Genomic DNA, 144179 nt, shown 5'->3' on the forward strand with positions numbered 1-144179 from the left:
AGAACTTTGAATGAACCAGCACGTGTTAGGCTCCTGGCTCGTGAGCTGCAGAAGGTTGGCGTGAGTGTGGCAGCCATCCAGGAAATACAGTGGCCCAGAACTGGAGAACGTGAATTCCGGGCGGTGGATCCCATAGCGAACACTTCATTCAAGTACCACATCTACTACAGCGGCGGTAACAGAGCAGAACGAGGAGTTGGCTTCATGGTGATCGGGAAGCAGATGAAGGGTGTTATCCGGTGGAAGCCGATAAGTGACCGCATTTGCATGTTGAGGATGAAGGGCAAATTCTTCTATAGCATCTTCTTCTGATCAGCATCAATGCCCCAACGAACGATAAGCCTGATGGCGTGAAGAATAAGTTCTATGAGAGCCTTGATAAGGTTTACGGAGAGTGCCCAACACACGATGTAAAGATTGTCATCGGGTATGCAAATGCGCAGATCGGAAGAGAAAGTTTCTTTCGCCCCGTCATCAGAACGATGCGTTTCAATATTCAACCACAGAGAACAGACGTTCATCTTCATTCGCGTGCTTGTGTAAAAGTTTGTACTGGTCATTTTGAAGTATGTCGTTATGCCCCCGTTGCGCGGTGCTAGTGTGCTGATAAATATGGTAAAAATTTGCCGTATTCTACTTTTAAGCGCTAGTGTTCATTTCGAATTGCTGCTGGGCTCACTTCTATGTGGCAGCACTACATTGTTTATGTAGTGTATGCCAACGCCATCACTTAGTGATATTGATTTTTTATGTCGGGCAGCCTGCGTTGGCGGCGCTGAGGTTCGATTTAAATCTTTACACACGTTTTTAACGAAATTTTGTTCGAGCATCCATGTCTGTTCTCTGAGATCCAACTCCTGTTAGTTGAAGGAGTTGCTGAACAGTACCACAAGAAGCTGGAGGAGCGGATAGGAGATGCCATCGGATCTGGTGACGTCAACAGATTGTGGGGATATATCCACGAAGCAGTGAATACAACAGCGCAGGCACTGCACAGCGATGCCAACGAAATGATTGGTTTGATGAGGAGTGCCAGCGTGTGACGGACGTGAAAAATGTTGCTAGGAGTCGAATGCTTGTGGCTCGTACCCGTTCCAACAGAGAGCGGTACAGTGTTGCAAGGGCAGAAGAGAAACGAATCCACCGCAGAAAAAAAAGGCAACACGAAGAGAGTGTGATAGCTGAAGCGCAGGAGAACATGAATAGAAACGAAGACGCAATGACCGAGAGGAGAATTTGCTGACAGACAAGACTATGGTGGCAACCAGGTGGAAGGAGCACATCGAAGATTTGAAAATGAAGGTGTATTAAGGAGCAGGATGGACGTAGTCGGCGACGGTCAAGCTGTGGAGCCACCAACGCTGGAAAACAGTAAAGATGCGGACGATATTGCGGTTGAGCTTCTCAAACATGGAAGTGAGCAGCTGCATCAATCAATCCACCACATTATTCAGTAAATATGGGAGAATGAAGAACTGCCTGTCGGCTGGTTGGATGGTCTCATATGCCCAATCTATAAGAAAGAGCACAGACTAGAGTCTGCCAATTATAGAGGGATCACCCTTCTGAGCTCGGCGTACAAAATCCTGTCGCGTATCCTGTTTAACAGATTGAGATCGCTTGAGGAGTCCTTCGTCGGCGAATACCAGGCAGGTTTTCGTGAGGGCCGATCAACGATGGATCAGATGTTTAGCCTGCGGATGATCCTTGATAAATTCCGGGAGTACAACTTGCAGACTCACCATCTGTTGACTGATACGTGCAACGCTGGATGGCTCGAAATCAAGTATTCGGATTGCAGATTGTGACCTTAGATGGATTGAAGCAGGGTGATGCATTTTCGAATTTATTGTTCAACATTGCATTCGAAGGCGCTTTCAGGATATCTGGCGTGCAGAGGCACGGCACTATCATCAAACGGTCGCATATGCTTCTAGGCTTTACGGACGACATCGACCTTATTGGAATCGATCGCAGAGCAGTAGTGGAGGCTTTTGTCCCACTGAAGAGGGAGACGGCGAGGATCGGCTTAACTATTAACTCTACCAAGACAAAGTACATGGTGACAGGTAGAGATGGAGGAAGACCTAGTGGTGTTGGTGCTGAGATAGTGCTTGATGGGGATGTGTTTGAAGTTGTTGAAGAATTTGTTTACCTTGGAACGCTTGTGACATGTGACAATGACGTTTCCCGTGAAGTGAAAAAACGTATTGCTGCTGCGAATAGGGCCTTTTACGGATTACGTAACCAGCTTAGGTCCCGCAGTATGCAGACGGAAACGAAATTTGCTCTATAAAAAAACTCTGATTCTGCCAGTGGCCCTTTATGAACATGAAGCATGGAAGTTAAAAGAGGCCGACCGGAGAGCTTTTGGGGTTTTCGAGCGAAAAGTGCTGCGTACAATACTTGGAGGGAAAGTAGAAAATGGTGTGTGGCACAGACGCATGAATCATGAGCTGTATCAAGTATACAAAGAAGAAAATATTGTGAATCGTATAAAATAGATTTCAGTGGGCTGGTCACTTAATGCGAATGTGGGAAGAAAGAATAGCGGAAACAATATTCAACAGGGAACCAGATAGGGGCCGGCGACTTCGTGGAAGGCCACGAACACGCTGGCTTCACGCGGTGGAATCGGACCTGGGGACCCTGAACGTTCGGGGACACTGAAGGAACATCGCCCAAGACCGACGATTATGGAGCTTTACAATACGCCAGGCATAGGTGTATCGACGCTGTAGCCAACCAGGTATCCAGGTAGGTAAACCCCTTAAACATGTTTCGCAAGAGGACTGAAAAATCATACTTAATACACGATAGTGGAATGGGCCAATGAAGTCAACTACCTTGGCTAGGAACAGCAAGCTTATTTTCCGGCAACGGGTTGACAAAACGGTGACGAAGTGTAACGAGTTGTTGAAACTACTGTAGCCTCTGATCAACCTTCGATCGCCATTGTCCCTGAAAAATAAGGGAGAGCTGCGCTAAAACTCATCATCTGAAACTCCAACGAGTTCAAAACAAGTTTATGAGTTTATGATCATGAAAACTCTGAGGTCCACTGCAATGAAAACACTGCAGCAGCGCTTTGGTGAGTGCAAGGAGAGATTCAGGGTTCGTTGCGCCTTTTCGGACCAAGATACAATTAGTGGTGCTTGAACGACCAGACATTCCCGGATATGTGGAAGAGGCAGCGTTCGGTCTTGTTACCGAAACCTGGCAAACCACAGTGAGACCACTCAGCGTACAGACCAATCTGTCTAATAGATACTGTAGGGAAACTACTGGAGAGGTTAATCCTGAACAGGCTGTCGCTGTACGTGGAGGAGGCACAAAGATAGTCGTGCGAGCAATTTGGCTTTCGGAGAGGGCGGTCTACTCTGGGCGCCATTAAATGTGTTGCTGGGACTGTAGAGGTTGCGATCTAAAGCAAACGGCGTGCAATCCGTTACTGCGCAGTAATAACACTCGATTGTGCGGATTGCGTTAAATAGTGCCGGCTGGGCGGAGATCGCAAACTTGTTGCTACGTCCTCAGGGGAACCGGCACTGCCCGAAAGAATATCAAGGCAGCAACGGTAGCCAAACGGCAGAGTGAGTAGGATAACTGAAGTAAAGGCAGGTGGATCCATCGACTAGTCTAAAAAAATGTAATTCTTTTGGGATGTTTTTGGGGGTGTCGTCCTGAATTAGCAGACTTCATGGAGAGCTAAACCTCGGCTCAACCCAGTTCCTATCAGGCCATGGATGTTTCAGGTGGTATCTGCACAGGTTCGGACATGCGGCTTCTCCCGCCTATCCGCGATGTTCAGACGTGACAGAAACGGCTGAGCACATTCTGTTCACATGCCCCTGGTTCGAAGCGGAGAGAATTTTGGCCTTTTGAGACATTGAGACATGGGAAGAATATAAAGTCTTAGAGGCGAGGAATTGTGATAGTGATGATTAAGGGTTCTCTGAGAACCGAGGACGGAAAGATTCAGAGGCTATGGAAACTGGCGGTGTTGGAGATTAAATCCGTGAAAGCTTAATGTTACAAGCCGCACACATATTCGTGGTAGCGAAGCATAACAGTAACATGACAGTAGTAATGAATTACTGAAAAATCAAATACAGTTTTCGTGAAGTTAAATTCGATTCTAAATTGATTGGAATTATCAGAAAAGGATATTGGATTAGGGACTAATCAATGAGGTACAGATAAGTAAAAATCTTCTTTTATTGTCATAAATATCGTGTTTTATTCCCAACTCGGAAACAAATATCTTACAAAATCTAAATCCTCTCATAGTTACCTTTCTCGCTTGTCTTAGATCACCTTGTTTGTATGATTATCCTAACAATATATCACTCACACACTCAGTGCTGCAACTCGTGTTAAATACGCTTGCATCGCACTCGGTGCATTTCCTTACAGACTACATTTGCTATCAACATCTACGATTGGTTACATTTCGACATGCTCTTGCAGAGTTTCTTAACCTAACGTGTAGCTCGATTAGATACTTAATACAACGATGAATACGGTGCCAAATACGCTAGCGGTAATTGTAATAACCGCCCAACTGTTCTTGGGGCAGCTCAGTGCTGTTTTCGGATGTTCTTCCAGTGTACAAGCACTCGCTGATCGTCCGCTGCCTTTCCAAAAGGTCGGCTACCATCGCTGTAGACGTACTGATTGATCGGGTACTCCAGCATGGTTTCGTACTTGTACACGTTAGACCCGAGCTGCTGGGTTAACGGGCTGGTATTGGTCGTCAGAATACCCGTGAAGTTCCGTCGGTAGGCGATCTTGAGGACTTCGCTTTCCATGAAGTGCATAGCCTCGATGTTTTCCTGAGCGGATAGTTCTGCACAGGTGCCCATCATGAACGAGTGCAGTATTTGGTTCTTACCCTGGGGGAGTTTCTGTTCTCTACAAGTTTGCAAAGAAAGTTAATTAGTATTGAATTCTATAAAATTGATCACACCGCTTACCGAATAGGCTTCTCAACGTATTCCAGGAATTCGAAAATTATGACCAAGTTGTTGGTTACCTCCGGTTCCGGCTCGTCGTGAGCATCGAAGTTCAGTGAAACACCAACAGATTTTCCGCTTTCGTCCTTGATCATGAAACTAAGCTCTTTCTCAATCAGAACTTCCCAAATATCTTCCAGAATATCCCGGTAATCTTTCTCGTGAATCAGGGGTTTAATCCATCGCTCCAGATCAGCTTTTTCGTAGAAACTGTACGTCAGAATGCTGGAAGGAAAAAAGGTTTACCAACTTGAAGAATACATTGTTGTATTTACGAAAAGGAATTATACTTGATAGCGTCTTCTTTGTGTTCATCAGCAAGAGGATGCGCTGATAGATGCATTTTGTACTCAAATTCAAATTCTCGATTAATCGCAGATCCTCCCTCTTCATTTTCTTCGTGTGCAATAATATGCTGATGATTTTTGTACATTGTCTCCAAAACTTCAGCCAGATTTTCTGCACCAATGAAACTGGTAATGCTTATAGCGTGACCTTTCTGGCAGAGTTGGGTTACCGTGATGATCGAGTTCAAGGAATTGCCGCCCAGTTCGTAGAAGTTGCTTTGCAGCGAAATTTTCGCACGCGTGGAGCGCCCAATGACCTGGCCAACAGTGGTGAAGAGATCCTTGGCCATGGCCATTTTGAATTCCGGAACGCCTGTGTAATCATATTCGATCTCGATGGTGGCATCATCTAGAATATGAAGAATTTAGAGCAGTGGCTGACAACCATCGTAAACCAACTTACCATTGTTGTTTGTGTTCTCATACATTTTCAGCAAACTCTGTCGATCAATTTTTCCATTCACCAGGAGTGGAATGCTGTCCAGAATAATGACCTGTGGGATCATGTAGTGCGGTAGTTTGCTTTCAAGAGCACCCTCAATCTGTAGTCCCGTTTGCAGTGTGGAACCCTTCTCAACAGTGATGAAGCCAAGTATTGCCTGATCAATATCACCAGCGTGGTAACACAGCACAATACCTTTGTCCACTCCAGGGAGCGACAGGAGATTCTTCTCCACCTCGGAGAGATCCACACGATGGCCACGGATTTTAATCTGGGAATCAGTGCGACCTTCGTAGTAGACGCACCCCTTGGTGGCAGAGGCGAAATCCCCCGTGGAGTAGAGTCTCGAATATGTTGGATCAACAGCCAGTGGATTGTCGATGAATCTATGGGGATCACGACCGTTGACATAGCCCTGGGCTAGGTTCAGCCCGGAAACGAACAATTCTCCAATGTCGCCGGGTTTAACAGGTTGAAGTTCTGGATTCAGTATGTATATAACTGTGTTATCCAGTGGATATCCAATGGGAACTTTCTCGTAGTTGCTGAGCTGTTTCTTGGACTCGCATACGAAGTATGTGACATCTCCCATGACCTCAGTTGACCCGTAGAAGTTACACAGCTGATGAACTCCTTCCTCGAAATAGTCGAAGAATTCTTTGGCAAGCAATAACTGTAGAGGCTCTCCAGAGCAAACCCACACGCGAAGATTGTACAGGAGCTTCTTCTTCTGCAGTGGCAGATAGAGAAGCAATGAACGCAACAGGGTTGGTACCAGAACCAGACGCTCGATTTTGTACTCTTCGAGTAGCTCAACGAGTCGCTCTGGGTTGTTGGTTATTTTCTTGGGTACGATAACGATGGCCATTCCGTTCAGCAATGGGCCCCAGATTTCGGTGACGGAATCGACAAAGGTCAGAGCCGTTTTGAACACACCGACCTTTTCCGTTTTCGAATAGGGGAATCGATTCCATTGCCATTGAAGCCGGTTGAGAATGGTGGCATGGTTGAGTCGGACACCTGCAAAAAAAAAAAAACAAAAAATTATTATTGGTGAGTTTTGAATACGAAAGTTTTATATTGAATTATATTAAAATTATTATTTTTATAACAATCAATTGTACTTAGTTATTGTCAGGGTGAAGTGATGAGAAAATTATGTTCTTTCCATTCTGCTTGGTGCATAGGCTCATGTCAGTCTCTTCTTCTTATTCTTCTTATTGACATTACATCACCATACTGGGACAGAGTCGCCTCGCAGCTTAGTGTTCATTAAGCACTTCCACAATTATTAACTGCGAGGTTTCTAAGCCAGGTTACCATTTTTGCATTCGTATATCATGAGGCTAGCACGATGATACTTTTATGCCCGCGGAAATCGAGACAATTTCCAATCCGAAAATTGCCTAGACCAGCACCGGAAATCGAACCCAGCCACCCTCAGCATGGTCTTGCTTTGTAGCCGTTGCTTATCCATTAGAAATTCCATCAACCTGCGGTTCAACATCCTTTCCTTCACCTTTGCCATGCAGCTCGTCAATGAAAATGGCCGATAATCACCAACGTCGTTAGTATAGCCGGTGTTCTTGGGAATGGGAATCACGTAACTGTGTTTCCAGCTTTCGGGGAGTGTTGCGGCCATTGTCCATTCTCTGTTGGAACCTTGGAGTAATGTTGATTTTCCACTGGGTGAGAGATTTTTGAGCATGAGGTAACCGATTTCATCGGGACCCGCCCATTTCCCCTGTGCCTTCTGCAGTGCGAAATTTAGCTCATGGATTAGGAAAGGCCTGTTAAAAGTTTGTCTCAGGTCCGGAGGAACTTTGAAACAATGAATTACCAGTTCTGGTGAAGGATGGCACTTCAGGAATGTGACCGGATAACGTTGAAAGGATGAGATAGATAAGAAATGGTCCACGAGGGAATCGGCGATGGTGTTTTGATCCCTGATTGTAACGCCGTTCAGTTTTAGGCTCATTCCATTAGCTCGCCTTTTACCTTGAATACTATTCAATCTTTTCTAGATTTCAAAGATAATTATTGATTTCATCTAAGAACTCCGTCCATCACCTTTGCACATCGAATAATTTGGCGGCATTCATCACGAGCAGTTCTGTAAACTTCCATTGCGCGTATCCTCTCCGGATGTTTTTTTGAGAAGGTTTTTTTTTGCTCTGTTATGAACCCTGAGCGCTTTTCTTCGGGCTTTTACCGCTATTCATGTTTGGTCGCTCCACCAGTACAAGGCTCGACGGCCCGGGTTTGGTGTAGTTCTTGGAATTGTGTCAGCGGCTGCGTTGTGGATCAAGCCCGAGGAATCCTCTATGCGCAAGGATGGTTCATGTTCCAGTTCTTTGTTCAACTCACGAAAGTTTGTCCAGTTGGCTTCATTATACAGCCACCGAGGGCGACGGCTGGTTTTCGGAGCGACTATATTTCTGAGCTCCAGCACTATAGGTGCGTGATTGCTTCCCATGTGGTCACAGTTCATGGACCAGAGTAGACGGTTAGTGACAGGGGCCGAGCACAGAGAGGCATCGATTGCCGTATCGGATTGATCGCGGAAAAATGTTGTAGAACCATCGTTCAGCACAGTTAAATCAAATTCGCTGGCTAGGCTGATGATGGTGGATCCTCTTGCATTATTGCGTCGGCTGCCCAATGCTTGATGATGTCCATTAACATCTCCAAGTACAAGCATTGGATGTAAAATTTGGGTCAACGCCGCCCTCAGCTGGCTTTGTAGGTTGTTGATTTTTCCGTTTGGGAGGTACCAAGAAACTACAGAAATTGGTGATGGCCACGAAATTCGGACGGCGACAATTGGTAGGTCTGAGTTGATTCCAATTTGTGTGACGGCAAGTTTTGTACATGTACCGATAGCTACCGAGTGGTAAATGTTGGATCCGGGTTTTTCGTATCCATGGTCGCTGGAGTGACGCTGTGAATTTCTTGCAATGCGAGTACAGCTGGCTGGTACTTGTGTACCAGCATCTCCAGGTCTGGAAGGTTATGGAAGAATCCATTGATGTTCCATTGGATAGCAAAAACAGTCTTGCCATTATCTATCGGATGGCGGAGAGTATCATCGTGCGTACACAGGCTGTCGGTAATCCCCGGCAGGGCTCCACCGAGCGCAGGTCCCAGTTGTTGGTCCACCACTGGCAGAGGTGAGGGTGCTGAGTTTCTGCACGGCCGGCCCGGGTCTAGATGTTTTTTTTGGAATATACTGACAGAGGTGCTACGAAAGCGGGCTTTTTCCTGTTGGCGGCCTGGGATTTTCAGCCACTGGTCATCTTCGTTCTTCCGGTGTCGGGGTCGACCCGGTCGTTCCAGTTGGATTATAACTTCTGGTCGACCGGCGCCTCGGCTACCAGCAGCAACGTTCTCTTCTGCGATGTTGTTGAGTTGGATGGTTGGGTGTTGGCGTGGGGTAATGTTTGGCTCAGTCATTTCCTTGATTCTTTTATTTCTTTCATTGTTTTTCGGTGGGAGTGTAAGTGGTATGTGTTTTTCAACTGGAATCTGGTAACTGGGACTGAGCGACCTTAGTTGTTTTATAAGGTCGGTTCCGCGGAGCTTTTAGCCGCGTTTGGTGAACCGGCGGAGTCATTACTGGAGTCGGTGGGAGATATGATGAATACCCGTTTGGAGCTAAGCGAGCTGATGGACATAGCTTCACCGTCAGATGATAATTCATTGTTGGCAGTAGTTTTTCTTGCGATCTTTTTGTTATTATTTTTATTCTTATTTGCATTGGTGGTGGGTATTTTTCCTGGGTTGTGTGTTTGGATCCAACTAGCGACTTTCTGTTTAACATCTGGATTGGGGCTGGGATCGGTGCAGGTCGGTGTTCCGGTGGAGGACTGAGAAATGGTGGTGGTGGCAGGGTGAACAGACTGTAGACTCACAATTAACTCATCTTTTTTTGGCAGATCAGTTTTCAACTGCTTGATAGTCGCGGTTAGCTCGGCGACTTGCCGGGCTAATTCCTCAATAGTTCCATGCTCTCGGGCTTTATCTAAGCGTTTGCTTACATTCCGGCATTGAAAAGTTTGTTCCATTTCCTGTTCCATTCCTGAATATTCTGAGTTCCGTCGGGCTATGCGTTAACTCCGGTAGACACCTAGGAATCAGCAAAAACGATCCGAAGTTTCACAGAACGCATCCACTGCTGGCATCAATAGACGTAAGCGAGAAGTTGCCGTCAAACGCCCCCAAGCTTTCGAGAGAAAACGCGCGTAGCAGAAACGAACTGCACCAGCTAAAAGCCTTGGAAGTTGCATTAATTTGACGTCTATGCTGGCTTGAAGTTTCCTGTTAGCCTTGCGAACAAAGGCGCAGAATCCAGAGATTGCGAGATAGATTCTTGATTTGATCTAGGATGTTTTCGAGTGGCAAACATTCTCGACACTCTGGGCATAGTGTGTCCATTGACTTTGTCACATTCACTGATTCAACGAAACCGAATGCTAAATGCAAGTTTTCAATAGTAAATATTATCATACATAAATAATGTAACACACTGAAGCCGGTTTTTACGCGGAGGATATGGACCGCGTAAATTAGAACAACGTGAAAAACCGCGAATTTCCAAAATATGTCTGAATGAACCACAGAAATCCCAAGATTTAAGTGAAAAAAATCGTATAAAAAGCGATTCCAGTAAAAATAACCGCGTAAAAAGCGACTTCAGTGTACATTGGGTATGAAGCGTTGACTCTTCCTTAATCGAATGGTCCAATTAAATTGAAAATCCACCGAGAAACGGCTGAGATATTAACAGTCAAAGTCTATCATATTTTCGTGACGTTTTTCGATTTTTTGCAATCGTAAAGTGTACCCCAATATAGAAAAGACAGACGTAGTTCTACGTCAAAATGATGGAGGAAAAATAAAAATTGAAAAAAGATTATGAAAAAAGTCAAACGGAGAAAAATATAGATAGATAAAGGAAAACAGAAGTTTGAAGGAGGAACAAAAAAAGATAAAAGATGTAAGAAAGACTATAGAAGGAGGAAGATGAAAGAAGGAAGGTTTAATGACCTTCGGCCTAATGGTCTTCGGATAAACGGCCTCCGGCCCAGTGGCCTGATACCAGTGGTGACGTGCAGCAACCGATCTGAATGAGACGATTGTTAAATATGTACTGCTCAGGCCACTCCGGCCTTGGACTAAATAAATAATGATAAATAATAATAGTTTACTACACCATAACTAGATTTTTCCAGTGCTCGCATTATTCATCCATTTCGGTCAGCATTTTTGGAAAAACGATTGTACCACGTTTGGCATAATTCTTATTAGAGCTGTGTGATTGATTAATAACATTTGTTGAGGTAATTGGGCGCATGATTGTATACGACGCAGCAAAATAAAAACAGATAAGGTTTCTGTCAAAACGGGATCATTTTAAATGTTGACACATTTGCAAGATAAATTTACATTGATTTTTTATTTACCATGCCAACTAGCAAGAAAACTTGCCCATAGTGCGTTTTTACCTTTTATTAGGGAAAAGATTCCTATTCTCACATGCATTATGAAAAGTATTTAAAAAATATATATATTTTTGCGCTCTTCTAAAACAGTTAAACAGTTAAACATACAAAAATCCTTCTACCGGGTAAATGCATTATTTGAAAGAAAAGATCATATCTGCGCTTTCCTTAATCAAGTAAATGCCCGAATTGAAAGAAGGAATCATATCCTTTCTATTGTCTTCTTCCGGACAAAAAGATTCTTTGAAATAAGGGATCATGTTTTTCCCTGCCCTAAACCGGGCAAATATCTGACTTGAAAAAAGGGATCATGCCTGTATTGAAAGAAGGAACCATATCCTCTCTTGCCTCCTGCCGAGAAAATGCGTTATTTCAAAGAAGGGACATATCTTCACAAACAAATATCTTAATTAAAAGGGAGATTCATATTCTCTCGCTTCCTGCTGCCAGGAAAATGGGCATATATCACCCATCCGTCCGGGAAGGGTTATACCACAGATAACAGATATTTAGGCTAGAACAAATTTTATTGAAAATCCTGTGTAAAATTTTGAATTGATATACGTTGATCCACTACTGCCATCTACTCAACTGATTGCGGAAGTACATACGAACGCAGCTAATTAGCAACCGTCGAACGCAGCCAATGAATTTGACTGCCGCCTTCGGGGTGCATTTTCCATAACAAATGATCCTTGCGCCATCTCCAATCGATTGCCGAACGCGGTCCCAATTTAAAATAAATTTGAATTAACGGTTGCCGATGTTTTCACACGTATCGGATGCCAGCCTCAAAATCTGTTTTCTGTGGTTAAATTAAGCAAATGCCCAAATTGAAAGAAGGGATCATATCCTCTCTCTTGTCTTCTGCCGGGCAAATTGATTGTGTGAAATAAAGGATCATATCCCCCCTGCATTAAACCGAGCAAGTATCTGACTTCATATCCGCCCTTATCAGCGTTTTGTACATGACACATTTGGTGCGGTGGTGAATCTTTTTTTACCGCAATTTCTTCTGGAGCCCGTAGTAGGACCGAATCCACAGATGATGCGCCTTCGTAAGGTACACCGGGGCAAGTTGAAATGCGGGGTAAGTTGAAACGGAAGCGTTAATTTAGACCGGAAATGATTGAATGCTCTGATTATTTTTTTCATCAAACTACTTCCCTAAATGCACCTTCTGACGGTCATTCCAGGAAGATTGCAATTACTAAAATCGCTCCCATTGTTTACTTTCCGTCCTTTGCAAAATCCAACTTTTTGGTATGCCAATGAGATAGGTCTCAAAATACCACTTGGAAAAGTTTATTCATCAAATTTTCACGGTGGGTAATCACTCAATGCTAAATAAGCATAATGATTATAAAAATCGATGGAAGACCCGTTTTAATTTTTGAATTTTTTTTAGTTAAAATTGCTCCGTTTCCCCAACCCATCGGGGCAAATAGAAATGCGCGATGCGGGGCAAGTTGAAACAACGATTCAAGACGTCACCGTCGCAATTAAAAGTAATATTTTATTTCAAAACTCAACATGGTCAGTACAAACATCCAAGAGAACATAAATTTTTAATTTTTAAAAACAAAACACAATTCTGAAAATAAATTCATAAATTTTCATCTCTCCCTTTTTTATTCATAAATGCAACCCTCCTACAATCTCCACTAAAGAATAGAATGAACAGGTGGCATGTTTAGTGCATGTTCTAATTTTGAGATTCTTAATCTAGTTTTTATCGTAGTGAGCTCTTAAAAAATAAAACATGAAGCATGAAACCATTTCGTTGATTCCCTTTTCACTTCTCCAGCCCCTCATTATCGCACCTAATAGTTTATGAGTGATACGCTGAAAGATGAGCCAACCTCTAAATCTCTTCGAAAATATAAACTAGGAAAGTGATATGCAGGATAATTAATGTGAATTTATGACGAAGTCACAACCGAATTATCAAGCGCACAATTCAAGTGTACCAAATAATACACCATCCTGAAAAGTAACCCGAGTGGTCACCAGCAGGAGGTAATCAATCAGCGTAGTGCGTAGTTTGATTCTCCAGAACTTTACCTCTGAAAGTTCAATTTGTGGAATTGTTGTATAGCCATCCTGACATCAGTACACTGAGTACATATATATGTATATATATGTCATATATGTTGTTTGTATTTTGTTTTAATACGGCAATATTAGTTTATATCTGTACATATTGCGGTGTTTTAACTTGCCCCGATGTGCGGGGCAAGTTGAAACGAAGCATATAAAAAAATAATTTCAAAATACAAAATATTTTTAAACAAATTTGGTGAGATTGCTTATTTTTTATGTGTAATCTTTGGCCCGAACTAGCAAACAACGAAAACGGATTCAAAATATTTTTAAGGGTAATTTTCATACAGCACTTCAAAGTTCAACTTTGAAAAAACCGTTTCAACTTGCCCCGGTGTACCTTATTTCACGACTAACATTGTTATCAGCCGTTGGCAAGGATTCAAGGTGAACGATTTCCTCGACCGCCTCGAAGGTATCCCCGTCTATCGTAACACTGTTTCCCAGGCGGGCCCTATCGCGCCCGGTTTCGTCCACAAGCATGTAATTTGTCTTCGCAGCATTCACCACCAGTCCAACTTTTGTTGTTTCACGTTTCAGGCGGGTGTACAGTTCTGCCACCTTTGCAAATATTCAGCTGACAATGTACATGTCATCCGCGAAACAAATAAATTGATTGGATCTGTTGCAAAACGTGCCCCGGTTGTTACTTAAACCGAAAACCGAGCAAATGTCTGTACTGAGAGAAGGAATCCCAACAAACAATTCTAGTTGAATAAGCTAGTATTTTAGTTGAAGAAGCTTATTTTGAATGGAATAAGCTTTTTCTCACCTTCCAATGTTTGTTAGGATATCTTCTCTTGCCTTCTGCCGAACACATGCATCCTTTTAAAGAAAGGAACGTATCTCCCCTTGCCTTAAACCAAACAGCTTACGCTGTTAAGGGACAAGCCTGTCGGAATCAAAAACTAATTTCACTCGTGTTTTCAAGTGCCCCTCACTCAACACGGAAGCAAAATAGAAACCAACTTGTGTATCTGACAACAAACGATTCGATTGAGCCCATTTATCTAGTCGGAAGACTATCAACTTCTCCAACAGAATCATAACCCTCCTTGCCTTGAGCAGAATAAATGGATCCTTTTAAAGAAAGGATTATATCTCCACTTGCCTTGAACCAAACAAATGCCCAAATTGGAAGAAGAAGGAAACCTCTCTCTTGCATATAAATTTAGTGCAACAAAAGATCATTTCCCCTTTTGCCTTAAACATCTGACTTTATAAAAAATGATCACATTTGCCCTTTCCTTAAACCGAGCAAATGTCTGTCCTCTGTTTCTTCCTACCGGGGAAATGCATCCTTTCAAACAAGAGATCATACTTCCCTTGCCTTAAACTGAGCAAATGCATGAATTGAAAGAAGGAATCATTTCATATCTTGCCTTCTTGCCAAGTATATGCATCCTTTCAAAGAAAGGATCATATCTCCCCTTGCCAAACCAACAAATGTCAAATTCTCGCTTGCCTTCTACCGGGTAAATGCATCCTTTCAAAAAACCCAAGCAGCACAAGTTGTCAAATGACTAGCAACTTAATTGTAACTGAAGTTGGTCGTATATGAGTTACTGTGAGTTGTATGTAACTTAAGTGCTGCTTGGGATGGGATTATATCTTCCTTGGAGGGATCATATCTCTCCTTGACATAAGCCGAGCAAATGCCCAAAATGAAAGAAGAAATTATATCCTCTTTTGACTTCTGTTGAGGAAATGCGTCTTTTCAAAAGGGATCAGTCATTTGGCCGAATGGGTCATTTGGCTGAAAGGGTTGTTTGGTCGAGAGGGTCATTGGGTCGAAAGGGTCATTTGGCTGAAAGGGTCGTTTTGCCGAATGGGTCATTTGGCCGAAAGGGTCGTTTGGCCGAAAGGGTTGTTTGGCCGAAAGGGTCGTTTGGTCGAAAGGGTCATTTAGCCGAATAGTTTATTAAAAAGTGAGAAATGAGGAATGAGAAGAGAGATGTCCCACTACTCACTTTGCGCCCCTTTTTTATAGTGAGAAGTGAGAAATGAGGAGTGAGACGTCTCACTTCTCACTCTTCATTTACCACTTCTCGCTGTCAAAAGTAAAAATCCAAATGACCCTTTCGGCCTAATGACTCTTTCGGCCAAAAGACCCTTTCGGCCAAGTGATCCTTCCGGCCAAACGATCCATTCGGCCAAACGACTTTTTCGTCCAAACAACTCTTTCGGCCAAATAACCTTTTCGGCCAAATAACATCTTCGGCCTAATGACCCTTTCGGCCAAATGACTCATTCGGCCAAATGGCTTTTGGCCAAATGACCCTTCCCTAAAAATGGAATTATATCCTCTCTTGTCTTCTGCCAGGGAAATGCATTCTTTGAAAGAAGCAATCATACCTTCTTTTGCTCTAAACCGAACAAATGCATTAACTGAAATAGGAATCATTTTTGAATCATATCTGAAACCATATTGAACAAGAAAGCGTATACTTCTTTGATCGAGAGCGATCTTGTGACTGCCCCAGAGGCAAAACGATGGTAGGTGCCAAAAAGCAGTTGTGATAGATATTTAATGGAGGCTACCAATGTCTTCGAGATGTGATTTTCTAATACATTCTTTAATTAAAAAAATATTTAAAAACAGCATCTCCCTTATGATGTAAAAGCAATTTTTTTTTAAGCGTACATATGTTGCATTATTCCCGAAATTGATTATTATACAACTATTATGCCAAATGACCATTATGCCAAACGACCATTATGCCAAAAGACTTTATGCCAAACGAATAATTATGTTTTAATGAAAAATTTAAAAAATATATGAAAAAGCGATAAAACAACATTCTTACCTTTCGGAACACCGGTGCTTCCAGAGGTATACAGCACCAAAGCCAACTCGTTCCGACCAGCGCCCAGCATCTGCTCCGGAAGAATGTTGGCATTGCTCATATCGCAAGCCTTTTTCCACAAATCATTATAGGAAACTGCTGGAGTGCTGCCAAACACGGCCACGTTTTCGTAGTCCTCGTGGATGACCAGCACCGGTTGGGCCTCGTTCAGAATGTGTTCGATACGATTCGGCGGAAAGGTGGGATCCAGCGGAAGATAGGCGGCACCGGCTTTCCAAATCGCCAGCAACGTTTTCACCAGCCGGTCGCTCGGCTGCATGCACACCGCAATGATGTAATCTCCGTCGCGGTTCGGTTTTGATTTGTGACGGTTGGCGATCAACCCGATGGATGTCGTAGCCAGGCGGTTTGCCGTCGAGTTCAGAACGTTGTAATTGATCTTGGTGGGCCCTTGGATGTCGTCTGCAATGGAAGTAAAATAACAGTCGTTTTTTATTATGAAAGCTAATCAAAGGACTTCAATGCGCTGAGCTGTTGCAGCAAGCGAGGAACCTAATTGGAGAGCATCGGCAGTGACCGTCATCGCGTAGCTCTAGTTCAAGGCCGACGAAAGTGAGCCGCTAACCGACTAAATGGAAGAAATAGTTTCCTGAACATAACACGCAAGCTGCGTGTTTGCTGCTATAAAATACATTAAGCCGTTCGTTGCGCAACTTTTGTTTTGATCGTTAACGGCACCAAAGTCATTGCCTCCGTAGGGGGCAATCACGGATCGCTGTTTTATAGTTAAATATGTTTATGTTGTCATTCAGAGTGCTGAACTAGAAAAAGCTGTGTGGAATAGTTTATTGACTTGATATCCATCTTCTATTTGGAATATTCATTTGACAAACTTGAAACTAGCTGATAATAATCAACGGATACAAGTCAAATCTATCCAAAGATAGAGCTGATCTCTTCATTCCGAGAGATGGTCTGGGGACGAAAAGGAATCGGGCCCATCCCAATGTTCCCAACAACACGTAAGATGACCCTGTGGGGTTTGAGTGTCAAATGAACTTGAATTCTACTAGAAGAGGTATTATTCTCTACGAAAGTGTCGAGCTTGAAGCAACGCGCAACCTAATGATGCTTTGCACCTGAAGCAATAAAACAAGCAACCTTTGATGCGTAGGGTAGAAGATTCATTTTGAACAAATTAGAGACAGTTCGTAATCACTTCGAATTTCAAGGCAAAAATGCCACTCAAAGTGTATAAATTGGATTAAATAGAAGCCATGCATATTATCGGCGATAATTATTGGTCAGCGAGACTAAATCACGCACAAAATGTATCAATCTTAGTTAAAATTGCATTGTGATTAACATACGTCATTTACTTTAAACCGCCATATGATAGAGCGGGCTCCACGCCGGATCAAACCTGAATGTCAATTGCGCTAAAGTCCACTTGGAGAGGGCAAGTGCATGTCTCACATACCGCTGTTTTTTTTTCATGTCGCCGCCGCCGCTACCAAGTGGCTTGGATTTGCGCAATACACTTAGCTTTTAAATGCGGTTCTGCCTCCAACAGCCGGCAAAATTGCGAACGAAGCGAAATATTAGAACTGGAAGCGATCACTATGTATAGTAGATATCTGGTGAGATTCAATTTAGATGTTAGATGGAGTTCATAAACTACGCATTGCCGGTACTGAAAAATCTTCAGTACATTTACAATTAGAAAATTTGTTATACAAAATTCGTCAATCATCAACTTTTTATTTTTTTCATGCGCTCCATGTACACATTTTTATATAACTAAGTAGCACACACACCAAGTAATGTATCGTTTTGACTCAAAACTCGAACATGACTCATATTTCAAACACTGGTGTTTTGGACTCCCCAACTGAAAATTGCTTCAGATTTCCGTACGGAGGAGCAAGATTACAAACGAATTCAAGATCCTATGAAATGAATTACGCAAACAATACTGTAATGACCAAATGCGAGTGCTCGCAATATGGAGTCATGTTCGGAAATTGAGCTAAAATGGTACATATGTTGATTTCAACTTGGAAAAAGAATACCATCCCAAAATTGTTAAAAAGCTCAATAATATTGATAGTATCCAAATTTAAAAAAGTTGTGCTGTACTACTCCTGGAAACCTCACAGAAACAAAACGTCTTGACTAACCACACACCATGCGTCCGCTTTTCTCATTTTTTGTACGGACGCGTTGGTGCGTGTGGAGGCGCACAGTAGATGGTAGGTTACAACCGGCCTAGAATTTAGCCTCGTAAATTGTTAGGTGTTTCATTCAAATGTGGAAAATCATGATTTTTTCTAAATTATACTTTCTTGTCTATTATTTTTGACGTTTGTGTTCACCTGACCTACATAATTGCGAGATCCCCTAAAATAAAGCGACGCGACTGTCGCTTTTACTGGATGACACACTCCCCACATACAGTGTTAATGGAAAGATAAAAAAAATACATCTCAGTAGTATCAAGATATAGAATTTGGCTTTACATCGTAATCAATGGTTTGCCCCTAGTCGCGTGCTACCCATGCCTACACAGTGAGCATTTGTCTGTCTCGGAAAGGCGTCAAGAATTGTATGATTAATTAATTTCCGTAAAGGGCTGCATAGCATTTACATCCAGAACGGGATGACCGATCAGCTGATTTTGTTTGGAATGATAAAACAACCGGTTCGCTGTTTTGTGCAATGTTCACAGGCGTGTGCAATGGAATGCATTTTTTTTACAAATGTAGATGAATCGAATGACACAGCAAGTATTAGCTATGGTGCGCAATGACACGGCAATTTCGAAGAACCCCGGTTGATAGAAATAAATAATGCATAGAAGGTGTTTGCGTGCACAACATTTCAGGAAAAAAAATGGAAGTCAGAATTGATTCCCCCTCTTCGCATCTTCATAATGTTTATTTATGCAGAATATCATTTGGGTAAGATATGAAAATGTTCAATAAAAAACCCAGATTAATCCACTTAGCAGTGATGATGCCTTTCTCGTGCATTATAAAATAATATTGAAAGAATCACATTAGAAAGGTCAAAAAAGCTCTTTAGGAGAATAGATCACATTTTTTCGATCATTTTGCATGTTTTTGCATTAGTTATTGTATTGCCACCATTTTCGGAAACATTTTTTTTTCGGTTTTGATTTTTTTTTCCAAGGGGGGACCCTTGGGAAAAAAACAATGATTTTTCAATAATTCCGAAATGCAATGTCCGATCGAGCCAATTTTCAATAGCAAACAATGGGACCGCATTCCCCTTCGAATGCAACTTGTTGCGAGTAAATCGGATTAAGCTAAGTTCCAAAAAGTGTGTCTACAAAATTTGTACACATACACACACACACATACATACATACACACATACAGACATCACCTCAATTCGTCGAGCTGAGTCGATCGGTATATGAAAATCGGCCCTCCGGGCCTCCTATCAAAATTTTGTTTTTGAAGCACACTTAGTGTACGTACACTTAGTGTACGAGAAAGGCAAAAACTGCATGCTTATCACTTGTCATAAAACGAGATATTTCATTCAATAGGATAACCGCACCCTTAGTAGAGGTTAGCACCAATAGTGGAGGTTGTGGGATTTAAATTAGATTTATCATAATTATACACCTTACGCTGGTTTCAGTTGATGCATCGTGTTTTGAATGTCCTGTTAAACAACTAAAAAATCGCTTGAAAAACTATTGAAATCAATGATTTTCCTTAATAAAACTGACTCCCTTGCACCTATAGTGGTGCAACTGTACCAATAGAGGCGAGTCTCATAAGCAATCAACGGATAGCACCACTATGGGAGGGAACCAAAATTAAATTTTACCACCACTAAAGGAACAGTATACCCATGAGTGGTGCAAGTACCTAATATTTGGTAGTTATTGATTACAAAAAGTTAATTGCCTATATTCCGGGTATAAGCCACCCGGAGTGGAAATTAATTACTATGCTTGAAACTCGACTTGTGAGAGATTTAGAGATGTGAGAGATTTAGTTCGAAAAATGTATTGGAGGGTAACCACTTCCTTCGGTGGGGTTTGATCCCACGAAACCAGTATGCTAGACAGGTGCTTTCTTACAAAGCTATGAAGGACCTCCATCGTCGTCCGCAGCTTAGAAGGCTACTGTTGAGATCAAATTTCCAACCCCAGGCACATAGCCAAACTACGATCACACAACCCTACTTCAATGAGCGAAATTGCTGATGAAACTGTGTGTGGATGCCAGACATAACTAAATACTTATCCTACTCGGTTGGTATAGCATAAAACAATACGTGAGGATGAATTGGTTTCAAAAATAGATTGCGAGAGTTCGGCTGGTGCCTGGTGTTGGAAATTTAATCTCATCATGGGCCTTCTAAGCTGCGGAGGACGATGGAGGTCCTTCGTAGCTTAGTAGGGAAAGCACCTGTCTAGCGTACTGGTTTCGTGGGATCAAACCCCACCGAAGGAAGTGGTTACCCTTCAATACATTTTTCGAATGAAATCTTTCACATGTTGTGCAATTGCACAAATCGAGTTTCAGACATTATTTATTTATTTATTCAGTCTGAGGTCGGAATAGCTTCTGCAGTATACAACAGTCGTCTCCATTCAGCTCGGTCCATGGCTGTCCGTCGCCTGCCACGTTGACCTGTGTGCTGATTGAAATTTTACCGTCGGCGGCATGATAGATCATTTGTAGCAGGCGGCGGCGTGAATTAATTTCATTTTTTTTTTCAATAATTTTCCGGAATTTCCTAAGAAATTCGTCAAATTCCTCCGGAAGCTCCTCCAGATATTCCTCCGGAAGTTCCTCCAGGAATTCCTTCGGAAATTCCTCCAGGAATTCCTTCGGAAGTTTCTCCAGGAATTCCTTCGGAAGTTCCTCCAGGAAATCCTTCGGAAGTTCCTCCAGGAATTCCTTCGGAAGTTCCTCCAGGAATTCCTTCGGAAGTTCCTCCAGGAATTCCTTCGGAAGTTCCTCCAGGAATTCCTTCGGAAGTTCCTCCAGGAATTCCTTCGGAAGTTCCTCCAGGAATTCCTTCGGAAGTTCCTCCAGGAATTCCTTCGGAAGTTCCTCCAGGAATTCCTTCGGAAGTTCCTCCAGGAATTCCTTCGGAAGTTCCTCCAGGAATTCCTTCGGAAGTTCCTCCAGGAATTCCTTCGGAAGTTCCTCCAGGAATTCCTTCGGAAGTTCCTCCAGGAATTCCTTCGGAAGTTCCTCCAGGAATTCCTTCGGAAGTTCCTCCAGGAATTCCTTCGGAAGTTCCTCCAGGAATTCCTTCGGAAGTTCCTCCAGGAATTCCTCCGGAAGTTCCTCCAGGAATTTCTCCGGAAGTTCCTCCAGGAATTTCTCCGGAAGTTCCTCCAGGAATTTCTCCGGAAGTTCCTCCAGGTATTTCTTCGGAAGTTCTTCCAGGAATTTCTCCGGAAGTTCCTACAGGAATTTCTCCGGAAGTTCCTCCAGGAATTTCTCCGGAAGTTCCTCCAGGATTTCCTCCGGAAGTTCCTCCAGGAATTCCTCCGGAAGTTCCTCCAGGAATTCCTCCGGAAGTTCCTCCAGGAATTCCTCCGGTAGTTCCTCCAGGAATTCCTCCGGAAGTTCCTCCAGGAATTCCTCCGGAAGTTCCTCCAGGAATTCCTCCGGAAGTTCCTCCAGGAATTCCTCCGGAAGTTCCTCCAGGAATTCCTCCGGAAGTTCCTCCAGGAATTCCTCCGGAAGTTCCTCCAGAAATTCCTCCGGAAGTTCCTCCGGAAGTTCCTCCAGGAATTCCTCCGGAAGTTCCTCCGGAAGTTCCTCCAGGAATTCCTCCGGAAGTTCCTCCAGGAATTCCTCCGGAAGTTCCTCCAGGAATTCCTCCGGAAGTTCCTCCAGGAATTCCTCCGGAAGTTCCTCCAGGAATTCCTCCGGAAGTTCCTCCAGGAATTCCTCCGGAAGTTCCTCCAGGAATTCCTCCGGAAGTTCCTCCAGGAATTCCTCCGGAAGTTCCTCCAGGAATTCCTCCGGAAGTTCCTCCAGGAATTCCTCCGGAAGTTCCTCCAGGAATTCCTCCGGAAGTTCCTCCAGGAATTCCTCCGGAAGTTCCTCCAGGAATTCCTCCGGAAGTTCCTCCAGGAATTCCTCCGGAAGTTCCTCCAGGAATTCCTCCGGAAATTCCTCCAGGAATTCCTCCGGAAGTTCCTCCAGGAATTCCTCCGGAAGTTCCTCCAGGAATTCCTCCGGAAGTTCCTCCAGGAATTCCTCCGGAAGTTCCTCCAGGAATTCCTCCGGAAGTTCCTCCAGGAATTCCTCCGGAAGTTCCTCCAGGAATTCCTCCGGAAGTTCCTCCAGGAATTCCTCCGGAAGTTCCTCCAGGAATTCCTCCGGAAGTTCCTCCAGGAATTCCTCCGGAAGTTCCTCCAGGAATTCCTCCGGAAGTTCCTCCAGGAATTCCTCCGGAAGTTCCTCCAGGAATTCCTCCGGAAGTTCCTCCAGGAATTCCTCCGGAAGTTCCTCCAGGATTTCCTCCGAAGGTTCCTCCAGGAATTCCTCCGGAAGTTCCTCCAGGAATTCCTCCGGAAGTTCCTCCAGGAATTCCTCCGGAAGTTCCTCCCGGAATTCCTTCGGAAGTTCCTCCAGGAATTCCTCCGGAAGTTCCTCCAGGAATTCCTCCGGAAGTTCCTCCAGGAATTCCTCCGGAAGTTCCTCCCGGAATTCCTCCGGAAGTTCCTCCCGGAATTCTTCCGGAAGTTCCTCCTGAATTTCTCCGGAAGTTCCGCCAAGAGTTCCTCAGGAAATTCCTCCTGAATTCCTCCGGAAGTTCCTCCCGGAATTCCTCCGGAAGTTCCTCCCGGAATTCCTCCGGAAGTTCCTCCTGAATTCCTCCGAAGTTCCTCCTGAATTCCTCCGGAAGTTCCTCCCGGAATTCCTCCGGAAGTTCCTCCCGGAATTCCTCCGGAAGTTCCTCCCGGAATTCCTCCGGAAGTTCCTCCCGGAATTCCTCCGGAAGTTCCTCCCGGAATTCCTCCGGAAGTTGCTCCAGGAATTCCTCCGGAAGTTGCTCCAGGAATTCCTCCGGAAGTTGCTCCAAGAATTCCTCCGGAAGTTCCTCCAGGAATTCCTCTGGAAGTTCCTCCAGGAATTCCTCCGGAAGTTCCTCCAGGAATTCCTCCGGAAGTTCCTCCAGGAATTCCTCCGGAAGTTCCTCCAGGAATTCCTCCGGAAGTTCCTCCAGGAATTCCTCCGGAAGTTCCTCCAGGAATTCCTCCGAAGTTCCTCCAGGAATTCCTCCGGAAGTTCCTCCAGGAATTCCTCCGGAAGTTCCTCCAGGAATTCCTCCGGAAGTTCCTCCAGGAATTCCTCCGGAAGTTCCTCCAGGAATTCCTCCGGAAGTTCCTCCAGGAATTCCTCCGAAGTTCCTCCAGGAATTCCTCCGGAAGTTCCTCCAGGAATTCCTCCGGAAGTTCCTCCAGGAATTCCTCCGGAAGTTCCTCCAGGAATTCCTCCGGAAGTTCCTCCAGGAATTCCTCCGAAGTTCCTCCAGGAATTCCTCCGAAGTTCCTCCAGGAATTCCTCCGAAGTTCCTCCAGGAATTCCTCCGAAGTTCCTCCAGGAATTCCTCCGGAAGTTCCTCCAGGAATTCCTCCGGAAGTTCCTCCAGGAATTCCTCCGGAAGTTCCTCCAGGAATTCCTCCGGAAGTTCCTCCAGGAATTCCTCCGGAAGTTCCTCCAGGAATTCCTCCGGAAGTTCCTCCAGGAATTCCTCCGGAAGTTCCTCCAGGAATTCCTCCGGAAGTTCCTCCAGGAATTCCTCCGGAAGTTCCTCCAGGAATTCCTCCGGAAGTTCCTCCGAATTTCCTACGGAAGTTCCTCCAGGAATTCCTCCGGAAGTTCCTCCAATAATTCTTCCGGAAGTTCCTCCAGGAATTCCTCTGGAAGTTCCTCCAAGAATTCCTCCGGAGGTTCCTCCAGAAATGAGATGGGATGGGAATTCAGGAATTCTTCGGAAAAGTCCTTGAAGATTTCTTTCCGGATTTTTTTCAAAAGTTCCATCAATTTACTTTCAGAAATTCCTCATAAAGTTTCGTGAATATTTTTTTCGGAAGCTTCTTCAGGAATTCCTTCCGATGCTCCTCAGGAAGTAAGTCCGGACTTCCTCAGATAATTTTTCCGGAGATTCCTGCCGGAACTGAAGCATTACTTCCAATTATCCTTTGAAAATTTCATTTGAGTCGGGAGGAATTCCATAGGAGCTATTACGAGATGTTACCGTGAATTCCTCTAGAAACCTACCTGCGTATTATTTAGATTTTTATCAATGTTTTTCTCAAAGAATACCTCCTGAAATTCTCCTTGAAGTGACTCTACGACACTACCCATAATTCCATTACCCATAATGCCATTACCCCGAAGGTGTAGGCTGACCATACGTACCGTATTAAACGGGTCAGTCCCGTTTTATAGACCTTATTGTGTTGACCCGTCGTAATCTAAAAAAATCTCAATTTGTCCCGTTTTTTCATTGATTCTTCCAAAGAACTCCAAAATAGCATTAAAATTATAAAAAAAATCATTGGAGGATTGAACGGAACCGGTAACTTGGTAGGCAAGTATATTCTGAAAATCAGGTCACGTTTCAACTTCAATAAAATGAAGCGCAGAAGCAGACATTGTAATTTCCACATTTAGTTTTATTTTTACATCTTGCGAAGTAGGTTAAGGTGATTATACAATCAAGCCAAGTGGTGAATCACTCACCACACGGTTTTCTACTCCTATTATCAAAAGATCAAATCTAGCGTAGTAATTTTCGTACAATGCTGAAATTAAAGTCGATTTGTTTAGCAAACGATCTAAGGATGTTTCATCCTCATGGGCGTTTTGGTTTTCTCAATTCGTGCTCTTAAAAAATCACTAGAAAAAGTACGTGGTTTCCAAATTGGCCGATTTGTGGCCTTAATTCATTTTTTTTCAAATCTGCTTTGCTTTACCACATATTTTTCAGCCGCGTGATTCTTTTCGAACCATCAAAAATCCTTCGAAGTCTTTCTGAATAATTCAAAAATAATAATAATCAATTAATCAGCTGGCCAAAATCAAATCGGGTTTTAAGGCAGTTGCAAACCGAATGAAAATTTGGTCGGATTTCGGTCCACACGTACTTTGAGGCTAGTTTACAGATCAGGATCGAGCTTCCATATGTGTGGGCCTTTTTGGACGCACATGAGAACAAAATCAATGGACAAGATTCCCGAGATGTGAGGCTACTTTTAGCATCATTTAAATCAATTTCGATCAAAAAGGACTGTGTATTGATAAGATTTGATATTTATTCACATGCGCCCACCATATTCATGGAAATAATTAAAATCCCTTCTTATTAATGTTCTTTCCTTGTTGAGATTCTTGTTATTCTTATCCGCAGATTTTCCCTCACTTATATTCATGGAAAAGGGTTTTGGCACGGGAAATCAATAATCCCATCGTATTACTCTTTTCGCATTTGTCTTTTGACATTTTTTTCTTATAATTATTTTTAGCTCTCTAATGCCCGCACTGGCTTTAAAGGCATGTTTACAGTTCAAAAACGTATCACGAGATTTGGTTCCCCGTGCATTTTTTAAAGGGGCGGGATTAACGGGATTTGGGCTAGGAAAACGAAACTCACCCCCCTCGAAAAATGCATGGTGGAACAACTCCCGTGACAAGTTTTCCGAACGGTAAACCAACATTCAGGAATGATACTTCAACTATTTTTTGTTGCCATCATCCCGAATGGGACACTACCCCGAATGATCCACTACCCCGAATTAGCCCTGATTTCAAGTTTATAGTTTTTTGCATTGAAAACGTTAATCAATAGAAGTTCATTTGTAATTCATTTGAATGATCAATTCTTGTTTGACGACTTATTCAATAGTAGGGCGACTCTAGTGGAGAAAATTACACAATTTTTATCGTAGATCTGTACTTATTTTTCGAGCCGATAGCCATTTACAAGGTTTACCGTGATTCGTTTCATCAAACTAGAAATGTTTGAAAACAATATAGAACGAACACACTTAAAATAAATCGCAGATTTCTGTGAAATTTCACCGAAATCTCAACAGCAGAACTGTTCGGTAAAATTTTTACAGATTTTTTGGTAGTTTTGACAGTTGAACAAAGGAAAATACCGCAGAAAATCGGTGAAATAATTACCGAAGAAATCTGCTGTTGAGATTTCGGTGAATTGAAGCAAAATTCACCGAAATCTGTGAAATGATTTAAGTGTGAATAGTTCTCGTTCCATAAAATCCCGTTACATATAATGTGCTACCTTTGAATACTGTTTAAGCTGAGGTGAAAATTTTGCAGCACGTTCTCATGCTCAATGCAGGGAACTGGAGGAAATCTCGTCGAAACGTCGACTGGGCTTGAGACGGCTCGCGAACATGTATTTCAATAAAATAAAGGCGTGGAAAAGTTACTTCTGAAGTTTGCGGAAACCCGGCGATAAACCTTACTATGACAAGAAAAGCATAGCGGCAAGACTCTAGAATGAGAGGACCCAAGCAGCACAAGTCTAATGAAACTGGTTACAGCAACCTAATTGTGACTAAATCGGATCACACATAATCTACTGTGATCTATGCACAACATGTGTGCTGCTCGGGGATCTCTTCTGTTCGTCGAAAATGCTTGTTCCTCTCGTAGCATGGAATAGGCATAGTTTCGTTACACCTTGCAAAGGCGATCATTTAAAGGAGGTGTTATTTCTTCTGTTCGCCTTATACCGGGGAAACGCGTTTATCAAAAGTAGGCATTTTCAAATCTGTTCATTTTAAACCGGGCAAACATGTTCATCAAAAGAATGTATCATCGCCTATACATTATCAAAAATGTTCGCCTCATATCGGGAAAATGCACTCATCTAAACAGGGCATTCTCACCCCTGTTCGACTTAAACCGAGCAAACACATTCATTCAAGGAAGGCTTTATCCCTCATGTTCACCTTATACTGGGCAAATGCGTTCATTAAAAGAAGGCATTATCAAATCAGTTTGCCTTATATCGGGAAAATGCGTCCATCTAAAGAAAGCATTGTCAACTCTGTTTGCATTAAACTGGGCAAATGCATTCATTTAAAGAAGGCTCCATCTCCTATGTTTGCCTTATACTGGGCAAATGCGTTCATTTAAAGAAGGCATCATTTCCACTATACATGTCATGTCAATTTAAAGAAGGCGTTATCTCCTCACTTACTCTATTTCGTAGGATAGCACTTTTCCAAGTAATAATGGCGTAGAATGATAGTATACGTTAATTAGACGAAAACTCAAAAATGCTGGTTAAACAAACCTTTATTGTGTTTCTCTTAGTAACTCTAAGTAGTATTGTACTTTTATCTCTATAAATAAAAATGAGTTTGCATTTCCTTTGAGGCAATATAAGTCACGAACGGGTTGATCGATTTGTACGGTTTTCTCACTAATAGATTCGTCTTAGGACCAGGGTTGCCACATTTAAATCTGTATTTTTGTCCCAGAAAATCTTTATATCTGTATCTCAAGTCAAAAAATCTGTATTGCAAATCTGTATCCATCTGAACCAAATCAAATTCGTCTTTAATATAGTTAGTTTTGAAAAGATAAATTCCGGAAATACTATGCGGAACTACAAGTCCTCGTACAAGTCAGACATGACAATATTCAGCATTTTTTGCACATTTCATTCCAAGGATTACAAATAAATGAATACAAGCAACAATGTTTGCTTTTTCAATGTTTAATATTTGATCATTTACGTGGCATATTTACTAACAACATATGCCACGGATCCAGTATAGCCAGATGCACAACAACTTTATTGGACTAATATTCAGCCACACAGAAAAGAATCACTGATAAACTGTTTCAAAGCATTTCAGATGGGATCTATGATAGTTAGACCTGATTTTTTAGTATTATTTTTAGAACATTTTCTAAGACCACATGTATTAAAATGTAATCTTAACAATTTCCTCAACATAATCTGATCGAATTTAAAAATCATTGATGTACATGACTTGTCAATTAAGAACAAAACCTACCAGAGACCACATGTTCTGTATTTTTAAATTGAAATTGTTAATCTCAAAATGGTTCTTAATAAGATAATTTTAGATTAGCATAACAGAAATTTACAATAATTTTTGGTAACAAAATTTTCAAGAAATCTGTAAAATCTGTAAATTTTCCAAAAATCTGTATATCTGTATATACAGATTCTTGGTCACAGCCTTACCTCAAAAATCTGTAAAATACAAAAAAATCTGTATATGTGGCAACCCTGCTTAGGACCCGCTGTGTTTGTATGTATTGAAAAGCGAAAAATTTCGTTGGGAAAGCAGGAAAATCATGAAGATGCAACGGACGAGTATGTTGTGGAGAAAACAATCATGCTTGCAATGAATTTGATCTAGAGTGCGGTGCTGCAATAAGCTATTGACAGTTTGAACTAAAAAAACAAACCCGAGCAAGATCGGGCGGGTTCTGCTGGAACTAGCATTACAGTGAAACCTCCATGAGTCGATATTGAAGGGACCATCGACTCATGGAAAAATCGAGATGTGGAGTAGCAAAACCTTGGAAAGCTCTTTGAAGGGACCATCACAGTAACCCAGAAAATATTTTCTAGTATGGAATAATTTGCTTCCACGAGTCGATATCGAGTCATTGAACATCGACTCATGGAGGTTTGACTGTATTTTCAAATTTACTAAATTATTTTCAAAGATTGTCATTTTACGATTAATCGGTATCTGTGGGTGTTTCAACAAATGTTGGAAAACTACACATTCGAAATGTGTTTGGGGTAATGGCCTTTCGGGGTAATGAATTTCGGGGTAGTTTCCCATTCGGGGTAATGGCTTTCGGGGAACTGTCCTATTCGGGGAAGTGGCCTTCGGGGTAATGGAATTCGGGGTACTGGCATTCGGGGTACAGGGGTGGAGCCCCTTGAAGTTCCTCCGGAAATTCCTCCATGAACTCTTCATAAATTACTTTGAGAATTCTTCAGAAATTTCCTCTGAACTCCTTTAAAATCTCATAAAAACATTTGTAAACTAACTCAACCCTACCCCCGGAATTTCTTCCACAAATATTTCCAGGAGTTTTTCTAGGCAGAAAATTCTAATAATCCATAAATTTTATCTGAAATTAACCCGGCAATCCCTCCAGGTATTTCCAAAACAAAAAAAATCGTTCATGAAGCCTTCTGGATAATCGTTATTAAATTCTTCAGTAGTTCCTACAAAAATTGCCCTGGACATTCCTAAACAGGCTTGTAAAATGTCATCTACATGTCATTTGGCTAATTTGTTCATAACTTCCTTTAGAAGCCAAATTTATTCCATAATTTTTAATGTGCTCATAACGCTTGAGTAGGGCTATATTTTTGTCCAAGGGTACATTGATCTAAATATAACATCTGAGGCTGGATAGTGAAAACTCTACAAAATGTCACGTGTCATTTGACATAATGTCATTTGAATGACATTTTGCCTCCCATGCCCCAGATTACATATTTACAGCAATGTCTTGTTAGACAAAGTTGTAGGCACATTAAAGCGCTATAAGTCCGTCATACATCATGAACTGATAGCTACCTTCTGGAAAAAGTTCTGGGAAAATTATGCAAACGAATGGAAATGCCATTTTACAACACTGTTCCTAAATAAATTCCGGTCGAATGCACACCAAAATCGCCTTGGAAATTATTTATATTTCAAATTCTCTCAGCAAAACTTTTACAGAAACTTCTTTCTTCTTCTTCCGAATATCTCTCTCTTATTTTTATTTCGACCCTGGAATTTTTTTCACAAATAATCGTCGCTCTTGGGCAGGGTTTGCAGAAAACGCTCTCAATAGATAACGAACAACAAGAAAAAAAGAGGCAAAAACTGTTCAGAATCATGACAAGCCATGATAACAAATTTATCAAGCTTGTATACAAGCTATCCAACGGAATTTTATCCGATACGCTTTACGTGTGCTGCCCTGGAATGATTTCGCCAACTTACCACCTTATGAAGAAAGATGCCGGCTAATTTCTCTGGAGACATTGGCATCTAGGAGAAAACTTCTACAACGGCTCTATGTTTATGGACTTCTCAACGGGGATGTTGAATGCAGCGCTCTTCTAAGCCAAGTAAACTTTCATGCTCCTCAACGACAACTACGTCAACACTCGCTCCTTTGGCAATCTACCCGTCGCACCAACTATAGCTTTAACGAACCGTGGACTTTGTGCTGCCGTGCATTTAATGAAACCAGTGAAGTGTATGATTTCGGCTTAAGTAAGTCTACATATAAACGAAGGATCCTCCATATAGTATAAGTTTCAATCTGTACAACAATAAGTTGAAGATTAAATAAATAAATAAATAAATAAAAGTGCGAAAAAACAGAATCGGATCGGCAGCCCCCACAGAAAAATAATGATTCTCGCTTTGTTTTCGCTCGTTTCGTGTTGCTTACTGCACAGCTGTGTAGAACAAGTTGAAATGCATCATCAGAGCCAGTGCTCCCCGCATTTGGAGCTTTTTAAAAGATATTTATCATGGGGTATAGCCTCTCGAATCAGTTCTCTATCATGACAGCTGGCGAAAAAAGTCTCTCGCGGTATGCTACATATCGTATATATATACAGAGATGATAAGTGAGAGACTTGTTCATTCTCTTTAGAATTCAATCCCTGCTCTTGGGCGATGTTCCTCCAGTTTCCCCGAATGTTTGTGGTCCCCAGGTCCGATTCCACCGCGTGCAGTCAGCGTGTTCGTGGCCTTCCACGAAGTCGCCGGCCCCAATCTGGTTCTCTGTTGAATATTATTTTCGCTATTCTTTCTTCCGATATTCGCACTAAGTGACCTGCCCACTGAAGTCTGCCGTATTTTATACGATTCACAATATTTTTTTCTTTGTATACTTGATACAGCTCATGATTCATGCGTCAGCGCCACACACCATTTTCTAGATTCCCTCCGAGTATTGTACGCAGCACTTTTGGCTCGGAAAGCCCGAAAGCTCTCCGGTTCGTCTCTTTTAATGTCTATGCTTCATGTCCATAAAGGGCCACTGGTAGAATCAGAGTTTTGTATAGAGCAAATTTCGTTTCCGGCTGCATGTTGCGGGAGCTGAGCTGGTTGCGTAATCCGTAAAAGGCCCTAATCGCAGCAGCAATACGTCTTTTCACTTCACGGGAAACGTCATTGTCACATGTCACAAGCGTTCCAAGATAAACAAATTCTTCTACCTCTGCACCAACACCACTAGGTCTTCCCCTATCTCTACCTGCCACCACGTATAGTGCCGTTCCTCTGCAGGCCAGATCTCCTAATAGCGCCTTCGAGTGCAATGTTGAACAATAAATTCGAAAGTGCATCACTCTGCTTCAATCCGTCTAAGGTCACAAACGAGGTTGACACTTCGTCGGCAATCCGATTATTTGATTTCGAGTCATCCACTGTTGCACGTATCAGTCTAATCAGCTTCGTCGGAAAACCATGTTCGGACATATGCCACAGCTCATTTCTCTTCACTGAATCGTACGCTGCTTTGAAATCAATGAACAGATGGTGAGTCTGCAAGTTGTACTCCCGGAGTTTATCAAGGATCATCAGCAGGCTGAACATCTGATCCGTCGTTGATCGGCCCTCACGAAAACCTGCCTGGTATTCGCCGACGAAGGACTCCTCAAGTGGTATCAATTTGTTAAACACGATACGCAACAGGATTTTGTACACCGAGCTCAAAGGGGTGATCCCTCTGTGATCGGCACACTCTAGTCTGTGCCCTTTCTTATAGATTGGGCATATGAGGCCATCCAACCAGTCGGCAGGCAGTTCTTCATCCTCCTATATTTTCTGGATAATGTGGTGAATTGATTGATGCAGCTGCTCACTTCCGTGTTTGAAAAACTCGACCGGGATCTCGTCCTTCCTAGCAGCTTTACTGTTTTTCAGCTCGTTTAGATCCTTTTTAATTTCATCTAGCGTTGGTTGATCCACAGCTTGACCGTCACCGGCTATGTCCATCCTGTTCCTTAATACACCTTAATTTTCACCGTTCAACAATTCTTCGTTTCACCATACCGTTGAGAGTGATTTTGCAATTAAATTCACCTTTGAGAGCTATGTGATCCGCCGGATGTATCGGATGCTTGAACTGATGGTGTATAAAGCTTTTGTCGTCTTAGTTGTTGCCATGTTGTCTAGGCGATTGCACACCTTGCAGAGATGGTCAGAAAACGTGCAGTCGCGAACATAGCGCATCTGACCGCAGTGCCATCAGGCTGTACGAGGTCCTGACTTGCTTTCGTTTTTCAGTTGACGTTGCAGGTTGCTTGGTTTCTTCTCTGAAATGACGTGGACCGAATTTTTCAAACTCGATGGATGTTCGATCATCGTAGTGACCGACTTGAGATTGACGTGCCGCTGGAATTCGTCAATTAAAGTTTGGATCGTCAATAGTGCTTGTACCGTTTCACTTTCAATGTGAGAAAGAAGTCTTGCTCGGATGTCTGCGTTCCTCGGTGATTTGAGACCGAAAATGAAAATTAAACACTTGAAATGATCGATTTTTAAATCTTGAAACTCGAATTCCTCACACGCCCCCGTAGCTGATGATATCATCCGATTCGGTTTTAACCAACTGCGGACACTGGTAGCACTTGTGAAACACGGACGTCTGCTTACCGAAGATTTTCATGAGAGTCGTATCGTAACGGTATTAACGTGGCGTCCTTGGGAAGCTTCGGAAGGATGTAGTTAACGTAGCGACTATAAGAGACAGTGTCCAACTTCCGGAGTAGAAGCCGTACTTTTGCAAATCCGTATTTCGGGCGAACCAGTTTTTCAAAGGTGGTGCCATTCTCTGGGTCAAAATTAAACTCGCTTATGTTCGTCGACAATGACTCTAATACTTGCTCTGGGTTGGTTGATTGATGAACGGTTAACCGGTTTAGATGCTGGATCATCTGCAGAATCGGCTTTTTGACTTACATCCTGCTTATGTCCGTGTTGGGAATGCATGAACGAGATTGGTTGATTCTGAAATTGTTTACTGAGCTTGTAAAGAATTGAAAATTTCAATAATTTAAAGTAAATAATCAAAAGTTTCAATGAAATTGGCAAATTAGTGGAGAGTTTCCTAGTCGATTGATGTATGAAAATCTATCAAAAGATAAGGGCGCTATTAACGTTCAAAATCCTACATAATTTCGTCACGGTTTTGAAATTTTTATTTGATACACTGCATCCGCAAATTAAAAACAAGAAAACTGTTGGAAGTAACATATTGATACATACCGTCGAAAATAAGTGCTGTGTCAGTTCCACAGAACTTATCAACGTTGGCCTCAAACGTTCGATGCAGTAGCGCCGGGATCAGTCCACGCTGCTGTCCCTTGATGACGGCCAACTGTTGCAAAGTACCCATGGTAGTGTTGGTGCTTTAGGTTCGTACAGGAGTCACAGCAAGTTAAAATCGATGGAGACGTCGTACTGAAATTGTTGGAAAGAAATAAAATTAAAACTATTAGCTGAAGATGAAATGAACGTAATTACAGCAATATTTGAGAACAAATTAAATTAAAGTTTTACCAAAGTCCATACAGCCTGGTTTCTAGAAAACTTTTTCCGAGATCAAATTATTTTTTGTCGAAATCTGATTAGTACTCAAGTTTGCTGAGCCGAGGGCTGTATGTATTTCGTTGTACTGCTGATGTTTCGCTCTCAATAAGGTTCATTATTTTCCTAAGGCGGGTTTTGCGATGTTGCATAAGGGTAGATAAAAAATCCAGCAATTCTTTCAATAGTGAAAGCGAGAAAATGCTCCCTAATGCCTGCTTCATGTATGGAAGCATCAAGCAAAAACGTGGCAAAAAAAGTTAGGGAGAAATAGCTTCTTTTTTGAATTCAAAATCGCACAATTCTGTTTAATCAGCAAGAAAGGTCGGATAGTGCCTTTATGTACTGGTCGAAAAAAAGCATGTCCTCAGTTGACGCGTGATATTGAGTTGTATTGCCATGAAAAACGGCAAAATCTCTATACCTCTATACCAGTAGTTATGTAACGAGTGAATTATCAAATTCTAAATGGAAATCTGCAACAATACCGGAAGTATGTGGTTGGGAAAAGTGTACCAAACCCACTTTAAAATCCTGTACACTTGTCTGTTCCCCCTGGCAATCAATGAAGCTATACTTCAAGGGAAGTTAAGTTTTCATGAGTAACGAATGGCAAGTGTAACAACATATTCCAACACGTCCTTCATTCACCGTCATCGTTGATTGCCTGTGCAGAAAAACATTGATCTTGACGATAAGCTGTTGTGGTAAACGCGCTGCTGATGGCGAAAGTCTAGAAGATTGAGATATTTATATGTACAAATAATTGCAGCAAATTCATTACGGCAGATACCATGGCAGTGTATATTCCAAGGTTGAGGGAATGGAATTATTTGGGCCCGTTTATGGTAGCCAACACAGTACCATTCGTCCTTTATTGAGATGTTTCCAACTACCGGCTCAACTGCATACTGCATAATTCATAAATGATATGCACTTGCATTGTAGAGAGCATCGTTTGCACTTTACAATTTAACGAACGTTGCTTTGAGCGACTTTCGGTAATGGTGAACTTCAACGTTACCGACTTCCTATAACCTAGAGCAGTTCCCAGAATGGTTCGAAGCGTGGCCAATTATTTGTACGTCCGTTGAGATGACACTCACGGAGCATGGTACCACTCAAAAGCAGAATCCAACTTCTGATCCAGCTGTTGATTGCGTTCGTGATGTTGTTTTCTGATCTGAATTCAATTAATTCAACGTTTGCCTTACGTTTGCAGTCGCCGCCGGAATTATGTGACGCATCCAGTACTTTGTAAAGACAATTTTGATCTGCTCCGAAGCAGCGGTGATCACTGTTGGGACTCAATTATCGGATCGATTTGGCGATGGGTCGCCTGTTGTTTCCGACAACATTGAACACGGGTTCTAATTAAAGCGATACATAGTTTGAAATGTGGTTGACAGAAAGTATCCAAATAAGATTGTTTTTTAATGATGACTAACAAGAATAGTTCATTTCCGAGTTCAGACTAACAATTTTTAGTTCATTTCCGCAGACTTTTCAATCCTGGTTTATAGACATAGGTTGAACGTGATACAGTTGTGGTGCAGTTGTAATAAACTGTGAAGTAGGTGGTTAACAGTTATATGCTCCAAAAGAGGAAAAGGTCAGAAACCTTACCATTTTACCACGTGCTCCACTAGACTGGCCCAAAATGCATGAAATCCTGAATTTCAAACCTTGCACCCTTAAATGACAGTTTGGGGGTCCCAGAAGCTCCCCTGAAAATTTCAGCTCATTCGGTCCAGTGGTTGGCGTGCGCAAATGGCTCAAAGTTTGTATGGGAAAAGTGATCCAAATGTATGAGGAAACGCAACCGTTTCAGTTTTTTGCTTCTAGGTGGCGCTGTAGTCGACGGATTCCTGTTGTGGACAAAATGTAGAACCTTTTTGCCTTTCTCGTACAACAAAGTTGTACCGAAGGGCTATCATTTAACTCCGAAAACGAACTTTTTATAGAGGCCTTGGAGACCCATAGTGTTATATACCGATCGACTCAGCTCGACGAACTGAGCACATGTCTGTCTGTCCGTGTGTATGTATTTGTGTATGTGCGTGTGTATGTGTGTGCGTATGTGTGTGCACAAAAGCTAAGAAAAACATTAGACAATTTTTCATATAGTAATCTTTAACCGATTTTCTCGCAACAAGTTGCATTCGACAGGGGACAAAGCCTTGTTGATCACTATTGAATTTGATAATGATCGACCATTGCGTTTAATAGTTATTAAGAAAATGGTACATCGAACTATATAAGCGCTATATAAGGTTGGTGTCTTGGCTAAATGCGAGAAAGGCAGTATCACCACTCGGTGAATTAAGTTGGGTTTTCATATAAGGAAGCGACTGGTGAAGACCGGATGTAAATCCCTTTGAAATTGGCCAAGTTATAAGCAAGTTATAAGTCGAGGGTTTCGAGCGTGTCGCCCAGGGGTGTTTAAAATGAGAGCAACGCACCACCGACCATTGCGGCGGCGATACAGGCGTATTCGGTCCCGTGCGAAATTAAATGCATGATTTTTACGCAATCTCCGATTGGTAAATACTTTCCGTACTTTGTACAATAGTGTAGCTAGAGAGGGAGGGGTGAATAAGGGGGGCAAGGGGGGTATCCTTTTTTTTTTAGTAGAAAAACACATCCGGGATATTGTTCGATGTTTAATCTCGCAATTTTCTGGCGTCGTTTTATCTTCGAGCTAACACGCTAAAAAAAATTACTCAAAATTGACATAAATTGAAGAACTCAAAATTTGGTCAAGTTTGGTTTATGCTATAGTTTAGAGTTCAATTTTCGAAGCGTGAATGTAAATACCCGAAATAAATTAAGTACTTCTTCCATTTATTTTGTTAGCCACAAATAAAAATATACAGCCATCCAGTTCCAACATTATTGATATGATCCCTCAAAATTTCCTTATATTTGGTAGGATCGTTCCTTATAGAACAATATTGGACCCATTTTATTATTTCCCCTTTATGACGCCAATTTCAATATAGGGTATTCAGAAAAATCGATCATTTCAGGAATTTTAATTTTTCATAAAATTGTAACTCCCAAATCATTAGGCCTATTTGTTGTATTAACAAATGAAATAAAAGCTCTTTATTTCTACATGTATACCTCGATGCCTCGATATAACGTAACAAATTTTTCACTCTTAAAATCGTTGTATCTTCAAAACCACTGGTCCTGAAAGAAAGATTTGCTTCTTGCTTTTGTGAAGTGATATTTGATCGTGCAAGTGGAATACATAAAATGGATTCAAAATCTAAGGAAGAATTAAGTATGGAACTTGTTGTCCCAATTGAAAGTTTTAAAGGTGTAAGTTGCCTTCAAACGGTGATGTGCTTGGTCGGATGCGTTTTATAATGAAAAATCAACACTTGAGTATAAAACCAGCTGCTAAAACTGTAGTAACTTTACTTCAATTTTTTTGGGAGAAATATAGAATTCCTCTAATGCAACACTACAATGCTGTTGTTAAGCTCCTAAAATTATTTAACAAAATGCGAGCAATTATCATAAAATCTCCTCACGCGGGAGATAAACAGAAAGAGCAAGAGTCTAGTTTCATTAACCTTCTGTCTGTGCTCAAAAAAACTTACGTTGTCTGTGCTCTGGGGTCAAATTGAACCCAAATTGAAATTGCTATAACTTTTTTAATGTTTGACCAATTTTGGATTTTTTGGGTTGTTTCGAAAGATAATTTAATCATCTTTCAGGTCGTTACCAAAGATTGACTATAGGTGGGCGGGTACATCGCGGGGAGGGGTTTTAGTAAAGAAGGGTACAAAAACAGTGATTTTTCATGATTATTTTACTTATATTCGAAAATCCTACCCATTTTGAACTGCAACTTTTTTAAAAAGGCTATGCAGGAAGGCATGTGCTTTGGCATGAGGCGTTGATAAGTTTAGAACTCGGCCGCCAGGTGGTGGTATATTTGAATTCATTATTTTAGACTACTCAAGATATTCCGATATATAGAATTCTCCTCAGTGTAAATATTCTTATCGCACAAATTAAAAAATGAGAAGAAGTGCTCATTATATTGAGCACCGCTTTGTAGTGCTAGACATCCTGAACAATGTTGCCGAATACAACTTTGGTGTAGGTATGAGGGATCTCAAGCTAAAGCAATATTTCATATATGCAAGAATATTGCAAGTACACTAGCGCCGCCTATTTGTAAATTTCCTTCTTATTTATTCCATCAAATGACAGTCTATTGCCACCAGACGAACTTTGTTATAGACGTCATCTTTACAAATTTCAAAATTGTGCGATAAGAATATTTACAATGAGGAAAATTCCATATATCGGAGTTACTTGAGTAGTGTAAAATAATGAATTCAAATATACCGCCACCTAGCGACCAAGCGCTAAACTAATCAATGCCTCATGTCAAAGCAGACGCCTTCCTGCATAACCTTTTTGAAAAGGTGCAGTTCAAAATGGGTAGGATTTTCAGATATAATAAAATAAGCATGAAAAATCACTGTTTTTGTACCCTTTTTACGAAAACCCCTCCCCGCGATGTACCTGCCCACCAAAAGTCAATCTTTGGTAACGACCTGAAAGATGATTAAATTATCTTTCGAAACAGTCCCAAAAATCCAAAATTGGCCAAACATTAAAATAGTTATAGCATTTCAATTTAAATCAATTTGACCCCAGAGCACAGACAACGTAAGTTTTTTGAAAAAAGGACACTGCAGCGCATATTTTCAAGATTTTTCAAGCGAATTTGCACATAGGAGACAGATCTCGGCGAGTTTTACCAAACTACCAAAAATTAGGAGAATCGGTTGAAAACTAAAAAAATGGCAGCCACTCAAAGTGGCCTGGGGTCATATTGACCCCAGAGCACAGACAAAAGGTTAAATTTGGATCGATTGTTTGACATTGCTCGACGAAATGCATTAAATTTGATTAAAAACGATAAGGATAAACAGTTCCTTATTCTGCAAAGGGAAGTTGGAAGGCCTGAATCTGCCTTTGCGAGAGTTAAAAAAGGCAAAATCGTAGAAGAACCAACAACGGAACCAGAGCCTTCCATGGAATCTCAATCATCTACCAGCGTTTTTACTATTGATGGAGGACGTAAGAATATAATCAAATAAGATGGTAACTTCTACTATATGTCAATATTTTTATGTTTTGCTTCCAGATGAGAAACCCTCCACTAGTAGAGCGTTTTCCGAGCGAAGTAAATCAAAAATAATGACTCCTATACTAGCTGCCACCCTAGACCGTATTGGACTAAACGACCGAAATGCAATGTATGTTATTTCTGCGGTTTTAACAAGCGCTGGACTAAACTTAGGTAAGTTCTCCTTAACAGTACTTTTATTGTATTGTTCTTTCTCCTTGAGTTTAATTTTATTATATTGATAGTATCTTGTAACTAAAACAAAATCTTTATCAACTTTATCTATTTTTCAGACGATTTTACCGTTAGCAGACAAACAATCTCAAGGGCCCGTGCAGAATATCGCGAAGAGATTGCTCAAAATATCCAAAGCAATTTTGATCTAAATGGACCACTTGTTGTACATTGGGATGAAAAGCTGCTTCAAGATCTCACAGGTAATATATTTGAGTATTTTTTATAGCATTGAAATGTGTTATTCTGTGTTATGATTTTTGGATATCTTCTAACTAAGCATGATTTGAAGTAATCGATAGGTTTTTTTGTTATTTGAAATTTCTTTCCTACAATTTTAGATTACATTTGGTAATATTTGTTTTTTTTAAAGAAGCTATTTGTAACATATTTTTAACTTTTTTTTTAAAGATTCTATCTGATTTTTTTTCTTTTCAGGTACTGACAAAGTAGAAAGATTGCCAGTTTTGGTATCTTCTGGAGCAAATGTTCAGCTGGTTGGAGTCCCAAAATTGTCTTCTGGAACTGGTGAAAGACAGGCAAACGAAGTTTGCAAGTTGATGAATGCATGGGAACTAAGCGATCGCATCTGTGCAATGGGATTTGATACAACAGCAGCAAATACAGGAATCAAAAAAGGCGCTTGTACCCTAATCGAGAAGCGGATTGGCAGAGATCTTTTATGGCTGGCGTGTAGGCATCATATTGCCGAAGTTTTGATGACAGCAGCTTGGGAAAAACTATTTCCTTCAAAAGGCCCTTCTTCAAGTATTTTTATAAAACTTAAATCGGCATGGATACTATGGATTGAATTTAAATGGATACTATGGATCAATCCTTTGATGAAAATATGGTAGACGAAAACATTATTGAGATCCTTGGTGATGAAACACAACATTTGATTGAATTTTTGAAAAACCAACTCAAAATTCAACAGCAACGACAAGACTATAAAGAGTTGCTAAATTTATCTTTAGCATTTCTTGGTGTGAAAAGAATTAAATTTTCGCCACCAGGAGCACATAGCAATGCCAGATGGATGTTGAAAGCAATATATTGTCTTAAAATATGGTTTCATCGTCCACTGAACTGAGGTGGTCATCTGCTCCGCTGCCTTGACTTTCACTGCATGTACTCTAAGCGCCATTCAAATGTTCCTCGTAGTGCTGCTGAAAGTATCTACGATCGATAAGTTGACTTCTTGTACGCTTTCGGATTTTGTTTCTCAAAATACGATGATTTTTTTTGAAATTTCTGGAATATCTGCAAATTTTCTCAAAGAAGATCTCAGTATATGGGATGAATTGGAAGAATTTGTAGAAAGTAGAAATAAAATTAATTCATTTTTGGTAGTGAGTGACTGCGCTGAAAGAGGAGTTAAACTAGTTTAAGATTTTTGTGGAAAACTGACAAAAAATGAAGAACAGCTTCAATATCTTCTCAAAGTTGTTCAACAGCATAGGCAAAATTTTCCTGGTTGCACTCGCTCTGTTATAAAGGAAGGCCTAGCAGTTGGAATAAACAATTAATATAGGTATAAGTGTTGTTTGTTGATAACTTTTTAGTTTTATACAGTTAATAAATTATGCTATAAACATTAAAACTGTTGTTTGAAAAATATATAACTTATATAATATCCCAGGTCTCTCTGTCTTTCTGTCTTTCTGTATCTCTGTCTGTAACGATTATATCATATCGTTCTAAAATTGATGCAACGGGAATCACGATGTCCGAAAACAACTCGTTACAAATATTTCATGAATTTTGTCTCCCCTTAAAAACTTCAGCTCGTTGGCTTCAGTGGTAAGTCACCCCCTCCCTCTCTAGCTACACTACTGTACAGAGCACGGAAAGTATTTACTAATCGGATAAAAATTCGCGAGATTGCGTGATAATCATGCATTTAATTTCGCACGGCACCGAATACGCCTGCATCGCCGCCGCATTGGTCGGTGGTACGTTGCTCTCATTTTAAACACCCCTGGGGGACACGCTCGACACCCTCGACTTTGGATGCTTATAACTTGGCCAATTTCAAAGGGATTTACATCCGGTCTTCACCAGTCGCTTCCTTATATAAAAAAGGTTCTACATTTTGTCCACAACAGGAATCCGTCGACTACAGCGCCACCTAGAAGCAAAAAACTGAAACAGTTGCGTTTCCCCATACATTTGGATCACTTTTCCCATACAAACTTTGTGCCATTTGCGCACGCCAACCACTGGACCGAATGAGCTGAAATTTTCAGGGGATTCCAGACTTTTCACTTTTTCCATATAAGCTTGGGCCACTCTAGTGCTCCACGCTCTGTCTCACATTGTAGAAAGAAAAGCAGACGCGTGGTGCTTTACTTCACGTACAATTAACAAATGTTTTGCCTCTAATATTTAGCTTGAACGGTTAGGAAATGCGAAAATTCAGATAATTCTCCTTACTCCTACATATGTTAAGTTTGAATTTGGAAACTAAATTGAGCCAGTCGCTTTAACATGAATTGAACATATAAACACTGTTGTTCAACTCACTTGAATATAAAAAGAGATAGGATATCTGTTTCTAAATCAATAACAATAAGGCAATGTGCACAAAAAGGACATTGATTTCTCACCCAATTGTCATGAACCATGAGAATAATAATTCATATAATTTTTAATTGAGAACAATTTGATGACTTCAAAGGCCCTTGATGACTACGGCCCCTTCTTAGCCGTGCGGCTACAAAGCAAGACCATGATGAGGGTGGCTGGGTTCGATTCCCAGTGCCGGTCTAGACAATTTTCGGATTGGAAATTGTCTCGACTTCCCTGGGCATAAAAGTATAATCGTGTTAGCCTCATGATATACGAATGCAAAATAGTAAATTGGCTTAGAAACCTCGCAGTTAATAACTGTGGAAGTGCTTAATGAACACTAAGCTGCGAGGCGGCTCTGTCCCAGTGTGGGGATGTAATGCCAATAAGAAGAAGAAAGAAGATGATGACTTCAAAAATGAAATTCATATCACATTTATGAAGTATTTAACTGAAAAACATCATCACCACCATGCACCCATTTCAATAACATTCTAAAACAGTTAATCCTATGCCTATACCTATTTCAATAATACTTTTCAAACGTAAACTACGCACACTATTACTAGTGTGTATAACTAACGATATGATTGCAGTGTTGCCGAATTCTTCAATGGTTTGTATTTATGTAAGAACAACTGAAATATTATTAGTAATAAAATGACAAAATTACATTTTTAGTTGCCGTTTTACATCTTATCAGTTCAATTTTATGTTTGTTATAATTTATCTTTTCGATATACTTTATTTCACAAACATAAGGGATGAATTTCACAATGAAAGTTCATACGAGCATCCCCGATCAGGAATGCATAAAAAAAATTTAAACTCAATTCTATTGTTGTTATTTAAAACAACGTGTGTTATAATTAAATAATTCGTTATAAAAGTGTCTTCGACCAGTTTTATTTCATATCAAAATTATAACAACATTAGTTATGAACATTTTCACAAAATAATTGCCTACATTTTTTGTAGACATTGGAAAAAATCGGAGGTAATCACCTTCAGTATAACTTGAACCCGCTCGATATAAGAATAAACTTGCGTGTAATGCCATTGCTAAGCTTTTTGCTGAGCGTCGTGCAAAAATGCTAAGTTCCGATGCTCGAATAAAAGGAAGTTGCTCTACGCATATCAACGAACCCGGCTGGAAATGCTTTCATGGTGGGGAAATGAAATGTAGGTGGAGCCCATACTGGAAAAAAATGGAACATGAACGGCGTCAGCAGAACATCACCATGCAAAACAAACGTCTCATCAATAGCACCAATACCCAAGGCAGCAATATCAAAACCAACATCGTTAGCAAGACGAATGTCAAACGAACCACTGAAATGGTTAAACGATTTAAACGACGCAGTAAAAGCAAAAACAAACCAAATGACAAGCAACTACTGCTAATGGCAAAAAGTAAATTTTCTGGTCCTCCAATAACAATAGAACATCCAATTGCAGCTGTATCAGCTCCTAGTGCAAAATCTTTCATCCACTTTGAGAAGGGTGAAACCATCTATCCAACTGAAAAATCACAAATGGAACCACAACCACCTTACGCTAATACTCAACATAGTCAACAGCAACGGCAGCAACAACAGCATCATCAGCAGCAGCAATAACTACAGCAACAAAAACAACCACCAAATCCTGACGGCCAATTCGAACTAGACCCAATGAGACCGCCCATCGTTCGTCTGACGCAACAATCTACGAAAGGCGACGGGCGGTTCCAAAAAGGCAGACTACGTGACCCTACCATCATGAGGGTTGTTCGGTTGTATCTTGCGTACATGAAAGACCAGCCCCCAAATGTATGCATCGATGGAATGACGCCAACCAGCATCAAGATGCTTCTTGCATCTGAAGGACTACCATCGTCTCCTGAACATCTTCATCGCATATTACCTAGATTGAAAGAATCGTCAGTCAGGATTGGGAGAACCAGTGGGTGGCTTCCAATTCCGACATGGAACGACATGCCGGTCACAGGGATCAACAGATCATCTCGCGTCTTCGCACTGGCTAGACTCGTGCTTGCGAAATATGTGGGGTGTTGAATTCCGTAGAACATGTGACTTGACGGTGTCCGAAGTCTGACGCTCCCCGATCCAGCTACGGAATCCTCTCGAGTATCCGAGAAGCTTTAGCTGGTGATATCACCAGCCTAGCAGCCCTCGCCTGCTTCCTCAAAGACGGAAGGCATATCAGCTAATTTAGTTGCCATCCTGGGCCTCCCGGGCACCCTAAATCGCGTGTAAGTCCCACCCTCGCGAACGGGCTTCCCAGCCTGGTATCTTCCAGGGGCTCTAAGACCCACCCACCTCAGTGATCAAACAGAAATTAATTACAGCTCTTTGATCAGGGGGAGCTTCAACCTCCTTCAACTAGCTCGTCTTCCCCTTCTACATAAATTGTTTGGTTTGCTTTCGCAATGGCGCTAGAAATCGCCATGTTCCGAATAATATGTTTTCTGATGTCACTGCACAATTTTTTTCCGTAGCATTGAAAATGTTCTCTAACTTCAAGAGGCGATCAAATCTGCCCTATTGTCCGGACCGTTTTAATCTAGTATATGTTATTCTTTACTCTTTATTCTTGATTCTTGATTCTTGATTCTTGATTCTTGATATTCTTGATTCTTGATTCTTGATTCTTGATTCTTGATTCTTGACTCTTGATTCTTGATTCTTGATTCTTGATTCTTGATTCTTGATTCTTGATTCTTGGTTCTTGATTCTTGATTCTTGATTCTTGATTCTTGATTCTTGATTCTTGATTCTTGATTCTTGATTCTTGATTCTTGATTCTTGATTCTTGATTCTTGATTCTTGATTCTTGATTCTTGATTCTTGATTCTTGATTCTTGATTCTTGATTCTTGATTCTTGATTCTTGATTCGTGATTCTTAATTCTTGATTCTTGAGTCTTGATTCTTGATTCTTGATTCTTGATTCTTGATTCATTATTCTTTATTCTTTATTCGTGAATGACATAGACATTGTTGCCCAAACCTTTAAAAGGTGATAGTACACCCACCTGAAACGTTTAGACAAAAAGTTGGATTGGTGGTGAATGCATCGAAGACAACGTACATGCTAGTGGGCGGAACCGAGCGCGACAGGACCCGCCAGGGAAGCAGTGTTACGGTAGACGGGGATTCGAGGTGGTCGATGAATTCGTCTACCTTGGATCCTTGCTAACGGCTGGTAATAATGTTTGTCGTGTAATACGAAGGCGCATCATCGGGCCTACTAAGGGTTGCGGAAAAAAAAATTCACTCCCGCACCAAACGTGTGATGTACAAAACGCTCATAAGACCGGTAGTCCTCTACGGATATGAAACTTGGTCCATGCTCGAGGAGGGCTTGCAAGCACTCGAGGTAGACGTATGCTTAGGACCATCTTTAGCGGTGTGTATCACTAATAGGTGAATAAATCAGGATTTTTAAATTTCATTTTTCCATGAGGCACATGTACATGCTTGTACAGAATACTTTCCGTTATTTGGTAGTCTGTTTCGAGCAGTACGACACGACATCAACATTGACAGCAATCAACAAACTAATGGAATCTTCTAAGGCGTTAAATTAACACGAACAGAACGTAACATCCGCATGTAGCGCACGATCTCTTAGAAGATGACAACTACCGGAAAAGTGTCTACACTTCATTCTATAACATGCGTAGAATACGATTTGTTTGTGATAAATTCAAGGAAATTCATTATATCAACTAATAAAACAGTAGTTTTAGGTATTATATTGACAGCTCGTCGGACAACTGCTCGATGGCAACATAAATAGTCGTACTACAAATCAATCCTTTAATACATTGCAACACCTCGCAGCTTAGAATGCATGCACTCACGCGGTAGCCGGTATAAGTCAATAATAGCCCCAATAAAGTATCGGAACGAGCTGTACGTACGGCCGCCCCGCGCCGATATGATTCTCGCGGTGAGCGTTGTCGTCACGATCGTCACCGTAGCAGAACAGCCTCAGCTCAGCTATTCACCGGCATCTGTTTTCGCTTGTGCAATTCATGTTAATGAACAGTTTAGAACGGACGGATGCAGTCTCATGAAATCTTTGCTTTTAGACGCAAGTAATTATCATGACCAGTCAGTGGCCAATTTGAGCCTCAACAGAGCCGACACCTTTGGTAGAACGCAAACTAGCTCAGCTGTTTCTCATTTCACAGCTGATGACTTACGAGAGCCGGATCGGTTGTGTCGCCTGCAGCAGTCAGTCGGTACTGGAATCGAAGCAGTACTGGATTCAAGTTTATCGACCAGTAGGTCGACGGACCCAGCAGCCCGTGAAGGTCAGCGCAATTGGCTTGAGCGTTTCTCTGCATGAAAGGATTTTCAATTGAAATTTCGATTCTCGGCGAGAAAAACGAACAAAGAACCTACATGGGGAATGTGTGATGTTTTAGTAATTGTTGATGCGCAGTCTTTCATTTAGGGGGAGCCACTATTTATCTGGTATTAAGTCTGGTATAAACAACTGTAGAGCAAGATTCTTTTTATTACAATCTAGTTGACTCATTTTAACTTATTCAGATTAGGATACACTTTGGTGGTACGAAAGAAGAAAGCTTACACATGCCGAGTTGTTCAATACTCATATTCTGAACACTCGCATTTCAACCTTATTCGCATAGTTCATTCCATAGGATCATAAATTTGTTTGTAATCTTGGCCCTCCCAAAAGGATATCGATTAAGCTTTTAGTTTTATGGCCAATTTCTTTGCCTCCGCGTTTAACCAGGCTCAAGCGTATGGGTAAGGACCGCATAAGAGTTAAACGGAGGTGAAGAAAATTGTCCTTAGAAAGCCAAACCGCAGAATATGAGTCATGCTAGGAATTTGAGTAGAAAAGGTACTTGCATATTCGTAGTGAAGCACACAAAAATTAGCATTAGCATTAGCATTAGCATTAGCATTGAGCATTTCGCACAAATTCGTAGGTGGTACAAGCCAAGACTATTGTATGAGAGTAGCAACACTTTCAACCGTTACCACAGATATTGATTTGGGACTAATCGCTATCTCTTAGATGGAAGCAATGCACTCTCCAATAGTCGAGATCTGTCCTGGCCACGTCCTTGCGAATGCTGAGGAAGGGGAAGGATGGTTAGTTGGACACCTACTTAAGAAAGATGCAGAGAACTCTACGACCTCTCATAGGTGCCACGGGAAGTTTTTGGATTGTTAGTGTTGAAGGTTTAACAGTAGGAATCGTTCTGGTAGAATGTGAAATACAGAAAGAACTAAGATAGAAATACAAATTAGGAAAGGGACGAGCCTGGAATTGAACCCACGACCTCCTGTTTATAAGGCAGAAGCGGTAGCCACTAGACCACCGAGCTCGCCCGTAGTGAAGCACACAAAAATGATCGAATAAAATATTTTTATTATTATCTACACCAGAGCTTCCCAAACTTTTGGGTATGCGACCCACCTAGCAAAATTCTATATGTCTCGCGACCCACCTAAGAAAATATGCATTTTACCAAATAGTATTAAGCATTAATTGAATCAGAATGTCATCTGTTTCGGCAAGTTTTACAAAAATATTCACGTTACCTTCACGTGCAAATGCAAAAAATGACAAACATGATATTGTTTGTCAAAATGTTTTTATTTTACTTCATTAAGGGGACAGCTTTTAGGCATAAATGTTTTCTAAAATAGCGTGGTGATGAATATTTAAAATAGAATGCGGTTTGAACTTGAAATTATGTTCCTGAAAAAAATGATCAAAAGGTTCGGCATTCGAGCTGCTATTAATATTTGTTCTACGCGACCCACCAACAATCCGCGCGCGACCCCCCTGGGGGTTCCCACAGTTTGGGAAACCATGATCTACACTATCTACAAAATTGTGGTTAGATTTCTACTTCACTGCTCTGATGTCGTAAACAAGATCGCATACCGCGGAACAAACAAAAAAATAAATAAAAAAATGACGGTCACTGCTTAACTACAATGCTCAGCTCAGAGATTCGTTGATCTTTACGATCCTAGATCGGACCGGGAATCAAAACGTAATCCACTTATCTTCAATTACATTATGGATAATTTGGTATTTTTCTATTATGCAGTCACATGCAATGATTTAGAGCTTATAATGATCTGTATAATGCTCAATGTAATTAGGAATTGGACATCAGGGTTGTGATAAATGTGGAAGATTTTCATCAACGCTCCAATACTAGCCCGAGTGTCGAGCATGACAAGCAGAATTTTAAATTGTTGTTTACGCTGAAGCAAAATCGTTCTACTTCTTTTTCTTGCTAATCAAACAATCATTCCACCTGCACACCTAATGCATAAAAGATTTGACTGCGTCATCCGCTATAATTATGGTTGCTGAACATGAGCGCATCTAATAACGACTATCGGGGATAAGTAGCTTCACTATCCGCTAATGACTTCATTACCGCACCACACGCTCCTCCAGATTGATCTAATCTCGGTAAGAACGCCGATACCGGTGATTGTATTGTAGGGAAGTGGCGGGTTGTTTCTGGTAACACTAAAATCACGATAAACTTCTTTGTGCATCTACACGTAACCCATTTGCGAGAATCCTGCGGAATCAAGCGTGCATCTTGACTAATCTTTCTACAAAACATTTAAAGATGATTTCTGCCACGAGATCAAATTTGACCTTTAAAGGACATTGGCCTAGCTAATTGCTGAAACAAGCTGCCAAAGAGATTAGGTTCAGCCATAGAACTGACCTCCTTTAATAATTTGCTATCACTTCTTAAAAAAATATTTTGAACCCAAGACCTTTGTACCAATGGCGTCTCAGTATTTTGTTGAACCCATCTTCGTTCAGAGTGATTTTCCACAGTTCGTTTGGAGACAACAAGTTTTTTTTTTTGCAGACTTTGAATGTCTATTTATGAGCTTACCTAAGCTTGTTGGTCGAAAGAAATGGTCACCAAGTCAATGGAGGTGGTGTGATCGATATGCTTTATGATGGGGGCATGTTCACCTTCACACGGTATCTGGTGGAATATCTTGCGAAAATTGACAACATCTGTGCAGCTTTAGAAATTATTACGACGGTGGAGAAACCGTAAAATCATTAATTTAATGACTGACTGATCCTGGTCTGACTGACTGACTGACTTGTCCGATTGAAAGAGACGATAATAAACATTCTTCCAGACCAAAATTCAACCAGTTTATATTCTAGTCTTTTAGAAATTATTTTATGACGATTTTACACTGTCTGTTAATTTATGTCTGGAGGTTTTATGATCACAAAATATATTCAGTACGATCGGAATTAATCGGGATTAAAATCCAAATCCAATCAAAATCCAATCCAAATCCAATCCAAATCCAATCCAAATCCAATCCAAATCCAATCCAAACCCAATCCAAATCCAATCCAAATCCAATCCAAATCCAATCCAAATCCAAATCCAATCCAAATCCAATCCAAATCCGATCCAAACCAATCAAATCAATCCAAATCAATCCAAATCAATCAAATCAATCAAATCAATCCAAATCCAAATCAATCAAATCAATCCAAATCAATCAAATCAATCAAATCAATCCAAATCAATCAAATCCAATCAAATCAATCAAATCAATCAAATCAATCCAAATCCAATCCAATCCAGTCAATCGAAATCAATCCAAATCAATCAAACCAATCAAATCAATCAAATCAATCAATCCAAATCAAGTCAATCCAAATCCAATCCAAATCAATCCAATCCAAATCCAATCAAATCAATCCAACCAATCAGTCAAATCCAGTCAAATCAATCAAATCAATCCAAATCAATCCAAATCAATCAAACCAATCAAATCAATCCAAATCAATCAAATCAATCCAAATCCAATCCAAATCCAATCAAACCAATCAAATCAATCCAAATCAATCCAAATCCAATCAAACCAATCAAATCCAGTCCAAATCAATCCAAATCAATCCAAATCAGTCAAATCAATCAAACCAATCAGTCAATCCAAATCCAGTCCAAATCAATCCAAATCCAATCCAAACCAATCCAACCAGTCCAGATCCAGTCAAATCAATCCAAACCAATCCAAATCAATCAAATCAGTCCAAATCCAGTCAAATCAATCCAAATCAATCCAAATCAATCCAAATCCAATCAAATCCAATCCAAATCCAGTCAAATCAGTCAAATCCAGTCCAAATCAGTCAAATCCAGTCAAATCCAGTCAAATCAATCAAATCAATCCAAATCAGTCAAACCAATCCAATCCAGTCCAATCCAATCAATCCAAACCAATCAAATCAGTCAATCCAATCAGTCAATCCAAACCAGATCGATCCAGTCTCAGTCAAATCAATCCAGGTCAATCAAATCAGTCCAAATCAATCCAAGATCCAGTCCAAATCCAGTCAATCCAGTCAGATCAATCAAACCAATCCAGTCAATCCAAATCAATCCAAATCAATCCAGGTCATCCAGATCAGTCAAGATCAATCCAAATCAATCCAGGTCAGTCGGTCAGGTCAGTCCAGATCAGTCCAGATCCAGTCCAGATCAGTCAAATCCAGTCCAGATCAGTCCAGATCCAGTCAGGTCAATCCAATCCAGTCCAGATCAGTCAAACCAGTCAGATCCAGTCCAGATCAGTCAAATCCAATCCAGATCCAGTCAAATCAGTCCAGATCCAGTCAGATCCAGTCCAGGTCAGTCCAGGTCAGTCAGATCCAGTCCAGATCCAGTCAAGTCCAGTCCAGATCCAGTCAAATCCAGTCCAGTCCAACCAGTCGATCAGTCGATCCAGTCAGTCAGTCCAGACCAGTCCAGGTCAGTCCAATCAGTCAAATCAATCCAGATCCAGTCCAGATCAGTCAAATCCAGTCAGGTCAGTCAAGATCCAATCCAGGTCCAGTCAGATCCAGTCAGATCAGTCCAGATCCAGTCAATCCAGATCCAGGTCAGATCCAGTCAGGTCGAGTCCAGGTCGATCCAGATCAGTCCAATCAGTCCAGGTCAGTCCAAGTCAATCAGTCGATCAGTCCAGATCCAGTCAGGTCAGTCCAGATCAAGTCCAATCCAGGTCAGTCAGATCCAGTCCAAATCAAATCAATCCAAATCAGTCAAATCCAGTCCAGGTCAGTCAGATCAGTCAAATCGGTCAAATCCAGTCAAATCGATCCAAATCAAGTCAAATCAGTCCAATCAATCCAAATCAATCCAAATCCAATCCAAATCCAATCCGAATCCAGTCAAATCCAATCCAAATCCAATCCAAATCCAATCCAAATCCAATCCAAATCCAATCCAAATCCAATCCAAATCCAATCCAAATCCAATCCAAATCCAATCCAAATCCAATCCAAATCCAATCCAAATCCAATCCAAATCAAAAGATACGTGGGAGTGCCGACAACCGAACAACTTCCCGTACAAAATTCTAAAATTTCAAAACAAAGATTGTATTGAAATCTTGGAAATTTCTTTATTTCAAAATTTTAAACATATTTCATAAGGTTCTTATAGAATTAGAATAAAATTTGACATCCACTAGTGGGTGTGGTTATTTGAAGAATATAAAACAGCGAGAATCTTCTTTTGCATTTAAGATATTTCAATCTGTTGATTGTTGTTTGTATAGACTTGGAATTCCAGAAATAAATATTATGTTAATGCTGGTTTACAAATATGTAGTCCGAAAGTTGTTGCTCGCGCATGTTTAGGTTTTACTTTCGCTCAAGGACCAAGTTGTAGGCGTAATAGAATGGCCGTCTGCACTGTGATGTGAAATCAAATGGACACACACAACCAACCTTCAACTTAAATCCAGTTCATAACATAAACAATAATAACAGGTTTTTTTTTGTAGCCGGTAAAGCTTCCCGAAGTAGGTATGCCCGTCGATGACTAACGTAAAAGTGATTTGCCGTCCCCAAAGCGTGCGGAAGCCAAACGCTTGTTGTCAACCCGAAGGGGAATCCCCTTTACAGATCGATTTCTGTGGTTGCATGTGAGGAGCGACAGCTCAGACGATCAATCGACGGAAAAAAGTTATTCCACATTACACATTGTCGGTTCATGTATGAGAAGGGCCCATACTGTATTAAGAGTAATCGGGAGATGCCTATGAATAACGGTTGCACTAATAAATGGAAAAACCCATCCACAAGAAAAACATGTTTGTGGCGCTTTCTTGTGCAAATGCGTCAAGCATGCAACTGCACGATTGACACGGGGATTTCTACAATCTATGACATAGAAAGACTTTCTTAAGCCATAATTAACTTTAATAGTGGTTGAGGTCCCCAGGAATTCAGTTACCCATAACACAAAATAAATAAACTAAATTCATATTGTTTCAATTGAAAGCATCCAATCACCTAAAGTAGAATTGGAATAAACTCCATTTCACTCCCATTATTGAAAAATAGCAATTAAAAAATGATTATAACAAAGGTTACCTACTTTTCTTCCCACATATCTTAGATCTGAAAATTGCTTCCAATGTTTCTATCCATGAGCTGTCATTTCATTTATATGAAATAGCCTCAACAATAAAAAATGCTAACAATTATACCCAATACCTACTGTAATGAGACCAATCACTATATGCAAATTAGTTCCTAGTTCTTGGGACCCCTTTGTGTCTCTTTTGTCGTAGAAGTGTTTCAAGTTTGCATGTCATCTGGACTGGCTTTTTCCTTTTATATTTAATTGGGTAAATCACCGTTTACTCGTTATTGTACTTACGCATGTTGACAAAAAAGGAATCGATCGATTTGAGACCGAATCGTCTGTTGGTGATTACGACTACAATAGGATCTTATCAATCTCCAGAACGGATACTCTCATTAGAGTTTATCGATGAGGAACAAATACCTACCACCGTAAAAATAGTTAATATAGACTTGGTAGAGTATATTATTAAGAAAAAATCGACAAAAGCTACGAATGGTAAGTCGAGAATACGTCTCACCTCGAATACTTTTGTCCGAGACATAATCCTACACCTTGGTTTACATGGCTAACAAACTTCTGCATAGGCATTTTCGGCAAATTCGTTATCACACCATCAAACATATGTCCAATTACTCCACTAACTTTTAAACTAGTCCGACCATGAAACATCAGTCCGACTAGAACCCACGTCACGTCAGAAAAAAATTTCGTGCACAACCTTCCTTCCGAACGGTGCTCATGGTGCACATACTCGCTCACACGTGTGTCAACCCTCTCTAACCTTGTCAAAAACGTGCATGAAGTTTGCCAAATAAATAGCTACCTACCTGTTCGAGTATCATCGACCGAGAGAATAAGTCTTAAAAAAAACGCAATCCCGATCTCGACCCCAAGAGCCGCTACCAACGGCAGTGTTTGAATTCGGTTCTTTTTTTTTTGTTCGCTTCCTTCCAAACCTACTTGCTTAAGCCATACATAAGTGCCACGCGCCGCAAATCTTGATCGATCGATGGTAGAACGACTTGTTGAGCAAATTCAACAAACGTGAACTGAACCAGAAATTTGAAAAAAAAAATACTCGTAGAACATTGCGATACGTGACGCCAATATGATTAGTTCGATAACACCACGATTATTGACAAGCTATTAATTATTTTGTCAGATCATTAGATTGGTGTACCATATGTTGCGTAATAGGTTTTACGATATTCCGCATTGAATAGATGATTCGCAGTTTTTGTTTATGTGTATTACCAATTATTTTTTCAATTATCTATCCATGAGATAATTGATGGCAAGGTCTTAGAGAACTTAGAACTGTAGATTAAGGCCCAGGTCTTTCATTTGAGAATACATGAATTTCGATTGGATTTGGATTAGAATTCAATTTGGATTGAATTTGAATTGAATTTGGACTTTTACTAAATTTGCATTGCATTTGGTTTGGATATGAATTAGATTTAGATTGGATTTGGCATTGTATTGGATGTTGAGCGTATTTGGATTTGATTTGGATTTGATTTAGATTTGAATTTGGATTTGATTTGTATTTCGATTGGATTTGCAATAAATATGCATTGGATTTGATCTGGAATGGATTTGGATTGGATTCTGATAGGAATTGGATTGGATTTGGATTAGATTTGAATTGGATTTAGTTTGGATTTGGAATGGATTTGGATTGAATTTGAATAGGATTGGATTTGGTTTGGATATTAACTGGATTTAGATTGGAAACCATCTATACTCCTAAAGTGGGGGAGGGGGGTTTTCTAACGGATTATTTTTTAATGGCATATTGTATGGAGTTCTCAAGAATAGCTTCGGAATTTTCACGAAGAGTTCTTTGGAGTATTACCGGAAAGTTTCTAAGCATATCATTCATTAAATTCTAAGAAATTTGATCAACTTTAAATTCTACGGTATTCTACAAATTAGAATCGGCGTGATGAATTATAGGTCAAATGCGTGACAGATTTTAAACAGCGGTGCGTCGATGCAAAAATTTTGGCGTCGCGTCGGTGGAGCAGGCCTCTAGGAGGATTCGAGTCCAACGGGAATTGGATATGTGGTTTCAGCAGCTGTGTTAAAGTTGATTTCGTTTTGAATTTGTTGGATTTTGTTATGTTTGAATTTTATTGTAATGTTTACTCACTAAAAGGATTTGAATAACTGAATTACTTAAAACGTGGTTGATTTCTATATTTTTCGTCTACGTAGACTTAAGAGGGAGGGAGGGGCTCGACAAACTCTACTAAAGTCTTCTAGGAGGGTGGGAGGTTTGAAAATGTGAACATTTGGTCTCTTTGGTTTGTGGACATTAAGGGCATTCCACACGGAATACATATTTAGAAGTGCTCGCGTTTTCAAGGGAACATCACTCAATCAATACGGAAGCAACGCACAACTGTTATTTTTATAATTTTTGCTTTGCTGCGATGCTTTTAAAAACGCGAGCACTTTTGAGTTTGAATTCCGTGAGGAGTGTCCTTAATCTGATTGGATTTCAATTATGATTTGATTTTAGATTTTGATTGGATTTTTCATAGATTTGAAATCGCTTCGAATTGGATATGAATTGAATTTGTATTTGGATTGGATTTGCAAAAAATATGGATTGAACCATTCTATATTTGGATTTGGTTTGAATTTAAATTGGATTTCGATTTGGATTGGATGTAGATTGGATTCGGCATTGGATAGGATTTGGATTTTTATTCAGATTGGGATTGGAATTGGTTTAAGATTTGGATTCAATTTGGATTAGATTTGGATTGGTTTTTAATTGAATTTAGATTTGAATTGGGTTTGGGTTGGATTAAAATTGGATTTGGATTCAAATAGGATTGATTTTGGATTGGATTTGAAATAGGATTGGGTTTAGATTGAGTTTGCATTTGGACTGGAACTGTATTGGATTTGGAGTCGATTTGGATTAGATTTGAATTGGATTTGGATAGGCTTTTGATTAAGTTGGGATTTTGTTTGGATTTGAATTAGACTTTTGGTGGGTATGGATTCAGGTTGGCTTGAATTTGGATTAGATTTGGAATGGATTTGGATTGAATTTAGATTTGGATTGGATTAAAATTGGATTGGATTGGGCATTGAGTAGGGTTTGGAATTGTATTGGATTTAGATTGGATTTGGATTGGACCCGAATTGGGTTCTGATTGAACTTGAATTGGATTTGGTTTTGTATTTGTATTTGAATTAAATTTGGGTTGGATTAGATTAAGATTGAATTTGGATTGCATTTGCGATTGGATTTGGAATGGATTTCGATTGGATTTGGATTGAATTCGGATTGTATTTTGATTAGATTTGAACTGGATTTGGTTTAGATTTAGAGCGAAGTTGGATTGGATTGGGTTTGAATTGAATTTGGATTTTGATTGGATTTGGAATGGATTTGAATTGGATTTGATTTAAATTGGATTTGAATTGAATTTGTATTTGATTTGGATTGGATTTGAAATGGATTTGGAGTGGGTTTGGATTGGCTTTGGAATGGATTTGAATTGGATTCGGGTTGGATTTGAATTCGATTTGGATTGAGATTGGATTAGATTTGAAATTGAATTGGATTTGTATTGGATTTGGACTTGATTTTAATTGGTTTGGATTGCATTTGGTTAGCATTTGGACTGGATAAGGGTTGGATTTGGATTGGCTTTGGATTGAATTGGGATTTGGTTTGGATTTGAATTGAATAGGAACGGATTTAGATTGAATTTGGCATTGGATTGGGTTACGAATTGTATTGGATTTGGGTTGGATTTAGATTGGATTTGGATTGGATCCGAATTGGATTCTGATTGTACTTGGAGTGGATTTTTATTGGATTTGGATTAGATTTGAATTGAATTTGAGTGTGATTTGGATTGGATTTGGATTGAATTGGATTGGATTTGAATTGGGTTTGGGTTCGATTTGGATTGGTTCTGGATTGGTTTTGTATTTTTTTTTTGGAATGTTTTTGGATTGAATTGGAATTAAGTTTGGATTTGGATTGGAATTGGATTGAATTTGGATTCAATTTGGATTGTATTTGGATTGGATGTGGAATGGATTTGGATTATATTTGGACTGAATTTATATTAGGATTGGATTTGGATTGGGCTTGGATTTGTATTGGATTTGGATTGAATTGGCTTCGGATTGGATTGGATTTGATTTTGGATTGGCTTTGCATTGGATTTGGAATGGATTTGGATTGAATTTAGATTTGTTTTTGATTGAATTTAGGTTTGGATTGCATTAAGATTGAATTTGGGATTTGATTGGGTTTGGAATTGTATTTGATTTGAATTAAATTTGGGTGTGATTTGGATTGGATTTGGATTAAGTTTTGATTGGATTTGAATATGATTTTGATTGGTTCTGGATAGGTTTTGGATTGGTTTTGGATTGGAATTGGATTGAATTTGGATTGTGTTTAGATTGGATTTGAAATGGATTTGGACTGGTTTTGGATTAAATTGGGATTTTTTTTTGGATTTGGATTGGAATTGGATTGAATTCGGATTTGATTTGGATTGGATTTTGATTGCTTTTGGATTGGATGTGGTTTTTATTTGGATTAAATTTTGAATGAATTTGGATTGGAATTCGATTGAATTTGGATGTGATTTGGAATGTATTTAGCTTTTTTTTTATGTAGGTTGGATTCAGATTGTATTTAGATTGGATCTGGGTTAGATTTAGATTGACCTAGATTGGTTTTGGATTGGCTTCAAATTGAATTGGGTTTGGATTGGATTTGTTTTGAATTTGGACTGGTTTTGCATTTGGATTGGATTTGGATTAAATTTAGATTTGGATTACATTTAGATTGAGCTTGGCATTGGATTGGGTTAGGAATTGTATTGGATTTGGGCTGGAATTAGATTGGATTTGGATTGGATTCGAATTGGATTCTGATTGCACTTGGATTGGATTTGTATTAAATTCGGATGTGATTTGGATTGGATTTGTATCGAATTTTGATTGGATTTGAAATGGGTTTGGATTAGATTTGGATTGGTTCTGGATTGGTTTTGGATTGAATTGCAATTTAGTTTGGATTGGATTTGGAATGGATTTGGATTGCATTTAGATTAGATTTTCATTGGATTTGGATTGAACTTTGATTGTATTTGGATTGAATTTTGATTAGGATTGGATTTGAATTGGGTTTGGATTTGTATTGGACATGGGTTGGATTCAGATAGGATTTGAATTGGCTTTGGATTGAATTGGATTCGGATTGGATTTGATTTGAATTTGGGTGTGATTTGGATTGAATTTGGATTGGATTAGAAATGGATTTGGATTGGAATTGGATTGAATTTAGTTTATAGATTGGATTTGGCTTTGGATTGAGTTTGTATTTGTATTGGATTTAGATTGGATTCAGATTGGATTTGGATTGGCTCCAAATTGAATTGGGATCGGATTGGGTTTGGATTGGGTTTGTTTTGAATTTGGACTGGATTTGGGTTGAATTTAGATATGGATTGCATTTAGATTGTATTTGGCATTGGATTGGGTTTGGAATTGTATTGGATTTGGGTTGGATTTAGATTGGAGTTTGATTGGATTCGAATTGGATTTTGATTGGACTTGGATTGGATTTGGAATGGAATTGTATTGGACTTGGATCGAATTCGGATTGAATATGAATTGGGTTTGGATTAGATTTGGATTGGTTCTGGATTGGTTTTGGATTGAATTGGGATTTAGGTAGGATTGGATGTGGAATGGATTTGGATTGCATTCAAATTAGATTTTTATTGGATTTGGATTGAACTTGGATGGTATTTGGATTGAATTTGGATTAGGATTGGATTCGAATTGGGTTTGGATATGTATTTCACTTGGGTTGGATTCGGATTGGATTTGAACTGAATTTGGATTGGTTTTGAATTGGATTTGGAATGGATTTGGATTGTATTTGGATTAAGTTTGGATTTGGATTGGATTGGAATTGGATTAAATTTAGCATTAGATTGGGTTTGGGTTGGATTTAGATTGGATTTCAATTGGATATTTATTGGATTTGGATTGGATTTGAATTGAATTTGGGTGTGATTTGGATTGGATTTGGATTGAATTTGGATTGAATTAGAATTGGATTCTGATTAGATTTGGATTGGTTCTGGATTGATTTTGGATTGGTTTTGGATTGGAATTGAATTGATTTTGGATTGTGTTTGGAATGGTTTTGGAATGGATTTGGACTGGTTTTGGAATTAATTGGGATTTCGTTTGGATTTGGATTGGAATCGGATAGAATTTGGATTTCTTTTATATTGGATTTTATTTGGATTTGGATTGAATTCGGTTAGATTTGGATTTGTTCTGGATTGAATTTGAATCGGATTTGATTAGATTTGGATTTGTTCTGGATTGGTTTTTGATTGGTTTTGGATTGGAATTGGATTGAATTTGAATTTGATTTGGATTGGATTTGGCTTTGGATTTGTATCGAACTTTGGTTGGATTCAGATTTGATTAAGATTGGATCCGGATTGGATTCGGATTGGATATGGATTGGATTTTGGTTGGATTTGGATTGAACTTTGATTGGATTTGTTTTTGAATTGGGTTCGGATTTGTATTGGATTTGATTTGGATTCAGATTCGATTTGGATTGGATTTGTATTGGACCCAGATTGGATTTAAATTGGATTTGAATTGTATTTGGTATGGATTTGTAATTGATTTGGATTGGCTTTGAATTGAATTGGATTCGGATTGGTTTTAATTTGAATTTGGATTGGAATTGGATTGAATTTGGATTTGATTTGGATTCAATGATGATTGCTGTTGGATTGGGTTTTTATTTTATTTGGATTGAATTTGGATTGTGTTTGGATTGAATTTGGAATGGATTTGATTTGGAATTGTATTGAATTTAGATTTGGATTGGATTTGGCTTTGGATTGGGATTGTTTTGTATTGGATTTAGGTTCGATTCAGATTGGATTTGGATTTGTTTTGATTTGAATTGGGATCGGGTTGATTTTGGATTGGATTTGAATTTGGATTGGATTTGGAACGGATTTGGATTGCATTTGGATTGAATTTAGGATTTCTAATATTTATTGGTTAAACAAAACTTATACATTGTGTTAGTCACATATAATCAAAAAGTTATACTCTTATTAACCTATGAATGATATTGGTTTTTTTTGTTGGATAATGCATTTGTTGGCATAATGAATTGTGTTAGCATTTTCGAAAAGATTTTTTCCATAGCTTATAAGCAACACGTTGTACAATGCTAAAGCCCGTAGTACATTCTTTGGCTACTTTTCAAATATTTGCATAGCATCTGAATCGACATCGACGTAGATTTTCGAGCAGCCTATGGAAGAGAATGCACTATGGGGAAAAGGGTGGCCATTAATCGGAAAATTTACTATCTCCAATTTGTCTAATTTATATATCATATGAAAGTATATACCCTAGATAAGAGAATCGGAAAATATTGAAGCGCTATGTTTATTCAGTAGGTTTTTATTCTCTATACCTCGTTATGATTAGAAAATGAACAACATTATTACTAGAAATATAGTTGTTTGCTATTTTATGCATGCTGTATTGAAAAAAAAAACAAAAAAAATAACGATAAAAATTTAAAAAAAAATTTTTTTTTTCGCCTGTTACATTTTTTGAAGGGTTAACGATGGCCCTTAAAGGGTTAAAAAAGGTTCTTAAATATTCCTGCCCATAAAATATGTTGCATGGAAACAGTTTTCATTGAAAAAATATTTTTGGCCGCCCATTTATATGAGAATTTTCCATAGTGGAATGGTGTGTGGAAGAAAGTGGAAAGATACGATGGTTCGGGGCATGTTGCAAGAATGTCGGACCTGAATTCTGCGAAGATGGGGTTCGGTTCAGTTCCGATCATTGGCGTAACTTCAGGGGGTTCTCTTAATTCACATCTCTCTCTCTACGAAACATTGAATCTATTCTAACACATTTTCGAACCTCGAACAATTGTTGTATCTTACGATAGGAATGTTAAACACGAAAAATAGTACGCTCCCTTGATTCTACAGCGCCATATATCATTACTTTGGGAAATTGGAGTAGGAACAGTGGTTCCATGCTGATGCAATGCTGATTGAATAAGAAAATGGAAGCAACAGACTAAGAAAACAAATACAATATCTAAAATTTGGTAGGATAAAGAAAGTTCTAGTGGCACACTGAACTGTCTGTATGGTCTTAATATTGACACAGCATAAAATGCTGGACAAACTGTTTAATGCTTTGGATGCTTTGCTTATTGGCATATTTCTAAAAAATCCTGCTTAAAAATTGGGTTTCTCAGCAAGTATTTAATCTTTATATATTTTAAAACAGAGTTTTGCGAGTATATTCAATTAAACCTAGCGTGTTCATAGTTCTTAAAGATGCATGGCCTTTCTGAAAGTATTATCAAAAGAATTCTTCTGAAAAATTGAGAGCCAAATACTACGTATCATATGTCTGTATCGATTCAGATATTTTGAAAGCATTTCTTTCTGTAGCTTTGAATGGTAATTTGAGGGATTTTTCTGCTATTTTAGAAAGGCAAAATCTTGAGTTTTCAAGAAGAGGTAACAAAAACTTAGATGAGAAAGAAATTTGAATTCTTTCGGATGGATAAAAATCCACAGGCGTCTTACTACCCAACACACAATAAGTTGAATAAGCTAGTTTTATAGCTGAACAAGCCAAATTGTGGCAAGATAAGCTCTTTATCAGCCTCCAATGCTTGTTGGGTAAGCTCATATGTTATTCTAATAGCATAAAGTTTTTCTGGAATCTGACGACAGAAAATTCATCACTCACACTCAACCGCCTGTGAAATGATGGTTCTGAGACGAACCGACAATACGCCTTTCCAATCACAGGCAAAACCAGAATTTTGAAATAAAATTTCTTTTGTCTACTATGACATCAACGTCAGATGATTTGCCATCCATGGAGAAAAAACTTCTGCAGCGTCGCCAAGCGATTATGATTTGCACTTTGAAGTATGTTTGTCTCGGCTCAACCTCTACTAATGTATCTGAGAAACACCGATTTGTTTACAATATTTTTCCTTTCCAATTACAAACAGAACAAAAATCTGAATTTTGAAATAAAAAATCCCTTGACTGCTATTGACGCCAACGTTTCTGCAGCGTTGCTCACCGACGAGCGTTTGTGATTCTGATACTGACGACCGCTCGATGATTTTCCGTTAAGACGCTAAAAATAAAAGTTCAGTACCGCCACTGATATCCCGAGACCGCAATCGACGCCTAAGAAGAACAGATTTTCTTTCCACAAAGCGCTTTTCTAATCACTGATAATAGTGAAACGATAGTCTGAGCATTGCGTGGATATTTCTCTTGAGTACTGATACTTACGGCGACGGCTAGCGCATTCTAATCCATTGTTTTTAATAGTTGGGGAAAATCTCAAAAATCAATATTTTTCGTGAAGGTCTCAAATTTGATTATGCAGAATTACCTCCCTATCTTCGCAAAAGACGTAATCCTACATCAAAAGTTACCCCCCCCCTAGAATTTTTCGTTAGTTACGCCAATTTCCGATTGGTATAAAAAGGTGCGGAGCGCAGCGGGCGTGGTGGACAGATCAGGCGTACATTGATTTGGAGAGCGGAGCGCGCAACCGCGATCTGTGTATTGTGACGTGAAATAGTTGATTCAGTGTTATCGGTTTTATCTGTCTAGATGGTCACATCTCTTCTCTATATATATAAAACAAAGTTGGCATTTGTACGACCGCGCATCACTCAAGAATAGACAACCCAATTTTTGCTAATTTATATCCCTTTTCTTCTTCTATTTACGAGGAAAAATGTTAAGATGAAATGGAATACTTTAAAGATCAATGCCCAATCTTTTCGTTGAAATGGTTTTTCGTACAATTTTGCATGATTTTTTTTTTCAATTTTGATCATCTATATATATAAAACAAAGTTGGCATTTGTACGACCGCGCATGACTCAAGAATAGACAGCTCAATTTTTGCTAATTTATATCCCTTTCTTTTTGAAAAAAATGACAATCGAAATAAAATCTCTCCGATGAAATGGTTTGTCGTGCATTTTGTATGATAATTTCAAATCATGTCATCTAAGTTGACATTATCATCAGATAATGGAAAGATCGATTTTTGTTAATTTTGGTTTGGCTACTAAATTAATTCGAAAAGTGTCATGATAAAATAATGTCTATAAAAGGAAAAATTATTTTGAAAACCGGTTTGTTTTTTAGATAAATTGTGTACTTAAAAAAATATATCAACAAATTGATTAGTTTTGGGCGAGACAAAGTTCGCCGGGTCAGCTAGTAATGTATAAAATAAAATACCATCAAATCTCAAATCACTCAATAATCAAATCAAAAATATATTATATCGCATTTTCATGATGTAATGACACTTATCGAAATGCTTAATGATTTAAAATTATGAAATGTGTTCTCCCGTGAAAAAAAAACGCATATCTGTACCATTCAAAACACATTAGTACTAATGAGTTCTTCATAAATATATAAACGATCTCGATCCATTCGACACCCATCATTCAACGATCGTTCCCTACTTTTGTTACATCCAAGCTGCAGCTCAACATGAATCGCCAGACCGTGCTGACTTTACTGGGTGCAGTGGTGCTGTTCGCCCTCGTAAGCCAATCCTCGGCGGCCAAGGGAGACAGAGCAGCATTTGACGTTAAGGATGCTGACTCCAAAGAAGAAAATGGCAGACGGGGTCCGTTCGGTCGCCATGGAGGGTTCGACTTCCGCAAGGAAATCCAGACCATATTCGAGAAGTACAGCGTGGACCCCAAAATCAGGGAAAACATTCTGAATGACATCAAGGACCGCATGGATGCGATCCACAAGGAGAAGGGAGGATTCCGCAAGAGAGGCCAACAGAAGGACAAGACCGGCGGACAAGCTGCTACCACAAAAGCTTAAAGGAATCATCTGATCTATGAAGACTATTGCCGTTTAAGATTTGATCTCTCAACTAATGTTTGTATCGATTTACATTTATCCTAGCTTTTGCCTATATGGGCAACACACAATGCCTCTGTAGAATCGCAAGTCTAATAAAGAGAACTGCTATCAAAACGTGCATAATCAATGAATAATTGAAGTCGAAATTATTAGATCTTTCTTTTTACGTCCTTAAGGACGAGCATTTCGGAATCCTATTTTCGCGTTTTCAAGGGCATCACATACAATCATAATGGAACTAGCAGCTGTCATAATTTTATAGTAAAAGCATAAATGAATGACAGTTGCTTTTTGTTGAGATTGGTGCCTATCAAAATGTGAAGTGAAAATTATTTGGATTCTGGACAGTTTCACTTTATGTACCATAAATCCTTATCAAGGGTTTTATTGCTTATGGGCTGTACAGCATAAACCACATCAACCATCCTCAATGTCATTCCATAAATGCTAGTGTTAGGCCTCGACTCTCACTTATAATGGCGTTGCTTTTTTTTCAACGCAACAAAGTTTGAAAATCTAAGGACTCATATCTAAACACTCAGTTAATCCGAGTTCATAATAAATGGGGTGCCTTGATTTGTAAAACGAGATCAATTTCACCCTAATTTTCGGCAAAGAACGGTTGTCGACTATTAGTTACTGCCCGGAATAAATCGATTGTTAAATTGCCGACACTATTTGACGTATACCGTAACTGCCGGCCGGTGTAGTGCGGTGTGGCGATGGGCGACCTTGTCCCTGAATTACAAAAACAACCATCAATGCCCACAGCAAGAGAAAATCGATACAAAAACAAAACCAGCAGCCAAACGGAATTCCAAACCGCTGCGCTGCTGCCTGCCGCAGTAAAGCTGACGCTTGGCGATGCTCACCCTTCCTTCCACCAAAGTGTGCTTTGCGATCACGCCCAACCGCGTGCGCGTGCGGGCGCGTCTTTCAAGCCATTTGTATGAGGCTCATGAGGCTACTTAGATACCAACAGTAGAAGCAGTGACGTGCGATCATTATCACGCTTGAGTTACGTAACCCAGATATTCCGGTTCCCGGTCAGAAGCCGGCAATAAACAGGCACTTAAATTTGATTAATTGACTACAAGCATTACAACGTCCAGGCCCCCAACCGTATGTAAATCCTCCCACCGATCGAGCTCATCAGGCTCATCATTGTCGTTATTCCCTTGGTAGGTAATTAATTGTTTTATAACCACGAATAACGGTCTATGCACAGTGGCGGGATTTTGACTGATAGCCGAACAGAACGTTAGTAATATATTTCCTAAAGAAGCGATGGGAATATTTTTATAGGCCGACTACATTGCCCAGCTTTGCCAACCAGCGTGAGTTAAGCGGAATTGAAGAAATCGGTCCTAATTCAGTGGATACACCTCCTAAGATCATAAAGCCGATAAATTCACAGCAACATCCATTGATCTGTAGATAGTATCCTGTATTATACATCCGATCATTGATCATTTTGTCGGCAATATTTTGGAGAAGATAACAGTTTAAAGAAGCTTCACGTCTTCAAGTCACTGAGTAAAGCGCGAGTTCCCACCGATTCAAGACTCATCTCACCAATTCATGATATTCTTTCGGTGACTTGATCATCGTCACAATATTGCACTGCGGCTTGACTTGATTGATTCCTCGACAAATCTATCGTTTGGCCCCTCACCGAGAGTGTGTGATTGGATGATTGGTGCCGTTGGAACCAACAACAACCGCCCCAACAAAGCCAGCCGACACAGCGGATGACGTCCGACTTCGGATCTGAACCTCTGATTCTGGTGGCGGGAAAGCTTCACTCCGAAACGAATGTAATGAGGAAGTGGAATATTAATTAGAAAATGAGATTTGATTGGAAGAGCTGCACCGTGCTCGGCGAACGATGAGTCCGTAAGCCGCCGCCGCAGCGATCTGTATGTGGAGAGAATGGATTCCGAACCGTGCGCGGGTTATTCGTAAACTATGTGCCCGCGGCTACATTGTCGACATAATTTAGTGTTGTTAGAGTCGAGTGTAACAGCTTGTTACTAATGCAGATTAAATCGAAATTGTTTTGAGTAATTGATTAATTACAACTGGTTCTACATCGGATCCAGGCATTTAGAACAATGATCGTTTTAATATATGTATGGTTCTAAGTGATTTGTTGTTCCTATTCTTTCCGGTCAGAATTTGTGTCAAATATGAAATAACGCTTAGCGTTATCAGTACAATGGTATCAGCGAAATGTCGGAAATGTTTTCAATTATGATTTGATTAGATTAATTATGAGTTATACTTTTAAACTGTTGATAAATGATAGAAAAATGTTTTCAATTCAACTTTCCCAACCCGAGCAGATGAAAATTGCTTAATAGCACCAAAACAAGATCTTGATAACATGATAAGATTTGAACTTGTTGTCTCCGTGCAGTCTACGGAGATTCCACAATACGGCCTCCACGGGATCGATCTACCTTACTCGCTAAGCACCTCACCTTATTGTGCCCGTCGGATCGCTATTGAGAACTATTTTCACCGAATTATTGCCCGACATTCTGACTACGTGCCCGGTCCTACACTGATGCCATTCGTGGTTCATTCGTCCCCTCTATGTATCTACCGTCTTCCACTTTCCCTTCGGAGAGTCCAACGTAGTACATGTTTTGTGAATATAAAAAAGTCTCACATTTTGGTCCGACCCCAATCATTTTAAATAGGAAACAATAGTACAGGATTATAGTCAAGGCAGCGGAGGAGATGACTACGTCAGTTCAGCGGACAATGGAAGCCAACCAGCCCCCACCTTGAGGGAAGTTAAGGATGCCATTCAACAGCTAAAGGCCAATAAAGCAGCTGGTAAGGATGGTATCGGAGCTGAGCTCATCAAGATGGCCCCGGGAAAGCCTCATCTACAAGAAAGGCGACAAACTGGAGTGTGAGAACTTTCGAGCGATCACCATCCTTAATGCCGCCTACAAAGTGATATCCCAGATCATCTTCCGTCGTCTGTCACCATTAGTGAATGAGTTCGTGGGAAGTTATCAAGCCGGCTTCGTTGACGGCCGCTCGACAACGGAGCAGATCTTTACTGTACGGCAAATCCTTCAAAATGCCGTGAATACAAGGTCCCAACGCACCATTTGTTCGTTGATTTCAAGGCGGCATACGACAGTATAGACCGCGTAGAGCTATGGAAAATTATGGACGAGAACAGCTTCCCTTGGAAGCTTACCAGACTGATCAAAGCAACGGTGGATGGTGTGCAAAACTGTGTGAAGATTTCGGGCGAACACTCCAGTTCGTTCGAATCGCGCCGGGGACTAAGACAAGGTGATGGACTTTCGTGCCTGTTGTTCCACATTGCGCTAGAAGGTGTCATGCCTAGAGCCGGGTGTAACAGCCGGGGTGCGATTTTCAACAGATCCAGTCAATTTATTTGCTTCGCGGATGACATGGACATTGTCGGCCGAACATTTGCAAAGGTGGCAGAACTGTACACCCGCCTGAAACGTGAAGCAACAAAAGTTGGACTGGTGGTGAATGCGTCAAAGACAAAGTACATGCTTGTGGCCGCCTGGGAAGCAGTGTTACGATAGACGGGGATACCTTCGAGGTGGTCGAGGAATTCGTCTACCTCGGATCCTTGCTAACGGCTGACAACAACGTTAGTCGCGAAATACGAAGGCGCATCATCTGTGGAAGTCGGGCCTACTACGGGCTCCAGAAGAAACTGCGGTCGAAAAAGATTCGCCACCGCACCAAATGTGTCATGTACAAGACGCGGAGTATTCGAGAGACGGGTGCTTAGGACCATCTTTGGCGGTGTGCAAGGAGACGGTGTGTGGCGGCGAAGAATGAACCATGAGCTCGCCCAACTCTACGGCGAACCCAGTATCCAGAAGGTAGCTAAAGCCGGAAGGGTACGATGGGCACGACATGTTGCAAGAATGCCGGACAGCAACCCTGCAAAGATGGTGTTCGCTTCCGATCCGGCAGGTACGAGACGGCGTGGAGCGCAGCGAGCGAGATGGGCAGACCAGGTGCAAAACGACTTGGCGAGCGTGGGGCGTATCCGAGGATGGAGAGATGCGGCCTCAAACCGTGTATTGTGGCGTCAAATTGTTGATTCAGTGTTATCTGTTTAGATGTAAACTAAATAAATGAAATGAAAACTCTTATAGAATCCAATAAAGAAGTCAAATTCCATTATCTTATATTCAATGGTTTTGCTTTGTTTTTCCAGCACTGGGCTAGTTTCTGGCTTGCTGGGATCCGAAAAGTCGCAAAGACAAAGGCGGCCGAAATGATTTTTTTTTGCAATTCCTGATCATAATACCTGGTTTACAGTTCGTCTTTGAGTGATGTCAACGAAATAGGTGCTTTAATGAACATTATGCAACTCAAATGGGTTGCATAATATTCATTATAACACTCATTTGGGTGCTATAATGAAAAACCAACATTAGAACAGTAATTACATGACTACATTTTGCTGAATTAGCTAGGGGTAAGTGTCCAAATAGTGTATTCTCTGCGACGCGTCGCGTTTGATGCACATTAAATCAAAAATTTTCAAAGGCAAGTACGTACATCTATCGTTTCACAGCTTATCGAACTATGCAATGTGGAACGGTAAAATGGAATCTGGTTGGTCTATGCTGCAACATAATTTAGAGGAAGAGGCCCCAAAACGTCCCCGAGGCAAAACGCCTTTTGTGGTATCCCTCAAATTTACCGTCATTAATATGTCCGTAACAAAACTAGATCTAAAATTATGTAGGTTAGGCGAAAAAAGTTTCAAAATAGTGTATGGGAAGGTCGAAAAAACCGAAAATTTCCACATTTTGAAGAAACATCTAACATGTTGGCGAGGCAAAACGCCCTAGTGGGACTAACCTACAATGTACTTGCGTCTCCACGCACTATCCATACCAGAATGCTGATTCGCCGACGCGTGGTGCTTTGTTCCATAGGAGCTGCCGGCTAAACAGCGTTTTGCCTCATGAGTTTTCCGGCAACAGAATATCACAACTTTTTTTAAATGTTTTTAAAAAAAATTCATCATTGCAAAAAATAGCGTGTGCAACTCGTTGCAAAACTCGATTTTTTCCTTTTTTCGATTTTTTCAGCACCGTAGTATTTATCCAACTCAGCATGCCTCGTTGGATAAACGTACAACTCGTGCTGAAAAAATCATCTATTTGCAACTTGTTGCACAAACAACTGAGCCGTTTGTTTGAGAAGCTGCTATTATTCATTTATTTATTCAGACTAAGGCCGAAGTAGCCTGTGCGGTATATAAGAGTCTTCTCCATTCGGCTCTGTCCATGGCTACACGTCGTCAACCACGCAGTCTACGGAGGGTCCGCAAGTCATTTTCCACCTGATCGATCCACCTTGCCCGCTGCGCACCTCGCCTTCTTGTTCCCGTCGGATCGTTGTCGAGAACCATTTTCATATGTGACATGAGAAACTGCATATGTGACATTTTTGGCCAAAATGAGTTTTTCATATATTCTGAATCCTCGTCCAAAAATACGTATTCTGGCAAAAAACACGAAAAAAAAAAATTTTGTTCGGAAATTTATGAAGAATTTTTCGTTTGTTTGAGAAACTACATATGTACACGCATATTGAAGAGCGATTATGAAGTACGGCTTGCAGTTTTCAAACTGGAAGTGCCTCAGGATGTAGAGTTTTGCCAAAAACTATTGATCTGTATCGAAGAAATCAAAAGATTCGGTGCCAATTTGTTCAAAAACAGTTTTTTGGGCCAGTGGAGATATATCAGTTTCCACACTGATATTATTCCCTCCCCCTTCATACGGGAGCTTGGCAGAAGGAAGGTCGTGTGATATGTGCCATCACAAACATTGCTCTACGCTCGCTTTCAAATCGACTTCTATAAAAACATTCTTCATGCCTGCCGTATCCTAACGGAACTATCAATTCTATACTTTCGCCTCTAATTCTATCATGAACATGTACGTCTAAGTTTGGAAGATGATATTAGCATTTCCATATCACAATTTTTTTTTATGTTAGTCCCAAACTTCATCTGTTGGTTCTTTGTGTAATTACAGCTGACCTGGCAATAACGGAGTAGCAACCGTGGGCGGTCAATCATGCTCATACTCATGCTCACAAGAAATTCATGGAAAATATCTAGGTTGAACTGCAATTGCCTGATTTGTAATGTGATATATTGTTATAAGAATCTGCCCCGCCCCAAAAACCTCTGCATACACATTTTTACGCTGATCTGTTCAGTGGGTTCCAAGTTTATAAGGGTCAGACAGGCAGATATTCATTTTTATGTATATTGATGATTATTACGATTGGAGACACAATGTACTTATTAAAGGGTCACATTTTGCATCTTCACTCAAGACAACCGTAGTAGAAGCGACATTCATACGTGAAATAATAATAATTCCTCATGCGATGCTTACTCCTCCCTGTATTTGGATCTGCACACTTAAATCATTTCACAGATTTGTCAACAGCAGAGTTGATCGATGCTAAGATTCTCAAGAAATTGCTCGACGTTTTGCTAATTATAAAGTACTACAAAGTACGGCGATGATGACGCTCTACGTTCACACTCGTTATACATACCTGAAAAAAAAAGAAACAGATAATTTGCTTTAGAATTACAATTACAATTAACATATTGCAATATATAGAGTAATATCCTCTGTCCCTCTGTGTGTTGGCGAATAAACCCTGTCGCAGAGAGGTCAATTTGGGGTGCACGCGGCATCATCATTCTTGATACCAGTCGTGCAGAGGGAAGCAGGCGCGAAGTCGACCCTTCCCACCTTCCGAGGACATAGGTCGTGGTAAGGCCACCTGAAAAGCCGGCAATGCGCTGGCACGATACCATGGTGTTCTTCTAAAAAAAGCGAGTCACGATGTTCGGTGCTGCAAGGACACGCAGCTAACCTCGAGGGTGCGTTGTGCACTGGCCCCCCTTTGAAGCATTACTTTCTGGTTGTACCGAAGGGACTATGGGTACCCCCCCCTATGGGACCCCAATTGGAGACATTTTTTCACAGACTCAATGGTTATTAATAATTTGGCAACAGAGGCCAGCAAAATTGCTGTGGATGATATTAAACAAAGGTACAGTCAGGTGTTTGAGAAAAACTTTTCATCGCCAATCAAGGGATTTAAAGCACAATTAGTGATGAAAGATGAATCTCCCATCTTTAAAAAAGCGTATGATGTCCCATATCGACTAAAAGATAAAGTTGCTGATTATTTAGATAAATTGCAAAAGGAAAAAGTTATTACACCAATAGACACAAGCGAGTGGGCTTCGCCGAAAATAATTGTTATGAAGAGAAATAATGATATTCGTTTAGTAATCGATTGCAAGGTGTCCAGTGAAGAAATCGTAGCAGTCTTTGCCGCGAACAGACGTGTTTTTCAAAACATCATTTTTTTCTCTGTCAAAAATCATTTAAAAACTTCAATATCCAGTAAAAGTGTTGGTAAAAGTGCCATATTTCAGTAGCGAATCGTAATCGAAAAGTGTCGAAAATTTAATATACGGAGGATTTTGGGGGAAGAAGGTACAACCCCAAATGTATTGGCAGGGGTCCAAATGCAGTTCACATCAGTTTCTCCATCTACAATTAATGCAAGAGCTACAGCAGCGACAATAGCAACAATACAACCAGCAATGAAGGATGAGAAGCGTTGAAATTATATCGTCTCTCGGATATTTCTGATGCGTTCTGTTCGAAACTGGAGCCATCTTAATGGTAGATGAACTCAACTGGTGAGCACGTTCCGATTCTTTCCTATCTTTCTATCATTGCTTTATAAATTTAAAAAAATGAAAAGTAAACCCTAAATACGTACAGGGCATCGTTTGCTGCTATTGCCGCGGGTATTGTGGGAGTCCCAGGTACCCGGTTCACGCTTTAGTTAGCAACGGTGGCTCTTCTTAACCTTCTATTCCCTGAGTAGTTATTACGAATAAGGGCGTCCTTGCGAAATTTTGCTGTACCTGTTACGAACAACTAGTACATCCCGTTCCCTACACTTCCTGAAGAAACCTTTCTTGCTTCAGAGGTGAATCCTTTTTGTAGTACTAGTCTTCGTAACAAAAAGGGCACCATTATGGAGCATGAGATCTGATCAAATTATTCGTAGTACTACTTGATCAACACCCCCAGCTGGGTGAGGGGTAGAGGATGACACACACACACACAGTAATCGATTGCAAGGTGTCCAGTAATAAATCAATAATCCCAAATACTTATCCATTACCAACAGCATAGGACATTTTTGCTAATTTGGCCGGATGTAAATTTTTTTGTTCCCCTTGATTTGGAAGGGGCATATACGCAGCTCGAGTTAACAGAGCGGTCCAAAAAAAAATAGTAGTGATTAATACAATGAAAGGATTGTACATTTATAATAGACTGCCTCAAGGTGCTTCCTCGAGTGCATCTATTTTCCAGCAGGTGATGGATAAAGTTCTAGAGGGAATTGAAAACGTGTCTTGCTATTTAGATGATGTGTTGATTGCTGGAAAAAACTTGATGGAATGTCAAAACAACCTTTTAATAGTTCTGGACAGGTTAGCAAATGCTAACATCAAAGTTAATTTTGAAAAGTGTAAGTTTTTTTGTAAGGGAGCTCACTCATTTGGGACATATTATCAGTGAGAAAGGGTTAATGCCTTGTCAAGATAAAATTGATACTATTGAGAAAGCAAAGGCTCCTAAAAATGAGTCTGAATTGAAGTCATTTTTAGGATTGTTGAATTATTACCATAAATTTATTCCACATTTATCATCTAAACTATATTATTTGTATAATTTACTCAAGAATAACGTGAAATACATTTGGGATGACAATTGTCAAAAAGCTTTTGAAGAAAGCAAAAACCTTTTAGTGAAAACAGATTTTTTGGAATTTTATGACCCTAAAAAAGCGTTAGTTGTTATCTCAGATGCATCCAGTTATGGACTTGGGGGTCTAATAGCCCATGTAGTAGACGGAGAAGAAAAACCGATTAGTTTCACTTCATTTTCATTGAATCAGGCACAGAAGAAGTACCCTATTTTGCATCTGGAAGCGTTAGCGCTTGTATGTACAATTTCATGTAAAAAATCCACAAGTGCCTATATGGTCAACATTTTACGATTTATATCGATCACAAACCGTTGTGGGAATTTTCGGGAAAAGAGCAATAACTCAATTTATGTGACTATTTTGACGATTTTGATACAATTTATAGACCCTCACATAAATTAGGAAATGCGGATTTTTGTTCGAGGTTTCCTTTGATGCAGGAAGTTCCTGAAGAGATAGACGCAGAAGTTATTAAAAGCATAAATTTTAGTAAACACAGTCCAATTAATTACAAAATGATAGCGGAGGCAACAAAAAGCGATGATTTTTTGCTGGAAATCAAAAGATTTATGCTTAATGGTTGGCCAGATAGGGTAAATAAACGGTTCAGTGAAGTTTTTGCAAACCAGCAAGATTTGGAATCGGTTGATGATTGCCTGCTTTACAAAGATAGGGTAATAATACCAAAAGTGTACCATAAACCAATTTTAAAGTTGTTGCACAGCAATCATGCAGAAGTAATCAAGATGAAACAATTAGCGAGAAGTATGGTTTATTGGTTCGGAATTAATGCCGACATAGAAGATCTTGTGGCATCTTGTGAAGCTTGTAATAGTATGGCAATTTTCCAAAAACCTGAGACGTCATCCAAATGGATACCAAAAACTAGAACTTTTAGCAGAATACACATAGATTTTTTTATTTTGACCATCGCACCTTTTTGTTAATAGTTGACAGCTTCTCCAAATGGATTGAAGTGGAATGGATGAGACAAGGCTCTGATTGCAAAAAAGTGTTGAAAAAGTTGGTAGCGTTTATTGCGCGTTTGGGGTTACCGGATGTTTTAGTTTCGGACAATGGTCCGCCGTTTAATTCTAATGATTTTATTATATTTATTGAAAGACAGGGTATAAAAGTGATGAAAAGCCCTCCTTACAATCCATCAAGTAATGGGCAAGCGGAAAGGCTGGTAAGGACAGTAAAAGATGGTTTAAAAAAGTTTTTACTAGAGCCAGAGATCATGGAGTTAGATCTGGAAGACCATATAAACTTGTTTCTATTTAACTTTAGGAACAACAATATGACAAGAGACGGACACTATCCGTCTAAAAGAATAGTTTCGTACTCCCCAAAAACCATTTTAGATCTTTTAAACCCAAAGAAACAGTACAGAGAGCAACTGGATAAACTAAAACCAAATGATGAAATCATCACAGTCCGGAAAAGTCCGAAGCATTCAAATGATGTTATCGATGATCTGATGGTTGGGGACACACTGTGGTATAAGAACCACAATCCTCATCATCATGCGAGATGGATAAAGGCTACTTTTATTAAAAGGTATTCTCCAAATACTTTCCAGATACTTATTGGAAGCGTAGAGACAATGGTCCATCGAAACCAGATCAGGATCCGTAAAGACGACCAACCGTGGTAAAGGCCGAATGTTTTCATCACAAGAAATTGTCTAGATGAAACGGTTAACGATGCGAATCCCGGAGGCGGATAAAAGCCAAAAGGAAAAGGTCACGAAAGGAGGTGCTCCAAGTAGAAAACGGAAACGCACGACATCCAAAGCTGAACAACACGAGCCTAGAAGAATAAAAACGGAATAAAAAACAAAACAAGTGTGATGATTATTGTTATAGTTAAGGTCTTGAACTATTATTGAATTTTTTAATACTGTACATTATTGAATTCGTTCTGTAGATAAATATCAAGTTCTGAACATTCATTGTAAAGGGGAGAGAATTGCTAATGCCTGCGCATTTCAAGCACTTTCGAAGCGTCACTTATCGTGACTATCGAACGAGCCGAAGGGCTCGAGATCGGATACTGAATACACGTTAAGGCAGTCTTTGCTGAACTATCAACTGAACAAGTTGTTTTTCTATTTCAAGCCGTATATTGAGATTTACCGAAATTAACCAAAGTATTATCCTAAGGATTGAGATATAACAAAAGGGACAAATTCAACAAAAATAAGTTTTATGGGTCAAAATATAGTTTTTTATGGATCAGTTTCAGATTTATGGATCATTTGGTATACGTTCATGGGGAAATAGCAAGAAATGTATTGTTTTTCTTGACCATGTTAATGGAACATATTTTCCAATTATTGCAAAATTTTAGCTTAGTTATGGATTGAAAAATTATTCTTGATGGAATCTCCTGAACTATTTTATGGATTTATGGTAGCGTTTTATGGAACATTCAGATGTTAATTACGAATCGTTTTTCATTTTTTATGGATCCGTCTTTATTGTTTATATGCAAAAGTGTGTTTTGCCGTTTTCTTCTTTCACGTAGGTGCATTTTTAAAATGTTCTACCGGGGTTAATTTTTCTATACATTTTTGGGGTGGGTAAATCGGCTTTGAGATTTCTAATATATTTATTTCTAGATCTAATAATATTTCCCCATATAGACACCGTGGGGCAGGTTTGCTCCTCTCCGGAGGTGAAAATCTCATCGTCTGTTAGGGGTGGCTGATCATCATCCGAGTGCCACCGAGGGACTCCAAGCGAAACTGTGCATACTGTTTTGCATTATATCAGCATCGAGAAGGCAGCCCTTTCAACACAATGTAGGTAGTGCAACCCTAGTAAGGTAGCCTGAAGAAGTTTATTCAATTACCAAGAAAGGCAAAAAAAGAGCAAACGGATGGATTTAACGGCAATAGACCCGGCAACGAATAAAGGACAATTAATGGAAAGGCGGATCTTGGAACGTGAGAACTTTGAATGAACCCGATTGAGCTTCTCAAACTTGGAAGTGATCTGCTACATCAATCGATCCCCCACATTATTCAGAAAATATGTGAAGATGCCTCTTGAAAGAAGGCTTTCAAGACGCGTAGAAGGGTCGCGGGCCTTTTGAAGGGAGGTTTCCGAGTCTCTTGAAAATAGGCTTCCGAGCCTCTTGAAAGGTTGCTTCCGAGCCTCTTGAAAGGAAGCCTAAGAGTCTCATGAAAGGAGACTTCCAAGCCACTTGAGACATATCTCATATAAAGGCTTCCAAACCTTTAAATTCAAGATTTTATTCTTGATGTATTATTCAACTTTTTTTTCGATCAGGTAGATTACATTTGAAGATTTTTTATCTTCTGTCCCACAACATTACGCGTTTTGTCCGAGGTAACCTCTGGGGTCAGCGAAGATACCCCCAGATGTACATGTACCCCATGTTGAAATCCGCTGATATAGGTGATAAAAGTGGAAATGGAACGGACTGCTAGAACATGATAAATATAGAGCAAGATACAAATGATAAGAATGTAACGAGTCAAGGATTAAACTCACGACCTGTTGCGTATAAGGCAGAAGTGGTAGCCATATGACTATTAGGCCCGTTTATAGGATTAAAAAAATATTTTTGTGACTGTGTTCATTGAAATGCTATTCATAATATAACAGCAGTATACTTTTTAATCACTTGTCATAAGACGAGTTAATACAATCCCATTGAATTCCACCACTTAATTGTATCTTGACAGATACGTATTTCGACCTCAACAGTAAGGCCGTCTTCAGTGTCTCGTACTTGACTCGACTTAAGTGGTGGAATTCAATGGGATTGTATTAACTCGTCTTATGACAAGTGAAGACATTCCACTAAAAAGCTCAAAATAATTTTCTTATCATAGTTTTTAATGTTTGAATTTAAAAGAATAAGTAGAAATCAAAACGTTTTCATTAATTCCACGGGACGCCGCAGAATATAAATCATCATTCTGCATAGGACGATTCATCTTTGCGGGGTATGCCATTTTTTCACAAAAGCCTTCTTAGGCTTCTTCGAATTTTTCAGTTTTCTTTTTCAAAGTAATGTACAACAACACTTCACTCTTACGTTTAGTGCAGTCCGAGCCAAAAAAGGCATCACAGTAGGGACGGTGCAATAAGGGCACTTCGTGAAGTTTAACGCTTCAGTAAAATTAACAAACTTTTCGAAAAAACTTGAAATTCCTGAAACTTTTGATTTCCAAAAAAAAGCTAAATCGTGATCACATCAGCCGAATCTAATGCAACGTACACACCAGTCAAGCAGTTTGACGAACATTGACTCCGCCCCCAAGAAAACGCTTCGGTTGCTGCTTTGTTTGAACGTGTGTGAAGTTGTTCGAACAACCATTTGACAGTTGGCGGCTCGGTTGGAAAAAATTAAAACGGTTTGATTTTGGTTTGAGTTGTCGTTGGTGGAGTCAAGGTTCGCCGAACATGTATGAGCATTTGTAGTGAAGTTGCACAAACCCCCATATATTTTTTGATGGTTGGTGCTCGAGTTGGTCCTTCGGTCGTTCGTGTGTGATATTGTTGGTCGAATAAATTGATTGTTCGTGCCGCTGTTGTTAAAACTTGATGGATGTTTGAATAAACGAGAGGTGGAGTCAATTTTGGTCAAACTGCTTGACCGTGTGTACGTTCCATAATATACCTACTTTGCGGAAACGAACGAAAGCATGACAGCAAACAGAAAAGCAACCATCCGCGCAACCATCGACCCAATTTGATTAATACAGATGTTTTCTGTCTGTGTGTGTATGTAATATGTATATGTGTAATAAAACTTACTCATGTTTTAGTAACTTATCTTGAACCAATTTATTTGCAACAAGGAATTCGACGGGCAATCGTTTCCCATTGTTTATTGTGGTCAATTATTAGACCAGATTGAAATATGGAATCGAAAGTAATGGCCAAAATACAATTTTTACACAAATACCACACTATAAAAGCTCATTCCATTTTTTTAGTATATCTAATGCACGAGGAAGGCATGAACACCACTAGGTGGTTCAATCATATTTTTTTCTTCAAACTATCAAATTTTTAAAATGAATATAATTTCTTATGCATCGCGAATTAAAATCTGGATCTTCGTTACGTGAACCTTTTTATTGTATTCCGTATTTTGCTGTCAAAATGTGAAAAACAATACAAAAGACGAAACCGTATATTTATAATTTATTAGAGCAAAATTCTCGCACGAGGAATAAGTAACTGTAACTCATTTTGAATATACACTTTATTTCTCTAGAAAGACATTATTTTTGATAAATGGATACATCGACATCAATAATTTATATGTATCTACAATTATAGTCGCTGAGTTGAGTTCGTCAAATGGTGAACGGGTATTATTAATTAATCCCGTCTCGACTTCAGGTGTGCTGCACTTGCCGCGTAACGAACGGAGTTCTCTGTTCTGTCGGATCTGTCGCTGTCTGTTCCAGGTTTACGCAAACTGCCTTCCGACGACGTAGCAAGAACTATTATTAGAAGCGCAAGCTTTGCTGTTCGACGACGCGCACTTGTTCTGCTTGTCTCGCTTCGGGTCACTTTGGGCGGAACAATTGATATCCTCTCTACGTACCTAGTACTTGATATGCATTAGGCAGTTTAAATACCTCGAAGCGCACATTCAAAATGGTTGTAATTAAATAACGCTGGTCAGTAAAATTGCCATAATCAATCTTTGTTGCCTTTAGGAGCCTTCCTACAAAGTACTACTGACAACTGGTCTTGTTCTTTACTGTTTAACATGTGCAAACTACCTTTATTAAATACCTATAAAGACAACTTGTTGCACAGCATCCTTCACAAGCTATCAACCCTGATCTCCATTATATTAATTCAAGTCTGAAGGTGTGGTTCCCATGCCCTCTCCGTGTTCAAGTGAACGTTAGAAGAAAATTATAACCCTCGTAGAATCACTTTCAAGAACCCTAGGAGAATCGCTAATAACCTTGCCGGTTGAATTTTGAAGCCCGTGTTCAATGTCCGCTGTGTTATTCAGTAAGTCAATAACCAATAAGCGCTCAATTTGCGGTACACCAATCAAAAAACAACTCGATCAACCGAGGCGAATCAGCAGGCAGGTAGCTACTCCTGCATACGTTTCTAATATTTCAAACGTGCTGTACGAACCGACCGCTAACCAGAAAGCTGGGACTGTCCTCCTAACCATCTTACTCGGTTGCCACAGTCAGAACGCCACAAATCGACCGGCTTCGTTCTCACTTGACCGGCATCAATTACACTTAATTTAATAACACAGGGCTGTACCAGCAGACTCTACTGGTAGACTCCTCTAAATGACGCAAACCAAACGAAAACGACGTTGCCTACCCAAGAGTCAGAAAAACAATCAACAGCTCATCATCAAGCACTTGTTTCTGTGTTCAGAGATCTCTGTTCTCGGCCGTGCCCCTCCGTCGTCGTTGTTCCGCGTTGCAGAGCACAAATCAAGCGTCTTTTATTGCGAATTTGGTAAACATTCGCGCATTGTCTCGTCGTTAGCACTTGTCAATCTGGAGAAGGGTAAACAGCCTCATCAGAGCATGATCACCAGTTTTTCCCTCCCATACGCACATATGCATGTCAAAACAGTTTAATTGAGCGTATTCGAACAGCTGGTTATTAGCGGATTATTTGTTATATTCGGTCCAAAAAGCAAACGGAAATCGAGAATTGTTAACTTCTCAAGTATAGTGATTATTTGCTGATCATCTGATGGGCTTCCTACTGTTTGCATTCGAAGGTTCATTGTCCCGTGATAGTTTTGTGGCATGTTTGGTACGCAGTTTGAAACAGGCATCAAAAGCTATAGTTGAATTAATAGAACGATAATTAAGTTCACCACAGTGAAAAAATATCCCTTGTTGAAGTACTGGATAAGTGACTCAAATCTGTGACTATGACTCGCAGTTGAAAAAATCAGCGAATATTGTAAGCGACAAAAAACAGCAATAGGGAATTACCTCGACGATATGACTGAAACAAAATGCTGCGCTGATGGAAAACATCAAAAAGACTCGAGTTAACAAGGCAGACTCTTTTAGTGGAATGTCTTCACCTGCCTTAGACTAGCTCGGCACTATTCTATTTAATTCTACCACGTTTTGTTATCTTTTACAGATACGTATTTCGACCTTGACTGTAAGGCCGTCTTCAGTGTCTCGTACTTGACAGACATAACTTCAAAAAGAATCAAAATTAAAAAATTTCAATCAAAATATTGATTTTTAGGGCCACCCTATCGTTATTAATATCATAATAAATTATACAAACGACATACGACAAAGGTTTCTACAGTACAATACTAAAATTAGAAATACAGAAGATAAAAGTTTAATCTCAAAATGAAGTGGGACCATCCTACATATTCGGCTAAATGACCTGTTCGGCCAATTGGCCAAATGGTAGATTCGGCCACACCAAGTAGCATTCGGCCGAATGGTTTTCCCCTTTTGCGACAAACATCAAAGCTTTAACAATGACCTTTGATTTTGCTGCAGACACTTTGTTGTTGAAATATAATCTTCTAGGTGAAAATAGGGGGTCTCCAATAGCCTTGCTACAAAGGCGTAGGACTGCCAATCCGGAGATAGCGAGCAAGATTCCCGGTCCGATCGAGGATGTTTTCGGGTTGGAAACATTCTCGATTCCCTTGGCATAGTGTATTTGACAAGATACTTGCTCATGCAATGACGGGCATAGAAAAGTCAATTAGAAGGTGGTGGTCAGGCACGATGTCAGCGTTGCGTTTATTCCGAACATCGAGAAGGCTTCGTCTCCATTTTCGGCTGATATGGTCGATTTGATTCTCAGTATGTTCATCACGAAAGACCCTCGTGACTTTGTGCACTGGTCGATGGTGAAAGAGCGTTCAGCGTTATTGCCACATAATTCTTTAAGCAGCTCACCGTTTTCCTTCACTTCTCCGAGACCATCATGCCATGCTCATAATCCGTGTTGTCGGAGCCGATATTCACATTGAAGATGCCCATATAGATCTTGATGTCACTTTTCGCAGCTTTATCGATTACGGCATTCAGTTCACTTTACAAAAATTTCATTGTCCTGTATCTCGACAGTGTCGCCTAACATTAGATTCCTAACACGTGTTCCAAATCTGGCAATGATTATTCTCTCATTTATTAGTTCCCACTAAATGAGCACCTGAACAGAAACCTACTCATCGGTGCCGGGGAGCGTTGACATTTCGAAAACCGGAATAAATAATATCTTCCCCGACGATAGTTTGTGTCCTTCAAAGTTCAAAGTTTGACCAACAGACTCGCGAGCCTGTTGGTCTATTCTTGCTCGAAACTCTTATACTATATAAAGACAAGGTAAACAAATCGACAACATTATTTATTTATTACCAGACAAAGGCCGGAGTGGCCTTTGCAATACATAAAAGTCTTCTCCTTTCAGCTGGGTCCATGGCTGCACTTCGTCAACCACGCAGTCTGCGGAGGGTCCGCAAATAGTCTTTCACCTGATCGATCCACCTTGCCCGCTGTGCACCTCGCCTTCTTGTTCCAGTCGGATCGTTGTCGAGAGTCATTTTCACCGGATTACTATCCGACATTCTGGATACGTGCCTGGCCCATCGCAGTCTTCCGATTTTCGCGGTGGGAACGATGGATGGTTCTCCCAACAGCTGATGCAACTCGTGGTTCATTCGCCTCCTCCACGTACCATTCGCCATCTGCACCCCGCCATAGATGGTACGCAGCGCTTTCCTTTCAAAAACACCCAGTGCGCTTTAGTCCTCCACGAGCGTCGTCCAGGTCTCGTGTCCGTAGAGAACTACCGGTCTAATACCGGTCGCCTTGATCAACCGTATCAGTTTATCCGGAAATCCGTTTTCGTGCATTAGTTGCCATAGTTGGTCCCGATCGATTGTATCATATGCGGCTTTGAAGTCGATAAATAGATGATGTGTGGGCACGTTGTATTCGCGGCATTTCTGCAATACCTGACGTATGGCGAACACCTGGTCTGTGGTAGAGCGTTCACCCATAAATCCGGTCTGTTACTGCCCACGAACTCTCTTGCAAATGGTGTTAGTCAGCGGCATAAAATTTGGGAGAGTACCTTGTAGGCGGCGTTCAGCAATGTGATTGCGCGGTAGTTGCTACAATCCATCTTATCGCCCTTTTTGTAGATGGGACACACGACACCTTCCATCCACTCCTGCGGCAGAACCTCATCCTCCCAAACCTTGGTAATCACCCAGCGCAGCGCTCTAGCCAGTGCCTCACCACCGTGTTTAAACAGCTCTCCTGGTAGTTATTCAACTCCAGGGGCTTTGTTGTTTTCCAGCCGGCCAATCTCCTCCTGGATTTCCTGGAGATTCGGAGCCGGAAGTCGCATGTCCTGCGCGCGTGCTCCTAGGTTCATTACCATACCGCCACCGTTGTCTGCCATATCGCCATCCAGGTGCTCTTCGTAGTGCTGCCGCCACCTTTGGATCACCTCACGCTTGTTTATAAGAAGGTTCCCGTTTATGTTCTTACACATATCGGGCTGTGGCACGTGGCCCTCACGTGAACGGTTTAACTTCTCACAGCACTATCGTGCGTTATTAGCGTGGTACAATTCCTCCGTCTCTTCACGGTCTCGATCTTCCTGCTGGCACTTTTTCCTCCGAAAAATCGAGTTTTGTCTGTTCCGCGCCCGTTTGTATCGTGCCTCGTTCGCCCTCGTGCGGTGTTGCAGCAATCTCGCCCATGCTGCATTCTTCTCCTCAACTAACTGCTGACATTCGCCGTCAGTCGTTTCTCTGATCCGTGCCTAGTGCAGCGGTTGCGGTGCTTCCAATGGCGGATCGAATATCTTTCCAGCCATCTTCAAGAGACGCTTCGCCTAGCTGCTCTTCCGTTGGGAGTGCCACTTCCAGCTGCTGCGCGTAGTCTTGGGCTAGTCTACCGTCTTGTAGCCGCCCAATGTTTAGCCGCAGCGTCCGACTTCGACGCGTGTTGTACACCTTCGAGAGTTTTGAGCGCAGGCATACTGTAACGAGGTAGTGGTGGGATTCAATATCCGCACTGCGGTAAGTGAAGAATTTACCGTCGATTAGAACGTGGTTGGTTTTCCGTTACTTGATTACGTGATTTCCATGTGGCCTTGTGGATATTCTTGCGGGGAAAGAAAGTGCTTCGGACTACCATTCCGCGGGAGGCTGCAAAGTTTATACATCGTTGACCATTGTCGTTCAATACGATATGCAGACTATCCGGTCCGATGACCGGTCTATACATTTCCTCCCTTCCTACCTGAGCGTTCATGTCACCGATGACGATTTTGACGTCCCGCAGTGGGCATCCATCGTATGTCTGCTCAAGCTGTGCATAGAACGCTTCTTTCTCGTCGTCGGGTATCCCTTCGTGTGGGCTGTGCACGTTGATGATGCTATGGTTGAAGAATCGGCCTTTTATCCTCAGCTGCAACCCAATCACGCGTTGGCGCATCTTTCCCAGCACTATGAAGCCGGTTCCCAGCTCGTTGGTGGTGCCACAGCTTTGGTAGAAAGTAGCCGCTCGATGCCAGCTGTCCTGTCCAGCAGATTTCCTGCAGCGCTACGACGTCGTAGATCATCCTGTCGCTTTATCGTAGATTATCCTGTCGCAACCCGCGAAGCCTAGCGACTTGCAGTTCCATGTTCCTAGCTTCCAATCATGATCCTTTATTCGTCGCCTAGGTGGTTGCCGATTGTATCGAGTCGTATTATCTTATATGTCGTTCGTAATGGTTGTTTTTAAAGGCGGCTTATTGGGCGTCCGCAAACCTCCTGTCTCGTCCCACCTAACACCAGGACCTGGGCTTGTGCGCTTTGAGCGGCACACGGTCGCTTTGGCGGAGCCTACTTGCGGATACTGTCAAACCCCACCACAGCATAGGCAGGTGCCACAACTCGCAGATGGCCTGAGGAGGGGTCGTCAAGCCCTTGGACATAGTCCCTTTTTTTTCTTACTTATGGATCCTGTACACCTCCGGTGGTGAAAGATCTCCATCCTGAGCGTTGCCCGGCTATCGCTTTAACCTGTTGCCAGGTTAGATTTCGGTCGACTTCTTTTATTTCTTTATTGAGGCTTCGCCGCCATGAGCCTCTGGGTCAACGCTTCTTTCTCGTCGTCGGGTATCCCTTCGTGTGGGCTGTGCACGTTGATGATGCTATGGTTGAAGAATCGGCCTTTTATCCTCAGCTGCAACCCAATCACGCGTTGGCGCATCTTTCCCAGCACTATGAAGCCGGTTCCCAGCTCGTTGGTGGTGCCACAGCTTTGGTAGAAAGTAGCCGCTCGATGCCAGCTGTCCTGTCCAGCAGATTTCCTGCAGCGCTACGACGTCGTAGATCATCCTGTCGCTTTATCGTAGATTATCCTGTCGCAACCCGCGAAGCCTAGCGACTTGCAGTTCCATGTTCCTAGCTTCCAATCATGATCCTTTATTCGTCGCCTAGGTGGTTGCCGATTGTATCGAGTCGTATTATCTTATATGTCGTTCGTAATGGTTGTTTTTAAAGGCGGCTTATTGGGCGTCCGCAAACCTCCTGTCTCGTCCCACCTAACACCAGGACCTGGGCTTGTGCGCTTTGAGCGGCACACGGTCGCTTTGGCGGAGCCTACTTGCGGATACTGTCAAACCCCACCACATCATAGGCAGGTGCCACAACTCGCAGATGGCCTGAGGAGGGGTCGTCAAGCCCTTGGACATAGTCCCTTTTTTTTCTTACTTATGGATCCTGTACACCTCCGGTGGTGAAAGATCTCCATCCTGAGCGTTGCCCGGCTATCGCTTTAACCTGTTGCCAGGTTAGATTTCGGTCGACTTCTTTTATTTCTTTATTGAGGCTTCGCCGCCATGAGCCTCTGGGTCTGCCTCTGCTGCGATGTCCCGCTGGGTTCCAGTCTAATGCTTGTTTACAGATTTCATTTCCGCCCCTACGTAGAGTGTGGCCGACCCAGCCCCACTTCCGATCTCGAATTTATGTTGCTATCGGCCTCTGGTGACAACGACGATGGAGCTCGTTGTTTGAGATCCAGTTGTGAGGTCACCAAGCCCGAATTATATACCGCAGGCATATGTTAATGAACACCTGCAGCCGTTGAGTGTTCTCCACTAATACACACCATGTTTCGCTAGCGCATAACAGCACAGATTTCACGTTAGATTTGAAAATTCGTGTTTTGGTGCGTTCACTTATCTGTTTTTCCAGATATTTCATAAACTCGCAAAGGCAGCCCTTGCTTTCTTTATCCGTGCGCCTATGTCGCTCTTGGTACCACCGTCTGACGCCATTTGGCTACCAAGATATTGGAAGCTTTCAACATTCTCCACTGGTTGCCCGGCTACTGTAAAACTGGAAGGAGTCACCGTGTTTACATCCAACGATTTGGTTTTGTTGACGTTGATGACTAAACCTGCCGAAGAGGAGCGCTCGGTCTGCATATCAGAGCGCCGTTGCGCGAGGAGTGCAACATCATCCGCCAATTCGAAGTCATTTAGGTGCTCCATGGTTATAGGCTGCCATAACAGACCGCGGTTTGGTTCACGGTCAATCGTATCTACCAGAATGTCATCGATTACGATGAGGAACAGTAACGGTGATAGAATACATCCTTGCCTCACACCAGCTACGACCCGGATAGGGTCGGACAAGACCCCATTGTGCAGCACTCTACACGAGAAGGCCTCGTACTGTGCCTCGATGAGGCCGATGATTTGCTCAGGAACTCCCTTGCGTCTCAGGGCGCCCCACATATTCTCGTGATTGAGACGGTCGAAAGCTTTTTCGTAGTCAATGAATACCATGTAAAGGCACTCTTGGAATTCGTTGACCTGCTCCAGAATGATGCGGAGCGTGACAATATGGTCCACATAGGATCTTCCGGCACGGAATCCGGCTTGCTGCCGCCGGAGAGTCACATCGATCATAATTTTGCACAGAACTTTGAGAACGGTACACAGCAACATAATGCCTCGCTAGTTATCGCATACAGTCAGGTTACCCTTTTTGGGCACCTTCACTAAGATACCTTGCATCCAGTCGACCAGGAAAGTTGCGGTGTCCAAGATATTACGAAATAAACGATGCAGTAGTTGAGTGGATGTCATCTCGGCTGATATGCGGTCGACCCCTGGGGCTTTATTCGATTTCATGCTTTGGATGGCTGTTTGAATCTCTAGCAGTGATGGAGCTTCGGTATTGACGCGTGTTATACGTCGGATCCTAGGCAGATCATGCCGAGGTGGTGATGGCCTGACTGGCACTTGAAAAAGTTGTTCGAAGTGCTCGAACCAGCGTTTCAGCTGGTCAGTTGGGTCGGTCAATAACTGATCATTCGCGTCTTTCACAGACATAGTCCCTGCTGCCCGAGGAATCGACAACATATTACAAATATTACCAAACTTTGAATAAAATTTAAAGTAATAATATAGCTAGAACAAATTTTTATTGAAAATCATGTGCCAATCCCGTTCCAAATGTTCGATGCATTTGAATTAACTGTTGCGGCTATATACACACAAGAAGAAATAAAGAGGGAAGAAAAAAGAAGAAGAAATAGGAAAGAAGAAAGAAGAAAGAAGAAAGATGAAAAAAGGAAGAAGAAAGAAGAAAGAAGAAAGAAGAAAGAAGAAAGAAGAAAGAAGAAAGAAGAAAGAAGAAAGAAGAAAGAAGAAAGAAGAAAGAAGAAAAAAGAAAGAAGAAAGAAGAAAGAAGAAAGAAGAAAGAAGAAAGAAGAAAGAAGAAAGAAGAAAGAAGAAAGATATAAGAAGAAATAAGAAAGAAGAAAGAAGAAAAAAGAAAGAAGAAAGAAGAAAGAAGAAAGAAGGAAGAAGAAAGAGGAAAGAAAAAAGAAAAAAGAATAATGAAGAAAGAAGAAAGAAGAAAGAGGATAAAAGAAAGAAGAAAGAAGAATGAAGAATGAAGAAAGAAGAAAGAAGATAGAAGAAAGAAGAAAAAAAAGAAGAAAGAAGAAAGAAGAAAGAAGAAAGAAGAAAGAAGAAAGAAGAGAGAAGAAAGAAGAAAGAAGAAAGAAGGAAGAAGAAAGAAGAAAGAAGAAAGAAGAAAGAAGAAAGAAGAAAGAAGAAAGAAGAAAGAAGAAAGAAGAAAGAAGAAAGAAGAAAGAAGAAAGAAGAAAGAAGAAAGTAGAAAGAAGGAAGAAGGAAGAAGGAAGAAGAAAGAAGGAAGAAGAAAGAAGAAAGAAGTAAGAAGAAAGAAGGAAGAAGAAAAAAGAATGAAGAATGAAGAAAGAAGAACGAAGAAAGAAGAAAAAAGAAGAATGAAGAAAGAAGAAAGAAGAAAGAAGAATTTATTTTTTTATTCACGATTTAGAAAAAGACACAAAAAAAATCAAATTTAAAATTTTTAGAATTTTGATAGGATTCTTTTTTTACACCGCTCGTAGGTTTGATCGTATGACTTCAGTTTGCCATCAAAATCTTTGCAACATGTTCCAAAAAATCCTAAATTATTCATAGAAAAATCATGTGATTAATATACGTTAAACATTTGGGATGGGTGCAAGATTAAGAAAATGTAAATCATGTAAAAACAAAATCCGGTATAAAACAATTTCTTGAATTTATTCATCTTACGTTCTACAATAGGTTTATGAAGAGACATGAAAACTACATATAGTTTATTCAACTGGAAGATAATAAGAGTACAAGGATAGATCTCACCGAGTCTTCCGGGAAGCTTGAGAACTTTTCACCATTCAACACAGAGGTTTTCTGGATCGAGGCAAATAATCCTAATGTGGATACGCATAGCCCGAAATGGAATTCTTTTCGATGAATCAGCACTGTTTCAATCAACGACTATCATAATGATGTATTCCTTTTCACAAAGCCTAACATGGCGTAAGATTTTGTTGGGACCATTGTGATGTGCTCATTGAACCTCACTTTTAAGTCAATTACTGTTCCTAGGTCCTTAACTGTGGAAACTCAGAGGAGATTGTTGTTTCCCATTGAATAGTCAACGTACAAGGGATCGCGCTGCAACACTGCATTTGGATATGTTAACTTCCATGCCATTGTGCTCCAGTGTGCTCCAGTGCAAAAGGTAGTCAATATCTTGCTGGAGTGCACAACAGTTGAGATTGGACTCAATTGCACGGAATATTTCCAGATCATCGGAAAACATACGTTTCGACGATTTCATACGGGTAGAAAGGTCGTTGACAAACAGGATGAAGATTAGTGGTCCAACGTAGAGATGTCAAAAATTAATCGATTACTTCGATTAATCGATTCATCGTTGTGATAATCGATTAATTTTGAATCGATGACTACCCAACGATTAATCGATTCAATAATCGATAGGAATCGAGAGTAATCGATTAGTTACTAATCGATTAATCAGGATTTTACGACATCATAAGGATGTCGCTAATTAATTAATTACTTCGATGAATCGATTAATCGTTGTGATAATCGATTAATTTTGAATCGATTAATATACAACGATTAATCGATTCAATAATCGACAAGAATCGAGAGTAATCGATTAGTTACTAATCGATTAATCGTGATTTTACGACATCTCTAGGTCCAAGGTGGCTTCCCTGAGGAACCAATTTTAGAATAAAAATAATAGATAGTATCATTACGAACTTTCAGACCTATGTATTTTACAACAATTTAATGGATATCTAGAATTCTTGGAAAATGTCTATTAACTATTTATATTTACTTTCTTAATAATACGGGTCCTTCAAATTCCCAAAGCATTTGCGATCTGTATTTAAAATTCCTCAAAATTTCAAGAATACGTTTACTAACAAACATTGCTTGAGCTGTCGTACCAGTGATGCGTAGAATATGTCTACTTTCAACTTTCAAAATTTTAGCTACTTTGCTAGCCTAAAGTATAACGAAAGTACGGTGCGAATGGGTTACGTTGTGTAAACGGTTCCTGCTTTTAATAAATTTCGTCTTTCGGAGCAACATTTCCTCTATCGAAACAAAAACAATAATTCACCTCTATGTATGCATCCGATTGGTACGTAGTAAAGTAAATATCATCCGAATAATTCTTCAGTTCAGAACCAAAAGACTTTATACGAAGCAGTAGTTATCAAACTATTAATTAAAATAATAACTTTGAGTAAAATTTGTAAAAGTTCGTAAAATTTTGAATCTAACAGGGCCTACATCCCTGTGGTAACGAACAAATCCCACAGCGACTTGTATTATTGCGCTGTTGAAGCGATCGTTTGTTTTTCGTTAGAATGGACATAATACTTAATTGAATTTAAATCACAAGCGTAGAAGTCAAGTTTATGCCATTCAATTTAATCCACTACCCTGTTTGTATCTTTACATGTGCGCGAATTTGATCAGCTGTAAGGCCGTCTTCAGGGTCTCGCACTTGACTACAGCTGAGTACTTAATGACTCTACTTAAATTGAAATGTTAACTCAAAGCTATGGAACAAATAAATTCGATAATTGTCCAGCTCTTATTGCTTCATCAAGCGGCTGTTTCGACTACGTGGGCAATTCACTTGGAACGCACAATCTGCAACACTTAAATCAGCACAGCAGCGAATTAGCTTCTATTAACTAAGAACTGTCGCTTTCTAGCCTTCCTTCCACATAAATCGTTGAACATAATCTATTAGTTGCAGTTGGATATCTCGATTCACCGACAAAACTGGAAACCGTTGGGGTGGAACACCCACCACGTGCCTGTCCACCAAGGTGGCTGTCTTGCCGCGAAGACAAACTGCATGCTTGCTTACCGAGCGGAAACTGCAGCTGCCCAATTGATATGGACGGACGAACTACCACAATGTTGCTTTCGATGGACGTCCGAGTTACGGTCGGTTGACTCCGGCGCTGTCCTTGATCACAATTGCCAACTTTTGCGCGGTTTGGTCAATTTGTATACTTGTAGCTGCCTTCCACGGCTAGAGAAATAGTACACAACTAATCAACGGTGGCGACCGCGGCGACGGCGACGACGACGACGACAAATTACTGTGACGCGGATAGATACAATTTTCTAGCGTCCTACGGTTGGACCAGCATATATATGTTTGCTCTCTTGAAGGTCTTATTTGAAATTCACACTTTGGGTTGAACACTCGAAACGATTCTCACGCGGCGAGCTGCGTAGAATGAAACTTTGAACGATGGGAGGATACACTTCTAGTCGCGAACGCGTCCCGTACTGGAATGAAGCACATTTCTCCAAGTCAGCCTAAACGAGGATGATGCTGGCGCGATGACGACGGTGGCGACCGGTGATTGTCGTGAGTGATTGTGCCTATGGGAACTGACCGTTCGTTGGTCGGGCGGTCAGCCAGGGCACACAACAATACACACTGCCACGCAACGTCAACGAACGGCGCGCGAAAACGGTGCTCGCCGGAGACGTTCCGCGCAGTTCAAGATCCCTGCGTTCGGTTCTAAAAACTCGTTCAGTACTAGTAATCGGGAAGTACCCGTCCGGGCGGCGTTGATGAGCGTGCGGAGATAGTGTAGGATTGAATTTCGTTCGTTTAGCAGGGTGGAGACGCGGGGATAAATTTCTTATGCAATTTGTCTCGCAGGGCGACGATCACTGAGTCACGTTGATTCTGCGACTCATAGAGGTAATAATGCGGCGGGATAAACATCTCGGAATGCAGGGTGGTTCGTTTGATCATTTAGAGCCAGCAGTGGAATATTCCGAGTCGTAGTAGAAAGCATCGACAAAAACAGAACGGACCGATTAATAGTGAGGCGGAAGATGGCGTGAGTTTATGACAACCGCGATCGGACGGGATGAGTTGCATTTGTAATTAAAATTAGAGAAGCTTTCCTGGATTCCCCTTTGCAGCACTTGCTTGACCATGGCTATAAAAAAAAGTTATGCAGAGCGTGTATCTATGATTCGATGATTAGATTCTTATTGTGATGTATCGTGGCGTTTTTGTTGATTACCAAGCATGCAATGAATGGATATGGAAACCGGCTCAATTCATAGCCGGTAGGGATTCCCTAGTGGCGATTCCTTGACCTTGATCTATATGTTTAACAAATTAAAAATTAAAATTTGCCAAAAAAATATGCGTGTGGATACATGAAATAGGTATATTTTGATAAGTATATATCGAATTTAAAAAAAATCCCATTAGAATGTGCCGTCCAACTGCAATTCACTGTTTTTGGATGTTTCTGCATACATTTTTGCATATAAACTTCCAACGAGTTTAGCACCTCCCAAACGTTGACCAATTTGGCTGAAATTTTGACCAGAGCATCAGGGCATCAAATAGAACCGAATAAGAGGGCGGCCCATCAGAAAAATTGAAAAAAGTTTTTCCCATACTAATTTGAGCCACCCTAATGCAGGGGTATATGGGGCCGGGCATAATTCTTAAGATGGTTCAAGATCCCTCCCCGTTCCAGAAGAGGGGGGCTCCCATATAACTGAAACACAAATTGTTTGTGCTAAATAATTAATCTTGGGCGAGGCGGAGTTGGACGGGTCAGTTATTGTGACATAAAAATCAATACGGTTTCCATTTCGTTGAAAAGATCTTTTCTGGTGTTATGCGAGAATCATGCCAGAAAAGAATTATTTCAACTGTCGGAAGTAAGGAGTGCTACTAGTTTTACAGCGCTGGTTATTCGGATATTCGGAGCAATCCGGAAATCCTGATCCACCTATTCACAGACACTTACGAATAAATGGTTACCTGTTTTAAGCATGTAGCCTGAAATAGAAGTTAATGTTTCAAACTAGTATGACAAAAACATCTATTTTTAACAAATTGAATTCTTAGAATGATAAATGAGCGTTGAAACGTATAAGTTCGCCGAATATTTTCTTACTGTCGTTAAAATTAACATTGAAGTGACATACATTACCATTAGCTTCACAACTGGAAGTCTAATGTTGAGCTCCCTCTCCGATGCACCCAGCCCCTCATTCCGTAAAAAAAATCGATGTTTCTCGTGCTTTGAAGCGATGCTTAACGTTTACCTAACTATGCTATTTGTGGAATCGATAAATTAGACAACAATATGCTTTGACGAAAAACGTGTTAGCCATGCCGAGCAGCTAAACACTGAAATAGTTTCAAGATTAGTTAGTAATTTGCACGTTCGCCGTTTCTAAAAATAATTCCCCCAAAAAAAGTTCTTTGATTACGATCAACGCAGCTGGCGGGGTCCTCACGAGTCGTTAACCGGGGCGCGGGAAAGCTTCGAGGTAAAACGTGGCACATGACACGCGATAGCCGATAGCGCTCGATCGATTCTCTCCAAACAAGCGGCGGCAGATTATCGTCCGGTTCATTGTGTAGGTGTGATCGCGCCATCGATCGATCGGTTTCACTGTGATATGCTCACTTGCTCACCGTTCAAACCGTACGGGCTCGGCAGGTGATTGGATAATTGATGTGATAAGCAGGCCTGCATGGAAGCAGTAGCTAATACTGAGCAAATTAAAAGACCGGTGCCGCGTTTGAATGGTATTGATGGGGGTGGCTCCAATCAGTGCATTGATATGGAGCTATTCCGCGACTGTTTGTGGGGATTTTTGTGATTAATATTGGAACGATTGGAAACGATGAATAACAACCAATCTGGAAAGTCCTGTCACGGTGAATGTTTGCATTGGGCAGAACAGCAAAACAGACTTATGAATAATGATACTGTCGCGTATTGTGTTTTGATCTGGAAAGTTTTTTTTTCCTGTGTAAATATCTATGCACATAAGACGGCACAGACGATTGTAAATTTGCTCGAATCATGGTTAATTTTACTAAAAGGTTTACTACAGAATATTTTTCAGTTAGATTTCTTTCAGATTGCCTTACAACTAATCAAATTTGTGCGTTTTCGTGATTTCCGAAATATCAAAGAGAAAAATTATGTCTTCTCTATATTTGTTTCCTATTTCTGTTTTCGCAGTTTTAATAGGCATTAAAAGCTATGCTTTCAATCTTTGCCCAACAATTTGATTTATTTAAGCCGTTTAGGGACTTTTTCAAGGTTAAAACGAAGCTTTGAATTTTTTGTGTTAAATATGTTTTTGTGTAGCGTACAATGTTATAAGAAATAAATGGTTCAAATTCGGTCCGATCGAATTCAAATGCCGGACAATTTGAGTAATTTTCTGCTATCCGAAATTCTGTATCTGGACTTGCTAATTTTCACCATTGCTTTTCAACAATTATGTGTGTGTGTACAAAATTTGTAGACATACATTTTGGGACTTTGCATTATTCGATTTACTCGCAACAAGTTGCATTCGACGGGCAATGCAGTCCCATTTCGTGCTTTTGAAAATTGACGCGATAGGACATTGCATTTCGGAATTACAGTCAAACCTCCATGAGTCGATATTCTATGACTCGATATCGACGCATGGAAGCAAATTATTCCATATTAAAAAATATTTCCTAGGTTACTGTGATGGTCCCTTCAAACAGCTTCAAACAGCACTTTATATTTCTCATCTCGATATTTCCATGAGTGAAAAAGTGAAAAAAAAATTCAAGAACGAAAAACAAACTTTCAAGAATGATGGCAATGCATATTAGTTAATGCAAAAATATGCAAGATAAGAAAATGCAATCTAGACCGCTAAAGTGCTTTTTTCCTGTTTAAAGTATTTTTTTCAATACATTTCATGATGCAAGAGAAAGGCACCATCGCCGCTAGGTGGATTAATCTGTTTTTTTTAATTGAAAATTGGGCGAATCGGACTATGGGAGCGGTAGTTATGGTCAAAATAATGATTTAAAACGAAAGTAGCAATTTTTTTTGTCAATTATACTCATCCGATTTTCTTGCAATAGGTTGCGAATGATTATGGATTATTATGGTGGATTAATCAGGGTCTTATTTTTATAGATGTAGCACAGAGAAACAGCCGTCCCACTTAGAACATCGCCAAATGCTAAGTGCAGTGTTGGGCTACGAAATGGTGAGTTGACATCCTGTAAGGAGCGCCTAACACAGCTCTGGTCCTCACAAGTTCCAATACTCACGCTTCCACGAGTCTTCCGATAACAATTGACCGCCAGCTAAGGGTTTCGTACTTAGCTGGTAGTGTAGCCTGGGCACTGTGGTCCTTCTGACATCAGCAAGAGTGAGATGGTGCGTCCCGTGGGGTCTGCCTAGGATGTGGTGGGGTTCGACAGTGGGCTCTGTTGAACTTCTATTATAATCTGCATGTGTCCCCAAGCAGGCCCTATCAAAGCGACCGTGTGCCGCTCAAAGCGCACTAGCCTAGTCCTGGTGTTGGGTGAGACATTAAACAAATTTGACCCGACTGATCGAGCGTCTGTTCACCAAGGAGGTGCGGCTCCAACAGCGTCTGTTGTGGCATCCAGTGGCTGAGTATGAAATGCTATTACCCGGAAGCTATACCTATAGAAAAGTACACGGTGGACAATTTTGAACGTTAAAATGTTTTGAAAACTGTTAAAGGATTTTAAGTAGACCGAGTTCCATTGTATTCAAAGGAGATTGGGTGGCCAAAGACACGAAGCAACTCATCTATAGGATCAGAAGCAGCATCCGGAGATGGCCGCCGTCCAACGGTCATGTGATCCCTGCGTGATTAAATTACGCCGCACAGCGGACCACGGACCATATGCTATCATTCATTAATCTAAGCTTAAAGACCAAGGCCAACTTTGTATATAACGTATATGAGATTTGAACTGTAGTTCTTGACAGTTTTCTTCCCGAGCCATTCTTTTCATTCCCGCTATTTAGTGTCCACCCGTTATGAAGTTGGAACCTTTAAGTGAAAGGATAATCGTTGCCAGATTTAGAACACGGGTCCGAAACCTTACTACAATCCAATGTTATGCGCCAACCGATGCTGCCGATCTGCAAGACAAAGAGAACTTCTACAGTCAACTCAATGCCCTCGTAGATGAATTCCGAAGGGTGATATCAAGATCTGTTTGGGCGACTTCAATGCGAAGATCGGATCCGACAACTCGAACCACGAGCGCATTATGGGACGCCATGGTCTCGGAGAAATGAGCGAAAACGGAGAGCTGTTCGTAGAATTTTGTGGTAATAACGACATGGTGATCTGGGGATCGCTCTTCCCTCATCGACCGGTTCACAAGGTCACGTGGGTCTCCCGTGACGGCTTTACAGAAAATCAAATCGACCACATCTGCATCAGCCGAAAATGGAAACGGAGCCTTCTTGATGTACGGAATAAACGTAGTGCCGATATCGCATCTGATCATCACCTCCTCATCGGCGAAATACGCCTGCGCATTGCGTGGATTCGTCGGCAGGAGAAAAGAGTTGGACGACGATTCAACACACGCCGACTGGAAGATGCCACGGTGAAACGGTCCTTCGTTGAAGAACTGGAGACGCGTGCTGCAGATATTCCGGAAGGTGGCAGCGTGGAAGACCAATGGACCGCCATCAAGAATGCCTTCATCACCACCAGCGAGAACAATCTGGGCGAACTGCGCACCCAGAGAAAACAATGGATCACCGATGAGACCTGGAGGAAGATAGAGGAGCGAAGAGAAGCCAAAGCCGCGATAGAGCGATCGAAAACCAGAGGAGCCAAAGTCCTAGCCCGTCAACGATACGCGGCTCTTGAGAAGGAAGTAAAACGCTCATGTCGACGGGACAAGCGAGCGTGGGCAGACTCTCTGGCCGACGAAGGAGAGAGAGCCGCCGCAACCGGGGACATTCGCCTCCTCTACGATATCTCACGACGCTTTAGCGGGGCGAAGATGAATGCAACGATGCCTGTGAAAGACGCGAATGATCAGTTATTGCCGACCCAACTGGCCAGCTGAAACGCTGGTTCGAGCACTTCGAACAACTTTTTCAAGTGCCAGCCAGGCCATCACCACCTCGCCATGATCTTCCTAGTATCCGACGTATAACACGCGTCAATACCGAAGCTTCATCACTACTAGAGATTCAAACAGCCATCCAAAGCATTAAATCGAATAAAGCCCCAGGGGTCGATCGCATATCAGCCGAGATGCTCAAAGCTGACCCCATGACATCCGCTCAACTACTGCATCGTTTTTTCGTAATATCTGGGACACCGCATCTTTCCCGGTCGTCTGGTATGCAAGGTATCTTAGTGAAGGTTCTCAAAAAGAGTGACCTGACTGTATGCGATAACTGGCGAGGCATTATGCTGCTGTGTACCGTTCTCAAAGTTCTATGCAAAATTATCCTAGTCCGGATTCAGGAGAAGATCGATGCGACTCTCCGGCGGCAGCATGCCGAATTCCGTACCAGAAGATCCTGTGTGGACCATATTGTCACGCTCTGCATCATTCTGGAGCAGGTCAACGAATTCCAAGATTCCCTTTACGTGGTATTCATTGACTACGAAAAAGCTTTCGACCGTCTCAATCAAAGGTAGGTTGGTAGCCAAATGGCGTCAGACAGTGTTTTCTAACCCAGGAATTCGTGATCGAAAATGTTTTGGCCATGAAAAGTTGATTTTAGAGTCTCAGTGACTTCGGAGAAAAGTTTCAGTATGTTAAGCTCCATATTCTGGAAAAAATTTTTTTTGACTAATCCCCCTAAAAGTGAGATGGAAATTCTCTTTCCTCCAATTATGAAGATACATCATTGGTGTCTTAGAGAAAGTTGTAGAAAAAGTTTCTAGGAAAAATTTTGCTATATAAATTTTATTTCTATCTGCTATAGAAGTCGAGATATGGGTCGTTATTTATGAACGACCACCAAAAAACAGGTTTTTCACGATACTTTCATCAATATATTTTTTAGATTTTTCAAATGTTCTACAAAGATGTCCGTCGCGATAAAAAACATGAACCTTTCAAAGACACTTTCTTCTTATTTTTAATATTGACGAAGTTATTGACGATTTTCGGTTCAAAAATGAGCATTTTGACATTAACTGCATACATGTAGGGGCAAAATGGGGCAGAATTTTTTTTAGGTAATTGAAAGTATAACTTATGCTCTAATGGTTGCATTGCATTGTATATGTGACTTATTATATATAAAAAATGAATTGGTCTGTATTGCGCATAACGAAGAAACGGCTGGGTTCAAATTTCTTCATCACAATTTCCGATGGGCTTACATAATATTTTCTTATGTAAAAGTCACGACTTAAACTGAAAAAATATGAAAAATTCAAATTAGAATTTGTATGGTTATTTTGTATAGGCATATCACAACACGCATTCTCACCTACTGTGCAAGACAACGTCTGCCGGGTCATCTAGTTCATGATAATAACACTTACGCCAGACCTATGTCTTGTTTTAATGTCCAAATTTTGAAAATGATTATCGAATCGACGAATATTTTACAGAGAAATACCAATATATCGGAATATTGGTATTTCCAGAGAATTCTAAATGAAAAGAAATAAACTAAAATTTTTGGAACACTTTTCTGTTAACTTGTTTTGCAATATTGTGATGTTTTAGACGTAGCAAACCGGCTTTTTATTATTCCGGGATATTTCGAAAGTAAATAGATAAAACAAGTACCTTCGAATTGCTTTCATAAAATTACATTTAAACTTATGATGTTTGAGGCGTCTAACCATAGTTTCCATTCAAAAAAGATTACTAATTTACCCGATACTGCATTTCCTCTCATCAGCATTCCTGGCTATATGGTGATTTCTAAAATAATACAATTTGCCCAAATACGCTGGGGTCGCTTTCTACGTGACTTTTTGATGATTTTTTAAAATTTCGCGTTGTTTCTTCTCGCGGAATTTGAAATTCATGTCAGTTCTGTAAAACATCCATCCATAATCATTTAGAAAATTTTGTATTTGGCTAAATCATAGGTCAGGCGTAAGTGTAAAGACTAAAGATGACCCTGCAGACGTTGTCCTGCACAGTAGGCGAGAATGCAATTTTAAAATTTCCCTGCAAATTTTATTTTCAATTTTTCTTATTTTTTCCAATTTTGGTCGAGATTCTTACATGAGAAAATATTCTGTAAATCCGTCGGACATGTTGATAAACAAATTTGCTGAAGAAATGAAGAAAATATATCCAGCCGTTTCTTAGTTATGCACAATACAGACCAATTCATTTTTTATGTATAACAAGAAGAAGAAGAAGAAAAAGATGTTCATACGGCACTTATGTCAAGCTATGTCACATATATGTTGCAATGCAACCATTAGAGCATAAGTTATACTTTCAATTACCTAAATAAAATTCTGCCCTATTTTGCCCCTACATGTATGCAGTTAATGTCAAAATGCTCATTTTTGAACCGAAAATCGTCAATAACTTCGTCAATATTGAAAATAAGAAGAAAGTGTCTTTGAAAGGTTCATGTTTTTTATCGCGACGGACATCTTTGTAGAACATTTGAAAAATCTAAAAAATATATTGACGAAAGTATCGTTTTTTGGTGGTCGTTCATAAATAACGACCCATATCTCGACTTCTATAGCAGATAGAAATAAAATTTATATAGCAAAATTTTTCCTAGAAACTTTTTCTACAACTTTCTCTAAGACATCAATGATGTATCTTCATAATTGGAGGAAAGAGAATTTCCATCTCACTTTTAGGGGGATTAGTCAAACAAAATTTTTTTTCCAGAATATGGAGCTTAACATACTGAAACTTTTCTCCGAAGTCACTGAGACTCTAAAATCAACTTTTCATGGCCAAAACATCTTCGATCACGAATTCCTGGGTTAGAAAACACTGTGCAGTGGTTCCAAGATTGACATAGGCGCATGGATCAAGAAAGCAAGGGCTGTCTTTGCGAGTTTAAGAAATATCTGATAAACAGGCAGATAAGTGTATGCACCAAAATACGAATTTCCAACACTAACGTGAAATCTGTGATGTTATACGCTAGCGAAACATAGTGTGTATTAGTGGAGAACACTCAACGGCTGCAGGTGCTCATCAACAGATGCCTGCGGTATATAATTCGGGCCTGGTGGCCTCACAACTGGATCTCAAACCACGAGCTTCATTGTCGTTGTCACCAGAGGCTGATAGCAACAGAAATTCGGGATCGAAAATGGGGCTGGGTCGGCCACACTCTACGTAGGGGCAGAAACGAAATCTGTAAACAATTGAATTATCTTTATTCACGAGATTTTCGGCCCTAGGCAACCTGTAAACAAGCATTAGATTAGAACTCAGCGGGACATCGCAGCAGGGGCAGACCCAGAGTCTCATGGCGGCAAAGCCTCAATAAAGAAATAAAAGAAGTCGACCGAAATCTAACCTGGTAACAGGTTATAGCGATAGCTGAACATCGCTCAGGATGGAGATCTTTCGAGTCGGCCCTTTGCACCACCGGAGGTGTACAGGACCCATAAGTAAGTAAGTCTATGACTTTTCTATTCTTTCGGAAATTCCTTTAGGAATTATTCAAAAATTTCACCGGATTTTTTTAGCAATGCTTTCAAGAATTCTTTCGGGCAAGAATTCCTTCGAAAATTTCATATGGAAAATTCCTTTGGGAATTTTGTTTAGGAAAATCTTTGGATTTTACGTTGAAAACTCCTCTGAAAATTTCTTTAGGATTTCCATAGGAGAGTATGTCGTTCTGTAAAGATTTTCGGAAAAACGCTTAAAAAAAAAATCCTGGAACTAATCTTGCGAGAATTCCAAAATAGTTTTTTTAGGAAATGTATGGTTTACTAAAGGAATTTCCGAAGGAAAGAATGTCCAAGTGAATGAAACAATGTCCAAGAGTGAGGAAGAGGACTAAAAAAATATTGAAGTAAATTCCCGATAAAATTCCTTGAAAACTTCAGGAGCTTCTTAGGGAATTTCTTCAGGAACTCTTAAGATTTTAAACAGGAACTCCTGTAAGAATTCCTCTTAACATTCTGAAAATTCCTATGGATGTTGCTTTAAGAGCTTTTTCGGGAGTTTCTACAAGATTTATTAAAATTGACGGTTTTATTTTTCGGAAAAAATTTGGCGGGAAGATAATCAACGTGGTCCATCATGCTCAAGTCTAACTCCGCCAACGATAATTTATTAACGTGAAAATAGTATTGGATTAGCAAAAAATATTATTAAATCAATCGAGTGATTGTTGAATCGTTCAAATGTATTGTTGGTATCTATTATTCATTCAATCAATAATATGTATGATTCTGGCCTCCTGTCAACAACAATTGTTGTTGAGTTTTCTATGCGTGTATTCCAAAAATATCCTGAATACAAAACCTTATCGTGCTCTCGAAAAAAAAAATCTTTCAATCAGCGGATAATATTTAAGGAATGAGTATTGAAATCAGAACGATCGGGTGATCATAGAAGTGTTTGGTTCTGCTCGGTGCGGTCGGTAAATCAATTGATTACTGCGAGTACGCGATTTATTGTATTTATGAGTGTTCATATTATGCATGTTCACCCGAGCAAAGGCAGATAACTGAAATGATAACAAACTGATAACACGCTAAGTTATCCTTATTATCGTTTTGATATTTAGTTATCAATCATGTGATTAACTGATAACTGAATAATAACAAATTTTATTATCAATACAAATTTGCCATTTTCTTTAAAATTTCGCGTCGTTCATATATCGTGCTAAGCATTCTATTCTTTCAAACAAACTAACTTATTAGAACAACTTCCCGAAGGACATATTTTATGGTGGTCAACTCAATATGTGCAACACGAGGTAAAACTCTTCCAAATAAAAACTGCGAATCTTTCTTTAATCAGATTCACAATACAGATTAGGATTAAGGATAAGGGGCAAGCCAGATTAAACGCGACGTGCGATGCGACTCGACGCAACAGTACAATTTGACAGCCTGTTTTCCATTCTCACCATAATGGCGGATGCTATAAAGAGTGTGACAAGAACAGTTTCCAAACACTGAACTAATTTTTTTTTCTAAGCAGACGATGATTTTCCCCGTTTGTTTATTTCTCTGTCAACAAATAATTTGCTTAGAGTTCATGTTTTCTTATTTGTTTTATACTATGCTTATTAATTTTACTTTCATTTCAGGTGTCGTTGAATAATGAAATATGAAAACCATACGTTGTAGTTGAATTAGTTCTCAACATGGCCTTGCAACTCCTGGAACATATGATCCAAGGTCATGTGCTCATTTAGGAATGGTGAATACTCTTGACTAACTGCCTACTTTGCAGGACAACGTCTATATAAAAAATGAGTTTGCATTTGCTTTGAGGAAATATATTCCCTAACGGCAATAGAATTCGTCTTGGGATCGTTCACATATATATTGGGAGCGGAAAATTTAACTGCGAATGACGGATAATATAGGAATTGGAACGTTGTGATTTGGAGAAAAAATCATGCTCGCAATCATCAAATCGATCTAGAGTGCGGCGCTGCGATATGCTCAACTATTGACAGTTTGAACCTAGGTTTGAATGCAAAATACAAACCTGAGAAAGATTGTTATCTACAGTCAAACCTCCATGAGTCGATAGTTAAAGAACGGTCGACTCATGGAATATCGAGATGTTCCGAGATGTTCTCATAAAACAATTTTTAGTATGGAAAAAATTGCTTCCTTGAGTCGATATTTAGTCATACAACATAGATTCCTGGAGGTTCAACTGTATATAAATAAGAATGAGTTGCGGTTCCTGTTGTCACGATTTCAGTAGCGAAATGATTCTCCAAACAGCAACATTTTTTCATGGAATTATTCTTTCTGGGATCAGCAGTGTTTCACTGCGAAATACAAGGTTGTGGTTTGGTTTGAAACAATCCTATCACCGAAATCAATTTACAGTGTGACGTTGCTAGCAACGTAATGATTGACAATTAGTGAGAAAAACTAACCGGAGCAAAGTCGGGAAGGATTGCCTAGTATTTATATATTTATTCAATTGATCACAAAAAAAAGTATTCAATAAAAAGACGATGAAATGTATTTATCCTAATTGATTGTCGATTCGCTATTTTGAATTAAATTCGGTTATCATTTTTGTTATGTTGACTGGTAATTTAACCAAAATGATAACAATTCTAGTTATCAATATAGCTGGATCATAAAGTTTGTTATCAATAAGTTATTCTGCATTGCACTCTGTCCAACCGACTGTTATTTACATAAAATGGTCATGTCATCATGATTTGATTATAAATAGTCTTCAGTAAATGCAAGATTGTAGAAAACGTAGTGCTCTTCTCTTCTGCTCCTCAAGAAAGCGTAATTGGATGAGTGCCAAGAGACGACGCCGTATAATCACTCAATTCAAGTTCGAACCCAGTGAATGCCAACATTTTTTTCAACGCGTAACGAAGTCGGCAAAGAAGATTTAACTATTTTGGTCGATAAAACAGTGATGCCTGATAACTAAATGATAACAAAATTAGTTATTTGAGTAAATAACATGTATAACAAAATGTGTTGTCAACTTGTTATCAGTGATAACTTAATTTGTTTTCATTCAGTTATTCAAGGAACAAAAGTCTGGTATCATTTTTGTTATGTTGGCTGTTAATTCAGCCAAAATGATAACAAGTTCAGTTATCAAAATGTCCGATAACCGGATAATAGAATTTGTTATTAATTAGTTATTCATTTTTGCTCGGGCAGGCGGTCACACCACTTATCATTGTGAATCAAGACCCAGCGATACCTACTCATCAACAAATGTTACCACCTGTGATTTTTGTGGAGACGCAGAGGTAAACACGTGCTCTGAATAGCCAATATCACATACTTAAGTCCCTAACTGTTTTAAGGACATGGCCGGCGCCGTTATTGATTATTGTATTATACAGCTTCAGTACTGTATGGATGTCAGCTAAGCGGATCATATTCAAGGAATCTCGAAAAACTTTTTCTTCTTCAATGGCTCTACATTCCAACTGGAACTTGGCCTGCTTTTCAGCTTGTATTCTATTAGCATTTCCTCAGTTATTAATTAAAAGTTTTTCTATGCCCACCATTGCATGAGTATGTATCTTGTGTGGCAAGTACAATGGATACACTATGCCCAGGGTGTCGAGAATGTTTCCAACCCGAAAACATCTTAGACCGGACCGAGAATCGAACTCGCCATCTTCGGATTGGCAATCCTACGCCTTTGCTCGCAAACCTACTGGAAACCCCATATCGAAAGACGTAGAATGTAATTCAACAAGTAAATCTAAACGCTACCAATTGACCATCATACTCCGTTCACCGCAACCATTTCCCGGTTCTACTACCTTTACGTCAATGAGGCTTAGCCCTACTAAATAAATGTTTTATTCGATATTTAAACACATTCTTAAAAAAAATCGAAAAAAAAAATTAAGCTGGTGCCTCTTTTATATGTGAATTATTGTAAAAAATACTTTTTTTAGCCCCATTTTTACTACATTTGTTTCAGTGGCTGAATATATGCCGTTAAAACACCCTTACAAGTGCCATAATATATAAGCGCTTCTTCTAGAAATAAGCTAATAACTAGCTATAATTTACAACTACAGCACTGGCCAAATGATATGTTCGGTCAAATTACCTATTCAACCAAATGTCTTATGCGGTGAATTGTCCTATTCGGCCAAATGTCCTATTCGACCAAATGTCCTATTCGGCCAAATGTCCTATATGGCCAAATGACCTATTCGATCAAATGAATGGGTAAGTAACCCAAATTTGAGTAAGTTCATTATCTCTATTTTGAGTTGAACAAAGTCACATTTAAATAAACTAAACTCAGCTTTGGGTAAATTGATTGAATTAGGTTAAAAGTAAACTATCTCGTGCTTTTACTCAAAATTGCGTTGTTTTTTTTTTTGGGTAGTATTGGCTGTCCATGTAGATGGAAGCGCCATCTGTGACCTATCGACCACCTACAAATAATTGAATCCACCGTTAAAAAGGTACTTAAACAATGGAACATGAGACGTCTGTTTCCCTGTTGATGTAGTATGGCAATGGAATGATTAATTCACCCATTTAGTGTACATACTGCCCATTTAGTGTACATACATAGTGTGTATAATCTATATAATATTTTTATATAATTTTTGATAACATCAACCGATCCTGATCATATTCAAAAGCCGCAATGGAACAAAGGTTTTCGTAGCATGCGGTTTGCTGCATTAAAATCGACAGTACAAAAAAAATGTGAGTGTGAGTAGTCATATTTATGCTAGTTAGTTATGAAAATAATGTCCAAGCTCATAAAGACAGTAAATGGTAAATTAACATGTAGTGTTTCTGAAAAATATTTGTTAAAAGTCCTCAGTTTTTTATTTTAATATTTTTAGATATTGCATTTTCTTGATCATGATTTCGGAATGGAGGGGTTCCCCAATATTTTTATGCAACTGACGCTTGAAAAAAAAGCATTAGTATGCGAATCAGATCACTGAAATTCCCATAAGCTTTATTGCAGCGATACGAGTAGGATTCTTATTCGGAGCACGTACTCGATTAGCACAGATGACAGGAATTTAACGCGAATAAACCAACCATAGGCCTAGCTACTAACAACATATCGACAGAGGTTATGATATATTGTTTGGGTGGTTTCCATTCAGCATCATTAATCGTAACTGTCTGCACCTGGCTGAAGGTTGAAGCTCACATTAAAGCCACTTCGAAATGGTTGATTATCAAGGTGAAATTGACATTTTCTCAGAGCACTGACTACCAGCGAGCAATGAGCAATGTCTTGTACACAAAGGAATGCATCCCGAGAAGTATGTGCCGCCTGTTCGACATGTTAGAAGGGAAGTGAATTATTGTCACCGCCAACGAAGAGACATGACAAAAAGATAACATCTACAATTAATCTTTACCTAATTGGCCCTACTTATTGTGAGGCGATTGTTCGCCGGTAGAGGGCATACAGAATTTATAATACCATGCGTTGTAATGAACCGGCAAGGAATTCGCTTTCAATGATTCACAATTGATTCGAAGTTAATGCAATATTTTCTTGATAAATCATTTTGAATTTGGTTTCTGATACTCAATAATTTGAAAGAAGGGTATTCAACGGATTTTAGTTTTTATTTTGCTGTATTGGTCGTTAAGGTCAGCTGGTTTTTCCGGGACACATGTCCAGGATATTAATCCTTGAATGATGCAATAATTTATTTATTCCCACCCTACTCAACCGGAATAATATGGCTGAAGGATATTATTAGCTTTGACGTAGAAAGAGTAAATGCAATATGCTGGCATTTTACATCAGCCAATCACTCAATAGGACCCCATAATTTGAAAAAAGAAACTGGTTTTTCTTGGAATTGTTCCAACCAACCTTCTCTTCCCGGTGTTTGAAAAAAAGAACACTTATTGAAGCTCACAGTTCTCTATCTAGATTAGAGAATGTGTTGCAGAAGTCTTCTATTCGTTTTGGATCAACGGCATAGCAGGACAAATAAAGAAGAATTAGTTATTTTCCTGTCATTCGCTTTGTTATATTTTTTTAATTGAATTTCAGATACGGGGAATTACCAAAGGCAAGTTAAAAACTTTCTATTATGTTCATTGTTTGATTACTAGAATGCGTTTTGGCTTTAACACTAGGTCTATATGTACCTTTCTATTCATTTCGTTCGGTTTATACCGTTTTAAAATGCACCAGTCTTTGTTCGGTCTATACCGTATTAAAATGCGCCAGTCTGCTAATACGAGCCATTGCATTTTCTGGGTTAATAAGCAAAATTACCGCTATCGGGGGTGACAATGGGTCATCGCTGTCACCGACAGCTTGGAAGTCGTAGAGCAAACTCGTTTAAAAAGGTGTCTTATATTTTAGTCTTCTTGTCCTCAGATACATTTAATCTATTCTACAAGCATTATAAGTAGTTGAAATAGTGACCCATTCTCACCCCCATTTGACCCATTGTCACCCCCGACGACGGTAGGTTACAAAACCGACGGCAGCTGACGTCCAAACATGTTTATAGATCAACAAAATAAAAATAATGGTCAAGACATCTATGATAAAATTAAAAAAATAAATTTGTTTTTATTCGCCTTTTGATAAAATTTAAGCTTAATATTAATTTAAGCTTCCGTTCCCTTAAGGGCACTCCTCACGGAATCCAAATTTCAAAGTTCTCGCGTTTTCAAGAGCACACCATTCGATACGGAAGCAATGCACAACTGTCATTTCTATTTTTTCACGCATGCTGCGACGCAGCAAAGCTGAAACATTAAAAATGACAGTTGTGCGTTGCTTCTGTATCGAATGGTGTGCCCTTGAAAACGCTAGTACTTTGAAAATTGGATTCCGTGAGGAGTGCCCTTTAGGTTTTTTTTCACAAGATAAACACATGTTTGCCTTTCTCGTACAGTAAGTGTACGTAAAAGCTATAATATTGCTCCAAAAACAAAATTTTTAAAGAAGGCCCTGAGGGCCGATTTTCATATTCCAATCGACTCAGCTTGTCGAATTGAGGTGATGTCTGTATGTATGTATGTGCATGTGACACACTTTTTGGAACTTCCCATTGTTCGATTTGCTTACAACAAATTGCAGTTGACGCAGAGTTCAGTCCCATTGTTTGCTATTGAAAATTAGTTTGTTTGCTTATTGCGTTTTTTAAAAATCTTTGTATATGTCTGGAAAAACAAATTGGTAAAGATTGTACCAAGTTACTAAAAACTTAGCTTAATTTCATTTTTCATAGAAAAACACACATTTTATAAAAAAACTTTGCATGCAGGATAAAACTCGCCTAGGTATCAGATATGCTTGACCTGGATAGTGCGGATAGAATCGATTTGGTTGTCAAACTGAAGCCAAAATGTTCTATTATGCCGGAGCCAAACATTGAAGATTGTGGTTATGTTCGTTTTAGATCTTATATTGAGAAGTATTGTTGTGGGCCCTCCTTAGCCGTGCGGTAAGATGCGCGGCTACAAAGCAAGACCATGCTGAGGGTGGCTGGGTTCGATTCCCGGTGCCGGTGTAGGCAATTTTCGGTTTGGAAATTGTCTTGACTTCCGCTGGGCATAAAAGTATCATCGTGTTAGCCTCATGATATACGAATGCAAAAATGGTAACCTGGCTTAGAAAACTCGCAATTAATAACTGTGGAAGTGCTTAATGAACACTAAGCTGCGAGGCGGCTCTGTCCCAGTGTGGGGATGTAATGCCAATAAGAAGAAGAAGAAGAAGAAGAAGATTGAGAAGTATTGTTATTATTTGGGGAAACAATAAAAATAAATAAAATTTTGTGTTTTGTTTTCTTTGTAAAACATATTTTTGCATAACATTTCGAGTGGACAATTAGTAAGAATGCAACTATAAAGCACTCGTTACGAAATTTCACGAGATTCCGCAGCTGATTGGAACAGGAATGTATGTAAACCATCGTCATGTAGTTATGTAGAGTCTCGCGCATTTGTGTGCCCTCATGCAGCATGAAAAGAGAAATTCGAGAAGCGGGAAATGTTTGACAGCCAAGAAACTGCAAAATAATTTTGCTTATAGTAGTGATTTCAGCAGAAAAGCGGCTCTATCCGCAGCACCCAGTGCTTGACTAAGGATGTCATAGTTTGATAAGGGCGTGTGCCACTAATAATTTATTTTTAAATAATTAGGCCGTTACAAATATTTAATTAAAATTATGTCCCACTGGTCTCCAAAAGGTCAACGGGGTGTAATAAAGAAAATAATATTAGAAAAAAAAAGAAAAACACTCTCTCGGATTTGATGGAGAATATTTTGAAAATCCTCAAAATTATCCGAATTGTTTTGTTGCCCCCTCGAAATATAATTTTTTGGCAGGAAAATCCGAGGGGGAGACATAATTGTTTTTTTAATATTTGTATCGGCCTTATCAACTAAGAAGTAAAAGAGTAAGAATTGAAAAGTGAGGAAATAAAAGTGAAAAGTGATGAGTGAGAAGTTATGAGTGATGAGAAGTTAGAAACAACAAGTGAGAAGTAGGAATTGGGAATGCCAATAAATAGCACTCAATAATTTTATAATCAATCGAGAATTGTAAACTGGGATTTGGGATATGAGAAAAGAGGAGTGAGGAGAAAGAATGAGAATTGATAAGAGAGAAGCGATACGCAAGAATTAAGAAGTGCGAAGTGAGAAGCAATAACCGAGATACTTTATGTGCTAAATGCGAAGTGAAAAAGCAAGAAGAGGAATATGAGAATTGATAAATGGGATTTGAGAAGTAAGAGACAAGACGTGAGAGGTGCCAGGTGGGAAGCAAGGAATGAAATTGGAGAATCGAGAAGGGAAACGCAAGAGGAGAGACGAAGGGAGAGAAGTGAATACTGTGGACACTACTCAGAATGGAGTTTTTTCAGTATAGATTTTTGGGCATCCAAGAAATCCATGGAGTAAGGAGCCAGTAGTCGATACGAACACGTAAAACGGTCAGCGGAAATCATATTCCGGGGTCGTTATTGGCTCCGAAGCAGCATCGTCGGAAGCAACGGAGAATGACGTCATTGAAGTGCCAGATGAAGATGTAATGGAGATGGACTGCGGCTCAACGGAACGAATGGAAACATTTGAAATAGTAAACTCTATGGTAGAACGCGAGAGGTTAGCGGAAAAAAGGTCTTCAAGAACAAAACAGATCGTATCTGGTTTGTGAAGAAGGCGATAATGGGCGACACGGACTACCACAGGAAGATGGAAGAGGAAGAGGAAAATATAAACTAGCGCAATCGACAAGTTAGCGACGCGAACATTCTATTACGGTTGGGTCGATAGACCGTTCCCTACCAAAGAAGACATCCCGCAGAGAGACTGATACTTTTTCGGATTAATTTGTCATATTAATTCTAATGTTTTCGGTTCCTTAGAGTTTTTTGTTAAGCAATTGAGCCTAATAAATAAACTAACTAGTTTAAAAGAAACATGAAGTAAAAAGCTAAATATCTACACGCGTTACGAAAGATCAGTCAAACTGTTTTAAATATGACACATGCCCTTTGGGTGTGTATAATAAAATGTGTCATCGGCAGAGGTTCTCAGTCATCCAAGAAATCCCTGGAGTTAGGTCTTGAGATCTACACGCGTAAATAAACATGAATAGGACTGTTTTAATTATGGTGGGTGCTTTTTTAGAAGTGTAGAATAGATTGAGCCAACGTAAAAGATTCTGGGTCATTCAAGAAATACCCGGAGTAAGGTCTTAAGATCTACATGCGTAACTAAAGATCAATCGGACTGTTTAAATTATTGTGCATGCTTTTTTGGATGTGTAGAATAGAATGAGCCTACGTAAAAGAATGTTTTAATTCTGGTACATGTCCTTTTTGATGTGAGCCAACGTAAGAGATTCTCAATCATCCCAAAAATCCCTGGCATTAGGTCTTGAGATCTACACGCGTAACTAAACACCAATCGGACACGCGAATCTAAAGATCGATCGAACTGTTTATAATATGTAACATGCCCTTTTGGATGTGTAGAATAGAATGTGTCAATGGCAGAGGTTCTCGGTCATCCAAGAAATCCCTGAAGTTAGGTCTTAAGATCTACACGCGTAACTAAAGATCAATCGGGATGTTTTATATATGGTTTGAGATATAGATATTGCTATAGATATTGTTTGAGATACACAAAATAGAATGAGTTCACTAGGATCTAGAATGTAGACAAAATTTACTATATTCATATTTTATTCTCTCCCGCTTTCATAGAAAACATAAACAATGGAAAGAATTCCACCAAATTTTCACGCATTTTTATTTCATGAAAGCGCATCAAACTATTGCCCGCTACATTTTCATTTGGTCACTTGAAAAATAAAATGCAACTGTTTTCGCTTTCACACGACGATCAAGAAAATTGCCAGTACTGACTTGAACATTAAGTTGGGATCAGTTTTTGTTTTTCTGGTACCACTATTCAAGTGCGAAAAAAATCGTGTGATGAAATCGATCTGATTCCGAGCCGTAAAAATGGCGTCACATCAGGAGGCATGTGTTCGAAAATTGAGTTCGGTATTTGCTTTAACGGATGTTCAGTAAAACACTTTTGATTTTACTGAGTGATCGACGTATTTTTTGACAAGTTCAGAACATTTTCTTAGTACAGAGTAGATCGGTAATGCTTATTACCGGAACTCAGAATTCTTTTTTGGACTACTGAGATATCTGTAAAAATAAATGCAGAAATCAGTAAAAGCTTATCAATTAACTGAGCTCTCGGTTCAATTTTTCTGTAAACGAATAGAATCAGTAAATAATATTACCGAGCTGAAATTCTCGATTTAAGTGTGATTGGTGGAAACACATTCTTTTCTATGCATCACAAAGGGCATGTATAATTTTTGAAACAATCAAATTGTTCTATGGTTACGCATGTACATCTAAAGGCGTTATTCCAGGGATTTCTTGGGCGGCAAGAAAACCCATACTGTAAACACATTCTATTCTACGTATCACTATGCCCTAGCTGAGCAAAAACTGCGTCAATGTCTTAGCTGTAACGATTTTCACGCGTATTTTTACCTCATACAACAGTTAATCAATCAAGCTAACTAATGTCATCTTAAAACAGTAGAAAATCTCAGCTTGGCCGCTCTTTGGGAGCAACGCACCACGCGTCGGTGAATCAGTATTTTGGTATGGACAGTGCGTGGAGACGCTTAGTACATTGTAGGTTAGTCTCACTAGGCGTTTTGCCTCGCCAAAATGTTTGAAATCCATCAAAAGTTTAAAAAATTCCGGATTTTCCTACCTTCCTACCTACCTTTTTTGCCTAACCTACATAATTTTAGGTCTAGTCCCTAGTAACATTTTGGTTTTATGCTGGATTTATAACACTCTTGCAGAGTAAATTATGGTCTTCAAGAGCGTTATAAAACTTAAACGCTGTTACTTGGGGTTTCGGCCATATCTTCTTCTTCTTATTGGCATTACATTCCCACACTGGGACAGAGCCGCCTCGCAGCTTAGCTTACGGCCATCTCAAACACGGTAAATATGAGGGGATACCCAAAAGGCGTTTTGCATCAGGGGCGTTTTGGGGCCTCTTCCCCTATTTCAAGATGGCCGCCGTATTTCAGTTATTAATGCACTGAAACTAAACATAATGGCTCCCTTCGGAATAATATTGACCCCATTCCTATTTTTAATGATGCCATAAGCGTGAAGTAAAGTGCAATTTTGACTTCTCTTATGTGTTTTTTTATTTTTATAATGCGCAAGAAAGGCACCACAACTAATTTGTTTTTTCTTGGTCAAAACAGTCAAATCAGGGTTTTGTTGAACAACTGGGCTCTATGAATTTCTTCGGAACTACCTTCAGAAAATCCTCCGGAAACTACTTCGAAAATAAATCCAGAAATATCTTTTAAATTCCTCCAGGTAGCCATTAGAAAATTCTAATTCCACAGAAAGAACTTCCTAAAGGAATTCCTATAGAATATTCTCCACGAATTTATTCGGACCTTTCTCCAGGGAGTTTTTCAAAAAATGCGTTATGGATTCCTTCGGAAATTTCTTTAGGAATTTCAAATCCATAACGCATCAGAAGAGTTCTTCCAATAATGTTTTCGGAAGAACTACTGCACGTATTTTGAAAATAATTCCTTAAAAAATTGTGAGTTTTTGTTCTTAATGAATTTCTGAAAGAATTCGTGGGGGAAAATCCGAGTTGTTTTCTAGAATTTCTCCCTAAAACTTCCATAGCGATTCCTTGAGTAACTTCTGAAGGAATACCTGAAAAGAATACAAAGGAATTTCTGGAGGAAAGTTCAAAAAAATTTCTGGCAGAATTTTCTAAATAAATCCTGAAGGAACTTTCAAAAAAAATATTTGTATTTTCTAGAGGATTTCTTGAATGAACTTTTGAAGGGTTCTCAAAAGGTTTTCAAAAAGAATTCAAGATTTTCTTAGAGAATTGCTTAAGGAATTTATAAAAAAAATTACTTAGGATGAAAAAAAATATGAGAAAAAAAGTTTAAAAGAGTTTCAAATTAGTTGAATTTTGATGCAGGAAAAATATTCCGCACCACCATTTCCCAGTTTAATTCTGCAAGTGATCCAGTTACAGAAAACTTGCCACCTATTATTTATACGTTTCTTTTCCTGCACTCTAACTTTCATCTACTCATAGTCAAATTTTTGATTAACGGCCACCCTTTTCCCCATAGTGTAATGGTCAGTCGTGAATTGGTGAAACCGGTGAAACTGTCCCATCATCGTTTGTTCGCTACTACCAAGTCAAGTGTGCATTCAAGAATGTGCTTCTTTAGCCGCTACCTAAACAACAACAGCAGCAACAGTGCGTTTAATAAGCGAAACCCAAAGGACACGCTCATAGTCGAAGACTGCAGGCTAGATGTGAGTGGTCAGTCAGATGTGCTGTGTATGGAGCAAAACCTTGAAAAAGAGAAGCGCGCTTGATCAGCTGTGGTGGTTACCGGTCGAAGCCGTTTTCAGTGTTAATGGGTATGCTATTCGTTTAGTGTTTTATTTTATTGCTTGTAACGCGTTTAATCTTAAACGCGACCAAACGTCAAAGATTTCTGTTAGAAAAGAAGATTATTTCACGGTTAGAAACATAAAAAGGTATTAATTGACAATAAATCGGGTATCTTGACCTATAGTGGACCCCTAGCCAATAGTGGACCCTCTAGCCATGTTTGCATTATTCCTGCATAATATAAACATTTTCGTATGAAATTCTATCGGGAGAACCTAACTTTCACTCTAATGATTTGATTACATGCATTGGAATTGCCCTTGAATGTAAAAATAGACGATTTTTTTACAAATTTGTAAAAAATAAACACGGGAGTGTCCATAATAGGAATATTTTGGGGGGTCTATAATAGGGAATTTCACAAATGAATCTACCTCGTCGTTTGGTATAAAGGTCGTTTGGCATGATAGTCATTTGCTGTAATTGTCATATATATATATATATATATTGCCATATTTGTACGACGCGGCAAAAGAAGGATAGACAAGGTTCCTGTAAAAACGGAAGCATTTCAAATATTGACACATATACTGCCGCTAACCGCAAGTCAGACTTATCTGTATATGGAGGCCGTATCCAGATAAGTCTGACTTGCGGTTAGCGGCAGTATACTAGCAAGATAAATCAAGTTAGAATTAATTTTACATTGGTAGCTAAAAAGATTTTCAATCTCCTTTAGTGAAATGACTTCACCTGTAATAAGACGAGTTTAATACTATTCCATTTAATTCCACCAGGTTGTAATGTCGATTCAGGTACGCGACACCATTATGCCAAACGACTGTTATGCCAAACGACTTTTATGCCAAACGGCATTATGCCAAATGGCGTTATGCCAAACGACTTTATGCCAAATGACCTACCACCGTCATAAATGAACAAATCGGCAAACGATAATAATTATTATAATTGATTTATTAATGCATTATTTTGTATTATTTCATTAAGGGGTGATTCAAATATGACGTCCACCACTTTTCGGGATTTCTAGACCCCCCTCCCACCTCTATCAAGATTTTTGTATACCTAGTGCATGTGCTGTCACAAAATCTTAGACCACCTCTCCCCCTCAAACATGTGACATCATTTTTGAACGACCCCTAATGACAACATCCTCATTTCCTTCACTTCGCGCATTCATTTCAGCCGCTAGAGAGAATTCCTGTGCAGATCCCATTGCTCTCAGTGGTTGAACCCTTCCAGAACGCGAAAGGAAAAAATAACCAAAAATGAGTTTCCTTTGACACAACTGACTTGTGATATTTTGTTTGTTGGATATCATTGTTGTTGAATATCCTCAGTTACAAGGTGGAAGAATACGTGATACGATTTGTCCTGGGTCAGGGGGGGGGGGGGGCCTGGGTCAGATGCAGTCAAAAACGGGTCATTTTTTTAAAACCATTGACAGATGAACGAAAGTGACCAGAATGCTGATGCAAACGTAGTCAATCATCATTGACCAGCATCAGAAGCTAGTTTTGATACATTTGAATCACCAGGACATGGTTCCGGATGTTCCGGGAACCTGGTTCCCTGGGGTATCCCTGGGGTGGTGGTCACTTTTCAAGTGGACACAACCCAGTCTTGCGACATACCAAACTTCATGGTTTTGGAAGAGAATCCTAATAGATGAGTTTTTGGGAGGTTTTGGACACATTGGCCTCATCCGGAAGTGTTCCCGGGAGCCTGGTTCCCTCAAGAAAGTTGACAAATTTCGATTAGCACCGAAACCCATCTTGCGACATATCAAACTCCATGATTTTGAAAGACACGCACAACACATGATTTTTTGAGAAGTTTTGGACACATTGGCCTCGTCCGTAAGTGTTCCCGGGAGCCTGGTTCCCTCAGGGAAGCGGACAAATTTCGATTAGCACCGAAACCCATCTTGCGACATATCAAACTCCATGATTTTGAAAGACAAATTGAATTACTGATTTTTTTTTGAGATTTTGGACACATTGGCAACGACCGGAAGTGTTCTTGGGAACCTGGTTCCCTCAAGGAAGTAAACAAATTTAGATAAGTACCGAAACTCATCTTGTGACGTAACAAACTCCATAATTTTGAAAGTCAAGCAAAATAATGAAGTTTGATATGTCGCAAGATGGGTTTTGGAGCCAATCAAAATTTGACCGCTTCGCTGAGAGAACCAGGCTCCCGGGAACACTCCCGGACGTGGCCAGTGTGTCCAAAATCTCTCAAAAATTCATGTATTGTGCTTGTCTTTCAAAACCATGGAGTTGGACATGCCGCAAAATGGGTTTCGTTGCTAATCGAAATTTGTACGGTCCCCTGAGGGAATCAGGCTCCCGGGAACACTTCAGGATGTGGTCAATATGTCCAAAACCTCTCAAAAACTCATCTATTGAGCTTGTTTTTCAAAATCATGGAGTTTGATGGGTCGCAAGATGGTTTTCGGTGCTAATCAAAATTTGTCCACTTCCCTGAAGGAAACGGGGTTCCCGGAAACACTTTCGGACGTGATCAACGTGTCCAAAATCAAGATTTGTCCACTTTCTTGAAGGAACCAATTTCCCGGGAACACTTCCGGACGTGACCAATGTGCCCAAAATCTCTAGAAAAAACTTTCTATTGAGCTTGTCTTTCATAATCATGGAGTTTGGTGTGTCGCAAGATGGGTTTCGATGCTAATTGAAATTTGTCCACTTCTTTGAGGGAACCAGGTTCCCGGAAACACTTACGGATGTGGCCAATGTGTCCAAAATCTCTCAAAAACGCATGTATTGATCTTGTCTTTCAAAACCATGGAGTTTGTTGTGTCGCAAGATGAGTTTCAGTGCTTATCGAAATTTGTCCGCTTCGCTGAGGGAACCAGGTACCCGGGAACACTTCCGGACGTGGCCAATGTGTCCAAAACCTTTCAAAAACTCATCTATTAGGATTCTCTTCCAAAACCATGAAGTTTGATGTGTCGCAAGATGAGTTTCGGTGCTTATCGAAATTTGTCCGCTTCCTTGAGGGAACCAGGTTCCCGGGAACACTTCCGGACGTGGCCAATGTGTCCAAAACCTCTCGAAAACCCATCTATTGAGGTTGTCTTTAAAAATCATGGGGTTTGATGTGTCGTAAGATGGGTTTCGGTGCTAATCGAAATTTGTTTGCTTCCCTGAGGGAACCAGGTTCCCGGGAACACTTCCGGACGTGGCCAATGTGTCCAAAACCTCTCAAGAACTCATCTATTGAGCTTGTCTTCCAAAATCATGGAGTTTGATATGACGCAATATGGGTTTCGGTGCTAATCGAAATTTGTTCGCTTCTCTGAGGGAACCAGGCTCCCGGGAACACTTCCGGACGTAGCCAATGTGTCCAAAACCTCTCAAAAAATCATGTGTTGTGCGTGTCTTTCAAAATCATGGAGTTTGATATGTCGCAAGATGGGTTTCGGTGCTAATCAAAATTTGTCCACTTCCCGAAGGGAACCAGGCTCCCGGGAACACTTCCGAACGTGGCCACTGTGTCCAAAACCTCTCAATAACTTATCTATTGAGCTTGTATTTCAAAATCATGGAGTTTGATATGTCGCAAGATGGGTTTCGGTGCTAATCGAGATTTGTCCACTTTCTTGAGGGAACCAGGATCCCGGGAACACTTCCGGATGTGGCCAATGTGTCCAAACCCTCCAAAAACTCATCTATTAGGATTCTCTTCCAAAACAATGAAGTTTGATATGTCGCAAGACTGGGTTGTGTCCACTTGAAAAGTGTTCAGGGATACCCCAGGGAACCAGGATCCTGGAACATCCGGAACCATGTCCTGGTGATTCAAATGTATCAAAACTAACTTTTGATACTGGTCAATGATGATTGACCACGTTTCCATCAGCATTCTGGTCACTTTCGTTCATTTATAAATGGTTTAAAAAAAAATGACCCGTTTTTGACTGCATCTGACCCAGGACCCCCCCTTAATAAATCCGGCCGGAGGGGCACCATGGTCAAATCGAGTCATGTACCAAAAAATAGACATGATGACGCTTCTTCCCTGAAAATCATGGCAATTGGACGAAAAATGAGCCTACACGGGTTATTTCAATTTTGATTTCTAGGTCAGACCGAAACGGGTTAATGCGATTTGCTCGATCCAAATACTGAAATTTTTGAAAATTTGTTTATTTTTTTTTTGAATATTTGTCGCTACCTCGTCAAATTAGTGGCTCTGACTAAGCTAGTCCGAGATAGAGATACATAATTTGAAGCTCGCAAAATGTGCAAAATTTAATGTACGTTAGGTTCTCCCAATGGATTTTCATAGAAAAATGTTTATATTATGCTGTAGTAATGTAAAAACGGCTGAAGGATCCATTATTTGTTCATATACCCTATAATTTCTATGAAAAAATATGCTCAGTTTTTATCTTTAATATACTTTTTATTGAGTGTTTTCATTTTTCTTTTGATTCTTATAATTTTGTTCATAAATATTTTTTGTTAGTTTATGAAATTTTTTATACTTCAACGACATTTTCAATCGTTATTATAATTTTTATATATCAGTAAATCCCAATAAATTTGTTTTGAATTTTTATTTTTGGAATTTCTCGGAGACTCAATTTGATTAGTATCGCCGGACAGTTTGTTTCGTATTCGAAAATGACCAGAATAAACACGCCCAATCATCGGGAAAAACAAAGCGAATCGCTGAATCTTTCGAAGCTTCCGACTAATTTATTATTTGAGGGGGCTGTGTTTGGCCTAACAATCTGCCAAGCTCGCTGCGACGCTAAGTTTGATAAAGTGATTTCAGCTACAATCGGTTTCATATGGTAGATCATGGGGCAGGATCTGTTCACATGAATCCGTAATTTTTTTACGAAATATAATTTGCATCAATTTTTAACAAGATAGTATAGCATAGATTCAATATATTTAATTATTCTCATTTGTACATACACGTAGTGCAAACTGCGAGTTGAGAAACACATTTAGCTATTTCTTTGATTTTTATCATCATTTTAATTATAAACATATAATCCTAAATAACGTAAAAAGAGGTTGCTTTTTCCAGATAATTCACCATCAATATAAAGTTTAGCTAAATTTTTATTTAGGTAGCACTTACTTGATTTCGTGTAATATATGGAATGTTTCCTTTGATCCTGTTTTCAAATATTTTCTTGCGCTGATTTACACACACTATTCAACGTTATTCGCACAATCACTTTTTGAAAGGTTTTCTTCGGAGCACTTTTCCTTTTTCCGTTCGCCAATCACTTGCGTATGTCACTAATTTTGGTAAATCAAAATTCTTATCACACCAAAACCTTTCTTGTTTCTTCTAATCGACGATTTACTCAGTTTTCCTTTCTATGCAGGGAGTCAACACACAACAATCACACCACGCGTAAGCACAAAGGAAAGGGTCCTGTGGGAGTGGATTTCCGCGAGCAACTATGGTCACGCTAGAGCTACCAATACCGTTTTTTCCAATCACTGAGCTAGACCGCGCGCTTGAGATCCGGGATCAGTCCGTGCGGTTGTTCGTCTACTGGAACGGCACTTGGCAAGGACCAAAATTTGACGGCGGAGGCGAGAAACGCGTGTTTCTGTTAGGAATTTAAAAAACAAACTAATCGAGCTAGAACGGCTTGCTAATGCTTTTATATGGGACCCTCTCTAACCGTAGTCTCCAACTGGACGGCAAGACGCTGACTGTGCGCGTGCTGCTGTGGCTGGTGCTGCTCGTGCGGATGGATATGCGCGGTATCGAGCTTGCGAAGGGATGCCTTGATCCAAGAGCGCGATGATGGGTGAGAGATTTTCCCGCGCGCCAGCCTGCCTGCGGTGCGGTGTAGAGGATTGAGAATCAGCTGTATTGACTGTTGACACAGCTGCGGCGCGGTGTAATCGTAGAACTAAATCGCGGATTGAGAGCCGGCGAGAACATGGAGCGATTTTTGCTCTGATGTAGATACGCCAGTAACGATGCATTAAAGGATTACGGTTTGAACAATAAGTTTAATATGACGGAAGGTAGTGCGTGTTGCGATACTATCTTGTAGTGAAGTGATGTTTTGTTGCTTAGAACAGAACCTTATGAATTGCCTTTAATTTTGTCGCAGAGCACCGTGGGTGGTAGCTCAATAGTTGTAGATCGTTGCATTCGGAAGCGGAAATAGTAGAACATTTGGATCCACTTAGTTCAGGGGTATCATGGTATCATCACATCAAATGGATTTGGAATACCTTTTCTAATGGATATGGATTACTTGGAGCAATGCATTTTCCCTGTTTCCCGTAGGTCGCAGTAAGCTATGATGCAATACGTAGTGAAGTAGTAGGCTATGATTCAACAAATGACAATATGATAAATTGAAAAAAAAAAATACCTTTGAGACCGTACGTTTAGAGTAAGCATGTTTAACATGATATTCAAATGATCTATGAAAGAAGCCCTTTATCTGAGGATGACAAATGTTACAATGCGATTTTCGTAAGGACATGGGAGAGAAGTAGGTGGTTTTCTTGAAAACAACGTATTTCCAGGAGGATTTTAGGGAAACTTGCGGAAAAGCTTTACCGTTATTAGTTAAATTTTAGATTGAAATTGTTGGTTGTATACGATAGGTTTTATAAAAATACGAGATAGTGATTGAAACAGTAGTTCTAGGAAGTACTGAGGTGATTAAGATTGATCAGAATTGCATTAAAAAAATGAAAGGTGCATTGGAAATGTCAAACGATCTACACCTGTGTGGAACCAGTGACCAGTGATGTGAAAGGGAAACTTTAATGTGTTGCAATACAATGCTGTTCAGATAGGATTTTGATTTATGATTGTAGACTCTATATCGACTCATGGAAGTAAATCTTGCCATATCATTGAAAACAAGCAACTAGGTTTTGTTGCCCGTTGAATGCCGCTCATGGGCAGCTTTCCCTGAAAGCACAAGCTTGTTCGAAAAATATTCGGTACCAATTACATATGTAGGGAAGCGCTCGTATACCGTTTTGACTCAAACCCCGATAACTCATATTCAAAACACCAGCGTTTTAGAACTCTAAAACTAAAATTTTAATCGAATTTGGATACGTATTTTTGACGTAGGACTATGTATGTGTTTTCTATATTGGGGTACACTTTGCTATTCCAAAAATCGGAGACCGCCACGCCAAATATGATAGACTTTGAACGTTAAAGTCTCAGCAGTTTTTCGATGGATTCCCATTTGTTTTTCGACCATTCAATCAAGTAAATAATCTTGCCAGAAAATTGCACTTTCCGCTGACGACAGCCGACGATGAAGACGACGATAAAATCACGAAATGGAAATATCTATTGGTTTTATTGACTGCAATACACTTCGGAACAGAACGAGAGAATGTATTTGAGAAAATATGAATTACACGCTGAATACAATACCATGCAAAAGTTTTGATCTTATTGCAAAACTAAGACTAAAATTGCTAGCGTGGGCATTTATTTTTAAATTCAGTTTAGTATATTTTAGATCATTGTAACGCCAATCAATTTTGTAGATCTAGCATTAATATTTTATTTGTAGCAATAACTAATCATATCTTTGTAAAATAATATAATCAACTTATAATGCGCGTGAAGAACTATTTTAGTTCTATTTTAATCAACATTAAGTCTGCAAACGATGACAAATTTCGCGCTGTTACTACCCTGATTCTTCCGGTGGCTTTATACGGCCATGAAACATGGACGTTAAAGGAGGCTGATCGGAGAGCTTTCGGAGTGTTTGAGCGTAAGGTGCTGTGGACAATACTCGGCAGTAACAGGAGAACGGTATCTGGCAGCGTCGCATGAATCACGAATTGTACCAGGTGTATAAAGGGCTGGATATTATTAAGCTTATGCAACACGGCAGACTACGGTGGGCTGGTCACGTTGTTCGTATGCCGGAATAACGTCAAGCAAAGATAATATTTACTAGAGAGCCGCATGAAGCTTGAGATCCTGGGACTCAGTGAAGTCCGTTGGCCAAACTTTGGAGAACACAGAACGCCGCACAGTGCTGTGTCCCTTGGACAAAAATGGAAAAATCGACTCTCGTATTTAGTCGAATCAAGTAGACCATGATATAAACATATGTTTTAGTTATGCTGTACGCGTATTAGTATCTTTGTGAGGTCACTGGGACGATCAAACCAACTCGTGTTTGTAAACATTTCTATCGCTGAAATTGGATGATTTAACACCTGTTAGTGAGAAGCATCTTTTTAATTGCCTAAGTTTTCGAACGGTACCTTTCACTGTAAAAATCGATATGGGAAGCGTAAAATCAAGTAAATAAGATCCAAATAAATGTGTTTCAGTGGGACATATTTCGATCATTGTGATAAGTGAAGCTTCCAAGTCTTGGGCATGAAGTTATATAGGAAAAAATAATCTACAACTTTAAACAGCTTTTAAAAAGAGTACATCAAAACACATCTCTGAAAATCGCACCAGATCTCACCTATAGTATTCTTAAGAGAATGGAAGTGATTTCAGCTGCTCTTATTTGCTCTATTAATAGCTGTTAACTTGCGCTCAATAACATGGCTATAGACAAACAATAGCTTTCCGTTGATCCGTCCTAACGAAAAGCTCGTGTGTTGAAGTTTCTGTCTGATTTATATAATCCAGAAAATTTCTCCGAGGAACTTGAGAAAGAACTAAAGCAGTTTTGCAAAATCTTTTGTTTGAGAATTGATCAAAAATGGTTAAAGAGCTTTCGATCATCCGAGAAATTCGAGAAGCAAAACTCTCTGATTGTCTTCGTTGGTAAATCTTCCTCGTAATCCGAAAATAAATATTGAAGGAATTGCCGAGTCTTCATTCAACATTGCGAAGGGTAGACCCCAAAAACCGTTTCAGGAATGTTCGAATAAAACCTAGAAACTACGTGTTGAAGACCTTATCAATAAAAATTAACCTGAGGAGCTAGCATTTGCGGCCAATATATCAAGTAGCTGAAGCGCAAATCATGAAAAGGTAATGACAGCGACATAAGTACTGGCGTTGTACATTGGCTTGAGTTTATCCGACAGAAAGTACAATCTGCTTCAAAGTACTTTAAACGAGGTGCATGCAAATCTGCTTCCTAGCCTTTACGCGGTAAATAAGGAAAAGGAAAAAAAAACATTCCTAAACAGGTTTCCGCGCCTGAAACGTCCGCTGAGGTTAATTTGCAAGACCTGATGAATTGTACCTCGCTAAGCATTATGCAGAAATTTTCGGTAGAGAGCTCAAGGACGGTGAAACTTGAACGGAAATAGGGTTTTGATGGACACATAGGACATAGCACCTACAAACTAAAATTTTCGGAGGATGAGAGCTCAGATAAGAGTCTGCTTGTTGCTCTACTGCCCATGATTTAGTTAACGTATCAACCATTCGAAATATCAGCAAATTTCCTTCATTCTGATGATGATCCCAGTCACCACGAGTACGCTGGCTTCTACCCCTCTGTTACTAACTTCATAATAAGATGATATGATTGTACATATCACAAAGAGCCATGGCTCCGTAAAGAGTTATACACGCCTGAGCCTACCAAAAAAGCAAACTTGGAAAAAAATATAACAAGTTCCAATGATTTCTGATACCGTCGTTAAAAAACAATCCCTCAAATCATTACTAAGGATATTCTGATTCTATAGTATAAAACATGAGAGCTGGCGTTTACGTCACTTATGAGATGATCAATTGGAAATTGGTCAATTGTTGTAATAAAAACTGTTATCATACCACATTATCATATCACATATTTTTCGTAAAAAGATCCTGGTTCTTTGAGGCATATAGTAAAATCTGGCGTTTACGGCATTTATGCAATTATCTGTTCAACATAGGTCAATTACGCAAATAGTAGTTTTTATCATAAGTGATAATTTTCCCAAAATGATCTCGATTATACGAAGCGTAAATTATATGTTATGAAATTTGGCGTTTACGCCACTAATGCAATTATCAATTTAACATAGGTCAATAATGCAAATAGTAAAAAAACTAGCTTACAATTATTTTCCCAAAGACACCATTGAGTTAAAACGTGTAGAATGTTATGATTTTTGTCCCGTAGTTCCATACGTTCGAAGCACTGTGCGCCGTCGCGACAAGTTCTGATATACTCTGGTTTACGAGGTGAACACGCTCCCCGGTATCGCGGAGTTGGCTTCCTACTAAGCGCTCAGACACACTCTGTGCTCATGAAGTGAGAACCTATAAGTGAAAGGATAATCGTTGCCAGATTTAGAATACGGGTCCGAAAGCGTACTATAATCCAATGTTATGCGCCAACCGATGCTGCCGATCTGCAAGACAAAGAGAACTTCTATAGTCAACTCAATGCCGTCGTAGATAGAATTCCGAAGGGTGATATCAAGATCTGTTTGGGCGACTTCAATGCGAAGATCGGATCCGACAACTCGAACCATGAGCGCATTATGGGACGCCATGGTCTCGGAGAAATGAGCGAAAACGGATAGCTGTTCGCAGAATTTTGTGGTAATAACGACATGGTGATCGGGGGATCGCTCTTCCCTCATCGACCGGTTCACAAGGTCACGTGGGTCTGCCGTGACGGCTTTACAGAAAATCAAATCGACCACATCTGCATCAGCCGAAATTGGAAACGGAGCCTTCTTGATGTACGGAATAAACGTAGTGTCGATATCGCGTCTGATCATCACCTCCTCAGCGGCGAAATACGCCTGCGCATTGCGCGAATTCGTCGGCAGGAGGAAAGAGTTGGTTGACGATTCAACACACGCCGACTGGAAGATGCTACGGTGAAACGGTCCTTCGTTGAAGAATTGGAGACGCGTGCTGCAGATATTCCGGAGGGTGGCAGCGTGGAAGACCAATGGACCGCCATCAAGAATGCCTTCATCGCCACCAGCGAGAACAATCTGGGCGAACTGCGCACCCAGAGAAAACAATGGATCACCGATGAGACCTGGAGGAAGAGGAGCGAAGAGAAGCCAAAGCCGCAATAGAGCGATCGATCGAAAACCAGAGGAGCCAAAGTCGTAGCCCGTCATCGATACACGGCTCTTGAGAAGGAAGTAAAACGCTCATGTCGACGGGACAAGCGAGCGTGGGCAGACTCTCTGGCCGACGAAGGAGATAGAGCCGCCGCAACCGGGGACATTCGCCTCCTCTACGATATCTCACGACGCTTGAGCGGGGCGAAGATGAATGCAACGATGCCTGTGAAAGACGTGAATTATCAGTTATTGACCGACCCAACTGACCAGCTGAAACGCTGGTTCGAGCACTTCGAACAACTTTTTCAAGTGCCAGCCAGGCCATCACCCCCTCGGCATGATCTGCCTAGGATCCGACGTATCACACGCGTCAATACCGAAGCTCCATCACTGCTAGAGATTCAAACAGCCATCCAAAGCATGAAATCGAATAAAGCCCCAGGGGTCGACCGCATATCGGCCGAGATGCTCAAAGCTGACCCCATGACATCCACTCAACTACTGCATCGTTTATTTAGTAATATCTGGGACACCGCAACTTTCCCGGTCGACTGGATGCAAGGTATTTTAGTGAAGGTGCCCAAAAAGGGTGACCTGACTGTATGCGATAACTGACGAGGCATTATGTTGCTGTGTACCGTTCTCAAAGTTCTGTACAAAATTATCCTAGCCCCGATTCAGGAGAAGATCGATGCATCTCTCCGGCGGTAGCAAGCCGGACTCCGTGCCGGAAGATCCTGTGTGGACCATATTGTCATGCTCCGCATCATTTTGGAGCAGGTCAACGAATTCCAAGAGTCCCTTTACTTGGTATTCATTGACTACGAAAAAGCTTTCGACCGTCTCAATCACGAGAATATGTGGGGCGCCCTGAGACGCAAGGGGGTTCCTGAGAAAATCATCGGCCTCATCGAAGCACAGTACGAGGCCTTTTCGTGTAGAGTCCTGCACAACGGGGTCCTGTCCGCCCCTATCCGGGTTGTAGCTGGTGTGAGGCAAGGATGAATTCTATCACCGTTACTGTTCCTCATCGTAATCGATGAGATTCTGGTAGATGCGATTGACCGTGAACCAAACCGCGGGCTGTTATGGCAGCCTATAACCGTGGAGCACCTAAACGACTTCGAATTGTCGGATGACGTTGCACTCCTCGAGCAACGGCGCTCTGATATGCAGAGTAAGCTCAACGACCTTGCCGAGCGCTCCTCCTCGGCAGGTTTAGTCATCAACGTCAACAAAACCAAATCGTTGGATGTAAACACGGTGACTCCTTCCAGTTTCACAGTAGCCGGGCAACCAGTGGAGAATGTTGAAAGCTTCCAATATCTTGGTAGCCAAATGGCGTCAGACGGCGGTACCAAGATCGACATAGGCGCACGGATCAAGAAAGCAAGGGCTGCCTTTGCGAGTTTAAGAAATATCTGGAAAACAGGCAGATAAGTGAACGCACCAAAATACGAATTTTCAACTCTAACGTGAAATCTGTGCTGTTATACGCTAGCAAAACAAGGTGTGTATCAGTGGAGAACACTCAACGGCTGCAGATGTTCATTAACAGATGCCTGCGGTATATAATTCGGGCCTGGTGGCCTCACAACTGGATATCAAACAACGAGCTTCATCGTCGTTGTCACCAGAGGCCGATAGCAACAGAAATTCGGGATCGAAAGTGGGGCTGGGTCGGCCACACTCTACGTAGGGGCGGAAACGAAATCTGTAAACAAGCATTAGACTGGAACCCAGCGGGACATCGCAGCAGAGGCGAGAAGATGTAAAAGAAGTCGACCGAAATCTAAGCTGGCAACAGGTTAAAGCGATAGCTGGGCAACGCTTAGGACGGAGATCTTTTTTTTTTTTTTTTACAAGGGAGAATGCATTTACACACTAACCCAGTACACGTGCATTGTAGTTGCCAAACTACCACACGGAAGTGTACTGGAGTGTCGGACTCGACCATACCGGTAATACCGACTAAACTCCCTTGGGCTCCACCATCGTTTCCCCCTGGAACTACCTTCCAGTACTACTTCTGGGGGATGGCAGTACTAAACGTACTCGCTCGTTCTCGCTCACACAGGCACCCGTCCCGTGCGAGACTGACTTGGGTGCTCGCTCTATCGCACCCTCAAACACACCCTACATACTCTGTTGCACCTCTGTCATGCCGTGCGGGTCTAACTTGTGTGCCCACCCTTCTCATGCCATGTGGGTCTAACTTGTATGCCCACCCAAACCCTTGATTCATGCTCATACACTCCATGCTTGCACACACGCTAACGCTCCTATGGGTCTGACTTGTGTGGCCACCCTTCTCATGCCGTGCGGGACTAACTTTTGTGCCCACCCTTCTCATGCCGTGTGGGACTAATTCTATGCCCACCTTTATCGTACCATGTGAGACTGCTCACCTCTTTCATTCGGTTCGCGCTGACACATACTACTCGAGTCATGCGACCTAACACTCCCTCTGGCATCCCTTGTGGGACTCTTCGCTTAGGTTCCCACTTCTGACATACCATGTGAGTCTGACTCACCTCATTCATGCCATATGAGACTAGCTCAACACGACTCAACTCATTCCTTTCGTACCATGTGAGACTGACTTGGATGCTCCCCCCGATGCTCGATGCCACGCCGCGGGGTATCAGTAGTCGTAGAAACCAACATTCCTGCGCTACTCCCAGCGCGGCGTGTGCAGTCCATACATACACCTATTCATTCACCCTTCTGCCATGCTTCGAGGTGACGATCTCGGTTGCCACCTGCTGCGCCATTACCTCTGCATGGGCAGACCATTCACACACTTCTTCGCGTTCGGCACTTTCGCTCTAACTTACCAATCACAAGTTAGTCATGCTTGTCGATTGTTGCTCGGCGCGCCAGATTCTCTGCAAGCTGCAGGCAATCTGAGTGGTTGCAGTCGAGACTGCGTTCCACTTCTCCACCGCTTGACACATCCTTTGGATAAGATTATCCGGAGTTGTGTCCCGGCCGCAAACGTCTAGCATTGCTCTTCTTTCGACGTCGAAACGAGGACATACGAACAGTATGTGCTCTGCAGTTTCGTCAACACCTCGGCAGTCAGGGCAGACGGAGACCTCCGCGTGCCCAAACCTGTGGTGGTACTGTCGGAAACAGCCATGGCCTGACAGGAATTGTGTCAGATGGAAGTGAACCTCCCCATGGGGTCTCCCCACCCAGCTTGATATGTTAGGAATCAGCCGGTGGGTCCACCTACCTTTCGAGGAGTTATCCCACTCGCGCTGCCATCTGGCAACCGAAGTCACCCTGGTACGCTCGCGGGCTCCTCTGGTGCCACGTAGGTCAAAACACTCCTCGTCCTCCCGGATGACCAGCCCGACTGGCATCATACTCGCTATCCCGCAGGATGCGTCGCGCGATACCGTGCGGTAGGCCGATATCACCCTGAGACACATCAAGCGGTAGGTGCTCTCCGGTTTCTGCAGGTAACTGGTTACCCTCAGTGCTTTTGCCCAGGACGGGCCGCCGTACCTAAGAATAGATGCGGCAACGCCTGCCAGTAGCCTACGTCTACTGGCGCACACCTTGGAGCTGTTGGACATCATCCTCGATAATGCCGCCACAGCAGTCGAAGCCTTCTTGCACGCATATTCGACATGGCTACCGAAGGTAAGCTTGTCGTCTATGATGACCCCAAGAATCTTCAGACTCCGCTTTGAAGTGATCGCGACGTCTCCCACGTGTACAACTGCATGTTGTGCCGACTTACGGTTGCTGACGATAACCACCTCCGTCTTATGTTGAGCGAGCTCAAGGCCTCTCGCACTCATCCAGTCCGCCACAGTGCTGATCGCGTGTTCTGCGGTTAGCTCTACTTCGGGGATTGACTTCCCGTAGACCTCTAGGGTTACATCGTCAGCAAAGCCGACGATCTTCACACCAGGAGGGAACTTTAGCTTCAGAACCCCGTCATACATCAGGTTCCATAGTACCGGACCCAGGATTGACCCTTGCGGAACTCCTGCGGTAATAGGAACACTTTTCTGACCGGCATCGGTCTCGTATAGCAGCACACGGTTCTGGAAGTAGCATTCCAAGATCCGGTACAGTCCCACCGGCAGGCTAAGCCGGTGTAGCGAGAGCGCGATGGCATCCCAGCTTGCGCTGTTGAATGCGTTCTTCACGTCCAGTCTCACCAACGCACAGTATCGAATTCCTCGCCTTTTCCGTTGGATCGCTACCTCTGCAGTCTTGAGGACTGAATTGATAGCGTCCACCGTGGACTTACCCTTCCGAAAACCAAACTGGTTACTCGACAGGCCATCCGTACCCTCTGCGTACAGGGTGAGCCTGTTGAGGATGATCCTCTCGAGCAGTTTACCCGTCGTGTCGATCAGGCAAATTGGTCTGTACGCCGATGGGTCACCCGGAGGCTTCCCGGCCTTCGGCAGCAGTACCAACTTCTGCCTTTTCCATCTCTCAGGGAAACGACACTCATCCAGGCATCTTTTTTTTTTTTTTTTTTTTTTAAGTCTTTATTATCGTGATTTTTTATGTGTACAATAAGTTCATCACGTATCCAGGCATCTCTGCATAGCTAGCCTGAACATGTTCGGGTTCGCTATGATCGCTGCCTTAAGTGCACTGTTTGGAACTCCATCGGGGCCTGGAGCTTTGTTCATCGCAAGGGTGTTAGCCACTGCGGGTAACTCTTCGTTCGTCACCGGAGCCACCATTTCGGCCACACTCCCAGCGCCTTGCAGCGCAGGAGGAGGCCAGGGACTTGTGGCTCGGGACGGGAAGAGTACTTCGATAATCCTCGCCAACCGGTCCGGTGACCGTTCGGGGGGTGAAGAGCCCCCTTTGGTCTTGGCCATCACGATCCTATAGGCGTCACCCCACGGATTCGCATTGGCACCCTCGCACAGGTTGTCGAAGCACGCTCTCTTGCTGCTCTTGATGGTTAAGGGCCAGTCTCGCAGCTTGAAACACTTCCCGGCGGACCGCTCTTTCCTCCTCGGTGCGGGCTCGTTGCGTCCTACGTCTAGCCTTGAGGCAGGCTGATCGTAGGGCTGCAATTTCGGCACTCCACCAGTATACCGGGCGTCTGCCATTTCTTGGCAGGGCTTTCCTCGGCATAGTAGCGTCGCACGCGCGTGATAGGACAGCTATCAGCGCATCCCCGCTTAGACTGTCGGTGTTGGCCTCCAGTCCCAGGGCCGCGGTGAAAACTTCGCTGTCGAAGTGAGTGGTCTTCCACCCACGGACCTGACAGGGATCACCCGCCCTCGGACGCTGCACACCATAATTGATCTTGAAGCGAATTGCTAGGTGATCACTATGGGTGTAGCCCTCGTCTACCCTCCAGTCTAGGTCCGAGACCAGACTAGGGCTGACAAACGTTACATCTATCCATGACTCGACCCCATTCCTACGGAATGTGCTACTGGGTCCGTCATTGACAAGCACTGCGTCGAGTTTTGCAAGTGCCTCGAGTAACGCTTGTCCCCTCTGATTGGTGCAGCGGCTGCCCCATTCCACTGCCCAAGCATTAAAGTCTCCCGCTATAACGAACGGGCTCCGACCTACTAGGTCGGCCGATAGCCTGTCGATCATCTGGTTGAACTGTTCCATTGGCCACCTTGGTGGGGCGTAGCAGCTACAATAGAACACCCCGTTGATCTTGGCTATCGCGACACCCTCCGCGGAGGAGTGTACAACCTCTTGAACGGGGTACCTTCCCGTTGTGCAAATTGCCGCCGACCTAGACCCGTCCGCCACCCAGTTGCCGTTGCCGGCAGGGACGTTGTACGGGTCGGACAGGAGGGCGACATCGATCCTCGACTTCGAGACCGCCTGCCACAGCAGCTGCTGGGCAGGTGCACAGTGATTCAGATTCAGCTGTGTTACTTGCACGGCTTTTTCCGATTGGCTTCTCCGAAGGGACACGCAGGCCCGCCCATAGCATGGTTCCGGGCCTGCTTCTTACTGGCGCAGATAAGGCACCTGGGTGCCTTGTCGCATTCCTGTGCTTTGTGTCCCACCTCGCCGCAGCGACGACACATCTTGCTTCGGTCTGGGCCCTTGCATTCATACGACTTGTGCCCGGACTCAAGGCACCAGTAGCACCTGTCCACTGAAGTTGGCTGGAGCACGCTTACTGGGCATACTGACCAGCCGATCTTCAGCTTCCCTTTCTCGGTGACCTTTTTGGCTTCCGCCACCGGTAGTCTGAGATAGGCTACCTGTGTGCCAAAGAGCCCCCTACTTAGACGAACAGAGGATCGCTCAACCTCTGTGCCGCACTGCTCTTTGACGGCAGAAACGACGTCTTCCGCGGTCGTGACCTCATCCAGCTGCTTACACTGGAGGGTCACTTCCGCACCTAACGACCTGACCTGAGCGCCGTCACCCAAGACCTCCTGGGCAAGCTTTTTGTAAGCCACCCGCTGGATTGCGCGCCACGCTTCAGTACCAAGATCATTTCACCGTTCTTGGTACGTCTAACGCTGCGCACGTCCTGGCCCAGGGCCAATAGGCTATCGGCCGCTCGCAGCGATTTAAGGACATCGGCGTATTTGTCCTTGTCGGTTTTCACCAACAAGGCCTCGCCTCTGTCTCTCACTTTCTTCATTGGTCGAGGGTGTTCGACTTCCGCCCCTACTGACCAGTTGCCAAGGATTCGCTTCCCTTCGGCGGGTACCGATGGCTGGCTGGGGCCAGCTTGTAACTCAGCAACTTGTGCCTGTCTAGTGCCTTTCGCCTTCTTGGGCATACGCCCTTCAGGCTCCAGTGCACCATCCAGGCGACGCTTCGCCTTAATGGTAGCGCGTTTGGGTCGCTTCTTACTTGGCGTTTTCTTGCCCTCACTGGCCGTAAGGGCGGTCGCCTCTTTCGCCGCAGTAACACCGCTAGGGGAGGAGAGGGCCTTGGTCTGCGTACCTTTGGCTACCCTCTCTGCTTCCGCTACACGCCTGATATAAGCGACCTGTTCTTGTCTTGCGACACGAACAGCTCGCCGGAGCACCAACAGGCTCTGCTTAAGCTCCTTGTTGGTGTTCTGCCTGCCGCTTACGAACTCGATGATCTCATCGAGTTTCTCGGCCACCACCCGTATCCCGGGTAGTGGCTCGTCAGGCGTGCAGGCAGGGCTACTCCCCACCACCGCTGGAGACTCTTCGGTGCTGCCAATAGCAGCAGCCGTCACTCCACTTGCCCCCTCTTTAATAGGGAACCTCGCTAGGCCCCTTTTGGCAAAGGGGTCCGTCACCTCCAACTCCAAAGATAGGTTTCGTTCAATACTCATTTCTTATGGGTCACCCTTGCGGCTGCCGCCGAATCCTACTGGAGTAGTCGCCTTTAGTGATCCCATGGTTATCTATGCCTGCCTTGCGGCAAGCAGGGAGGCCATGCGAGGGTTGACACTTGTGTGTTCAGAGCCAGATCAGCGCAAGTCAGGAAAGGGCATCTGAGCCTACTCCCACCCAGTAGGCAAAACTGGATGGCAGGATTGGGCAGCGTGCTACAAGGCCCGCCACGGTTTTATGGGACGGAAGACAGCCTAGCCATTAGCCCACTCGCCGTTTCGAGTCAGTGTCACCCGACCCTACTAAGAGAGTAGAATGTCAGACTGCCAGCCCTCACTTCACAATATAACAATATCCAAATACGAAACCAGTACACGCAACCAGTATGCCATAATCAGGGTCTTACTGATATCAACCCTGATGTGCCAGTGGCACTCTCTGGGCTTGTGCTTTTGAAGCGGCACACAGTCGCTTTGATAGAGTCTGCTTACGGGCACTTGTGGTTTTTTGGGAGGGATTTTAGCAGAGCCCACTGCTAAATCCCACCACGCCCTAGGCAGTTCTCCCTGACTCACAGACAGCTGGGGAGGGGTCGTCAAGCCCTTGGACATGGTCCCTGCTGCCCCCAAGTCGGCCCTTTGCACCACCGGAGGTGTACAGGATCCATAAGTAAGTAAGTAAAATGTCACTTGCAGGTCGTTTTAGCTTACTGGACTGCCTGAGCTAAAGGCACGCTGCAATCGAATCACAAAAATTATCAAGAACAGAATGGTGGACCTCAAAAATAAAGATTTCTCGAATAAGATCCGCACTCTCCCAGACTATGCAAAGCCGTTCTGGGAAATTGCCAAAATACTAAAATCCAAGCCTCGGCCCATTCCACCTTTGATCCCATTAGACAATAAATCGCTTGATAACTCCTGCAGAGAAGGTAGCTGAAATAGGTCGTCACTTTGTCAGCTCACACAATTTTGGGCAGAACATAATCAGTCCACACGAAGCAGCTGTTAACGAGTATGCACACAACATTAATCGGACTCCCAACGACTTCTCGGAGGAGTTGGAGATCTCAGCTGGCGAATTGACGACCATTATCAAATCATCGAAGAACATGAAGGCCCCAGGTTTCGATAACATTCTGAATCTCGAACTCAAACACATGAGTGCTTCGTTCTTTGAGCAAATTTCGATGATCTCCGGCTCAGCTATTTTCCATCGTCCTGGAAGTCAGCGAAAGTCATCCCCATCTGTAAGCCTGGGAAGGATCCTACCTCCCCCAAAAGTTATCGTCCCATCAGCCTTCTCTCATGGTTATCCAAGCTATTCGAAAAAGCTATTTATCGCCGGTTACTTGAGTCGGACGAAAATCTCAACATCTTGCTTTAGGAACATTTTGGTTTCCGTCGTGGTCGGTTAACCGTACACCAACTGACTCGAGTTACCAACGTCCTCAGACGGTACAAGTTTGTCTCAAAAACAGCCGCTGGTGTACAAACTACATCGCTACAATCTTCCTAGCTACCTTTTAAAAATCATTAACAATTACCTGTCTTGTTTAGCGGAGCGAGTTCCAATGCGCAGAACATCGTCACAGGAGTCCCCCAGGGCAGTTTCCTCGGTTCCCTGCTTCTCAATCTGTTAACCTCCGATATGCCAGAACCTCCAGAAGGCGGTATTCTGTATCTGTTCGCAGATGACACCTCCGGCGTCTACAATGGTAGAGTGCTCAATGCGCTAGTGGCAAAACTCCAACGAGGCCTGGATGCCCTAACAGAGTATCTCACCAGCTGGAGGATCTGTGTCAACGCGGCGAAGTCCCAGGTCATCATTTCCCCCCACTCTAAATCCCCTAAACATGTTCTGCCTGAGGACTGGTGAATCATCCTCAATGGCACGACTGTGGAATGGGCCAATGAGGTCGACTACCTTGGCTTGACTCTCGACAGTAAGCTTATTTTCCGGCAACAGGTTGACAAGACGGTGACGATGTGTAACGTTTTGTTGAAACTACTGTACCCTTTGATCAACCGTCGGTCGTCATTGTCTTTGAAAAATAAGCTTGTTGTCTACAAGTAAATCATCTTCCCTGTGATCGATCACCCCCAGAAAGGATGTACGGCAAAGACGGACGCTTCGGTAATTTAATTGTTCTTAAATGGCCCTCGCATACCTCAACACCTTTCAAACCATTTCACACTTGTAGCAGCCTAGCGATAACTTTCGGATTCCGTTCTTTCCCATCTGCTTTCGCACATACGCTGCTCTCTTCCAGTATACGAGTAGCATCGAGACCGATATGACAATAAATTGAGTTTGAAAATAATATAATTATACCAGCCAACCATAGTCAAACCACAAAAAAGGGTGAATTCTTTGCAAAGGTTTCATGCCCCCTGGGTAATGAATAGTTAACACTTTATGCGATTTTTTGTATGTTTGAGCCGTTAGTCTATTCTCCATGAGTAAGAATATTTAATATAAAATTATTTTTAGAATGTCCTCTATTTCATGGATAATCTGTCAAAACATGCAGCGCTACAAATTGGTAGTTTTTTATGAGAACTTGAATTGGAGCACATGTGCCACACAGTTGAGGGATGGGGTTGGCGTAACGGAAGGTCACCGGTTTGACGCTTGGGAAAGGAAGCTGTCTCGTTCTTTATGCATATTCTCCATTCACACAAAAGGTCTACAAGACCACCGCGGTGATCGAACACGAAGAGATTTTTTGCCCAACATCAAGTTTTTGTTTTGTACTTGCCTTCGGGAAGACATCCCGTAACGTACCGTATGATGGCGCCGTTCGTTCTACATGGATCAGGCAAGTCGTGGCATGAATGTGGCGCGCGACCAAGTAGTGATCACCTGTTGGGATGCACAAGGGTAGGTTTCATATGACGGTGCTTGAGCGATGAATTTGTTCAAGACACACTGATATGGTTTCGGTGTAGAGCATCGATTATGAGCTTACGCGTACCAATCACTGTGTCAGATGAATGCAATTTTATAGCGCTGGTATCATGAGACACAAATTGCGAAGGATATTAATTTCATAATATTTTTTATGATCACTTTATTAATAACTCTTGTTGGCCATCGTTTATTTTGTTTTGAGGTATTTCTTTCACTCGTCCAGAACCAGTTGCAAGGAAGTCGTGGTTATGTTCCCAGGCGTAATCGACTCACTTCAAGGATTACTTATTGTTTCCCACCAAAAGGCAGTTTGGAAATTAATTGCGTTGTATTACTGTATTAACTCACTAACACGACTGCATAATATTGCTGCTTACCTTCGCGTACTCTCTGGGAAGATAGATTTTTATTTTATTTTATAGGCTTATACAAGGAATTCAAGTTAGCGTAGTGTAGAGAACGTGGGATTCCCAATCCAGAGGTGACCTCTTATATTGAGGAATAACCTCTTGTATTGACTGGTTGGGAAAACGAAGCACACAAGAATGAAAAATTTAACTGTGGATATGCTTGAGAAACAGAATCCTATTGAAGACTTAGCAAAGTCGAGTAAAAACATTGATTCTTATTGAAATACTATAAAGGTATTTTGGACCACCTTAGAGGATAATTCAATAATTTTCGATAAAGTTTGATTTCGTGATAATATTTAATGAGCCCCTATGGTTAATTTTATAGTTAGACCCAAAAATATGAATGCCATCAAATTCGATGATTTGGCGATTGAATCTCTATTTACTAAATCAGAAAGTCGTTTTGGAAATTTTCCATTCCAAAGCATTTGCTAGGCATAATTATTAAACCACGGTAGTTGAACATAAGATGAGTGTTAAGAAAAATAAGCCACGTTTTTTGCTCAGGGGAAGATATAATCAGAGATGTGAACCATAACGCTTTTGGCTTTTGCGCATTCCATTTTTAGCTATTGAGAAAAAGTAATCATTCTCGTCAGTTTTATGCTTTTTATGACACTACATTTTCTGACCTTGGTGTTTTTAGTTTGAAAACAAACTCTTAAAAACTGCTAAAAAACGGTGTGCATCGAGCTCGAGTTTTTTTTTTTCAGCTTGGAACATCATTCCAAATTGATTCACTCGCAGCGCGTGCAGATAATTTAAATGGTATCAACGGATCTATCACTTCCCCATGTGGTTCACTACTTAGCTACTGGATACCGACAAAGGTGGATGATGATTGACGTTCGCATGCCTTCGTAGGTATATCAGTTAAGATTTTTCGCTTCCTTGAACCAATTTCCGATCCCGCTGACCACTGTGTCAACTGTTGCTTGACTCACAACCTATCTATAAAAGGGGAAACCCTCATCAACTTGGCGTTGATTAGCTGTATCGCTTCCGGTGCAGTTCACTAATCCAAAGGAGCTGTCAAGTGATTGGCCAAATAGTAAACCTACTTAAAATAATTTTAACTATAAGTGAGAAAGCTTAGTTAATATTTATATTTTTGCTGATTGGTAATTCTTGGAGACACAGAGAATGCCTCCAAGCTATGCAAATGCAATCCTTGGTTACAGTTGTAACAATTTAACTGGGCTTTTTTGGGATGCGGAAGCCTCAACTTTAAATACAGTAAACCTAAATAATATTGATTTTGTATTAAAATAGTAATGATATTCAGTTGTTGAAAAAGTAAAAATGTTGAATGTAAATACAACACGCGCGCTTTCCATTTTATTGTGTGCAAAAAGCGCTATCGTCATGAAGGCAATTTGTCTCGTAGAGTCGTTCTGTGTTTCACTGAAATATTGATTGTGTTGTTTTTCAATTTTGTTTTACCCAATCGTCGTTTCGTAGGAGAAGGTGGAGACACTTGATCAAGGGGTATTTACCGAGAACCAAAGTAGATTTGTTCTAGCGAATTTTTAGTATGATCACTATGGTGACTATTTTTTTTCAGATTGACAACCTTGCAAATTTAACAGGACGGTTTGTGTGTTTGGACCCTCCTAAAGATCTTTTTGGAGGCAACACACAATTTTAATCTTCTCCTAACATTTGAAAACTTCTTCTAACATTGACCAAATGCTATTATTTTTGCACAGCACTTAGCCATAAATATGCAAAATTATCCGTACTGATAAAATTATCACAATTTTAGGCTATTCGGATTTTAAGTTGTTGCCTCAATATGGGGACAATAGTATGGGTAGCAACTTGTGTCTTTTAAAAATGTAGTAAGACGACGACGGCGCCGTTTCGAACATATTTGGAGAAGGCTTTCTCAAAAGACGAATCGGTATCTAAACTTTGGAAAACTCATTAGAGTATCTACTATTAGGGACCAAAAGATTATTTGAGTGAAGTCCCTGATCATAGATCCGTTTCTTTATTGGTTTACATATCGCTAAAATAGGTTTTCAAAGTTATTCTTATCCTTTATCTTAAATATGCTAAAGAGAGACAACTGGAGTGACTGTCCTATAATGCATTTTGTTACATCTGGCGTTACAATTTGGCGAGTTCACGAGACCTACCCGGATCCGCAATTTGAAACCTTTCTTTCCAATTGCATTTGGTTGCGGACCGCCCGCGAAGAGGTGTGGAAGAAAGAAGAATAGCGACGAGCGTTTATTGTCACGTATGGTTGCAATTATCTTACTATGCATTTTCGGGTACAATGACTGGATCGAGGCTGATGGCCTTTCGGTTTGTTTTGTTGTTTTGATTTGTTTACGATTTCAAATTAACCGTGGTTCACAAACGCTACACTACATCTTCCCCCTTTGAAAGAATAATGTAACGGAATAAAATGAAGTGTAATTTATTCTACTGTGTCTTTCTCCAGCTGTGTCATTTACATTTTTTTTTTCAATTTGAATTTATTTTTGTGACTTGTTTTGGTTATAAAATTGTTTATTTTTAATTAAAATAATTATTTAATACCGAATTTCTCACGTCTAACTCGAAGTTAGACATTTGACCTTTCTTTTTTTCCCTAATTTTTTTCGTTTATTATTTATTTAGAAATCAGGGTTGGGTTTCTCTTAAAGGTTAGATTTTGTCTGCTATTTTAAATGAAAAACATAATACAAAGCTTAGAAGGTTAAATTATAATCCTATTTTTGTGTACAATTTGGGTGTTGTTTGTTATTAGGTTGATTTCAAGGCAGCATACGACAGTATAGATCGCGTAGAGCTATGGAAAATTATGGACGAGAACAGCTTCCCTGGGAAGCTTACCAGACTGATCAAAGCAACGGTGGATGGTGTGCAAAACTGTGTGAAGATTTCGGGCGAACACTCCAGTTCATTCGAATCGCGCCGGGGACTAAGACAAGGTGATGGACTTTCGTGCCTGTTGTTCAACATTGCGCTAGAAGGTGTCATGCGGAGAGCCGGGTGTAACAGCCGGGGTACGATTTTCAACAGATCCAGTCAATTTATTTGCTTCGCGGATGACATGGACATTGTCGGCCGAACATTTGCAAAGGTGTCAGAACTGTACACCCGCCTGAAACGTGAAGCATCAAAAGTTGGACTGGTGGTGAATGCGTCAAAGACAAAGTACATGCTTGTGGGCGGAACTGAGCGCGACAGGGCCCGCCTGGGAAGCAGTGTTACGATAGACGGGGATACCTTCGAGGTGGTCGAGGAATTCGACTACCTCGGATCCTTGCTAACGGCTGACAACAACGTTAGTCGTGAAATACGAAGGCGCATCATCTGTGGAAGTCGGGCCTACTACGGGCTCCAGAAGAAACTGCGTTCGAAAAAGATTCGCCACCGCACCAAATGTGTCATGTACAAGACGCTTATAAGACCGGTTGTCCTCTACGGACATAAAACATGGACAATGCTCAAGGAGGACTTGCAAGCACTCGGAGTATTCGAGAGACGGGTTCTTAGGACCATCTTTGGCGGTGTGCAAGAAGACGGTGTGTGGCGGCGAAGAATGAACCATGAGCTTGTCCACTACGATGGACAGGGCATGCCCACTACGATGGACAGGGTACGATGGACAGGGCATGTTGCAAGAATGCCGGACAGCAACCCTGCAAAGATGGTGTTCGCTTCCGATCCGGCAGGTTCGAGACGACGTGGAGCGCAGCGAGCGAGATGGGCAGACCAGGTGTAGAACGACTTGGCGAGCGTGGGGCGTATTCGAAGATGGAGAGATGCGGCCTCGAACCGTGTATTGCGGCGTCAAATTGTTGATTCAGTGTTATCTGTTTAGATGTAAACTAAATAAATGAATGAATGAATTGTTATTAGGTTTTGATTTTTCATTTGAATGTTGAATGTCGATAACGGTTTCCTATTTGAATTGCTATGGTTTTGCATTTTCGTTTTGATTTAACACTCTCCTTTCTTTAACTTTATTTAATAGTTGTTTGGCTATGCGTTGTTAAAAAAAAGTGGAAATATGGTAACCAAGAGTCCCTATGATCGTGTTATTCGTTAATGAATTGTCTAAGGTATTCATTAAAAACAATTATGACTCCGTTCGAGAGCTCCTACGGTTTCCGGGTGATAAATTTGTGGCAAATTTCTGGTTTATTGATAAAATATTGCAAATTTGTTGGAAAATTTCGTTTTAATTTTCGGTATTCATATCGGATTTGAGGGATTTTGGGCAACCATAAATTAAATTGAGGTTTTCCACATTGTGCTAGTGTACTGGATTGTTTGTCAACTATTGATACAGTCATTGTATATTTTGTTAGATCACATGGCACAGTCAATGCGCAACGATTTTCTTTGTTTGATCTAGTAAGTGATCCAACTGTGTCCATTGAAACTAATTCGAATGGTTATGTAAGGGGGGGTGGTAGTTTTTTTTTACGAAATTCTCATTTGACTTAATTGTGTGTTTGTTAAGTTTGCAAGAAGTGCAATTCTTTACGTATTTGGAAATGCTGTATTTCATATTAGTTATTTGTAATATTCATTATTTGCCGTCATTTGGCCGAATAGGTCATTTGAAAAGTGAGAAATTAGGAGTAAGAGGAGAGACGTTTCCATTCTCATTCCTTATTTCTCACTTCTCACTGTAAAAAAATGAGGAGCGCGAAGTGAGTAGTGAGATTTCAGAAAGGGTCATTAGGCCGAAAGGGTCATTTGGCCGAAAGGGTCATTCGGCCGCAAGGGTCTTTTGGCCGAAAGGGTCATTTGTCCGAAAGGGTCATTTGGCCAAAAGAGTCATTAGGCCGAAAGGATCGTTTGACCGAAAGGGTCGTTTGGCTGAAAGGGTCGTTTGGCCGAAAGGGTAATTTGGCCGAAAGGGTAATTAGGCCGAAAGCGTCGTTTGGCAGAAATGGTCATTTGGCCGAACGGGTCATTTGGCCAAATAGGTCATTTGAAAAGTGAGAAATTAGGAGTAAGAGGAAAGACGTTCCCATTCTCATTCCTTATTTCTCACTTCCCACTGTAAAAAAATGAGGAGCGCGAAGTGAGTAGTATCAAGATTTCAGAAAGGGTCATTAGGCCGAAAGGGTCATTTGGCCGAAAGTAGGGCTTGCATTCCCGGAAACGATTTCCCGGGAAATCATATTTCCAGGGATTCCGGATTCTCGGGATTTATGTATCAGTTTCTCGAATTTCCCAGCAAATAAACATACTAAACTATTTTGTAATAATTGTCTTATTTTTTCTAATTTGATGATATCGGATTTTGGGGTATCAAGTTTATGAATTTAAGTCATACTGAAAATGCTACAGAATCATACGGTGCATTCCAACACGTGTTGAAGAGAGGCGAGACAAAGAACCAGCTTATATCTATCGTTCGTTAATTCAGTAGGACCAAACGTCGGTAAGCGTTGTAAAGTCGAATTAAAAATTTAGTGTCTGTGATGAAACAGCAGTGCTACTAATGTTCGAACAGACTCATATTCCGAAGACTCGTTTGTATTTTGAGATATATCTGAAATATTGCATTTGAATATTTTATAATATTGGTGGGCTAACAGATCTTGATGGAAAACAGATTTTAGGTCTTTAGTATGATCATTACAACTGTCTTACAACAAATACTCGCAAAACTTTTGCAATTTGATGCGTTCCAGGTGCTGTTCGGCATTTCAAGCAAAGGAAGAATTCTCATTTCAAATATTTCATTCATCTGCTTTAAATACATTCAAAGTCGAAAACGTGTTCAAGTGGACGACATGAATAAAAATGGCTTATCCTTCAATGTTGACCAGAAGATTCTATGCACTAAAAAAAAGTCGTCGAGTATAAGAATAGTTCCTGTTAGGAATATTTTGGCGATAATAGAAGAGAATCTCTCGAAGCCGTCGTTGTCCAAAAACTGAAAAAAATGCCGATACAACCCGAAAAAGTTTAAAAAAAATGGAAAATTAGCACATAGCGGAGCTCATCAGGACACTGCAGATCTTACTATTGAGCAAGAGCAGATGCTGATACCTATGACATGGCGAATGTTTTGTAGAAGGAATTAACGCTTTTCAAACTGAACAAAAACTTTCTCAGGCTTTCAACAACTTTTTCATCATTTGAGGACAAAATAGCAAGAATCACTGATGTAGAATGTATATTTTCGAAATCATATTTTACGACAAATTTGAATTAAGTTTCGAGATTTTTTTTTATTTCCCGGGATCCCGGGAAATCCCGGGAAATAATTATTTCATTTCCCGTTTCCCGGGAGAAATGGAAGCCCTAGCCGAAAGGGTAATTTGGCCGAAAGGGTCGTTTGGCCGAAAGGGTCATTAGGCCGAAAGGGTCATTAGGCCGAAAGGGTCGTTTGGCAGAAAGGCTCATTTGGCCGAAAGGGTCATTTGGCCGAATAGGTCATTTGAAAAGTGAGAAATTAGGAGTAAGAGGAGAGACGTTTCCTTTCTCATTCCTTGAACTAAATTAATGATTTTGTGTGTGTTACTTCTACGTGAAGTTAAACTCTCATTCCTTATTTCTCACTTCTCACTGTAAAAAAATAAGGATCGCGAAGTGAGTAGTGAGACGTCTCACTACTCACTTCACGCTTCTCACTTTTTACTGCGAGAAGTGATAAATGAGGAGTGAGAAGTGAGACGTCTCAAGACCCTTTCAGCAAATGACCCTTTCAGCCAAACGACCCTTTCGGTCAAATGATCCTTTCGGCCAAATTACCCTTTCGGCCAAATGACCCTTTCGGCCAAATGACCCTTTCGGCCAAATGGCCCTTTCGGCCTATTGACCCTTTCAGCCAAACGACCCTTTCGGCCAAATGACCCTTTCGATCGAATGACCCATTCGGTGTTCGGCAATGATTCGGTGTTGTTGATATTGATGAGGAGAGCGTTCATCCAGGTCATTCAGTTTACTCCACTGTTGCGTTAGTAATGCAGTATCATCATCTGGGTCGAGGTAGTACGATTGCACTATGGTGGGAAACAGCAACAGAGATATAATACATCCAGCCTTGCCTCACTTTAGCGATTATATTGTGCTGGACTCTGGATTTTGTTTAGACCTCCCTTGCTTTTAGGGATGCCTCTCAGTTTTTCGTGATTCAGACGATCGAAGGCTTTTCCGTGGTCAATCAGTACCAAATGGTGGGACTCTTCTCTTGAAATTCGTTGACCTGCTCCAGGATTATGCAAAGCATGACAGTATGGTTCTCACATGACCATCCGGGTGGAATCTTGCCTGGTGCCGTCGGAGAATTTTCAACCTTTCCCAATATCTAAATTAGAAATTAGGTCGTCAAAACTCGAAGAAGTTGTTCTAAGTGGTCGAACCAATGTTTCAGCTGATCAATTGGATCGGTGAGTGACTGACATGTCGCGTCTTTCTCTGACACCCACGGATTTGTCCTTGCTCCAATCAGGCGTCGTGAAATATATATCGTAGAGGAGGCGATTATCGCCGGCTTTCCTACCATCGTTGACCGGGGAGTCCACCTACGCCGACTTCTCCCGTATGCAGCGTTTGACTTATTTGTCTAAAGCCGCTTTTAGTTATCAGGACTAGTATTTTGCTTCTCTGGAAATGAATCAGCTAAAAATGGAGCCGGTGCCTTCCTGAGTTCTTAATAAACGCAGCGATAACATCGCGTTTGACTATCATCTTATAATTGGCAAGATCAGACCACGCATTTCCTGAATTCAGCGGCGGGAGAATTCACTCGGGTGTCGATTCACCATAGACCGACTAGAATATTCAACTGTGAAGAGATCGTTCGTTGAAGAATAAGGAACTCAGATAGTGAATGTTCTGGAAGGTGGCAGCGTAGAGTAGAAGAGGGCGGCGAAGAATGCTTTTATCGAAACCGATGAAATCAACTTGGATGAACTGCGCACTCAGCGAATAGAATGGATTACAGATATAGCCCAACTGGAGATTGAGAAGCGTATAGAATCAAAGGCTGAGGAACGGGAAAATCAAAGGAGTAGAGAACGAGTCCCGTTTACGGTATGTAAAGCCTAGATCATTTAGAAATGGCAGCAACAACCGAAGATTATCACCTAAATAACTCACTGACTTGGACAGTTGAAATGTTGGTTTAATCACTTCGAGTAGCGTTCTTTAAAAAGCAGCCATACGAAGCAGGAGAAGGCCCCCAAGGTAGGTCGACAGTCGGTGGAGGTATAACCCTATGCTGTCTGCCTGAATCACAAAAATCTGTTTGGCGCCCAGAGATGCAAGGGATTTTCAAATAAGGTCAGAGCTTTGTCTGACCTCATTCGGGTAGTCGCTAATGTGAGGCAAGGATGCATTTCATCTGCACTGTTACTTCTCAGCGTAATCGAAAAGATCTTGGTGGGTGCGATTGACCGTGTTCTAAACCTTGAGCTGCTTTGGCAGTTTATTGTTGTAGAACATCTAGACGACTTTGATCTGGCTAATGAACACGAAACCATATATTAATACTGCGATGCTCTTGTGTGTGTGGTTAAGGAGCTGACCGTATGCTTCTTTGCGGCGGGTCCACCATCAACGCTCACAGGATCAGGTTGAAACAGGTCCACGGGAAAGGCATCTCGAACTTTGCAGTAGCCGAACGAATATTTATAGACCCAACCGAATTGATCCACGCACTAACATTCGAATGTACTATTCTATCGTGAAACGTATTGTGTTTAGGCAAAGATAACGCAAATGATCTATAAAATTTATAATTCGAACGGCCTTATAGCTGGATATCGTGTTGCGAGCAACGTAAACGCCGTCAAATACCGATAATAATAGATGTTCGAAAACGTGGATGGAAATGGGTCGGCCATATATTGCAAAGAGCTTAGACGGAATGTGTAAAGATAGGATATAGAAACATCGGAAGCTAATAGAGCACTTATACAACCAAAAATATCCTTCTTCAGCTAGTAAACTAGCTTATTCTGCTAAAATTGTTTGTTGGGTATGCTAGTAATTTCATTTAAAATACTCTTGGGAACACATTTTTGGTCTGTAAATGATATATTTCGTATCAAGATAAATTCAGTGATGCATAAAGTTCAACATTTAAAATAAAAAAAAATAAAAAAAAAAAATTTTGGCCCCCTCAATATTTTGGAAAATTTTAATCTACGAACAATTCAATTGTCTTATCAAAAGGTTCACTCTCGAGATATATTTAAGCTGCTGCGATTTCATTTGTTTGGCTTCGTAAATATTTCAACTTTCGCTTTGTTTTCCATCCCAGTAGTGGCGCAGTAACTTGCATTTTGCTCTTCTAGTTAAGATTATTCCATTACTCAATTGAGCGCCACCGTACTGAACTCAAAATAGTAGCCCATTAAATATTGTATATCCGCTGGGATTTCAGTTAAGCCGTCGAGGGTGGATCTACGAAATCATTAGTCGAATGGTGGTGGGTTCGATTGTCGTCGTGTCAGGCAAACTCTTAGTTAAGGTGCTTCACTTCAATGGTCTCTATCTCTAATATAAATCGGCAAAAGCATTGCGGATGAATTAAAGGACATGATCCAGTGGCAGTGCAGAAGAAGCAAAAAACAGAGGTGGATACACGATTTCAAGTCTTAAGCTTGTGATCAAATTATCGCGTGGATGATTAAGCACAGTCTGTTCCGTTTCAATGAACAGCTCGTTTGTTCCCATGGCGCGTGTGTACTTTCGAAATCCTTGCCAGGCAACATTTCTTGTCGCGAAGGATCAAGTCTGTTGCCATAAATGAAAACCTGTAACTTGACAGCGCTCTCAATCGATCACTGTGCGAGATTTGTACTTGTTTGTTCCATTTCAATGACATGCAATTTGGATTTCATAAAAATGGCTTAATCTAGTCACGCCGTGGGATCAGAACATTGCAAGTATTTTTGGTTCACGAATAGATGAAAGAAGGGGAAGAAAATTCGGGAAGAAAACTACAAAGAATTACTGTTCAATCTGATATACGTTATATAAAGAGTTGACCTTACTCCACCTTACTCTTTAAACATAGATTAATGAATAATATCAGATGGTCCGTGGTCCGCCGTGCGGCGTAGTTTAATCTTGCAGGTATCACATGACCGCTGGACGGCTGCCATTTCCGGATGCTGCTTCTGATCCTACTGATGAGTAGCTTGGTGTCTTTGGCCTTCAAATCACCTTTGTATACAATGGAGCTTAGTAGACAAAAATCCTTAAACAGTTTGCGAAACATTTTCACGTTTAAAATTGTCCATCGTGTATTTTGCCCACGATTTTTGTTCGCTTGAAAAAATGTACAATGTGCGCCGTAGTACTTCCTGTTTGACGGCATGTTTAAACAACTGAACATATTGTAGTAAAAGTGTGTGGGCGACAACTTTCTGAATATTCTAAGGATTTATTCACATAAGGAATTATTTCTCTGAAAGCAATAATGTTCTCATAGAAAAGTATTGAAGTATTGAAACTCCCGTTTTTAAGTGGACACCCGTTAGTCTGAATAACTTGTTTTTAGTCGAGCTCAAGCGTTAAAAGGCATTACGTAGCCGAACTCGATAAATGTATGTTATCCCCTGGAAACAGCTAAGAAAGGGTTGGATTAGACCTGTGCGCCGCCGCCGCCGGTGTTTTTACTCACGCCGCCGCCACCGATCATAATTTTCCACGCCGATGACTAATCCCAATAAAAAAATTTAACTTGAATCGAGTCGAGATGGCAGATAACAGAAATACGTATCTGTAAAGCAATACAACGTGGTGGAATTAATTGGAATAGTACTAAACTCGTCTGATAATAGTGCATAAATGTTATCAGAATTCAAATTTAAATCTACCTCAAGTGATGGTGTCTCTAAGTCAGTGTGGTGACATACATTGTCTTCTTTAATTAATAGGTTCGTTGATTAGTTTGTGAGTTTGAATGAGGCTTTATCTAATAGGTTTAATAGGTCTAAGCTAAGGCCTCATTCAGTCAGGCATGTTTGTAGTGGTACACAAGTTTTTGTGAAGGCTTGGATACATAAGATCTGGCCCTGGTGTAGGCAAATCATTGCAGTTCGGGAATTTCAAGTTTAGTAGCACATTAGTTATCTTGACA

At 40.9% G+C, this 144179-nt stretch overlaps 1 protein-coding gene across 2 annotated transcripts; it reads right to left on the reverse strand.

Moving 5' to 3' along the window:
• Nucleotides 1-4194: 4194 nt before the first annotated feature.
• Nucleotides 4195-117171, reverse strand: LOC134204920 (beta-alanyl-bioamine nonribosomal peptide synthetase ebony). 2 transcript variants are annotated; one of them, XM_062679729.1, is made up of 7 exons: nucleotides 116606-117171; nucleotides 33545-33739; nucleotides 16216-16677; nucleotides 5766-6824; nucleotides 5306-5711; nucleotides 4977-5240; nucleotides 4195-4914 (listed from the first exon to the last, which is right to left on the reverse strand). In XM_062679729.1, exons 2-7 carry the CDS (start codon nucleotides 33672-33674, stop codon nucleotides 4581-4583), a joined length of 2655 nt encoding a protein of 884 aa, XP_062535713.1. In that variant the 5' UTR covers nucleotides 33675-33739; nucleotides 116606-117171; the 3' UTR covers nucleotides 4195-4580. The 2 variants fall into 2 exon arrangements, with proteins under 2 accessions (XP_062535713.1, XP_062535723.1); XM_062679739.1 differs by lacking the exon at nucleotides 116606-117171 and adding an exon at nucleotides 88916-89357.
• Between the last annotated feature and the right edge of the window lie 27008 nt (nucleotides 117172-144179).

The sequence above is a fragment of the Armigeres subalbatus genome, chromosome 1 (assembly GCF_024139115.2).
Source record: "Armigeres subalbatus isolate Guangzhou_Male chromosome 1, GZ_Asu_2, whole genome shotgun sequence".
Taxonomy (NCBI): domain Eukaryota; kingdom Metazoa; phylum Arthropoda; class Insecta; order Diptera; family Culicidae; genus Armigeres; species Armigeres subalbatus.

Bases quoted from the DNA above. Each gene is read 5' to 3' on its own strand.
- LOC134204920 (XM_062679729.1), bottom strand. From the start codon at position 33,674: ATGGGTACTTTGCAACAGTTGGCCGTCATCAAGGGACAGCAGCGTGGA. The intron at 5,241-5,305 runs GTATAATTCCTT...TTTTCCTTCCAG, and splicing joins CACAAAGAAGACGCTATCAA to CATTCTGACGTACAGTTTCT. The intron at 4,915-4,976 runs GTAAGCGGTGTG...GCAAACTTGTAG, and splicing joins TACGTTGAGAAGCCTATTCG to AGAACAGAAACTCCCCCAGG.